A 144,179-nucleotide genomic window follows, 5' to 3' on the forward strand; every position below is an offset into this window, starting at 1 on the left:
TCCCAGAGATTTAGGATCATTTCAGAACTCCGTTGTTTTAGGTCCAGCTGGAAAAGAGTGGGGTTGAAGGAAAGATGTGGACCTTGATCACAGAGGCAGGCTTCCCAACCACTAAGGCCCATCAGTAGATGGGACACACTGAAGGCCGAGAATAAAGTGTGAACGGTGTCCTGGGAATGCCTGGGAGGCCGATCTGACTTGGGTAAGGAGGTCGGGGAGGCTCCACCAGCCAGAAGGCCAGAAGGCGGTTCACAGTTTTGGACACAATTGGACTTCCCTACCCCAGCTGACCCAGCGCTTTCCTGTCCTGTTCACATTGCAGTTACGGCCAGAGGTTTCTTTCTTTTTTTTTTTTTTTAAGATTTATTTATTTATTTATTTATTTATTTATTTATTTATTTATTTAAGAAAGAGAGAGCAAAGGGGAGAGGCAGAGGGAGAGGGTGAGAGAGAAGCCCAAGCAGACTCCCCACTCAGCACCGAGCCCAGCAGGGCTGGATCCCAGGACCCTGAGATCATGTCCTGAGCCAAAATCAAGAGTCCAAGGCTTAACTGACTGAGCCACCCAGGCTCCCCAGGGCCAGGGATTTCTTGACTAGTTTGTGCCAGATGGGGCAAGAAAAGGAAAAGTTCCTGGGAGGACAGGAGGAGAAGGGAGGATGCGGATTCAAAAGGAAGAGCAGAAACATTATGTTTATTGCAGGGTTTAGGGGTTGCAAAGGTTGTTATAAACAGTCCCTCATAACCCTTGCTATTTTGTTGTTGATATTGATGCAGTTGTGTACCTAGTCCACTGTGCTTCCTTTAAGGACATCACCCTGAGGGGTAAGAGTTTCTTCATCCTAATGGGAATAGAATTCTTTCACTTTTGTTATGTGAGATTTTGGCAGACTCTGGTTTGGAACCATCTCCAGGTTCACAGGGGATTTGTGTAATTGAGATCAGAAGTTCTCAAACTCTTTGGGCTCAGAATCTATCTTCTATATTCTGCCCCCACCAATAATATAAGAGGTTTCATCTATTTAAATTCCCCATAGGTAATATATCTGTAAGTATCAAATGATACACAGGGAGAAGTTGGCCTCCCTTCCTACTTGTGTCTCCATCCATTTCTTCTTCCTCACCATTGAAACCATCGTTACTAGAGTCTATGTATCTTTTCAGAGTTGATGTATATCCAAGTCGACACTGATACAGAGCCTTATTAGTGTTATTTTTCTTCTTATTTTCTCTATTTTTTCACAAAAGGCACACTATACACCTTGTTCTGAATGTTATTTTTTACTTACATTATATCTTGGAGGAATTTCCATGTCAGTGCACAGATAGCTACTGATTGGTTTTTTATTGACATATTACCCATTATATTGATGTGTTATAATTTATTTAAACTTCTTTCTTTTTCCAGTATGTACTCCCCCTGCCATTTTATTGAGATACAATTGGCATACAGCACTATGTAAGTGTAAGATGTACAACTTACATATATTGTGAGGTGATTACCAAAATAAGTTTAGTTAACATCCGTCATCTCATATCGATACCAAAAAAAGAAAAAGAAAAACATTTTTTCCTCGTGGTGAGAACTCTTAGGATTTATTCAAACGACTCACATACCATACAGCAGTGGTAACTATAGTCATCATGGTGTACATTACACTCCTCATACTTATTTTTTATCTTATAACTGGAAGTTTGTAGCTTTGACCACCTTCCTCCAATTTTCCCTTCCCCATCCTCTACCTCTTGCCACTGGTAACCACAGATCTGGTCTCGTTTTCTATGAGTTTTTTTTTTTTTTTTTTCCTTTGGATTCCACAAATAAGTGAGATCATACAGTATGTGTCTTTGTCTCTCTGACCTATTTCACTTAGCATAATGCCCTCAGGGTCCATCCAATGCTGTCTAAAATGGCAGGCAGGATTACTGCCTTTTATTTATTTATTTATTTGGATTACTTCCTTTTAATGGCTTACTTATCTATACCTGTATCTATATATATGTATCACATCTTTACTCATTCATTCATTGATGGACATTTAAGTTATTTCCAGGTCTTGGCTATTATAAATAATACTGCATTGTCTGTTCTTTCCAGTAAAATGGGGTTCCATGAAAAAAGAGGCTGGTTCAGCTTACAACTTTAACAACTGTACAAGTGCTTTTATCCAGGACAGTTATATGTTGGTGTATAGCCTTAAGCATGCATCCTATTTAACCACACAGAGTAGTAACATAATATGTATTAAAGGATTGAGATTGCGGGGCACCCAGGTGGTTCAGTCGGTTTGAGCATTGGACTCTTGGTTTCGGCTCAGGTCATGATCTTAGGGTCGTGGGATGGAGCCCCACATTGGGCTCCCAGCTCAGTGCAGAGTCTGCCCCAGATTCTCTCTCCCTCTCCCTCTGCCCATCCCCCCTGCTCATGCTCTCTCTCTCTCTCTCTAAATAAGTAAATAAATAAAATCTTAAAAAAAAAAGAATTGAGATTTTATAAACATGAAACTTTTTAGTACTGTATTGGAGATATTCATAAGTGAAACTGCCTCTTTTTTTTTTTTTTTTGTTAGTGTGAGTGTGAGGTAATGAAGAAACAATACCTACTAGCAGGTTTGGTGCTATTGCTTTGACTCATGCTAAGGTACCAGCACTTTTGCCCACCTTTACTTTTGCATTATAAACACAAATACCAAAGGAGGGAGACACGCAGATTCAATTCTCCTTTCATGGAATTCCTGAGGGGGACTTTCAGAGGCCACAGGGGTCCATGCCAGCACACTTCATGAGCTGCTGGTGAAGACAGAAATGAGAAGAGCATTAAGCCTTGGGGTTATTTCAATCTTCAGAGGTTGGGCCAATGAGGAGGATCCACCAGAGGAAAGTGAGGAGTGGCCAATGAGGTGAAAAGACATCCAGGAGGATTAAGGTGTCATTACCAGAATGAAGAAGCCTATAGTAGTAGGAAGCAAGCCTGGTTGAGTGTGTTTTCTATATGTTGACGCTTTGACATCTGGGGCCTTACTGATCCTGGATGGTCTGCCCCTCCCAGGGTTACCAGTTCCTACCGATACTACACAACCCGCTCCTGAGCACACTTTTCAAATACAGACCAACTGGTCCAGAGCCCATACCCCAGCTCTCACTTTCTGGGCCACGGTTCCTCTGCTCTGATCACCCAGGGCCAAGTACCAGACAACGAGGGACACCCTGTGCCCCAGAGCCCACTGGAATGATTCAAAGTAGTCAATCCTAAGCCTGCTTGCCCTGCCTTGCCTGTTCCTTCCGGTGGAAGCCACCAGAAGGCTCTTGTCCATAGTGGCTCCCTCTCCCTCTGCTGTTGGTGTGGCATTCCTCTGCCTTTAGGAACTATGAGTGACAAACCATCTTTTCAGTGGTAGTCATTTCCTGATCTGTTGGCCCTATCATACCTCAAATTTTCTATGAGTACACTATATTTTAAAACAATAGTGATGGTGAATATAGATAACTCCTGTAGGGCATTTTGGTGTAAAGAATAGAAAAATGGGGGGGTAAGCTGAAGGGCAATATGGGATGATCAAGATATTGCACCATGTTTGCATGCCACACTGCTGATGGTAATGATCTTTTTTTTTTCTTTTTAAAGATTTTATTTATTTATTTGAGAGAGAGCACATGAGAGGGGGGAGGGTCAGAAGGAGAAGCAGACTCCCTGCCGAGCAGGGAGCCCGATGCGGGACTCGATCCAGGGACTCCAGGATCATGACCTGAGCCGAAGGCAGTTGCTTAACCAACTGAGCCACCCAGGCACCTGGTAATGATCTTATACAAAGGGGAAAAGTCATGGTTTTACTTTAATGGGGGGTGGAGGGGGATGGGATCCAGTGCAGAAATGGAGTAGCTGGTCTTAGGTGTGTGGACAGGTAATTTATTTTAACAGGAGGGAAGGCAAAGGGCAGCTGGTTAGATTCAGTGGTCAAAACATGCGGAAATTCTCTTTTGTTTGTTTCTTTGTCAAATACAAAGCAAGACCACCAGGGGTGGACTGGGCTGGGGAGCAGTGTGGAAGAGATGTGAGGAGTGAGGAAATGTGACTTGGAGAAAGGCAGAGAAATTTGTTCAGGACGAGATAGTAAGACTGCCAGACAACGCCAAGCACCCACTTGAGGTTCGGGGTCACAAATATTAGGTGAGATGAGTTAGCCTGAATGTGTGGCTTTTATAAGGAAAGGATCTGGAGTAAACAGAGTTTAAAATTTTATTTAATTTTAGACTTGTAACTTAAGAACAGTTTTACATTTACAGAAAAATTGTAAGATAGTACAGAATTCCCATATAACCCACATTTGGTTTCCACTATTAGTAACAGCTTACATTGGGATGGCACATTTAATGGCCAGTATGGATACATTATTAACAATGGTCCATACTTTATTCAGATGACATTATTATTATTATTATTATTATTTTACCTGATGTCTGTTTTCTGCTCTAGGATCCCATCTAGGTTACATCACATTTAGTTGTCATGTCTACCTAGGCTCCTCTTGCCTATGGCAGTTTCTTAGACTTTCCTCGTCTTTGATGACCTTGACAGTTTTAAGGAGTATTGATCAAGTATTTTGTAGAATTTCCCCCATTTGGCATTTGTCTGATGTTTTCCCCATGATTAGACTGGGGTTATGGGTTTTTGGAAGGAAGACTACAGAAGTAAAATGCCATTTTCATCATATATCAAGGGTGTAAAATATCAACATGACTTATCTCTGTTGATGTTGACCTTGATCACATGGCTGAGGTCGGGTTTGTCATGTTTCTCTACTGTGAAGTCACTGTTTTTAACCTCCCCCCTTTCCATACTCTATTCATTGGAAAGAAGTCACTATGTGCAGCCCTTACTTAAGAGGCAGGGAGTTATGTGGTTGCATATATACATAAGTTATTTGGATTCTTCTGCACAACAGATGTGTCTGTTCTCCTCCATATTCAATCATTTATTTATATCAGTATGCAGTCATGGATATTTACTTTATATTTTGGGTTATAAGCCAATACTACTTTATCTTGTTGCTCAAATCATTCCAGCTTTGACCATCGGGAACCCTTTCAATTAATTACTGTGTCCCTTTGACATACCCCTGTCATTATGGGTTCTTTATTTCTATTTTGAGCACTTCCTTACGTTCTAACACTAAAAGATGTTCAAGGCTCATTTTACATATTTCCTGTTCCATCCTAGAAACAGCCATTTATTCAGTGCTATTGTTTCACATTTATTTTTTAATCTATTTAGCTTTAAAATATTTAAAAAAATAAATGTACAGCTCACTGAGTTATTACAAGGAACACAGCCTCCCAGTGCTGTGCTGGAGCTGGCTCACATAGTCCCCTCAGAGCTGTTTGTGCAATTTCTTCCCAGCTCCACATACAATGACATCATGTTGGTAGCTTGAAAATTGGCCATGGTGGTAGTGTTTACATGATGGAAATCAGGAAATGCTACAAGTCCAGGCTCTCTTTTCCCCCTGAAGAGCCAGTTGTTAAATACCAGTACACCACTGCTTTTAACTACCACCCAAGTCAAGAAATAAAACCACAAGCTAATAAATAAAATGTTGCCAGCCACCCCAGTAACCCTTCTGTGTATCCCATCATAACCCTCTCTATCCAAAAGTAACTACTATCCTGACTTTTATAGTAATCACTTCCGTGTGTATGTGTGTGTGTGTGTGTGTGTTTAATGGTTTTTATCATCCATGTGTCCAATCCTAGACACTATGGTTAATATCACACATTATTTTTACCCTGCTGTGTATTTTAAGGTCTTTAATCTGCAGATTTCCTCTCTATCCCATTTTTTTCTCTTTACAAATTATCTGCTGAACCATGTGGGCCATTTTATCTATAGACTTTCTATAGTCTGGATTTACTGATTACATACTCATAGTATAGTTCAACATATTTCTTTGTACTCCATTATTTCAAATTGACATTGATAGATTATTTCACCTAACAACAACAGCATACACATTCTCTTCAAGTGTCTGTGGAATACATCAAGAAGACCAAATCCAGAAAACAAACCCCAACAAATGTAAAAAAAAAAATTGAAACCAAACAGAATATGTTCTCTGTATCATAATATAATTAAACTAGAAAAGAATAACTAAAAGATAACAGGAAAATCTCCAAGCACTTGGCAACTAAATTACACACTTGAAAATAATCCATGTTTCAAAGGGAAAAGTCTCAAAGGAAATAAAACAACAACAACACTGAACTGATATGCATACAGCATATTCAAAATTTGTGGGACACAGCTAAAGTGTGCTAAGAAGGAAACTTGTAACACTAAATGCTCACATTATAAAATAATAAAAACCTCAGATCAATGGTCTACATCCTCCTCTGAAGAAGTTAGAAAAAGAAAAGCAAAATAAACCCAAAAGAAGCTTAAGAAGGAAATAAAAGAGATCAGAAAACAATGAAATTATAAGCAGAAAAGCAATATAGAAAATCAACAGAACAAAATCAAGCTCTCTGAGATAAAAAAAAATTGACAAACTCCAAGCAAGACTGACATATTAAAAAGAAGACACAAATTACCAATATCAAGATTGAAACGGGGAATGTTACAAACATTAAAAAGACAAAAAGAGATACTACAAACAATTCTATATGTATAAATTTGGCAAAGTAAATGAATAGACCAATTCCTCAAAAAATGAATTACCATAGTTCACCCAATATGAAATGCATAATTTGAATTGCTCTGTAAGTGTTAAGGAAATTGAATTATTAATTTAAAAACTTTCACAAAAGAAATCTTGAGTCACAGATGGCTTCTTTGGAGAATTCTCCCAAAGGTTTAAAGAAAAATTAGCACCAAACTGCATAATCCATACCAGAAAATGCAAGAGGAGGGAACACTTTCCAATTCCTTTATGAAGTCAGTATTACATTGATACCAAAACCAAAGACAGTCCAAAAAAAGCAAACTATAGATCAATATTCCTCATGGACATTGATGCAAAAATCCTTAACAAAATATTAACAAATAGAATTCAGCAACATTTAAAATAATTGTACACCATGACCAAATGATGTTTATTCAAGGAATGCAAGGCTAGTTCAATATTTGAAAATCAAACAATGTCATCCACCATATCAACAAGATGAATAAGAAGTCACATCAACACATTAATTGATGTAGAAAAAAATTTGAAATATTCAAGATTTATTCATAATAAAACTCCTTACAAATTAGGAATAGAGGGGAACTTCCTCAACTTAATAAAGTGCATTTATAAAAATCTACAATTAACAGTATACCTAATGGTGAAAGGCTGAATGTATTTCTCTTAAGATTGGGAACAAGGCAAGGATGTCTGTTCTTCCACTCTTATTCAACAAAATGCTGAAAGTTCTAGCCAGTATAATAAGGCAAGAAAAGAAAAGGAAAAGTCATAGAGATTGGAAAGGTAGAAATAAAATTGTTCTTATTTGCTGATAACATGCTTATTATCTATGCAGAAAAACCTCAAAAACTAGAAAAACCTCCTAGAATTAGTGAGTTCAGCAAGTTCATAGGATACAAGATAAACATACAAAAATCAATTGTATTTCTACATACTAGCAATGAACACATGCACACCAAAATTAAAAATACAATCCCATTTACAATCACTCAAAAAAAAAAAAAAGGAAATATTTACATGTAAATCTAACAAAACATGTACAGGATTTGTTTGTTGGAAACTATAAAACATTGATGAAAGAAATCAAAGAAGACCTAAATAAGTGGAGAGACATACTATGTTCATGGATTGGAAGACAACATTGTAAAGATGTCAGTTCTCCCCAAACTGATATTCAGGTTTAACACAATTCTTATCAAATATCCAGCAAGATATTTTGTACATATAAAGAATGTTCTAAGATTTATGTAGAAATGCAAAGAAGCCAAAAGAGCTAAAACAATTTTGATAGGGAAGAATGAAATGGGAAGAATTAGTCTACTCCATTTCAAGACTGATTATATAGCTATAGTAATTAAGACTATGTGGTATTTGTGGAGGGATAACACATAGATCAATTGAACAGAATAGAGAACACAAAAATAGATCCACACAAATATGCCCAATCAATTTTTGACAAAGATGCAAGATAAATTCAAAAGTGCAAAGATAACCTTTTCAGTAAATGATTGCTGGAGCAATTGGACATCCATGAGCAAAAACAAAAACAAAAACAAAAACAAAAAACAACAAAAACAAAACCAAACAAATGGAAAAAAAAAAACTTTTTGTAAGTCTCACAGTTTATACAAAAATTAACTCAAAATGGATCAAGGAATTAAATATAAAACATAAAACTAAAAGACTTTTAGGGAAAAGACCTATGAAAAATCTTCAAGATCTAATACCAACAATTTTTAGATTGGACACTAAAAGCATGAACTATAGATGAATTAGACTTCATAAAAATTTAAAACTTGCTAAGGGGATAAAAATACAAACTACAGAGTGGGAGAAAGCATTTGCAAACCACATATCCAACAAAGGCCTAGTATCTGGAAAATATCAAGAACTCTCAAAACTCAGCAGTTAAAAAATCAAACAATCCAATTTAAAAATGGGCAAAAGACAAGAAGACTCATTTCACCTAAGAGGATATGCAGATGACAAATAACCACATGCAAAAATGTGCCATTAGGGAAACTCCCTATCTTTAGGGGCATTCATTATCTTTGCTTTGCTTTTCTCCACAGCATTTGTTATCACAATATGCATCATGTATTTATTTGGGTGTTTATTTATTGTCTGTCTTCCTCCGGTAAAATATAATCTCCATGTGGGTTGGGACTATGTTTTGTTCACTGCTTTTTCACCCTGGCCAGAGTTGGGCCAGGAAGGTGGTAAGCACTCAGTAAATATTTATAGAATGAATGAATACATACTCTTGCAAGTTTAGATAGAACTCAGCTATGAGTTTAATTCTTGGAGTGCTGGTCTTTCCAAATAATAGAGTTTTAATCACTTTTCCATTCTTGTCTATTTGATTTGATTAGCATTCGAGTTAGTCCAATTTTCTTTTTTTTTTTTTAAAGATTTTATTTATTTATTTGAGAGAGAGAGAATGAGAGACAGATAGCAAGAGAGGGAAGAGGGTCAGAGGGAGAAGCAGACCCCCCGCTGAGCAGAGAGCCCGACGTGGGCCTCGATTCCGGGACTCCAGGATCATGACCTGAGCTGAAGGCAGTCGCTTAACCAACTGAGCCACCCAGGCGCCCAGTCCAATTTTCTACTCCTTCATGAGTCTTTATAATTACTATTTTGTTAGGGAACCATCCATTTCCTCTAAATTTTCAAAATAATTTCAATAGGTTTTGATGTAGTAGTCTCTTGTAATTGTTTTCTCTCTTCTTCATCTCCTTTTTTCTTTAGCCAGGAAGACCAAGGGTTTCTAGCTTATCAAATTTTATTGTTTCAAAGCACTAACTTTTCATTTATTTGTCCTAATTTTTACCTCACTGAGTTCAACTTTATTTCATCTATTTTCTTTCTTCTAATTTACTTTATTGTTCTTTTTTTTTTCTTTCTAATTTATTAAGTTGACATATTAGTTAGGATGAAGGCTAAATTGCTGGAGAGGGGATGGATCCCAAGACCTGTGTTATTTTCTTTCATGGAACAATCCCAGGCAGGTAAGTGGCCTGTTCTATAAAGTCATTCAGGAACACAAGCAAGTGGGAAAACTGCCATTCTCTAGGGCAGGGGTCAGCATACCACAGGAGGGACATGACTGACTGTTACCTGTTTTTGTAAGTAAAGTTTTATTGCAATGCAACCACACTGATTTGTTTACCTTTTGCCTGCCTTTTACTTTTGAGCTTCAATGGCAGAACTGACTAGTCCATAAGAGACCAGATGGCCCACAAAACCAAAAGTATTTTCTCTTTGGCTGTTTTCAGAAAAAGTTTGTTGATACGGCTCTCAGGCAATGTCCTGTGTACATAATCCACAGTTTGTCACCACCGTGTCTTCTTCCAGCTGGTGGGGAGGGGAAAGAAAATGGGGAAAAGGCATGCCCCCTGTTCCTAGAAGAGGCACATAACATTTCCACTCATATTTGAGAACTTAGTCACATGGCCAGGGAATCATGGGAAGGTAATGTACTTGGGCTAGACATGCCATGTGCCCAGCTACTCTTCGCTGTGGGAAGAGGAGAGAATTGATTTTGAAGGACTGCTACCAGTTTCCCCCATAGTTAAACACAAAGTTCCTTTATTTTCTGTCTTTCTCTTTTAATAATGAAGGAATTCCAAGTGACAAGTATTTTTCCAGTACAACTTAAACTTTGACTCAGAGGTTTTGATATGACACATTTTCCTTTCCTTGACCTTTTTTAGGTAGGTTGCAATTTCAGTTTGGATTTCTTCATTAGTCCAAGAAACATTTGGGATGATGTTTCTTAGTTTTCAAGTAGTTATATATTTTCTAAAGTCATACTTCTATTATTTATTTCCAATTTTATTAAGAGACTGTGGTCCCAACATTTATACTTTAAAAAATGTGTTTATGTTTCCTTTTTGGCCAAATGCATAAAAGATTTTGTGATACCTGGACATACATACATGTGTGTATGTATTCCTTTTTCAAATGATAAAGTTTTATTTAATATACACATCAAGCTTGATTATGTTATTTGATTTTATGACTTTTCTTTTATATCTAATTCTGAAAGAATTATTACTCTCATTTTTTTTTCTTTTTTTTTTAATTGTATTCTTATGTTAATCCCCATACATTACATCATTAGTTTTAGATGAAGTGTTCCATGATTCATTGTTTGTGCACAACACCCAGTGCTCCATGCAGACTGTGCCCTCCTCAATACCCACCACCAGGCTAACCCATCCTCCCACCCCCCTCCCCTCTAGAACCCTGTTTGTTTTTCAGAGTCCATTGTCTCTCATGGTTCGTCTACCCCTCCGATTTCCCCCGCTTCATTCTTCCCCTCCCGCTACCTTCTTCTTCTTCTTCTTTTTTTTTTCTTAACATATATTGCATTATTTATTTCAGAGGTACAGATCTGAGATGCAACAGTCTTGCACAATTCACAGCGCTTACCAGAGTACACACCCTCCCCAGTGTCCATCACCCAGTCACCCTATCCCTCCCACCCCACCCCCCACTCCAACAACACTCAGTTTGTTTCCTGCGATTAAGAATTCCTCATATCAGTGAGATCATATGATACATGTCTTTCTCTGTTTGACTTATTTCACTCAACATAATACCCTCCAGTTCCATCCACGTGGTTGCAAATGGCAAGATCTCATTCCTTTTGATGGCTGCATAATATTCCATTGTATATATATACCACATCTTCTTTATCCATTCATCTGTCGATGGACATCTTGGCTCTTTCCATAGTTTGGCTATTGTGGACATTGCTGCTATAAACATCGGGGTGCACGTAGCCCTTCGGATCCCTACTTTTGTATCTTTGGGGTAAATACCCAGTTATTACTCTCATTTTAATATAATTTTTAGAATGAAGTTCTTGCATTTCTAATTGCCATTTATATATTTAGCTGCCATGTTTTTTGATGCAACAAATTTATAACGATGATATCTTGTTCTTAAAAATTATGCATTATTACTTTATGTCCTTGTTTTTCCTTTTTGAAGATTTTAGTATTAAATCTATGTGGTCTGATAACAATAATGCCACTTGTGATGACTTTTTTGCTTGTACTTAGTATCTATTTCTCATCCCATTTTTTTTTCACCTAAGTATTACATCTCTAATCTATAAAATGAAGATGATAAAACATGCCCTACTTTTGTGAGGATGAAGGAAGGTAATGGCTGCGGGAGTGTTTATAAACCATAAAGAACAGCACATATAAGTGGTATCATTCCTCCTGCTGTTGGACCTACTAATCCACCTAATTTTTTTGTTGTCTGGCTTTGAATGTACATTACTGGGAGGATCAGATCACTTTATCATTTATCATCTATTTCTGTACCTACCTACCTTTTTATCTGTCCATCCTGATTATCTTTCTAACCAATTTAATCATTAACCAGTGGGCTGTCTCTACTATTCCAGCATATATAGATAACTATACCACGCACCTGCCAATTTTCACTCCTGACACCAGAAAGAATATTTATACCATTATTATTATGGAACCCATAAATAATTAAACAAAAATATGTTGACTTAATTTTTATTTTCCTACTATTATTATCTAAAAACAGGTACAAAGTTAAAAAAAAAGCTACTGTGAAACATCAAATAAAGAATACTCAGGTAGGGGGTTGAATGTGGGAAATTACAATAAAGTTATAAGCAGTCACATGATGAAACATTTTTTGAGCACAACATCCATTGGCACCCCCCTGCAGTTGAAAATGGGTAAAATTATAGACTCAGAAAATTTGTCCTTTCTTTCTTGCTGTGTTTCTATCTTGTCAAGAGCCACTTCTTGCTACATCATCAATCTAGGTCCTTCTTAGTTTCCTTACATCCTCCTGGATATTAAACAAGGAAAATCCTGGGGTGCCTGGGTGGCACAGTCAGTTAAGCATCCGACTCTTGATTTCAGCTCAGGTCATGATCCCAGGATCGTGGGATTGAGCCCCGTGTCAAGCTCCACACTCAGCGGGGAATCTGCTTAAGTTTTTCTCTCCTCTCCCTCTGCCTCTCCCTCCGCCCTCTAAAATAAATAAGTCTTAAAAAAAAAAGGAAAATCCATTTATTTCTAATCCTACTTTATCCCTTGGTTTTAAGTGTTTTTCTTGTAAACAACATATATAAGTTTTAAAATTCCCTTGTGCTGGTGTGTGTGTCTTTTTATAGGAGAAAGTAACCCACTTACTACATTTGCATTCACGACTGATGTTCTAAATTTATGTTTATGCTTAGTATACATTTTACTATGTAAAATAAAATGGGTTTGTTCTTATCTAATTTCCTCATTTTTTACAAGTTTTATGAACTTATGATTAATTCTCTTCTTTTTCACTTATTAATTTGTTTCATTTCCATTAACTAGTTCCATTCAGCCATTCCTTTCCTAACACTCATAAGCCAACTCACATTTCACCACTGTTCCATGCAAGAAGCGTTAGCAGTTTCTCTTAGGTCTTAATAGAAAACATATTCTTTTTTAAAAAGTCTTAAAATGTTAAACTTAAAAACTTAAAAAGTTTTAAAATGTCATAACTGGATAAAATTTAATTTTTCTAACTTATTTTAATATTTGCTATTTATCTTTCTTCTTTTTCTTTTTTCCCTTCCTTACTCTTATTGACTTGGTCAACTTTCTTCCTCATTAGTTTCGAAGTTCTACTGTCCTTTCCAGTGCTCCTAGCAGTTACCATCCTGATCTTGAAATCACAATTAAAATATTTTCCCATTATGACAAAAGAGCAAAATAACAAGAGTCAGCCTAAGACACTTTCCTAAACTCCACCCACCAACAAAACCTGTAGATGCCTTTCCAGTACCTTCTCTCCCTGCCTAGCTTCTGGCCATGCTGAAACAGTTTAAAATATCTAGGCGCAGGCTAAAATTATTATTCCTGGGGTGCCTGGGTGGCTCAGATGGTTAAGCATCTGCCTTCGGCTCAGGTCATGATCCCAGGGTCCTGGGATCGAGCCCCACATTGGGCTCCCTGCTTGACGGGGAGCCTGCTTCTCCTTCTCCCTCTACTGTTCCCCCTGCTTGTGCTCTCTCGCTCTCTCTGTCAAATAAATAAATAAAATCTCTAAAAATAAATAAATAAACAAATAAATAAATAAATAAATAAATAAATAAATACAATTATTCTTCCTTTTCAAGAATACTTACCTAACTTACATTATGAGCTCCAAATGACATTCCTATCATCTATAATAGGATCTGCTGCTCACCATGTTTTGCTCTGTATCTCATCACATGCTCTGGTTTGAATTTAGGGTTAGAGGACTTTCCCAAGTGTTTTCTTCAGATAGGTTACATAGGTCTTGTATTTTCTGAATCCTTGCACATTGGAACAGGGCTGGAGAATGTGTCAAGCTAGTGAGGGAACTGCCAGAATCTTCAAAAAGTGCCTTCCTGGCTGTTCTCTCTAAGCCAGAAATTCTAGTACAAGATATTGCAGTTGAAATGGGCTCCCCAATGTTAATAGTGATAAGTGATCAAGGTCACAGGTTGTATTTCCAATAACTGATGGCAGGGCAGAGATAGTAATCAGAAATATTTGTCCCACAGATACATTGGGCTGTGTTAATTATTTATGCAGTTCTTAAGTATTAACTAGATGAGCTAAGTAAGGCCTTTGTTTCATTTCTATAACAACTAGTGTCTTCATGTGATGAACAGGTGCCTGTCTTGAACCACCCCAATAGCAAACGATCCAATTCCCAGACTCATCTCTCCTTGAAGGAACAGGAAGTGAACCCCACCAGTCACTATGGGTGTTGTGCTTTGATGCACTCCATCTGCCGCAAACATATAATGATGATAGATAACACCATAGGAAAAAAGACACGGTCTGGCTTAAAGACAAAACAAAGGTCTCTAGAAACCCATACACAGTACAAAAATCCAAAGCGGTGAGTGGCGCTGAAAACACATGTTGTCTGGGTCTTGGATCCAGAGGTTGGCAGTGGCTGTGAGCCATTTGGATCCTAGGTAAATTGGGGACAAATCTGAAAATTTTATACTTATATGGGGGGATAAAAGCCAGGATCCTGCTTGAAGTCAGGAGCTAGAGGGGAGATAGCTCCCCCTCCATAAAGGCTGCTACCATGTAGGGCTATGGGTTTATGGAAGTGAGGAGCCTAGAGGGATGGGAGAACACAACCATCTTTGAGACCAGGACTGAATCATGTTCAAGGGATGAACCTGTGATGTTGCCAATTAAGCATCATGTGACAGCAGCCCAATAAGACATTATAAGAACCATTGTGAACCAGGGGTCAGTGGGAAGGGAACTTAGATGGAGACAACTGTACACTGGCAGACAGTGAGGGGTTAAAAACAGGGGAAAGTAGAGAAAAACCAACCAACCTCAAATATCTCACTCAAGGGGTGCCTGGGTGGCTCAGTCGTTAAGCATCTGCCTTCAGCTCAGGTCATGATTTCAGGGCCCTGGGATCGAGCCCCACATCAGGCTACCTGCTTGGCAGGAAGCTTGCTTCTCCTTCTCCCACTCCCCCTGCTTGTGTTTCCTCTCTCGCTGTGTCACTCTCTGTCAAATAAATAAATAAAATCTTTAAAAAAAAAATCTCACTCAAAATGAGACTGTTAGTCAAATCACAAAACCTATGAAGAAATCTAATATGGAGAAAGAAAGAAAATTCGTTTTATGGAACAATCTAGCAAAAACTTTAAACGTATTGGATGGTCAGTAGTCAAGAGTTCTGGTTATTACTTGCATCCCTAAATGTAGTGGCTGAAAACAACAGCAGCAACGATGTGTCTGTTTTCTTCACGAGTCTGCAACTGGGCAGGGCTCAGAGGAGCCAGCTTGTGATTGGAAAACTGAGAATGGCACCACCTGGAGGTCCACTCACTTTCATGTCAGGTATCTGGGCTGGGAGCAAGCAGTTGGGACTGAAACACCTGGCACTCCTTGTGCTCCTCTATCTCCATGCGGTTTTTCTGCACGGCAGCTTCTAGGCAGCTGGACTTCTCAAAGCCAGCTCAGGTGTGTCCTAAGAGGGGGACTGAGCCGAAGGAAGGCTGTATCATTTTTATAACCTAACCTTATAGATTTCACAGCAGCATTTATGCTGCGTACTTTTTCTTAGAAGAGAGTCACTAAGGTCATTAGGGGTTCAAGCAAAGGGGAATTAGATCTCATCTTTTGATAGAAGGAATGTCAAAGATTTTGTGGGCATGTTTTAAATCTGCCACAGTCGACTCTCTGGCCTCAAATTATGTACTTTTTTCCACATGCAAATTACATATCATCTTCCCAATATCCCTAAAAGTTTCATCTGTTATAGAACAGACTCAGGTTTGAGGTCCAGAGTCTTGTTTTCTAAATCTGGCTCAGATGTGGTGGAGGCTCCTTGGGGATGGTAGCTCCAATGCAGCTCCTGACACAGCACCTCAAGTACAGCTTCTCTCAATCTGAGACCTGGGAACCAAACACTCCACATACAATGGTGGGACAGGTATAGAATAACTGTCGTATGAGAGACTAATTCTCATTCATAAAAACGAACAGTAAGAAGCACACAGGAATCACTGGTCTGTATAGTTCTGAAGCCCAGCTAGGTACATATTGCCTTGACTGGGCTCAGCCCATCATGTGGGATGACTCACCACAGCTCTGGGTCCTGGTTCTGTCTTCTGAGTTAGCCCTCCTTTTCCATAAAAGGCAGCCATGTTGGCAGCCAAGGAATTTTGGCATCCTGCTTCTTGCCCAAAGAGTCTTGAGAGTAAAAATCCTTCTTCATTTTGTACTGCCTCTGTTCTTTTCAGTCCATGTTGATACAGTTCCTTTAAAAACTTTGTGGGGTTTTTTATGAATCAACTTATAGAAATCCACACCCAGAAATCTCATTGACTGGGCTTCAAATGAAGCTGCTGAGAGACAACAGACTCAGGATTCTTAGAAGTCCTACCATTTAATGGAGAGGATCTGTGAGACACACACTTAAGATTCTTCTTCTTTTTGCACTGCCCTCTACCCTTTCATTCCATGCTGATACAATTCCTCTAAAAACATTATGGGTTTCCTGTGAATCAATTTAGAAAAATCCAGTCCATTAAAAAAATTACATCCATAAGTGTCATTGAGTGGGCTTCCACTTGGGCTGCTGAGGGACAACACACTGAAGATTCTTGGAAACCGTACTGTTTAATGCAGAGGTTCTTTGGGGCACACCCTCAAGATCCTTAGAAGGCATTTTGTCTGGTTAAGTGGTTTTTGGAGGCACTGCTGTAGATCTTTCTGAGATATTAAAAAGGGACTTAGAGTCCTACTTTGGATTTGTTCTTTCTCTGCAGCCTTTTCTCAAATTGAATATCCTAGGAATCATGGAAATAAGAACAGTTTTATTTTGAAGCCAGCAAGTCCTGGATCTGTGTAGGTCTTTCTTGAACTTATCTCTCCCCTCTCTCATTTTGTGGTAATTTGTTACAGCAGCAATAGAAAACTTATCCAGCTATCAGGTCTCTTTAGTTTTTCTTAATCTGAAACAGTTTCTCAGTCTTTCTTGGCTTTGACACTTTGGGAGAATATTTTGTTGAACATCCCTCAATTTAGGTTTGTCTGATATTTCCCCATGACTAAATTCAGGTTATAAAATTGTGGCAGGAATATCAGTGAATAAAAATGCTATTGTGTTCTTCTCAGTGTAGTCTATTGATTTGTCCCATTACTGATGAGCTTAACTTTGATCAATTACAGACTATTACTGATGAGGTTAATTCTGATCAGTTGTTGAAATTGGTGTCCACTTGGTTTCTCTATTGCAAAGTTATTCTTTTTTGTAATTAATAAATATTTTGTGGGAAGATATTTTAATCCTATATAAATATGCTGCTTCTCATCAATACTTAACTCACTAGTTTATATCCATTGATGTTTCTCTTGTGAAGTACTTATCACTATGGTAGTTTCCAGTTCCTAGTTTTTGAATTTCATCATTCTTTTTCTCCAGTTATTAGCTGGACTCCCACTTCTCTACTTATTTATATTTATTCATTTAATTTTTATCATCATGACCTTTTATGTTCTCTTATTCCATGGGTTCCAATCTGTTACTGTATTTGTTTGTTTGTTTATTTTTGCTCCAATTTTCCCAAATTAAGCCAGTGGGTGCCACTTCAAAGTGGCTCCTGTGTCATTTTTCACACTTTCCATATCATCCTTTATATCTTTCCTTACTTTCTGGTACAAGATGTTCCAGGATTTTCTTGTACTTTCCTTGCTTCAAGTCCTAGAAGCAGGTAAAAGAGCTCTCACATGGTTAGTGGAGAATGGTACTTACAAACCAAGATCTGGTTATTAGTGTGTTCACTGCTGCTAGGTATTACTGCTTCTAAGACCTCTCAGAGGCAGAGTTAGGAAAGCATGTGTGTGTGTGTGTGTGTGTGTATTTACATATACATACATCTGTCTTTATATTACTAACGTATACACACACTGCTTTTTTATGTCTTTTGTGAATAAGATATACCCCTCAGAATATTAATTAAGGGATTAAAAATTATTTTATGTTCCTCATTGCCTTTGTTTCACCTGAGTTTCTTTTCTTTCTTTCTTTTTCTTTTTTTTGGGGGGGGGGTCTCTGTGTCTTCCATGTGGAGAGTTGCCTGAAATGTCCAATGGTCACTGACAGTCATGCCATATTTAAGAGTGATGCACAAGGGATTTCTTGTTTTCTATAATGATTAAATACTTCATTTATACCAACCTTTCCATGAAAACAACTATACATATTAGAGAAAAGTATAAAAATATCTTCTTAGAAACAACATAAATGGGAATACACTTTGATACAACTGTTTTGGAAAAGAATTTGCAAAATCACCAAAACTACATATGCATCTACATTTGACCCATCAATCCAACTTCTAGAATTTACCCTGACAGATAAACCTTGATAATATGAAAATGTATATGAACAAAGTCATTAACTGCATGATTATTTGTAATTGTAAAATATGGGAAACAATCTAAGTGCCCAAAGAGAGGTTAAATAAGCTATGCTACGTCCACACAAAGTAATACTATGTAGTAAAATAAATAATAAGGGTGATTTTTATCAACTGACATGGAGCAATATCCTGGATATATTGTTCATTGAAAAAGCAAAATGTAGATCAGTACATATCTATAATATACCTTTTATGTGACAAAAGGGAGATAAGAAAATATACATGTGTCTGCTTATTCATGAAAAAAAAAAAGAAAGAAAATAATCTTAGGAGGAATAGACCAGAAACTAATGAGACTGTTTTCCAAGGCTAATGGGTGGAAATTGGGTGGAAAGCATGAGGGCACTGGAATAGAAGTGATGACAAAGGGGCATTTCTTTGATTTGCTTTTTAATATGTTCTGAATTTTAGAACTATGTTAATGTTTCACATACTTAAAGAAAATATTAAAAAGGGTGGGAAATAACAAAAAAACAGAACACAGAAACAAATGAACTTAAATATATTCTAAATGGATAACATGACCACACTGAAAGAGCATGAGGGATAACTTTGAACACAGCATTTTGAATATATGCCCACAGGCTAAAGACCACAAGAACTGTAAACAAATACTGTGCTCTAGTTAGTAAGTGTGGGTGAGCAATTATGAAACTACTTTATATGTATTCCATAACTGGATAAGTAAATATATTGTGGATAATGAGAGCCAGGTCTCTCACTGTTGGAGAAAGCAGTTAATATATGAAAAATGCTAGACTGAATTCTGAGTTGTTTGGTTGAAATTTTTGGATGCATAACTATAAACTGATGGAAAATATCTATCATCTATCTTCTATCTATCTCTACACACACACACACACACACTTTTTCTCACATATCCAGAGGAAAGAAAACTTCAGGCCAACATCTCTCATGAACACAGACACAGAAATCCCTAACAAAATATTAGCAAATCAAACCCAGCAATATATAAAAAAGGATACTACCTCACAATCAAGTATGGTTCATCCTAGGAATGCAAGGCTGGTTTAACATTCAAAATCAATCACTGTAACTCCCCATATTACTATACTAAATAAGTAAAAACATCATCCTATCAGTAAATGCAAAACAGGCATTCAACACAGCATCTATTCGTGATTTTTTAAAAAACCATACAAATTAGGAATAGATGAAGCTTCCTTAACCTAATAAAAAGTTTTCAACTTTTATATTACTACTAACCAACATTATATTTAATGGTGAGAGGCTGAATGCTTTCTCCCTAAGATCTAGAACAAGGCAAAGATGTTCTCAATTACTGCTTCTATTCAATATCACACTGGAAGTCCTAGTTTGTACAAAAAGAAAAGACATAGAGACTGCAAAGCAAGAAATAAAACTCTTTATTCACAGATGATTGTCTGTATAGCAAATCCCCCCAAATCTACACACACACACACACACACACAAAATCCCCTAGAAGTAATAAATGAGTTTAGCAAGGTCACAGGAAACAAAGCTAATATTTTGTTTTATACACCACCAATGAACAACTGGATTTTGATATTTTTAAAAATACCACTTACAATAATAGAAAAGAAAGTAGTGACAAAAAATGTGCAGGATTTGGATGCAGAAAACTACAAAGCAGCAATAAAGAAAACCAAAGATGATCTGGATGATTAGATCTATACCTTGGCTCCTACATTATAAGACTCAATATTTGAAAGATGTCCATTCTTCCTAATTTGATTTATATATTCAATACAATCTTACTCAAAATCCAAGCAAGGTTTTTAGTAGATATTAACAAACTGATTCTAAAATCTATACAATCTACACAATGTATGCAAAAACAAAAGGAATAGCCAAGACAGTCTTGAAAAAGAAAAATATACTTGGAAGACTCACATTTCCTGATTTTGAGACTTTTACAGGAATTATAACAGTGTGATACTGGTGAAAAGAGAGGGGCACAGGTCAACAGAACAGAACAGAGAAGCCAGAAATAAACAAGTGGTGCTGGAATAATTGGATGTCTATATGCCAAAGAAAAGAAAAGGATCTCAATACATACCTCACATCTTGTACAAAAACTAAATAGAAATGGACCATAGACCTACATGTAAAACATAACACTATACAACTTTTAAAAGAAATCTAGGAGAAAATCTGCATGACCTGAGGTTTGGTGGTGAGTTTTGAGATACTACAACCCACAAAGGAACAAATACATAAATTGGATTTTACAAAAGTTGAAAACTTTCCCTCTTTCAAAGACACACTTGAAGCGATTAAAAGACAGAGCATGAGAGGAAATCTATGCAAAATACCTATCTGATAAAGGATTTCTATCCCAAATATGTAAAGAACTCTTAAGATTCAACAATAAGAAAATAATCACTCTAATAAAAAACAAAAAGTCCGATTTAAAAAATGGGCAAAGGATCTGAGCAGATATTTTACTGAAAATGATACAGAGTTGCCAATAACCATATGGAAAGGTTCTCAACATCATTATCATTGGGAAATGTAAATCAAAACAACAATGAGATTCCAGTTAAAATCCAAACATCCTATAATACCAAAACACTGGGATGATGTGGGGCAACAGGACCTCTCATTCACGGAAATGAAAAATATGGTACAGACATTTTGGAAGATGGTATAAAACTTTTTATTATGTTAATCATATACTTATCATATGATCTAGTAATCATACAGAATATTTGCTATCCAGGCAGATTACACTGAAAAAAAGAATAACCCTTCATGTTGTAGGCAAAGGCCATACACCGTAAACCAAGGAAACACACATAGAATTGAGGAACCTAGTCTAAGGTTTACCAGAGTTCATAGCTTTTTCACATGCAGGTATTATAAACCAAGGCAAGTAAAATTCATTTTCCCAAGTTTATTACATTCCCAAGGGCAACTCAAACTCTGCAGTCTTACTGACTTGAAAAACCAGACACAGAGTTTGAAGGGAAAACAGCAGCTGAAAAAGTGAAGGGGGAGAATCCCAGAAAGAGTGTCATCAAGCAAGAGCCAAATTCTGTCTATAAACTGGCCCAAATTTCTAATCCCTGAAATAGCCATCTATTTACTGGGCAGACTCCAAGCAACCCCACTTAAGCTAAAAGACCCTCTATATCAGTTGCAGCCCACCCTAAAGGAGACAAATCTCAAAGAAACAAACCCAATACTCTTTAGGGAAACATACCCAAATCACAAGATTACTAGAAATACAAAGAAAAAGAAACATGTGAGCCATACACAAGAAAAAAAGTGATTGCTGGAGGCTCATCCTAAGAAGGAGCTGTGGCTAGAATTAGCAGGAAAGGAATTGAAATCTGTGCTCAAAGGAATAAGAGTAAATATATTCCCTAAACAAACAAATAAATCTCCACAGAGAAAGAGAAACTAGAGAAAAGAACCAAATGAAAATTATAGAACTTAAAAATACACTATTGGAACGAGCCATTTCATCAGATGGTCATATAGAGTTATAGAAAATAATAAATGCTAAACTTTGTTGCAAAATACCAGGGCAGTATCCTGGGGGTTGTGCAGGTAGGGAGGTAAAAGGATTCTTCCTTGAGGAATAGGGTACAGGAGGTGAGTAGGGAAGAATTAGGGAAGAATTGTGGGTGTGTCTCAGGGAAGGAAAATAGTTGGTATTTTTGTCTACAGATAAAAGGAGAGTTGTGTGTGACTAATAAAGCAGGGAAAACAGGACACTAATGATTAATGGGATGAAAACATACCAAGGAAGATCAAAATTAACAAGAGGAAGAAGTGAAATTCATTCAAAATCTATCAAACTCACAAAAATAAGGTAAAAGAAAGACACATAGTCCCTAAATAATATAAATAATGATAATAACATATAATATTATAATATCATCATACATAACAATGCACAACAATGTATACAATATTATATAATATTAAATATACTAAGTATAGAATAAGATAGAAGGAATAAAATAAAACAGTCTAAAATATGAATGAACTGGATCAACCCATTAAAGGACAACGACTGTTAGATTAGGTGAAAAATTAAGAGCCAACTGTAAGCTGTTACACACACACACAAAATTAAAGCAAGCAAAAAAAGGTTGACATCACAAATGAACTGTGATTGTTTTTGATGTGTCAACTTGGCGGGGTAGAGGATGGAAGGGAGGACGGAAGACTTAAGGGACTTTCAATGGAGATAAAAAGCATCATAAGAGAACCACAGCATGCAAGCCCAAACCTGAAGGAAATGAATGATTTCCTGGCAACTCCAACTACCAGAACTCATCCAAGAATGACTGGAGCATTTGAAGCAAGCAGTTGCCCCAGTGAAAGTGAGAAGGTCAGTAGAAACTGATCAAGCAATGCCTTGAGTTCCCCCAAACTATCAGCAAATATCTTAAATTCCGAACACTAAAGCCTTGCAGTGAACAGTAGGAGAAAGCAATGCCTGTTATTATTATTATTGAATATTTTCTCGGAGATTTTAGTAAATATGATAAAACAAGAACATGAAATGACTGGCATGGACATAGAAAGTACATAAAAGTATCTTTTCTGCTGATGGTATGAATGTACACTTTAGTAAGTCCAAGAAAACAGTGGAGAAAAAAAAAAAACCAGCCAATTAGAATACTTGTGCAAATTTGGTTAAGTAGAGACGAAATAAATATTAAAATAAACCAACCACTTTCTAATGTTCTAGTTGTTAAAATCTAGATGCGAAAGGGGAAGACAAATTTTAAATTACATAGGAAAAATTTTAACAAGAAGGACTGAAGGCCAATATTAAAAGACATTAAACAAAATCCTAAAAAAATGGAGAGGTCCCCCATGTTCTTGGATGTCTAATCTCCAATTAGAATCAACAACGTTTTTTTCATAATTGAATAAAATATTCTTAGACTTCTTATACTGAACAGATGCCTATGAGGATAGCTAAGAGAACCAGGAGGGGCGCCTGGGTGGCTCAGTCAGTTAAGCATCTGTCTTCAGCTTAGTTCATGATCCCGGGGTCCTGGGATGGAGTCCCACACTGGGCTCCCTGCTCAGTGGGGAGTCTGCTTCTCCCTCTCCATCTGCCCCTACCCCCAGCTTGTTCTCTTTCTCTCTCTCTCTCTCTTAAATAAACAAAACCTTAAAAAAAAAAAAAAAGAACAGTAGTGGGGAGATTTGCCATAGTAGTTATCAGAACCTCTGCGAAAGTCACCTTAAGCAAACAGTCTTGGTGTACTAATGGAAAGATAGGTCAGTGGAACGGAGAATCTAGATTTAGGCCCCAATTTATACAAGAAGTCAATATATGACAAGTGTGGAAGTTCAGATGAGGACAGGCCACTCAATAATCATACCAGCATAGCCATCTACTCTTCTGGAAGATATTAAAACTTTACCAGCATCTTACACATGATATAAAAACAAACAGATTGAAATGTAAATATAAAAATCAAAACAATAAAAAATATTATAAGAAAATCTGGGAAGTAAGGGTGATACAGATACTCTTCAACCCAGTTATTCTATTCCCGAGAATCTATCCTGTATACTAAAGCTTGAAAACCTAGAGCCACAGAAGAAAATGTAATCATGTCTGACTATATAAAAATTTAAAACTTTAAAAATGGTATCTATGATATCTTTTGGTACCAAAGGCATGAAAAAACAATATTGTTGGAAAAAGCTTATAATGCAGATGGCAAATGATAATTTCTCTCTTATACCAAGCAAACTTACTGGTTGGCCAACAACAAACATCTTGTGAAAATAAGCAAAGGATATATAGATAGCAAGCATAGAGGAGAAAATCCAAATGGCCACCAAATGAATGAAAAGACATTCAAATTTACTAGTAAGTCAGGGAAATGCAAATTAAAGAAACAACTGAAATATCTACTCCCATCAGACAGGCGAAACTAAAAGGAAACCTAATGCCTATTACTTACTGGTTGGGGAGGTGGGAGATAGCGTTTTTGCATATTGCTGTAGGAACGTGAAGTGTTACAGCAACTGAACAATATAACGTTTTTGGAAAGCAATCTGGCAACGTCCCTTAAAATTAAGATTTCAAATACTCTTCAACCCCTTCTGAGAGTTTGTCCCATAGATCAATTAATAAGGACTTACGATCATGAATGCTTACTAAAGTATGGTTCATAGTGGTCAAGACCAGGAAACAAAAAGATTGCCCATCATTCACGTTTTTATAAAATGCCTAAGCAAATTTATTTAAATATATTTGTAACAATGCTTAATGTTAAAGTATCAGATACAATTAATAAGTTGTGATGAGTTGCATTAGTAATGTTTGTTTGGAAAATTTTGCTAATTATACTTACAAATTTTGTAGCTAGCTGACAACTCGCACCAATAGTAATATGCATTCCTTTTATGCCCCCAAAATCCTTGGGATATTTCAAGATCCTAATAATGAAGAAAGTGACATTATGGTAGTAACATCCATCTGGAAAAATAAGCACATATAAATAGCAACTTAGAGAAGAATAAATACATATAAAAATGCTCACCTTCATCCAACAGTTAGAGAAATAGTAAACACGTGTAAATTGGTGTTACTGTTTTGGAGAGCAATCTGGCAATATTTATCAGAATTTAAGAAGTTTGGGAGAACTCAAAATTCTGCCATGCTTGTTGATATATCTTACTATGGGGGGAGGTGTATCGTTTGTTTTTAGTGACTCAATATGTGATCAATTTTGAAGTTTCATGAAAGTTTCAAAAATACATATTTGACATTCACGGGTTCCTAATTCCCTGACATGTATGCTGCTTCCTTCCTTGAGGGTGCCTCTGCCACTGTCCCTGCATGCACGCTGTCTCGGTTGCTCCTGACATTGACACCCTGGGCTTGCTGGCCATGCGTGGCCCCATTAGTGGTCTCTCTCCAAGCTGCACTTGCATCAAACAGTTCAGGAGTTTGGAAGCTGGAACCCCATCAAGATCATGTGCTCCAGATTGGATGGACACCAGGGAGGGAGGGGTATGGAGAAGTGGTGTTTTCGTTCGTCATGAGTGTGATCTCTTCTTCACAACCACAGCGTCTCCTTTTCAACCATTCAAAGTGGGTCTGCATGCTCTGAAGTGGCATTGGTGGGGTGTCAGGGGACACTGAGGTGTGGCTTGGTTGACACAACTGTCCACTTTTGAGACCCAGGACCACATACTGGATGCAAACAAGGAGATGCAGTTTCTTAGCAGGATCCGGAGTGTATTGGGGGAGCATTGTGACCAGGAGCTGGGAGCCCCGGCTTTCACTCCTTGGGAACTCACTCCAATGAATGTGGGCTCCATGGGAATAGAACTTGGTCTTGTCCAACACTGTAGTCCCAGCACTTTGAGTAATGCCTGGTGCACAGTTGGTGCTTAATCAACATTTGTAGAATGAATGGATTCCGTTCGTCAGGAATCAAACTTGGAGAGGGGGTGCTGGTCATACTTAGAGCAAATCTAGTCCCCCCAAATCTGAATCACTGTATTGAGTTCCGACCCTGAGACTTATTTAATTTTGATGCCTGAAGGGTAGCCATCATTGTCTCCCTCCTTCTTCCTAACGGTGAGAATTTTGGGGTCTCTTTAGGTTTTTTCAAAGAAGTTGAGTTTCTCCAGTTTTGTTTTAGTGCTAAATTGCTCCCAAACTGGATTGCTTCAAATCTCACTCCATAGTACCTTGTTATATGGTTTCATGTAGAAGTGTCCAAAGTTTTCTTTTCATGTGTGATCAGACCTTGATATGTAAGCCCTAGCCACTTGTGTGATTACCACACACCCACTTGAGGACATCTGCATTACAGTAGGATTTATCTCTTTCAAAAATGCTTACTCACTAGCAAATGATCATACTTTAGATTTAACCAAATTATTAGCATTATTGTTCACCACTTATGTATCTTCTGCTTTCTTGAGATGTCCATATTGATTCCATTATTGCTTCTCTGGGTTATTTGTAGCTTTTTTTTTTTATAATAAAAAGGGAATAATTTACTTTCTAAATGCCTACGTATCAGAAGTCATATTTTGCTTGAACATCTGTTTGACAACTCGTTTGGCTCCACTGGCTTCTATCATTCAGTATTTCAGGCAAGTCTGATGTCAGTTCTGATTTTCTTTTGAGTTGTTGGTATCTGAGACCTATATTTTTTGTTTTTGTTTTTCATTTATTCTCATAATTCCCCATATTTTCTTAAGATTGTGGCTAGATCAAAGCCTCCTAGCATTTCTAAAATATTATTCCATATATTTTGCTGCTACTTTGGTGTGAAAATGTTCAGTCTACTTTCCTTGACTTGGGGGAACAGACCTTTTTTATTAATCCTCTCCAGCACATGTTGATCTCACGTGTTGGATCTTCCTTCAGCTCAGTGAGGGTGGATGGGGGGACAGGGCTATTCTCATCGTATTTTGGGTGTACTGTCTCCCCAACGCTCAATCTCCACTTTTCTCTCTCCTTCTGGATGCCTGTGTATTGGCTCTCCTGAAACTATAGTGGTTAAGGGTGCAGGCCCCGGGGTCAATTAACCTGGTTTAAACCCCACCACTTCCAAATCACCAGCTCTCTGAGCCTTGGTTTCTTCATGTAAAAGGAAGATAGCAAGAAGTACTGACAAGGGACGCAAAGACACGTGATTTTCGTTATCTTCCCAGAATTTGAAATTTGCAGGCAAAGCATGAGCCTTTTAAGAGATTTCTGCTTGTGGCCTTGCACATGACGTGGTAAGTGGTGCATCTCCCAACCTAGGCTGGCTCGGCTGGGGAAATTCAGCCACCTGAAAGCAGAAGGAGCTCCGGGCTGTGTGAGCAGACCCCAGGGCCCTGCCTGCTCTACCTGCGTGGCCCCAGGACTAGTCTGTAAAGGCAAGGGGAGAACTTCCCAGGTCTGCTCTAGTTTGTTGGGAGTTTGGTTTTGATTTTTTTTTTTTTTTTTAAGGACAAACTGATTTTCACTGTGTAGAATAAACAAAGAAATAGGTTCCCCTTCAGTGGCTTCTTAGTCAGTGGTCTAATTGTGAAGGAGCAAAAGCAAATTAAAGTTTAAATAAAGATCAAGGGAGATTTCAAAGAGAATTTCTGTTACGAGAACTTATCATAGTACTTGATGAAATAGGATCTTAAGAACCCTACCTACTGATACCTGTTACCTAGTCACACTCACCTTCCAGAAGTTTTAAACAGAGCTAAAGACTCCACAGTTAGAGCTTTTGAAGTCCAAATTGGTAAGAATTCGAGTTCTCACAGGTTCTTAGTTTTGGTCCATTGTAGTGAAAGCATGTAGAGTGGTTTACTTCTGAAGAAATCATACGTTATTGTGGAATTTGCTCATTTTGGTGCAGAAGGGCAGAATAAAATGGAAGTTTTAAGTGTGATCACACATTCTTTAGTGTATCAAATAAATTTTTCTATAGAACAGAGGTAATCCAAGTGATAAAATTATTACTTAAAAAATTTTCTAGGGTCATATTTTGAAAGAGTTTTTTTTTTTTTTTATAGAGACACAGCGAGAGAGAGAACACAAGCAGGGGAGTGGGAAAGGGAGAAGCAGGCTCCCTGCTTCCCTGCTGAGCAGGGAGCCCGATGCGGGGCTTGATCCCAGGACCTTGGGATCATGACCTGAGCCGAAGGCAGATGCTTAATGGCTGAGCCACCCAGGCACCCCGAAAGAGTATTTCCTTTAAAGAAACGTGTCCTAATGACCAAGATGGTTGATTACCCTGCAGCCAACAAATATGTGTTATTTGCCAGGTGCAGGGGACTCTGTGAACAGGGTTTTGCCCTCAAGTACTTAGAACTGAGTTAAAAAATATACACATCCTTGAGAAGATCTCATATACTGTAATAAATGTTCAGAGGGAAAATAAGTTACCTTTCAGTGGGTGAGACCAGAGAAGGTATGGAATGAAAGAGCCATCATTTAAAAAGGGGGTGGAAGATCGTGAGATTTTGGCATGTGGATTCAATAAGCAGGAGCAGAGAAAGGAAACATTCCAGGGACAAGTGTAGGCAAAGGGATGGCTAAGCACAGGCAACAGTGAGTTAACTTCACATGAAAATCAGAGAAAGAGGAAGAGGAGGCAATGGGCAGACCACTAAGAATGGATGAGAATTTTCAGGGTCCTTCAAATCACCGATTGGTACTAAACTGATGCTCTCTTAGTCAAGGTACATTTTAGAAGTAAATATGAAAATATCAGATGAAAGAATTTACAACAGAAAATACAACAGTAGGTAGCACTTTACTCCTGCAAAAGGTAATTGAATTTGGAATACAGGATGAAGTGAACTCATCTGCCTGAGGTCTTTAAACAATATGGTCTTTGAGACCTTTAAAAGGGTGTGTATCTGTGACAGCCACTGAGCACCACTAATTCTGGGGTGGGAAAAGCTGACATACCTTGAAATCTTAAATAGGGCATGGCTTAGGCTATTAACCTACTTTCACAATGAATGTTCCCAGGGCATGAAAATCCGGTTACATTTCTTCTTAGAAATGTCATCAGGGGTGTGTGAATGCTAATAACAGATCACTTATATATTTTTAGAAGCAGGGCAGTTTACCAACATCATTCCAATAAGACTACCGAAAGCACTGACAACACTTTGAAAGGGCTCCCCCACCCCTGCCCTGTAAAAAGATTAAAGTTCTCTAATTACAAATAGAATAAACCAAAAGTTAAATCTTTGCAACAATTCTAATATCATAAAACAGAAAATCCCATAGCTTATGTGAGGATTCATTATACTTCTGACTCTCATCCCCTCAGAACCCCAAGTCTTATTATAAGTGGTATTATTATAAATGGACTGCCTGTTTTCAAAAAAGATTTAATTCACATTTCCACGTGTGCATGTATAATAAATATTGGTCTACATTTCAAGTATGCTTCTACTGAGTAAAGCAAGATTAGCCTGTTCTCATTTTTAAAAAACTTGTTCATTAGGAGAAAACCCTTTTAATCTGCAATAATGGGAGCCAAAATAACTAGAGAAAAGGAGATTCCGAGGACTCCTTTATGGGGGACACAATCTCCATCAAGCACTGTGCTCTTTTGTGTGTGTGTGTGTTTCTTTTCTAAAGCAGTCAGAACCTAGGAATTTACGTTCTCTGGCATAACAGTGTATCAGAGAGGAAAATATTTCTATTTCTTTCAAGGTAAAACCAGCACAATTAAAGAATGACAGTTGAAACTAGTTGTATTAAACAGGGTTCTCCAGAGAAACCAAACCTATCAGATGTGTGTACAAACGTATTTAAGTGTGTGTATGTATGTTATATATACATACATATAAATTGGCTCATGTAATCATGGAGGTTGACCAAGTCCACAATCTGCAGAGCAGGCCAGCAGGCTGGAGATCCAGAGAAGAGTTGATGCAGCCTGAGTCCAAAGATAGTCTGGGGGCAGAATTCCCTCTGGCTGGGGAACCTCAGGCTTTTCTTCTTAAGGCCTTCAACTGATTGGATGAGGCCCACCCGCATTATGGAGGGCAGTGTTTTAAAGATTTATTTATTTATTTGAGAGACAGAGAGAGAGTGGGGGTAGGGGTAGAGGGCGAGAATCTTCAAGCAGACTCCCCGCTGAACCTGGGGAGGGAAACAGGCTCGATCTCATGACCCATGAGATCATGACCTGAGCCAAAACCAAGAGTCGGACACTTAACCAACCGTGCCACCCGGGTGCCCCATAAGGTCAACTGATTATAAATGTTAATCACATCTTAAAAAATACCTCCGCAGCAACATCTTGTCTGGGTACCCCGGCCCGGCCAAGCTGACGCATAAAATTAACCATCACACTAGCCAAAAGTCAAACATCTTCGGAGTAGAAAAATTTATTATTGACCTCAGTGTTGAATAGAATGCAGGGAAGTCAAGACATTCTGGGTTTTGTTGTTTTGTTTTAGTTTTAGGCTGAAAGTGCCAGTATTTGACCATTTTTGATCTCCAAAAAACGGGTAACTGAGTATGGTTCAATACAATATTTAGGCTTTCCAGCAGTTGCAATGATGCTGTCATCATCACACGGATGCCTAATCAGAAAACAACCTTCTCTTTATAAAGCTGATTTCTTTGGAATACCCCTAGGACTTAGCACAAAGTGATGCGCTTTGCTGAAGAAATGTCTGATTAAGGAAAAGTGACAGCAAAACTCAAGCTATCTATAATCAGACTTGAAATTCCGTCTCCCCTCAATGGTAAACCACTGGTTTGAACTTTTTCATTTAACAGTGACACAAAAGAAAAATGCACAAACTGCATTTCGAATTACTTTTCCATAAGGGAGATTATACCTTAAGTGAATGCATCCCAAACACACTTTTTCGAAGTATTGTAATTAAGAAAAGCATCATATTTTGATAAACAGTCCTTGAAATACTTCATATGCATGAATTTAAATAAAGATGTATTTAGTGTTAACGTTAAGAATTAACAAAGGCATGCTTTTCGATTTTCTGGAAGTAAGCAGGTGAAAAGAGGGACTGCCGACACTGCAAATCGCTGTTCAGTTTCTTTCTCTCTCTGAAAGTGGGAGAGCCTTAAAACAGGAAAGCCAAAGGTAAAGAGGGGATTTTCCTATCGCCCTGAAAAAGGTGCTGTGAGATACATAAAACATGTTTTCTACAACTGATTCCTGCTCAGATTATTAACTGAATCCTCAAATAATGTCACTCTCCGCATTGCTGTTTCACTGATGGAGTTTTAGACGAAGTGGTGTGTGTGTTTTGGTCCAGATAGCTGTCAAGGGAGGGTTTTCAGCAAAATTTTAGACAAAGAGCCTAAAGGAAACTTCTGAAAGGATAATTGATAGCACCGGCAGACAGCAAGTGTTAAAGAAATGCTTAATGCCAATCTTATCTCACACGAACAAGAGACGTATTGTTTATACATTCTAATCGCCTTTTTGGAATTTTTTTTTGGATGCTCACCTGGATTAGTTTTGATGCAGGATTGTTCGGCTTTTTTTTTTTTTTTTTAATTTATTTACAGTTTCTATCCTTCCTTTAAAGGTACAAAAGTTTTAAAACAAAACGAAAGAAACCCCGGAACTTTACATTTTGTTTCAACAACAAAGTATTGTCCTTGAGTCCGCTATTAGAATCGTGTATTTACCCAATGAGAAGATATTTAAAATTCAAAGTGAAAAGAAAAAGTTATACCAAATAGAAATGTATCATCTATTAAAATTTCAGGAAGATCTACATTATCTAAAGCCATTCTATAATTTTATTCATATATTTTGTGGAGTTCACATATCTTTTTCTTACAGCAAACATAACACTGTAGGCCACAAGAAGCTGCAGTACTATTGTTTCATTAGCAGCAAATTAATATTTTATATCTGGGTAACTGGACAATAAATAGCCTGCTTCTTTGGATGTGGATGTTTAAAATGTAGTATCACTGCAGCTTCATAATGTGATTGCTATTTTACAGAGCTTATACACACACAAAAAATATGATCTTTGTCTATATTTTATACAAATACAACAGTAGTTTGTGAATACATTTTAAGTACATGATATACATGATAAGCCACTTGATTTCCCAATATCACAGAATAGCGATTTTAAATGCAATAAAAATATACAAAATTCAGCCTGGAATGCAGATTTTTCTTTTCTATTTTGACTCAAAACTTTATCATTAGAACATTTTTAGAGTACTAGTCCAAACACTTTTTCGTCAGCTAAGAATACAATTTCAGCAGTCCAGCTTATGTTCAGGCATGATGCAATCCATTTCCTAATGGATTCCCAGTTTTTGTTAAATTCAAAGGGCTGTTAGTAACATACAGCATGTTCTTCACTCCACACCATATTATAAAGCCCACTTTTCATTCTGAGTTATAGTCACCTTGTGGACAAAAGCTGGGTTTGTTCTGATAACATTTGCACGTCCAAGATTTCCTTTTGCAAGTGCACGTGAATACATTGTGGTGGGTGGTGTAAAAGTCTGTTAATGACAGATTAAGTCACAGTATAAAAATATATTGAACACCTTTACGCCTAATGGAGTCCTTTTTATCCTATGGCTAAAAAAATATGACTGAACGAGACAGAGACGTTTGTAGCACCATGAAGAGTTGTATCCCAAGTTACATTAGCAGCATGATCCAACATAATATTGAAGGAGTGTTTCTGAGAAGATAAACATTCATTCTGGTTCATCTGTACCACTGAAGCTTATACAAGGAAGTGTTTTATACATTAGCAATAGTTCTGTCATTTCTAGAGCTAGATAAACTTCGCAAAAGACACTGCCTTTCCATCCTCAAAGGGTTGATAACGGAGAAGGGCCTAAGGGTGATGATCTAAGTGTGCCTTTACCAACGTGGGCAGTTTGTTTTATGTGATCCAAAAGGCGCTCCGTAGGGGTTTCTAGCACAAAACTACACAAGGCGATTTATGTGGATCTATGGAATCATGACAGACTATCTTTGTTGTAGACACGGCTGCTGACACAGTGTGAGAAAAAGAAGACCAAGTCAACTTAGGCACTATTTGTCAGAGATAACAGTCCACTATTGCTAATGAAGAATACTCGACATTTAAAAGACCTCCTCCAATGTCACATGGATCTCAGTAGGCTAGAAGCAACTTGGGCGAACTGGTATTTTTTAATTTACATACTGGGAAGACAGTGTGTTTTGAAACACGTAAACCTTGTAAAAAAATAAACCATTGTAAAACCTTATGAAAAGACACACACTGATTCTGTGCAATATAGCAAATTGATAAGAAAACACTGTTAAAATGTACCTGTTTAAAATACCATCTACCATTTTTGAACACAAAGCATTATATATCAAAGGCCTACATATATATCATCTAATGGCACTTGAAACAAATTATAATAAGTCTTAAAATAAAAGGCATAACCTATAAGAAAGTTTCTGTAAAGGTTTAGATTCATTTTGAAAGTGCTATATCTTGTAATATGTGTAGTATAGAGGTTGACCAAGCTCTATTTTTTAAAAAAATATTGGCCTATATATGTGTATTGCTTACTAGATGAATGATCCTGAAATATGTACTCTTTAACATTCATTATTAGCTTAATAAAGCAATCAGCTCTGGCTCATGTTTCAGTCAGTATATGGTTTTTAAAAACCGCTACTGTCCAAATTAACACAATATATCACTATATTCCACAAATGACTAAGAATAATAAAGCACAAGCAACAAATAGGCAAAAATACATAGCTTGGAAGAAACACTAAGTGAAATTAAAAAGTTGCACAAAGAGTGGTGTGTGATCAGCCAGGACAACTGAAGTTTCTGAAAACTGCACTTGGTAATAGGATTTTAAAATGTGAATTTTAACAGTGACCAATAACTATAAAGATGGTATTTGCATACATCAGTGGATAATATTGCTTACAGTGCTGAGACCCTTCCACACTCATGCTTTTGTGTCTGGTGATTGAATTTGTACACACGTGTGGAAGTTCAAACTGAATGAGGTTCAATATCTTGTCTGAGGTCCAAATTCTAAACTGAAATATTTTTACTTAATGATAATCCCTTTTTAAAAAAAAAAAAACAAGCAAAGGCACTACTAGAAATTTCAAGGATGATGATTCTGGCCACGGGGAGAATGAAAACAGCATTGGCAATAATTATTTTTAATCACACCCAGTTGATGTAAAAACAAATGTCAATTTTTTTCTAGAAAAAAAGAGCCAGTTCTGCGTTACATCCTTGTTAGACCATTGTGCAATTAAGATAAATGAATCTGCCTCATGTTTAACAGAAATTCTCTCAAAAAGGGTTTGGTGACCAGTAGAGTCAATCTGAAAAACACACGAGCTGAATTCCCTCTTCCTTGGAAGTATTATTTCAAGTCTATGAGGCGGCAACAGGCCGAGAGGTGTTCACATGAAAATTAAGACTCTACAGTTTTAACCCTGGTGCCCTGAAAGATGTGCCTCCATGTATCTGAATTCCATGCAGGGCGAGAATCGGGCTAAAAAATATATATACATATATGGCACCATTCCCCATTTCCAAAATGCTTTATTGAGTAAATCCTGGTACTCCCTTTTTAATTGTTTATTAGCAGTGAGATACAGCCTGTTAAGGCCGACGTCTCAGGTCATTGACTTGACTTCTCCTTAAGCAAATTTTAGACAAAGTAAAGTAGTGCTTCTACACTTGTATTTGTGACGGCTGCGTAAAAATAGGTTTTCTATTTATTTGTGCTCTGTCACCAATTTCTTTTTCCTTTTTTTAATGGCAATTAAAGCAATATTGAACACTAATCATTCAACTAATGATTTAAGTAAGCAATCTGTTTCATAGAAACTAAAGGAAGCAGTAATAAAGCAGAGCTAAAAGCCTACTTTCAGAGCAAATATTCTCCTAATCAAAAGCTTAGGAGCAGTTTGAAAAATTTTAAATGTATTTCCTTATTAAAACATATATAATTTTAATGCCTTTGGAACACACTTTTTTTTATAAAATGTAATTTTTTATAATAAAATTTAAATACATAAGTATAAAAACTACTGCTCCTAGAATTTAAAAAAAAATAGGAGCATGATAAAATATCAGGAGCCAAAGCTCCCTTAAGAGAGCAACTCTGATTCTATGAAGTGCGATATATGTGTGTATGTGTGTGTGTATGTATGTGTGTGTGTGTATAATATATATAGTGAAACCCCCATTTACATTATTACAATTTACATTTCTCCACAAATTATTACTCCCAAATATTTTAAATAATGTATTATATTCAGTAATCTGCACTCATTTTTAAGAAATTCTTGGTAAACATCGCAATCTGCAGTGATAATTGGCCCTATAAATGAAAAAACAAGCTTCTGTATAGGGCTAATGAGTGCTCAGAAAATATTTTTCTTTCTTTTTTTTTTTTTTTTTAAAGAGATATATACTCTTCTATAAACCTTCCCCTTCATACCCACCCCAAAAGACAGGGTCCCAAAATAAGGTGTTAACAAGTGCTTAATAGATATGTTTCGGAGGCTGATGTCCCAACCAATATTTAGAAAAGTATAAACTGACCTTCAAAAAGGTTATGGTGGTTGTCTAATCTGAGGAAAGCCCACAGTAACTATTTTATTCAGTCAACACAATATTCTTGATTGTTACTTTCACATTAAGACAGTGCTTGTTTTGCTTTAGATTCCCGCCCCACTACAAATTCAACTGATTTGCAACTCTCCCCCGATTTCCCAGAGACGTGTAAAAGGGGTTTTACTGTATATATTTTTAGTCGCTTAAAACCTTGTGGTCATTCCTCAAATAGTTTTCTAATGCATTTAATTTTAAAGTCTCCATCCGAAGATAGCAAGGAAAGAAAAATCAACACGGAGTAAGAAAGATACCATGGGGGTAGGGCTGTTGTTTTGTTTTCTGCTTGGGGCTCTTATGGGAGAGAAAACTGTATTAAGTTCACAAGAAGTGATGTGAGCGATATGCTTTTCCTTTACTCCTGAAGAGTCTAGTTTCCAACCCTGGCAACAAGGGCCAGGATCCCTAGACCAGTTCCCAAGCTGAACCAAGTGCTTCATACATCTATCTTTCTTCTTAGGAGACTATCCCGCCACAGAAGAAGAGACAGTCCACTCTGGGATAAACACCCCTGACATCTGTGGTTCCACAGTGGCTCTCGATTCTGGACTAACTGTGGACTGACAATTAAAATAGAATTGCTGGCTGCACTTGACCCACCCTTTGGCCGTGAAAGATGAAAGAGATCTAGCCATACGTCGACTCTGAAGACTCCGATGCCGTAACACGATGAGTACTATTAAATGGGAAAGAGAGCAACTTTGCAACGTGGCAAAATATCCTGCGTACGAGTTTTAGGCCAACTACTGAGCAACATGGAATGCCGCGTCACCTCACCAGGAGTCTCTTTTTGCTATAAGTACTGGTGCTTTGTGTTTAGGTTTTGTTTTCCTTATATGTGCATAATATAGACGGCAAATATTTGAGCCAGACAATAGCAAAATCTTCAAAATATACTGACCTGAAATTACGGTATATCTAAGAAACATCTATTATCTCCCCAAACTGGATTCTGAATTCATCTGAGAACATTTCCTTATGAATCCATTTAGAGACTAGTAAAAATTTAAAAACTCAGGTTATTCATATACATTTTAGAAAATGTACATTCTATTGCAAAAATCTTTAATGAGCCAAATGTCAAAAGGTAGAGCCACTGTTATTGGACAGAACTGAAAATTTTAAGATCTCAAAGCGATTTAAACGTGGGACTCGTAAGACTTTACTGCTAATAATGGCTTTCCTAGAGGAAAAATCATCTTAATATACGACAATTGGCAGTGAGTGTGGACAAAATACCCAGGTAAACATAACTGAACGCAAATGGTTCCAAAGCTCATGTATAAAGCCTGTTTCTATTTCATACTGGCTTAATGAAAATTGGTACTGTACAAAAGCAGAAGTTTTTATGCTGTTTTAAAGTAGGCACTAAAATAAAAATGGTCATCTAAGGCAGGGCTACACGTAGGTTTCTGTAATCAGTCCACGTCTTGGACTCCTACTGAAAAGCTTGATGGAAACGTGGCAGTGTGGTGCTCGTGCTGAAGCTACTGGTGAACGCTGCTGACAGGGAGTGCAGGGAGCCGAGCCCTAGAGTGTTTGCAGGATCCTGAAGATCCTGTGTCTGGGGGGGCAGCTGAGACACAGAAGAATGAGCTTCTTCTTGGGAATAGCTCATTCCAAGGCTCCCCACTGAGATAGGATTATAGGGAGGGCCATTGAGGGGTATGAAATTAAACAACTGGGAAAAATCCAAGGCGGGCGTGTTTAGGGGGTCACTGATAGAAATAGAGCTTTTTGACAGGGAGAGGTCCCCTGCACCATCATCGAGGGACCCGACCTGAGGATCCAACCCTAGTTTAGATGATGATGCTTGGGAATCCTGGGATGAGGAGGGCACGCCACCTTGCAGCTCCATCAGATAACTCTCAATCTCCCCCTTTAGTGGCTGTTCTTTTTCAGGAATAGAAATGGCATATGAGGTAGAACTGAATGGGTATTTGAAAGAAAGGTGGTGAGAAGGATGGACAGCGTCCATATCTATTGGGCACGTCATTCCCAAAGGTAAAGTCGTGATCATTTGGTGGGCAGGTCCCGAGCTCTGCATGGACTGAAACGGAGTGTTATAGAGGTTTAACTGCAGAGTGTTTGTGAATGGCTTTGACAACAGTTCGCTGGAAGGTAAGGACATCACCGGCAGGAGCTCATCTTTTATAGGCACAGAAACGTTGCAGGTGAATGGATCCAGAAAGTCCACCGGTTCTGTTTTGACCTTCAGAAGTTCTTGATTGTGACTCTTCTTCATGTGTCGAGTCAGGTGATCCTTCCGCCCGAATCTCTGTGCACAGTACTGACAGAGGAAGTCCTTCCTTCCCGTGTGCACCACCATGTGTCTCCGGACGTCCTTCCGGGTGTAGAAGCGGCGATCGCAGTGCTCGCACTGGTGCTTTTTCTCTTTCACCCCGCCGGACGACTTGCCGGCGTGCGATTTAAGGTGCTCCAGCAGCACTCCCGTGCTCTCGAAAGTCTGCAGGCAGACCTTGCAGGTGAGGTCGCCGCTCGTCGCGGCATGCAAGGCCAGGTGACGCTTGAACCCGAGCTTGGTGTTGTAGTTCTTGCCACACTCTTCACACTTAAACGTCTCTTTGTTGGGGTCGTGCGTATGGAGGTGATTCTTCAGGTGATCTTTCCGGTGAAACATTTTCTCACAATAATTACACTTGTGGGTTTTCTCAGGAGAATGAGTAGCCATGTGCCTTGAAACACAGACATATTCTGTCAGTATCACGACACAAATGGCAGGGAGTCACTTTTCAAATGGAAGCTAAGCTGCTATGCTAACACAGAGGCTCCCTGCTAACGGACACGCTTTAACTGAACATGCGCTACGAGGACAGTCAATACCCCTCAGCGCTGCAGAGCTCGAGCCGCTGAAGTGGCCACTTCAGGATTCGCTGGTTCGTAGCTATTACTACAGCAGCCAATGAGCGAGACTCAACATACTCACGTAAACGTCCATACCCTCTCCTTGTACTCTCTTTGCACAAATGGAAATTCTACTCTCAGTAAGCATTTCATTAAAAAAAAAAAAAATCCAAAGACACTAAGACATCAAAGTATGTGACTTAGAATACTAAAGCTAGCCAACGTCTAATCTACGTTAACATTTCCTCTCTGCAAAGCAGCTCAAGAACGTGTATACAATCATATATACGTTTACAATGGCTTGACATGGGCCAACATAATAGAAAATATAATCTGAAAGACAAATAGAGTTTAATACCTTTGTAATTTGTACTTAGAAACAAAGGCCTTGGTGCAGTCTTGTTGTATGCACTTGTAGGGCCTCTCTCCTGTGTGAGAGTAGGAGTGAACCTTTAATTTCTCAACACTGTTAAAGGCCTTGTCACACAGTTGGCAAGGAAAGTTTTTTCTTGGTTTGGTTTCACCACGCTTACGTTTCCCTGAAGGGACTTTCTGGGTATCTCTTACTTCTGACAAATCACCAGGAATGACAGTGGCCATCGCAGCCTAAAGCAGGCCTTCTTGTTGGACACTTGGGAACTGCCCAACTCCACTAAATGATTTAGCTTTAGGTGGCTTCTCAAGTTTCATGTGGTCGTAAAAGAAAGCAAAAAGGGACTGGAAAAAAAAATAAGAAACAACTAGTTTGTAACTAAATTTAATTTTTTAAATTTTTATTTGCTATGTGATGCTTTTGAATTCAAAAAGAAACCATAAAATGGATTCAGCTGGTCTAATGTAATATCTGTAGGTTTCTTTACATTTGCCAAAATACACATTAACGCATTGCTCAGAATGAACAGTTCACACCCCCCCTAGAAATTCCACCTGACAAATGTTGTACTTAGGGAAAGCAGTAGTGATTTCAGGAACTCTCACGAAGCATCAAAACATGACACTCAAAGTAGCATTATGAAGCTTCAATTTTGACACGGGATTAGACAACAGAAATCTGATTAAGAACAGAAAAATATTTCTGCAAATATCTTAAGGTCGAAAAAGCCTCTTAATTTGTGCACGTCAACTCTAGTCAGACTCTGTGTTATAGAGAAATACAGATAAGAGACTGGAAACTCTTTTAGGCACCCTGTGAACCGTTTGGCCCATGGAAAAAGTGCTTAATGCAGACACGGGAGGCCTGAAAGAGTTGAAGGCACCACCCAGAGTGGAAATTTGCTCTCAATACCATGTCATCACACACAGAGGGATTTCCGAGTCAAGAGTGGGAATGACTTCTCTTCGTAACAAATATGCATTCTGGGAATGGTAACACCTTGTGAAGTTATTTGAGGTGAGGATCAGGGCTCCTTATCATTTGTGGGGGGGGGAAGATTTGGTCGAGGTAATTTTCCTCACCTTTTTGCACATCACAGAAAATGATTCTGTTCATTGGGCACACTGAGGTTAGTGGATGAGCCAGAGTCCTCAGGCCTCCCCAAGAGCTGAGGGGATCAGTCTTTGGCACACCTGTAACCCGTGGGCAGTACACCAGTGCGACTTTTGGCTTGGAGCACAATACCTGTGCGAGGACACATCATTATGGAGGCATTTCAGGTAAAAGGTGTATCAGAGTTTCAATTCACTATGGGTGCTGTGAGGAAGAATGACATGTACAGATCGTACAGCAAAGATTATGTCTACTTAAACAAAAATGTTTAAATTGATTGGAACCTTTGGAAATTCATGGACAAGAGATAGTGAATATTATCAACTGTATTTCTCAGAGTAAGAAACCAACTCTCCAAAGATCCACCTGATATAAAAGAGTTAAAGGGGACTCGAGTTTCATGAGCGCCAGTCTGGAAATGTACTCTTAAGAGACACAGAAATGTCTCTTAAAAAAGATCTGCTTTTTGAAGTGAAAACTGCGCGTGGCTAAATGATGATTAATCAACTACGACTCAGTTGTATTTTTCATCCTATTATGTATTTAGAAACAAACGAAAACCACTTTCTTTATAGCCCTTGTTTTGGCATCGGACTGGCCCTAGTTTGCCTTTACAAGCTAGGTATGTCTACTGAGTTCTGCAGATTCCAGTTATACTTTTGCAGGGGCCCTAAATTTAACCTAATTTCTGTAAGACTACATGTATATTACAGTAGATCCCGCTGTGCTTTAATGTAGAGGCTGTCACTAAATAGGCAAAATAGGGCAGTTATCCACTCACTTGATTAAAAGGTAAGGCCTGTGGGCAAATTAACCAGTGTCTGCTTTGTGCACCCTTTCTTCCTCAGTAAGGAGACACCTTGACAAGGCCTTCCCTTCAAGCTGTGCAAACTGTCTAAATCTCCTCTGCAGTTTAAAAGTGACGTTAACACAGTTAACACAACTGACATTACTAATATGCTAACATAATATGCTCCCCTGGTTTTAGATTTCCTGAACTTCAGGGACTTGTTCTTTCCCTGCTACATTCCCATTCAAGAGCCAACTTCTCTAGCTCTCCCAGAACTATCTACGCAGCTATTCTGCTGTGACCGGCAATGACACTGTAAATTGGTAGAAAGCACTCTGCCAAGGCAGGAAAAAAACAGTAATTCTGACTCTTTGATTTCCTAACATGATGCTTTTATGCACCTATTTAGAGCACTGTGGGAAATAAGCTGATAAATTTGTCAACTGTAAAATCAACATGGAATGCCAAGTATCTAAGTCCCTGTATATAACTAGTATCTGAAAATATTTCAAAGACTGGTCATATTTGTTATTGTTGTGTTAAGAGTTCCAAGCATAAGGAGCAGAGAATTCCAGTTGAGAAAAAAATGATAACTTCTAAGTCAATGAAAAAAAGGTATTGAAAGTACACCATGAAACAATATACAAACATTTGATTATATTAAATTTGGTGATACTCAATAGGGAGTAACAAGTGAATTCTGTTATCTTTGCATGTACATACTGAGCAATGAAGAACTGTAGATTTCAAATATTACACTTTTCTAAGACCAGCTGAAATTTTTTCATGGCTAATAATATCTTTTCATCTCAACATATTACAAAACTCAAATTAGTTATAGGTGCATTTAAAACTACAGGATAATATAAGGTTGTGAGCTCAACATTGAATAAAAGTCCACATTCATAATATGCATATCAAATACTTTAAGGATACATGCATAAAACTGTAGTGATTCTTGTTCAATGCATACCTGATGACAGATGGAAAAAGCCTCAGACCTTGATCTTAGCCAGTCCCATTGACTCTTCGTGGAAGAGAGCGGAATCCAGTCCTTCCCATTTTGGCCGATCTGTGAAACAAAAAATAAGAATGGACTACACTCTAAATGGAATCAGTATGTAAATGATGGAAAATAAAGGATAAAAGAATTGCAATTTCATGGCACATGCTTACATTCCATACTCTGCTGACGAGTCATGCATTAATTTTCACCAGTTGCAAATTTTTATTAGTTCTAAGCACACTTACATAACCAAATAAATGCAGAAACAAAAAGTAAAGTAGTATTACCTATATAAATGGCATTTTGTGATGCTGAATGACTCCCCACTTCTTTCCCAAATTCAGTTTTTAATTTTTTTAAATCTAACTTGCCTACTGAGAGAAATGGATATTAGGGTTACTCTCTGTAAACCAAACTGATCAAAATTTCATTAAGCTTAATAATTTCATGGAAGAGACAAACTCTGTGCATCTGGAACCTCACCAAAGAGCAGACTCCTGAAGAAAGCACCTCATCTGCCCACAGGGCACACACTTGTGCAAGGCGGGCCTCTCTGAGCTGCACTTTTGTTACCTGCAACACCTGCTGACTGCTAAAATGTAGCAATAACTCTGCACTCTTTAGATTTCAAAAGCGTGCAAGGGAAGTTAAATATGGGTTTGCTGCAGAGGTATCAGAAACAAGGCATCATTGGGTTTTAAAAGATCATTGTCGAAAAATCTTAAAATATCTGTAAAAAATGCCTATTGGCATGATCTTCAGTAAACTAAGAACATGCATAGAGGAAAAAATCTGTTAATAATTCTTGATTGTACAAGTAAATGTGAAAAGAATGGTCAAAAGGCAGAAAAAACAACCAGGATTATCTACTGTAGAGACTACAGGGCATAAAGAGATTAATAAGCTCTGAATATTTTAAAGATGAACGTTCAGAAATCGTGATTTTAAGAACATGAGGGGGATAATATAAATCAAATGGGTTAAAATACAATAATAAAAGGATTCACCAATGACAAGCTAAATGGAAACAATTTTACGTAACGTTCCAAACACAAATCTAATTAATTTCTCCTGATATCAAATTTTCACATAGAATTTGGTGCATAAATAAAATATTTGCTAGAGAACATTCAAGCATCATTACAAAAATAATAAAGGTATATTTGAAAGCAGCATATTCTCATAGTTTAAAAAAACAAGAAAAATAAAAATTCAGACTAATAAAAGATATTTAAAAAGTTAAAGCAAAAGCTCCATTCTTTTGTAAAGCACAGGACATGCATAAACGGAAGAACTGAATTCCGCACATCAAAATTGCAAAATAATAAAATTAACTTTGTAAATACTTACTTGCCCAGGGCACATACTGAGGTTTTGGTAGGGTAGTTACGAACATGAAAGCCTGTTCTGTGTATTGTGTTATTTTAATAATATAAATACCTTGAAGTGTAGAGTGTTTTCATCTCTATGACCTCTCTGGAAAATTCAATGGACCCGAGAGGTGGATGCATTTATTATCACTGCCATTTTAAGGTGAGAGGCTCATAGAAGCTGAATATCCTGACAGCATGTATGTGGTCAAGAAGGGGCATAAGCCTTAAAATTCCTTTTTCACTCTTATATGGCTGCATTCTAGGAGAAGGGTAGGTTGGCAAACCAAATACGCAAGTGGATAAATCCCATTATTACATTTAAAAGACAAGAACAGGGAATAGTGCCTATTTTCCCTATCAGAGCTGCCAATATGACCCCCAAAAGGAAACAAATATAAGACTTTGCTTCTTTTAATAAAGTATTTCAATACAGTTTAAAATTTCTATCTTGATTTAAAATATTACTATAGTCTACAAATTACCCATTACATATTTTAGCCTGAAATAAAATAATAAAGCCATCATTTTCATTCATCTTATCACAAAACATAATTCCAAAGTCACAGTTAATTTCCCTAACTTCAATCTAACTATTTTGAGTTCTTATGAGTGACCCACTAATTTCAAAGGGCTGCTAATTATTTCCCCAAACAAAGGAAACCGGGAGCCAGTTAGAGTTCATTATTATTTGGCTTGATAAAATAAACACTGAAAAATATACCGTTTGCATTTATGTAATCCTAACTAAAATGTCAACTAAAATTATCTGTGTTCTTTTTTATAGAGATAAGAAAGACTTTTAAAAAGTATTGTAACTACTATTCTGAAAAGTCTACAACAAAATGTGTACTCCTATCTTTCTTTTTTATGTGTCAAAGAGCGGTTATTATGCTTTTCAAAGGATTAAAATTCTTCTTTGCCTTGATCTAAGAATTGTGAAGCAATATACCCATATACCCATTTCAACTCGCCCTGAGAAAGTCACACTTCAGGATGCCCTTCCAGTTTTTGCTGGTACAAGAACACACATTTATTTTCTAGGGCAACTTTGCATACATAAAAACAGTAAGTAAAGGGAACATTGTGTGTGCGTGCACACACACATGTTCATTGTCCTATGTTTTACATTCTAAAACAGTGACTCACACAGAAACATAACCAGCAAAAATGAATCATACATCAGAGGATCTACTAAAACAAATTCCTATGAGGATGCAGGCATAAGAACAGCCCTGTATTGGAAACTGTTTCTATCCTTGCCATTCCACAACTCTGACTGTCATTTGTCTAACAGCTGTGAATTTTTACAACACTTACCTGCATCAATAATTCTTTCATAATTAAGTTAAAAATCAAATATACACTTTGATGATTAAGGGCAAAGGCCATCGATAATCAAAGCTTTATTTATGCTCCCATATGCTAATCATAAAACACCAGGAGTAAACAATGCAGAAAATGTCAACATTTGCTTAAAACATGTTTTTCGCATAAACAGGTAGCTTGCAAAAGGAAACTTAACAACAGTTAATATTTTAATTCACATGTACGAAACACAACAGAGCTTGGGATAATGTGAAAGAAATGAACAAGATAACATAACTGCGGACCAGTACTGAAGTAAGGGCAATGGCATAGTTAGCACATTTTTTTGATCGTGAACGTTACGTGGAAATTTTTACAGCATTCAATTTTTGTAGGTCTGTAAAGTCCCTTATTAATGGATAATAAAAGGAGAAGTATATCTTGCAAGACTATTACAAATAGACTGTAGGCGGCATTGGGGCAGAAGCTGTGTCAGTTTTATTTATTCACTGCTGTTTCCCATAAAAGTGTTTTTTTTTTTTTTTAATGAATGAAAATAATTAAAGCAGGGCAAGTGCTTTCCAGCATCAAAACGAACTATAGGTTTGCTCAATCACTGTAACAGACCTAGGACATAGGACAGAATATACGTATCTATGTTCAAGTAAAAAATAACACGGTACGGATACAATTTGGTCCAACAAACTAAGCCAGGAGAAAGGTATTTTTGAAACTTACCGGCTATTTGTAAAGTCTTAGATTAAAACAACAGCAATTGCCGTAAAATCTAAAATATTTGTTTTGTTTCAGAAAACAAGCCTTCTCGGATTGATCCATTGCTAAGGAATTAGTTCACATAGGTAATATCAATCCAGTCCCCATTCCTAATAAAAATTGCTAAAGTGAAACCACGCCTGGTACCTGAACCCAGGCCTGGCACAGAGCAGGAAGGATGGCTGGATAGGTAGATGGTGAGATGGGGCTCCTGATGCCTCAAGAGGACAGAAAGAAGCAGGAGACAGGGCAAAGAGCTGGGATTGTGCCTGATCCACCCAAGTTGTCAGTAGGTACCTGATTAACACATTTTATGCCCCCAATACTGAAAACTACAGTGCTTGTTTTCCTATAGAAGTCACAGTTAACTAAAACTAGTAAAAATAAGGCTGCCTGTTTTGAATGACTATACTTGATGTTTTCAAATTCTGAGCAGGTCATTAAAATGTAGTTCTAGCACAACCCTTTTGAAACTTAGCATAAAATTTAGCCTTACTCATACGTAGAAAGCCTTATGTTTAATATACAAATAATAAAAGCCAACAGACAAGTGAAGAGAAAAAGGAGATCTATTTGTTTTTAAGAACCAACAGGAAAAAGTCAACGGATTCCAAAGTGGAACCAACAAATCTCAACATCAGTTCTCTGTACAATTAGGATGTTCCTTCTGGGCCACCTTGAACCCGGGTATGGCTGTTTTATTACATTTTCTAGGAGTATCCAGACAGAAGGAAGAGACCATCAGATTTTGTCTTCCAATTCTGAAATATTTTCATTGGTTATTTATTATATAGAACATAAATGTCAAGTTAAAAATTTTTTTCTTCTCTTTTAAAAGCTCTCTTTTAATGATCCATAACTTAGAAGTCAGCATTTCCTTTTAACAACTACATGGAGGATTCTTCCCCCTAAGGCTGTGTAATCTCATCAAAATAAAAAGCTAAAAAAATACACAGGGGTGGTATACCAGGTAATTCCCTTTTGGTCACATAGGGCAATTTTAGTCAGTAAATTTGCAAAGAGGATGTGTGAGGGGAACTGTGCACAAAGGGAAGCAATGGTGCTTGGGAGAGAGCAAAGAATCAATGATATGTGAATACCAAGTAAGAATGCTTCATCAGAACTTTAACTGTTTTTAGAGGTTTTCCTGGCTTTGTTTTTTGGTATGAAACATTTCCCAAATATTGGTGCTCTGGCTAGGTATAAAGTAGGTGACTGACAGGTCAGCCCAATCTGAAAACTGCCTATTTCCCAAATTGTGAGGGGCTGTTTTTATGACCACTGACTTCTTATATTCCCGGGGCGACAACAAAAATGCCTGACATCAACTCTAAAAATATTCACACGGACGGACCCCAAACATCTGGAGAACATGCCTCCACTCATTTAGGGTTAACTGCCTGATACTCCTAATTTAGACAAACACAGCATCATCTAGGTTCCACGTTTGAACTCTCCAAGCACTCCTATTGCATCTGCCTTCAAATGCAAATCGGAAGGCAGAAACAGTAAATATTCACACAAAAGTGATGAGGACAAGAAGTTTTATGTAGTTACAAAAGCCCATGCAGAGAATTAGTTTTAAGCCATCTCAAAGTAAAGCGCACTTGAAATATAGGCTAGTGTATACGGGTGTACGAGGAGTTATCAATGTTAAATGTGTGTGTGCGTGTGTGTGTGCAAAATCTTGAGCAGCATTAAACTGTATCATGGAAAAGAGTCCAATCCAGGGAAGGCTCTATTTTTGCCATTAATCTGTCCTTAAGTTATGCCCTTGTGACTGTCCAGGTCACAACCACCTCTGGAAACAACCACCTCTATATATTCCTATACAGCTGAGTAAACAGGATCAGTTCCAGGCAAAAATGTCAAGTCGGGGCGGCCACTCCGTCCTCCACCTCCAGAGGACATGTACACCGCCCAGGCCGTCACAATCAGAAGAGATTTGATAATTACATTCCTTGGCTGATTTTACTTGAACGAGAAAGAACTTCACAACCTTACCCCTAAGGGCGCCTTTTACCTCTAATATAGACTGTGAAGCTCTCCTTGAAATGGCCTGTCTCCCCCACCCCCGGGAATTCTAAATTCATCTGCAGGGAGACTATTATTCATCCTTTCACCCCCCAGCACCTGGTCAGTGTCCTGGCATGTAGTAGACACTTGATAAATATTTGTTGAACATAACTATAGTCCTGATAAGGGATTTCGGGAATCAAAACAGCAGATAAACATGTTTTGGTGTTTCTGCAATTTCAAATCAGTGTAAAGCAAGCTCAGAAGACAAACCCTGTAGGAGGAGGCTGTTAGTTTGCTTTCGCGGAGGAGGAGAAACTTAGGGGGGCATCACAACCACCTGGGGGTCCCTCCTGTCTCTGTCAGGGGTGCTGAAAGCTAGGAACACGTGGGCATGTACTACTTAGAAGCCCGCAGGTGACCTGACAGGCAAGGAGACACAGCCAGGGTGCACTCCATCGGCCTGGATTTTCAGAACATGTCTGCTTTCAAATGTTCTATTGCACAGCTCCTTAAGTACATGCAGTCTGCATCCATTATGACTTATCATTTGGAAATAGCCAATGAAGCTTTATAGAAAAGAGAAAGGAACAAAGTAACTAGGAATTTTAGCCAGATTAGTTTATGTACCTTTTGTCTGATTGTAAAGCTCTGTTCATGTATACTGTGGGACCCTGCCTGGCTTTCAGCCTGTGTCCTCCTTTCCCAAGGGCTGGGCCCCTGCCTGCCCTCAGTAGAGTTTATGACCTTGAGCCTATCCTCTGGCAGTTGGCACAGCCATCTTTGTTCATACCGTTCTTCCTACCCTAGGGCTGAGGGTCCTGGTCTCTAAACCTCGATCCTGTGTGTGAGGTCCTGCTGACAGACTTACCTGGTCCCACATCCAGGGTGCCTGGACTTCCAAGTATCGCTATACCTCGATTCTGTGGCACTGAGCTGCACCTACAGGCTGGGAAGTCCAGATGCCGGGGTGTGTCCCCTTTCCAACAAGGCTAGCAAATTGCTCTTGTCCCACGGAGTTCCTTATTCTAGCATCTGCCCCATCCCAGCAAGCAGAGTGAGCAGCCCTCCCCATCTGCCCGTAGTTCATCGGATCCCTCCCAATCGACAGGAAGAAGACATAGCGGTAACATGCGATAGTCTATCACTCTAAGCAAGATTCGGAGAAAGAAGAGCTTAAGAGTTCATCTGCAGGCTATTTGGGGAACATGAACAAATAAGCTTTTACAGCAGCTATGCATTTTGTGCACAAAGTAAGGAAGACTGCTCACTGCCAGTATTTCAATCCTTCCATTAGACTATAACTATTAATAAAGTCCTGCTGAACACAATCCATATTGATAGACCTTGAAATAGTAAGTGGCATGCTTATTATGTGGCATGCTTTTCAAAGCTTTTAATATGATATCTTAAATTATTCAGAAACTGAAATAATGGATCACTTTGAAAACCATGCCATATAATGATAAAAGCCACCTACCTGAGGCCCTGCTCCAAACTTTACAAGGTAACCTTATTAATAGACCATCACAGAATGAAGCATTCTGGGTGCCAAATACGGCCAATGCAGCACCAAGAGGCAACCTAAAAAGAAAAGAAGAGTTAGTTTGAAATTCCAAAAGTGCGACCCAATCTGGTTAATGGCACATGAGCCAAATTGGTTTTTATTCATTATATTTTTTATACTTTATGGAAAATCTATCTCAATTCCCATTAGAAACAAACGTGAAACACATACAATATTTACAGTAAACTGAAAAGTGAAAAGTAAATAAATCAATATCCCTAGATATATAGATTTCCCCCCTAAATCACAAGTTATCTAGATGGTTCATATTTTCATTCAAATATTACTCCCAGTTTACTGTCATTCCTCAAAATTGCTGCTTATTTCCCTCATTTATATTTGAAACAAATCCACTATTTTATCTATAACAGTTTTTGGAAAAACCTTTTAGGTGTAGATCTTGTTCTAAACAACAGCTTGGAGAAACCCTGCCCGATGAGCGTTTCCCTAAGGCCATGTGTTCGCAGGCAAGGGTGCAAACCAGAAACGCCCCAGAGTAGAGGCAGAGTAAGGAGATAGACAACTGCTCAGTCCTGAGTGTGTCTTTATGAGGAGAATATTATTCATTTTAAAGCGAATTCACAGGTGGCAGGTCCATCTTCAGCAACACACAAAGAAACACCAACATGTACTCCAAAGTACTCAAGGTTTTGGATTATCCACAGCTTCGTTCTGTTAGTATACGTAAGGAAGACCTACCACATAAGCATTAATCAAGAGAGAAAAGGGACTGCCGGTAGTTCTCTGCAGAAGTCATCTGCTTCATTTCCTCAGACCCCCCAGAGTCAACGCTTGATTGTACGTGGCTCCCGCTCTATTAAGATAAGTAGCTGACACTGATGTAATAAATATTACCAACACCTATTACGTATGGCACCAATCTGAAATTACTGGGGATACAAACAGGCGTGACCCCTGTCCTCTAGGATGTCCAAGAGAGCTGCGACCACGGGATAGACACCTTATGTCAAGTGAAGTGATATGCCTGTTAATTAAAATAAAAGTTGGCCTCATAAGGCAGTATTATTAGAAGGACAAATCAACAGTAAAGAACGCATACAGTGGAGTTTTGGTGATTTTTACCTTGAAGAAAGTACAATAAAGAAAGGGGGGGCCATGGGGGTGTGGGGGGGCACGCCAGTTAGCCAGGAGAACTCAGAGATGAGCACCACAGATGATTACAGATTCTAAGATGATGCTCTGACTGGGGTGCAGTGTGGTTTATAGACATTGTAAAGATTGAAATGAGAAAAGTGCACTGAATCCCAAGTGGCTGGGACATTATACACTCACGTACTAATGATAAGAAGTGGGGCAGTTTTTTTTTTTTTATTCTTATGTTAATCCCCATACATTACATCATTAGTTTTAGATGAAGTGTTCCATGATTCATTGTTTGTGCATAACACCCAGTGCTCCATGCAGAATGTGCCCTCCTCAATACCCACCACCAGGCTAACCCATCCTCCCACCCCCCTCCCCTCTAGAACCCCGTTTGTTTTTCAGAGTCCATCGTCTCTCATGGTTCGTCTCCCCCCCGGATTTCCCCCCCCTTTCATTCTTCCCCTCCTGCTATCTTCTTCTTCTTTTTTTTTTCTTAACATATATTGCATTATTTGTTTCAGAGGTACAGATCTGAGATTCAACAGTCTTGCACAATTCACAGCGCTTACCAGAGCACATACCCTCCCCAGTGTCTATCACCCAGCCACCCCAACCCTCCCACCCCACCCCCACTCCAGCAACCCTCAGTTTGTTTCCTGCGATTAAGAATTCCTCATATCAGTGAGATCATATGATACATGTCTTTCTCTGTTTGACTTATTTAAGAAGTGGGGCAATTTTGAAGCACTGAGAACAAGCACTTAGGGTAGTGGGAGGGGTGCCGAGGGAGGGAAGAAGGTATAGGGCATGCTTGTTCGAATGAGATACAGAAGTTGGGTGCTGGAGTAGTCTAAAGCAGAGAGCTGAAAAAATAGCAAAAACAGGCATTTCCTAGAGGAAAGCTGACAGGTCCTTAAGTGACCACAGTGACAAAGGACATGCGAAGAAGGTAGACAGGGCTGTGTGGCTCACTCTTATATAGACAGATGCAAACCAAGTTACTGGTTAACTCATGCTGGTGTCTAGTGACAGCCATTCTGATTTAAAGAGAAGGGCAGAGACAGAGCTTCAAAGAGAAGGAAGAAAAAGATGGCGAGCCCCACAAAAAGACAAAGCTACTATGAGTTCTAGAACCACCCTGAAATTCTTGCCTAGAGCTCACCACTTAGGCATGAAGACACCACACTTCAGCAAGAAAGACTGTGGGATGGGGTGGGAGGGAGGGCAAGAATGGGGAAGGAGGAGGAGGGAGAAACACTCCCATGTGAATTGCCAGTTGAGCAAGAAGGAAGTGACTTCCAACAAAAGGATGCTTCCTTCCAAAGAGCTTTGCACTGGAAGAGAAGAAAAAGTCTGGTAGCTGAGGGGCAACTCAAGATGTCAGGTGGGGAAGACCTGGGGCAGCTTCTGTGCTGAGTGAGGGTAAAGAGGCAGGGAAGAAATATGGAGCATTCTGGGAGACCGGGCACAATGGGAGCCTGAGAAAAGGAAGAACTTTTCATCTTAGATGAGAAAAGGGGCTTCTTTATTGACCTGGGAGAAATGTATATTCAAACCCATAAATGTTTTGGTAAAAAAAGCAAGAGATGCAAGGAGTTTGCTTAACTTTACCAGTGCCAAGTAGAACGGTCATATGAGGAGAATGAGGGGGAGCAAGGCACTTGGCCAGAGTGAAGGTTAGAAAGACGCTGTGGAGAACAAGAGAGAGGGTGTCCCAGAGCATCCCTGATGCTTTTAAAAGAACGAAATTTGCCATAAGAATTAAAGTTTGTTAGTAGTTGCTGGTGGGAGTGTAAACCGTTAAAACTTTCTGGACTACACTGTGGAAATATGTAATCAAAGCCCTTTAAATGTTCATGTATGTTGACCTGATAAATTTCTAAACGTAAGCAAAAAAAAAAGAAAGGTGAGAAACAAAGATTTAAGTATAAGCATGCTCAAAGTATATTTTAGGAATAAAAATTGATAATGTCTAATAAAAGGGGTAAAGTATATATCTATGACAGAATAACCATGTAGCCATTAAAAACCATGCATTTAAAGAATATTAAATCACACGGGAAAACACTGATATAATGCTAAAATTTTAAAAAGCCAGACAGAATATACTATGATTCCAATTTTGTAAAGTACACACTTAGAACTACTCCTACAATACCTTAAATGTATCTAGGTAAGTTATTTTTTAAAGATTAGCAAGATGTAGGCTTTATATTCTTCTGTATTTTACAAATGTCCTACTTTTATTTATTTTTTAAGATTTTTTAAAATTAATTAATTAATTTATTTGACAGAGAGAGAGAGACAGGAGAGAGGGAACACAAGCAGGGGGAGTGGGAGAGGAAGAAGCAGGCTTCCCGCTGAGCAGAGAACCCAATGTGGGGCTCAATCCCAGGACCCTGGGATCATGACCTGAGCTGAAGGCAGACGCTTAACAACTGAGCCACCCAGGCACCTCTGTTCTGCTTTTATATTAAAAAAATATTTTACCAAAAAGAATGGTTTTTCAAATGACGGTGCTGTAAAAGTTTGTTGTCCATTAACAACAACAAAAATAACTCGAATCCATACCTCACACAATATATATACTTAACTCCAAATGGATCAGAGACACAAATGCAAAACCTAAAACTATAAAAATTCTAGAAGAAAACAGACAAAAATCTTGTGACATTCAGTTAGTCAAAAATTCCCTGGCTACAACATTGAAAGCACAACCCATAAAATAACAAAGTTAAATGGATTTCATCACAACTGAAAACTGCTCTTCAAAGAACCATGTTTAAAAAAACAAAAAGACAAGCCACTAGAAGGAAATTTTTGCAAAGCATAAATTTGATAAAGAACTTGTATCCAGAATATATTAAGACTTCCAAAACTCAACAATAAGAAAACCACCCAATTGAAAAATGGGAAAGTATCTGAATAGACATTTTGCGAATGAAGATGGCAAATAAGCACATTAAAAGATGCTCAACATCATAGGTCATTACAGAAATGCAAATGAATACCACAGTGAGATACCACCATCTACCTACTAGAATGACTAAAATGAAAAACACTGACCGTCTGACTGGATCAAGTACTATTGAGTCTGTAAAGCAAATGGAACTCCTACGACTGATCACTTTTTAAAAGTCTGGCAGTTTCTTAAAACGTTAAACGTGTGTCTACCATATGACAGCCATTTCACACCTATGTGTTTACTCAGGAGATATGAACACACATATCAAAGGCCTGTACATGAATATTTATGCCAGCTTCATTTGTAATAGTAAAAAAAACTAGACACAACCCAAATGCCCGTCAATATGTGAATGGGTAAACAAGTTGTAGTAGATTCATGTAATGGACTACTAATTAGCAGTAAAAAGAACTATGCACACACACAGCACCATGGAGGGACTCGAAATAATTACGCTGAATAAAAGAAGTCAGACAGAAAAAGGGTAAATATTAAATGATTCCATTTATATAGAATTCTAGGAAATGCAAACTAATCTATAGTGACAGGAAGCAGCTCAGTGGTTATCTGGGGAAGGGAGGCGGGGGGATTGGGAAGGAAAGCTCAACAAAGGACATGAGTAAACTTCTGAGAATGATGGTTATGTTCACTATGTTGGTTGTGGTGAAGGTTTTAGGGATGTGGACATATGTCACAACTTGGCAAATTACACCCTTTAATTGTGTGCAGTTTATTAAGTATCAATTGTACCTCAATAAAGCTAGGGGGAAAAGCCCAAGTTTTCATATTGAGAAAAACAAATTAATGAGGATGACAAACAAATCTTCAAATGAATTTACTGAAGTGTGCCAAAAAAGCAAAAAACAAAAAACACCAAAACCAAAAACCCAAACCACTTTCTGTGAACTGATAAACTAAAATCCTTTATAAGGGCAATGACTCAAAATGACTAAAATCTTTCCTTCCCATTCACAGGGGGGGGAAAAAAGAAAAAGAGGAATACTGGCTTAAATGTAAGAATCACATTCAGTCCTTACTAGAAAGGCTATGTCTGGGCAGTTTTTAGTCACATTCTCAGCTGTTGCCCATGGAGGAAGCCCGTGCAGTTCACCTGTTGCTTTACAGACTGGCACATCATACTAGATGATTTAAGGGCTCCAGGAATACACTCGAGCTGGAACTGAGACCTGCAAATAATAAATAGTTCTGGGATAAGTTCCATTTATCAAATACCAAAGGAAGTACCCACTGAAGCGATTCAATGCAGCCTCTGTACAGACCTTTTAAATATGTTAATTAGTGGTAGCCTTAAAAAGAAAGAAATGCCATGCTAATTGGTAGGCCTGCCTTTGATTAATTAAAAAAAAAAAAACAACAACGAAGTTACACTCCAGCCAAGATAACAAAAGAACAAGTACTAGCCAACCATGGGCAGGTATTCAGGTAGAAGGAGTCAGAAACCGCGGAGTGGGTCTGGGTAACTTGAGGCAATTTGTTATTTTTGGAGTGAGAGCGAGAGACAGACTGCAGCTAAGAGGCTGGCGATGGGTGGAGGAGCCTTGTATGAGTGATGTTACCAGGGGCTGAAGAATTTTAAATTATACTGATAATTTACAAATTACCCTAAATGTAGGTACCTGTACAATTTGCTCCCCCCACTCCCATCCCCAGCCACGTTTCGAGGTAATTCAGAAAACCACCAATCTTTGTGTGCTTTTGTTGCTTTCTGAAACAGAATTAAGTGGGGATTCTCCTATCAGTTTTTATTTAGGGTAACGTTTTTTTCAACGAAATGTGACCTTCCAGAATTATAAATTCACTTAGGCCTTTGCGGGGTTTGCTGACAGGTAATTAACAAAAGGGGGTTTAAATCTGTCACTGTGAGGCCTCAGGGTCCTCTTTCTTGAAGCTCAACCAGGACCTGGCGCAGCCCCTTCTCCACTGCAGGACACACCCCTGCTCTCTCCCCTCACCCCACTCTGAGAGGGACATGTATTACAGAAAGGTTGCCCACCCATAATCCTAACGGGGACAGGTCTGGCAACTGTCTTTACACCGCTCCTTTGCAACTTGGACTTGGAGAGTGCCTCACCACACAAACGCTCACACCAAATCACAGAGCCTAGAGCACTACAGAGAACAGTGCGTGGAGGCAACAGACTTGCTTTTTGGGAATCAGAACAGTGTTTGAATCCCGCCCAAGCCTTGCTGTAAGTGCAACTTTGGGCAATTTCATCTCTGTTCAGCATTTTCCTCTGCAAGACGGGAATAGATACTTACCTTGTGGTGAAAAGTAAACAGGGTCGTGTATGTCCAGTCTCTGGCATAGTTCTGGGGGTTCAAATTGCAAAGCTATTACACTCAGTGTGTTACTCAGAAATAAGTGCCACCCCCAAATGGCCTGGTGTGCACTTAAAAATAAGGGGTTTGGATTTTTTTTTTCCTGGCACAGTCTCCTATAGAATCACAGCCAACAGAATCTTTGAAGGACAAACAATGGCAATACTCCACGTAAAGAAGATGGCGCGCATGTGTGATGCAAGATGAATATTAAGAGTGACGCTTGGTAAGTAGTATACTTTTGATCTTCTCATCTCTGTGACATAGGTGGTGTGTGTACCTTAAATTTTATGGCGGTCAAAGTCGCAGATAACCCCAAATCACAGCTAAAACAAAACCCATCCACGTGCAGCCAACAGTGATTTTGCGTGTTGAACTGAATGGTAATTTGGTAATATGTGATTACGACCATCCAGGGATGGACTGACCCCTGCCTGCAGCTTAACTGTGGGAAAAGATTATACTGCATCTCCAAAAATAGTAAGATTACTAAAAATCAGAGAAAACAGCTATATGTTAGGGGAAAAACATACTCCATCGAAGTACACGAAAAATAAACCAAAATTCCACACTGACTTCTACATCATGGGAATGTCTCTTTCACATAACATCTCAGATTAATCCCCTACCCTCATCCTCCTGAAACTGAAGCAAGGGGTGGCAAGAAGAGTGTGAAAATGAATCCCGTCTTGCAGAGCCAGACTGGTGGAGGGACTGGGTATGGAGGGAAGGCGCACGGAGGTGATGGAGATCCAATACTGGGGAAAAACCAGTGCTCAACTACGACACACCACAAAGAAGGCTGCTGTAGCACCTCTTCTCACAGTTTTAAAACAAGCAGTGTGTGTGATTTCCGAGATTTCCAAATGATCATACTTGTATTACTTTTACACTCTTGCTTTCCCCTTGCAGAAGGAATGTTTCTAAACACTAGATGCAATTTGAACTAAATAAATTTGCACTGGGTCCTCCCTGGCAAACCTTTACCTCTGGCAACAACACAGTTTAAGTCAAATTTGTCTATAGGTACCTGCCACAACACGGGACTTGCTTGTCTTCTTTTGTTTTGAAGAATCTGACTGGCATTGATCTTGAGGTAATGAATGATACAGAAAACTGAGTATGTATTTTTCCACGTATTTACCTATGCAATATGCATGTTTTGACCTTTCTGAGCCTCAGTATTTCTAATTGCAAAGAGAACAGTTAACTGGGATACCTTAATCAAGATAGAAGGCCACAGAAAATCATGGCTAAAACAAAACTGGTCATAACAATACACTGACTGGTGGTCCTTTTGCATTTTAAACTGAAACTCATTTGGATAGCACAAAGCTACAGATCAATCTGTGCTGGGCAAAAGGGGGAAAAGTGACTAGAAGTAACAAAAACAAACAAAAACAGCAAGGAAACTCTTGGGCCTGTCTCCAATATTGTCCACTGAATCTCAGCAAAGACTAGAAAATCCACTCCATCACAGCAGAGATCTTGCTTTTTACTGTCCATTTCTGTGTTCCTAATATCTAGAACAGCGGATGCACATAGAGGCACTCAAATATTTGTTGAAGGAATAGGAGGAGGAAGAGAAAAGAGGGAGGGAGGGAAGGTTTCCATTCTATTGGCTGAAGGATCTGGGGAAGAAAAGAGTTGCCCAACCTACTTGATTACCTTTGTGAATGATTAGGAATTGACTACTTTAAATTTGAAAATTCTCTTGGATTTCCCTTGAGTATCCAGCAATCAAGAACACCTTGTTCTCTTTCCTCTCTTGGCCCACCCTCAACAGATACCAGGACACTGCAGTTACTGTGCCATCTTGTGGTCATGTCTAGCAAGTTCGTCTTCCTCAATACACCATTACGGTCTCCCTACCTGCAGGCTCTTGGAATGGGCTCTAAGAATAAAGTTTTGGATGAATAGCTCTCCATTTTTTAATTCAACTATCATGGAAAACAAAAAGGTGAATCAGTCACTGGTCCTACCACCAAGAAGCATGTAATCTAGAAGGGGAGATATATCAAAAGAATATTTATAATTACTGGTAACACAAAATAGAAGTTAGAAAACGCCCTAAAATAAGTGTAGATTAAGCATAATGGGAATTCCGGGGCGCCTGGGTGGCTCAGTCATTAAGCGTCTGCCTTCGGCTCAGGTCATGATCCCAGGGTCCTGGGATCGAGCCCCAAATGGGGCTCCCTGCTCAGCAGGAAGCCTGCTTCTCCCTCTCCCACTCCCCTTGCTTGTGCTCTCTCTCTCTCGCTGTGTCTCTCTCTGTCAAATAAATGAATAAGATCTTAAAAAAAAATTTTAAAAAGAATAATGGGAATTCCTAGAGATAAAAGATTCATTCAAGCTTTGGAGGTGAAAGTCTGGGAAGGAAGAGACAAGTGAATGGCGAGTGGGGAGAGAGAAGTCACGGACCTGTGGCGGGGGGGCTGGGGAGTGGCGTGCAGCCCCCGAGGGAGGAGGGATGGGGGCAACTTGCACAGCGTGTGGACTATGGCAGGATGGATGGTGGCTAACGCTGAGTAGCAGGTTGAGAGGGACCAGGAGGCTGAAGGAAGCTGAGCACCAAGGAAAAGGCACTTCTGTGACGAGGTCAGACTCATTTGTGCCTGTGAAAGCAATCCTGTCTGGGGGTTCTGGGGCCAAGTGGACCAGCTGCGATTCTGTGGGTAAAAAATTATTTAATTTTTTGCAGCCTGGGTTTCCTCGGCTGAAAAGGGAAATCATTAAAAACCCTAGAGGTTGCTACAAGGGATAGCTTAGGCATCTGCTATCACATGCAAAGCACATGCCATAGCCAGTGGCACTCAAGAGTTTTACTAAATGTTGAGGAACGCCAATAACACGAAGCCCCCAATAGCAGCGTCCTTAACAGACGAGGGAGAACCAGCACAGGCTTTGAAGAGCAGGGTAAGGATGAGAGCGGACAGTGGCCTGTGACAGACACACAGGAGCCAGACCGCTCACGACACACAGGTGTTTGGCGGAAGGAGTGTGGAGAGGGGCAAACGGAGGAACTCTGCTACCTGCAGAATGGACAGAGCAGACGGGCCAGTGTAAGGGGAGAAGGAAGGCCACGGAATGGGGGAAAAACCAGGCCGCTGTACAGTCAGAAAAGCAAAAGGCAGAGAGAATTTCATGGAAACAGTGGTCACAATAAGAACTAAATTCTACTCCCTTTTGCTTTGGAGACATGTACGCTTTTGGTAATCCTGGAAAGAACTGTGTCAGGGGATGGAGGCACGAGTATGGAATGCTGAGGCTGAGGAAGGAGTGCCATGTGAGAAACCCGAGGCTCGAAGCTCTTTTGAGAAATGGTATCAGCTGAAGGGGAAGGTATAGAAAAGAGAGAGCTTTCTGTCCCTGTGTTTGTTTTTAAGATGGCAGAGGCTTGGCATGTTTACATGCTGATAGGTTCAGGCACAGAAAGGACAATGAATTAGTAGGGATGGGACCCAGAGCACAAGAGTAGGTACAGGAGGACAGGCTATGTGCAGATGCTGACCAAAGACCCTCAACACACAGGCGGAGGACAGAGAAGACAGAAATTAACATTGCCTCACACAGGAGGGGATACCTGAGCACAATTTTCAAGGATGAACTGGCACTGGCCAAGTGGGCAAAAGGAGGTAAGAAAATGCCAGCAGAGGAAATGGTGTGAGCGAGGGCAGGCATATGAACCCCAGACTGATGAGCCTGAGGAACTTCAGGTTGGTGCTGTGGGGGTATAAATGGGAAGGGAACCAGAGGGTAACCTGGGGCCAAATCACGACAGGCCTTGGACTCTAGCTGTCATTTCAGGACCACTTTACACATGCTATTTCTAAAGCATCTGGTGATGTGGCTGTCCCAGTCACCTGGAAGCCCAAGGAAAGAAAAAGCAAGGATTCTTCCAGCGTTGGGAGTAGTAAGATGGGAAAGAGGGCAGTCAATGCAGTGGAATATTCTAGAGCACTAGTGAGAGCAAGCCGGGGTGGCAGAGAGCACACGAAGACACGCCAAGGGAAAAGGAGAGGCTGAGAGCGTCAATAGTGAGAGACCAGCATGTCCAGCAGAGCAAGGCAGTAAGTGGAGTGGAAGGACACAAGCTGTGGTTGGCAAGGCTCACTCTGGGGTTCAGATGCACAGAGGTGAGCAGGCTGAAGTGACGATGACACTCTGGAAAGCAGAATGCAAACGTGAGGTACTTTTAGTTTGCATGACAGTGTCAGAGAATCTTGATTGTGACATTTGAACCTTCCTAATTTTTAGATTTCTCAACTGACATCCCCCCAGGTAATGCTTAAAGGTACCAAAAGAGGTACCAATTTGAATCCTTATTTTTTTTTTAAAAAAGGAATTAGATAATGTAATTATTTCCTTAATTTATTTGCTTTGAAAATTCTGGTAGTTCAGAATGTGGCAGGTGAGTGTTTTCCCCCCACCATTACATGAACTTGAGTTTGATTCTACAGCAATCTTCCACTTGTCCTGCAACATCAATGATCTGACACCGGGAGAAAAAACAGAAAGGAGGAACAAGGATCTGAAGAGCCAAAGCAGAGGTTACAAATCCACACACTTCATGCACTTTATGACAGAGGCAGCACCGTGCGCCCTCCCTCACCTAGTGCCAATCTCTCAGGCAAAACGAGGCTAAGAGTTCTGGTGCAGGGAAGATGAGCAGCCTCAGGTGTCGAGGGCAAATGTAATGATGGCAGCGGGAGGGTACAGCTCAGGAGGGAAAACATGAAAGAGAAGTATGTACAAGAGAAAGCAAAAAGCATAGACAGTAGCAAGGGTTTTTAAATGGTCATGCCCCACGTCGGGGAGGGTTAAGGAAATGGACACGCCCACGTACTCCTAGTGACTCAAGTCCTCCTGGGGGTCAAAGTGGCCACGCAACTGCCAACCCAGGGAAAGCATTTATCATTCTCTCCATCCATTTCACACCTAAGAATTTATCTGCAGCAAATAACCCAAGATGCACATAAAGATTTATGCACCAGGCCATTCATCACTGCTTATGTAAAGACTGGAAAAAGCTACACAGCCATTAACGGGAGAAGGCTAAATACATCACGGTGCTCATTCACAAGTAGTCTAGTTTTTGAGGAATAGGTAGAAGTAACATAAAAGTACATGGCAAACAACATTTACACAATGTTAGGTTTTCAAAAAGTAGGACACAAAACAAAGATCTCAATTTGGTTTACAAAGATATTGGTAGTTTATTTTTTTTTAATTTAATTTTTAAATTTAATTAATATACAGTGTATTTTTTTTTAAAGATTTTATTTATTTATCTGAGAGAGAGAGAATGAGAGACAGAGAGCAGGAGAGGGAGGAGGGTCAGAGGGAGAAGCAGACTCCCTGCTGAGCAGAGAGCCTGATGTGGGACTCGATTCTGGGACTCCAGGACCATGACCTGAGCCGAAGGCAGTCGCTTAACCAACTGAGCCACCCAGGCGCCCTATAGTGTATTATTAGTTTCAGAGATAGAGGTCAGTGATTCATCAGCTGCATATAACACCCAGTGCTCATTACATCAAGTGCCCTCCTTAATGCCTATCACCCAGTTACCCCATCCCCCCACCCATCCCCCCTCCAACAACCCTCATTTTGTTCCCTTTAGTTAAGAGTGTCTTATGATTTGTCTCCCTCTCTGATTTTGTCTTATTTTATTTTTCCCTCCCTTCCCCTATGATCCTCTATTTCTTAAATTCCACGTATGAGTGAAATCTGACTGACTTATTTCACTTAGCATAATACCCTCTACTTCCATCCACATCGTTGCAAATGTTAAGATTTCATTTTTTGATGGCTGAGTAATATTCCATTGGGTGTTACCCAGGCAGTTTAAAGGAAAAAAAATGCCTGTTTGTATTTAACATACTTTTGATGATGTGAACTTTAATATTATACCAGAAACACAGTATCATATATCCATATTTACTATATGCGTATCGATGTTATTCTTCTTGCTTATGGTACTTAACTTAGTATTTACTTCTTCCACAAATTCAGTCTTTCCAACTTTTCTTTCTAGGGGACTCCAACATGTTTGGAAGTAAGAGCGGAACCTGAATCTTTCATCAAATGAGGGGCCACAGAAGCCTGTCAAACAATTGTACAGGGATGCAACCAGCAAGAAACAGACTTGTGGGAAACTCTACAGAACCAAACTAAACTAAACCAAAAAGACCCCACTTCTTAAACAAATAAATTTTAAGGGGGAACAAAGGGAAGGGGTTACCAGTAGGTCAGAAAAGATTTAAAAGATATTATCAGCTACCTGCAGATACGGGCCATATGGGTCCTGCAAACTGTTAAAAACACTGAGACAGCTGTAGATATTTGAACATTAACTATTTGGTGATATTAAGACATTACTGTTCTTTTGAGGTGTGATGATCATATTGTGATTATATGTCTAGAAAGGGTCTGTATGTTTTAGAAATACACACTAAAAATATGTAATGATATGAAATAATTTCGCATCAAAGTAGTCCGCAGAAGAGATGCACATGGGTAGGGGGACAGCCAAAATATGACTGGCTACTGAGGTGGTAACTACTGAAACTGGCTATGGGTATATGAAGATCCTTCTAGTATTCTCTGTGCTTTTGTGTATCTCTGAAATATTCTACAATAAAAAGTTCTTTAAAAATCTCTCAAGGCGGCACTACACATAACCCCTATGTGTGGTATATTACAAACCATGGGTGCTCAGTAAAAACTGGTGGACGGTGACAAAGTCAGAAATTATTTGCATGTAGTTTATGACACAACTTCTGTGAATTAAGGAATGCACATGATCATTTCTAAAGCCCTGACCATGCTACAAAGGCCACAGGCCAATCAACTGATGGATGCTACTCTGCTGAAGCCATGCAGGTACTTGTATGTAAAAGTAACACCATTAACAAATATCTTTAGTAGTCACGGCCTTTCAATTATATCAATTACTTTTTTAGAAATAAGTATTCTGGGAGCGGGTTTTTAACATTTAGGCTTCTAAGTACTCACTTAGCATACAACGACTGGGTAATTTTAAATTCTAATAAGGGAGGAGAATAGATTGGTCTAGCAGGACCAGAGAACTGTGTCAGGCTGGGGGGTGGATGAATATGGCAGCTCGTGGAGGCAATGGCACACCACAGGAGAAGGGCCCCATGTCATGGAGCAGACAGACCAGGCACCAGGGGAAAGCTTCTGTTGGGCAGGTGTGTGTGTGTGTGTGCATGCATGCACACGCACGCACGCATGCACACGGAAGCCAGGCTGGCAAGGTATGGGAAAGGAGGCGAAGATGTGACAGTCTGAGGAAGAAAGAGGAAGTCTGGACAGAGCGGTAGAGTCAAGTGAGGGGTTCAAGCTGCTTTGGTCTGGACAGCCTTGAACATGTCTACTGGCTGAAAAAAAATAGTCAATGCAGTGTACATGTTTCCATATTCCATGGGACAGGAAAAGAGATGGTGGGAGAGCAGAGCTTCCCAGCAGCCAAGAAAACAAAGGGATACAGTGCAAATTAGGTTTGTGGTCAGGGGACAGACTGTAGATAGGGCATATGTGATAGACCCAATTTCCTCAGTGAACTTGGGGCATTACCTAATGTCTACTATAGATTCTATTAGAATCTCACTATTAACTATTAATAGATTAGTATTAATCATCAGAACATAAAATATTAGATATTTTTTATTATATACTAGAATAAAGGAAAAAATTAATAGATTGATATTAATCTATTAATAGATTATTAGAGATCCTAGTTCTATGAGAACTATTATCATTGTCATCATTATTAGCTTGAATTTCACAGAACAGAGTGGACAAGGTTGCTTAGACAACAAAAACCATTTGAGCACTTACATGAACCAGGTATTATGCTGAGAATTTTGTTTGTGCATCATCTCATTTAATACTTAACTTCTCTGAGCCTCATTATCTTCCTCTGTGGATGAGGGATAAGCACAGTACCTACCTTACGGAGTTGTTACGAGCATTAAAAAAGTGCCTATGTGTAAGCGTGCTGGGCAGCAAGCACAGAGTAAGCACTTCCTAGTGTCAGGGGATAGTGTTGCTCCAAGTGAGCTACCTTCCCAATTCACGAGGTCTGCAGCAGGGCCGCCTGGCTACCACTGCATTCCCCACGTAGCTAACCAGCCTGCCGGGGGACACCTGCCACGAGGCTAGAGAAGCACAGGGGTGAGCATGCACAGGGAGAGAGGGGACGGGGGGGGGCGGGGGGCTGGCAGTGGTGCAGCCATGATGAGATCCAGCTTCAGAGTCTAGGGATGGGTGAAGGGGGTGACAGCCACAAGGAGGCCTAGAGCCATTGCCGGCAGCCGGGGAAAGGATGTATAGGCTCCCCTGCCTGCAGCCCTCTCAGCCTGGCTCCAAAGAAGCAAGAGGTCCTGAAGTTTGGAGTGCCTGCTTCCTGTGGGCGGATGAGGGACAGTGCAAGCAGGTTGGGGGCGGGGAGGCAACCCCCAAGAGCTCTGGGTTAGATGAGAACACAGGACTCCACTTCCAAATGTTACCACAGCTCAAGCCTCACAAAACTTGCCAAGTACTTGCTGTATGAAGCTATTTGGAGAAGGAAGACCTAGCTTCATGAGCAGGGGAGGAGGGTATCCCAGACTGGAAGTCAAAGCAAGCTGTGTGCTAGGGACTAGAACACAAGCACTAACACAGGACTCTGGGGCACAGAAGAACCACTGAGTCAGGCCTGAAAGGACGCTGTCTAATGAGAGTGGGAAAAGAGAATCCCAAGCTGAAGGACTTGAAGGAGCCAGGGGTATGGTGGGTTCCAGGTAGTGCTTCAGGTAACAACCCATGGTACGGGCTGAACTAAATGATCCTGAAGTCTACTGAAGATGGCTGGCCTCAAAAAGGAGTCCTACGATGGTTGTGATTAACAGCTATGTTACACTCAGAAAAAAGCAAAACATGTCTGTGCGAATGTCCAGTACCTTTTTAGTATTTTAACTGGGGTGAAAGGAATAAGGTGTGACCTTTCTGGAGATGTGTGACTTGAAGGGGACAGACTGGAGTTTAGGGTACCCTCGGCAGTCCAGTGATTATGCCCATTTGCAGATTCGCCCTCTGGGAAAGCCCAGTGCAGATGTCAGAACGTATTGCTCCGCAGAACTGAGAGCACAGTGAGTACCTCCCAACCCTGAGTCTCGGGTGGTCATGCAAACACCACGAGTGTGGGTAGGCTGTGTCTCTCTCTCGTCTTCTCAGGCAGGATGGGGGTCTCCCCCATCGTGTCTCCTCTCACTGCCCTGTGTACCGTCCCGTCTGTGTGGACCCCCCTCCCTCCTTCTGCATGGCGGCCTCTCTGCCCTCCTCGTATGCGTATATGTGGCTTCCTCTATGGGTGTCTGTGTGTGTGAGCACACACGCATGTGTGTGCACAAGTGTGCCGACTCTGTTCTGAATTTCTGTTGTTCTGCTTTCTCAGCTTGGGGTACATAGACCTCGCTCCTCTCCCCTGGTACGTGTGCCTGCTCCTCTCCCCCACCTCGGGTATGTGTGTTTGTGCATCCCTAGGGGTGTGTGTGCGTGTGCATGTCCTTCTCTGCCCTCTGGGAGTCTGTTTCTCTCTCCTACTGAAGGTATGTGTATGTGGTGTCTCCTCTGACTCTGGGGGGTGTCGCTCCTACTCTTTGGAGGCCTGTTGTGTGTCTAGCTCCTTCTGGGCATGAGGGTGCCTCCCCCTCCCCATCCCCATCCCAGCATGAGTGTGCCTAGTGGGAGTGTGCCTCTCACAACCTTCTGGGTCTGTGTGTGTGCAAGTGTCTCCTGTCACATCCTGGTATGAGTGTAACTCTCTCTCCCACCTTCCGGAGGTATGTGTGTGTCTTTCCTGCCCCCACAAGGTGAGTGTCTCTACCCCATGCTCCTATGTCTACTGTCCCCCACCTTTCTAGGTGTGTGTGTCTCCCCCCTGCCCCAGACTGGAATCTGTCTCTCTCTCCCCACCCCTTCCACCTTCTTTCACCTTCTGAATGTGTGCCACTCTCCCCTCATCCAGTTATCGGTGTCCCCCAGGCAGGGGTGAGACAGACACAGAGCTTCTGTCTCTCTCCCCTCTCTGGGTATGAGCTGAATGTGCTGCTCTCTCTCTCTCTCTCTCTCTTCCTCCCCTGAAGTGCGAACAATAATTCACACATATATACATAGACATAGCATCCCTGGGTATACAGGTCTCCTCTCCCCACTGTGTGTTCAGTCTGTATGTCTATGAGTCCCTCTCTCTCTGGGCCTCGGAGGGGGGGTGTGTGTGTGTCCTCTCCCACCATAAGCATGTCTGTCTGTCCGTCTTTCCTTGGGGTGTGTGTACTTGGCTCCATAGCCCCATTGCAAGGCTTGCTGAGGGCAAGGAAGGGGCTTCTACCTGTCGTGGGGAGGGCTCAGATTGAGAAGGAAGGGGTCTATGGAGTGGGTGGGGGGCAGCAGAGATGAAACAAGCCACCTCCTTACCTCCCAAACTTGCTGTCCTGCACCTCACAGTTTTTTTTTTTTTTTTAAAGATTTTATTTATTTATTTGAGACAGAGAGAATGAGAGAGACAGAGAGCACATGAGAGGGGGGAGGGTCAGAGGGAGAAGCAGGCTCCCTGCCGAGCAGGGAGCCCGATGCGGGACTCGATCCAGGGACTCCAGGATCATGACCTGAGACGAAGGCAGTCGCTTAACCAACTGAGCCACCCAGGCGCCCTGCACTTCACAGTTAACAAGAGACTGGCTCCCACTCTGGAGGGTGACACCCAGGTCTCTTCTTGCTGACCTTTCTATGGGCCCAGTGCTGTCGCCATTCTTCTCCTCGATGCTGTCCTAGGACGCCCTCTGGGAGGACTCTCATTACACAGCACCTAGCCACTGCTCCAAGCTTCCTCCAGCTTCCCTCCACCACAGCCAACCCTTGAGTCTGGCCCTGAGGGCAGAGCGCACCTCCCCAGATACTGACTGTGTGCCTGGTTCCAGAGAGAGAAAGAGGGAAGAGGTCGGGCTCAGTCTAGTGAGGAAGCTGGACATGCGCAGGATGGGAGGAGTGCCTGAGAGCAGGGAATGGAATCGGCTGTGCAAGCACAGAGGTGTCACCCCAACCGTGAGACAGGCAGGCTGGGGACATGCTCTGGGACACACCCAGCAACCAAGCTCCAGAGAAGCAGGGAAGGGAAGAGGTGAGGAAGGTGTGAGCTAGGAGGTCGCTAGTCCTCAGGAGCTGCATTCTTAAGGACACCAGGGAAGGGATGACCACCGCACCCCAGGCCCTTTGGCTACAAGGAAGGGGCGGTCATGAATGAGGATGAGGCCCGAGGTGGGAGCCAGCTGGCAAAGGGCAACCCATGCGGTGGCTCAGGAGTTCTAAGCACAGTGTGGGCCAGCTGTCCCCAAAGAGGGCACGAGACGGTCCTGCAGAGTGGCTCTCTGGCCTCCTCCCCCACCTCATTGCCTCTGCCCGGCTGGGCTCTCCCTCCATCAGGGTCTTCTCTGGAAGTGCCCCTCCCAGGTTGTTCCTGGTTTGCTCCTTCTCATCAGTTAGGCCTCGTCACAAAGGTTCCTTTATCAACACGTCCTCTCTGAGCACTGTCTCTAAGGGTCCCTTCTCCCCCAGGCCCCCAATTCTTCATCCTCGTATTCCTTATTTCCTTCATACCACCTGCCACGGGCTGAGAGAATTCTGTCTACCGTTGCCTTCGTTCACTCTGGCTTAGTGTCTGGTCCATGGGAGGCCCTCTGTCAAGTCTTCTCGTGGAGTAAGAGATGTGAGGAAGAGTGTCTTACCATAGACATGGAGACATTTGTGTAAAGAGAAACACAGGCGCAGAGGCCCCGGAGGTGGGCAGAGACTGAGGCTGTCTTAGCACAAGGCTGCCAGGCACAGGTACAGTAGGAGCGGACGCCAGTGCTCAGGAAGGCGTACGCCGAGGGGAGGGGGGAGGACCCAGGAACCCTAGGAAATGGCCAACTGGGAGAAGAATGGGCCCCATCGAGGGAAGGTGCACAGGAACTGTTAGAGCAGGAGCAGCAGGGCCAGAAGAGCGGGATAGGAGGGAGCTCTCAGGAGCCCGTCAAGCCCTGCAGAAAAGCCCAGTGGGAATAAAATGCAAAGACGCTACTACTGATGGGCTATTGCTGGATGGCACCACTGGGAAGAAAGAGAAGATATGCAGTGGGGGGATGAAGGCAAAGGTCTTCTATAGTATTTTGTTTCTGACAGGGGAATACTGAAGCATCTTTGCAGGTGGACAGGAAGAGATGGGAAATAACCAGGATGGGAGGGGTGAGCAGTAACCCAGTTGGCTCCAGCCAACTGATCCACGCCTCCCAAGGCCATGAGGCCCAGCCTCCCCTAGACAGACTCCCTAAGCTCCTCTGAAGCCTTGTCCGACCCACAGGAGGTGGCCCACTATTCTGGAAGAGCAAGAGGTGAAGAGGAGCTAGGCAGGGGGCTGTGGTGGTGGCCCCCATCTTCTTCTGAGAACTGGGCAGGCCACCGGGTGCGAGGATGGGGGAATGAGGTGAGGGCTGAGAATCAGTGAGGAGAGGACTGAGCAAAGGAACAAAGAAGAGATCCACAGCTAAAAGATTGGCTCTGTATCACTAAAGACCCAACTGTGAATCTGGGGGGGTGGGGGGGGTGTCTCATTTGCAACAGCATAAAAATCCTTCGGTGTGGCATTCAAGATCCAATACATCATCCTGGTCCCAGTCTCCCTTTCCAGCCTCACCTACCATCATTCTGTTCACCCCTGACACCCTAGACTCCAGTTCCAGGTGAGGGCCCAGCATGTGCCACATGCCCAGAACAGTCACCCCTCCCACCTGCTGCTCTAGGACCACCTCCTCTGCGGAGGGAGTAACCTACTGCTATCAAACTACTTCCTCTGTATGTTCCCTCTGTTTCACGTCTCTACAATGGACGTACTAGACTCACATCAGAAGTTCCAACTGAATATAGACAAGGTGGCTTTGTCCCCAGGGACCTGAAGGAATGGAAGGGCCATTAATAAAATTACTAAAGTCTGAACTGCTGGTTTTAGGGACATTGAGAGTTTGAGATGCCAGCCTTCCATCCAGGCAACCATGTCAAAAGAGGCCCTTGAAAATGTACGTCTAGAACTTGCTGGTGAGGAAGGGACTAGCAGTGATAAGGAACAGAGTCACGTGCACGGCAGTGGACCACTGCTTCAGATCTGGATTATAGTAACATTTCGGTTAACTCTTGTCTCACACCCATGGGCTCAATTTACTCTGGATTCTGAGTCGACTTCACTTTCATAACTCATCCTACCCTGCTCAAAAAGCTACAGTGCCTTCCACAGCACAGTGTGCAAACTCCTTGGGCTGGCAATCAAGGCTGCTCAGAGTCAGGCCTCAGCATACCTTTCTAGTCTCACCTTGTGCTCCCCCCAACAAATCCTCCTTTCCCGTCAGACTGGTATTCCTGGTGGCCCAGGACAATAAGCACATTTCTGCCTCCTCACCTCTGCTGAAACCATTCATTTCACCTAAGGCCCTCCCTTCTTTCTGCCCATTCTTAACTCACACCTGTTCAAAGCCCACTTCAAGTTCACCTCTCCAGCCCTGGAATACCTGTCATTTTTACTGTCAGTACCATTCATTTCGCATTTTAAGATATGCTGCTTTGTGTTCTCTTTCATACATCAACCTAACATCCACAAGGCATAAAAGAAAGACAAGGAAAAGGTAGAAAGCAAATATAAGTACCCTACAAGGGGCGGGAAGTACTCTTCTTACTTCTGGCTTGCATTTGGAGAATAAAGAAACTTCAGAAAGAAGATGGTCTGTGATGGGACTTATTGGACAGGTTAAGATGCGGACAGGTATGAGAGAAAAGCTTTGCAGGGACTGGCCAAAGTAAAACACATGCACAGTCAAATGTGGGGTATGTCTCTAAATCCCCTAAATCTGTGGAGGTTAAGTACACAAATAACAAAATAGGGATCTGGAACTTAACTTGGAATTTTAGAGAACTTGGGATGATACCATATACTGCATTAGATTCTTTCAGTTCTCCTGAGTGCTAAGATCATCAGTGACATTTCTATCTCGGAAGCCTAATATGTGAAATTAACTAAACACTATTTTCAATAGTCACAATAAAGAATTACATTGTTTACTGAACGAAAACCATCCAAAAATTCAAAAAGAGACACTTATTCTGAGAGGGGATGGTTTTGCTGTAAATGTGTTTTGAAGCAAAAACTGACAAAAATACACTTAGTGAGATCATTAAATCCTATAAAACAAAGTTTAGGTTTATACTTTTAAAAATCTCCTTAAACTTAGCAAACTTTACTTTCCCCTCAATTCCTAATCCATGGCTTACATATAAGTAGACAGGGATGCCTGGGTGGCTCAGATGGATAAGCTCTCTGCCTTCAGCTCAGGTCATGATCCCAGAGTCCTGGGATTGAGTCGCGCATCGCATCGGGCTCCCTGCTCAGCAGGAAGTCTGCTTCTCCCTCCCTCTGCCTCTGCCTGCTGATCCCCCTGCTGGTGCTCTCTCTCTCTCTGACAGATAAATAAAATCTTAAAAAAAAAGATAAGTAGACACGTAGCACGTCCTAACTTGAGTTAGTAACTTTATGACTGAAAATTTTATTTTTACAAATTGTTTTTCTTTTTAAATAAATACATAAATTCTAATCTGGATGTAATTTAGGCTTACGCTAGCAAATTAACGTATCAATAACTAGCTCACATGGCAAGCCCATTCTAAAGACTTACTTATACAAAAGTCACAGAATTCCAGTTTCTGAAATCATAACTGCTCCTTGAATACACATGCCTGCACTTCCTATCTCACAAGACTGTGGTGAGATTGAAATGAGAGAATATAGGTAAGAGCAAGGACTGCTATCCAGCCAAAGTCCTTTATAACGGACGCATGGCATTAATACTCAAAATATTTTGGGTGATATAATTTAAAAGTCATGTTGGCTAAATGATTCGGGGAATAATTTAACCAATCCATTTAAGTTTCTTTTTCTTTTAAACAGAAACAGTCTCTTTTTTGTGCTCATTTTGGTTTTGCTTTTACTGGGAAGAACTTTTCACTAAAACTTGGCTAAAATAAAAAAAAAATCTTCTAATAGCTCTCATCTTGGATAAAAACCTCTGCTTTCTTATTTGATCAGTTTCAAGCTCTCTGAAAAATACTAGTACAATTCCACCTTATGCTAGTGAAGGAATTGATGAAATAGAGAAAGGTGTTTACCTTTAAAAATGCCCCAATTTCATTTTTTGGCAGCTGGATACCATCTTTCAGAACTGTGTAACTTCAAAAGTCTAGCTTTAGTACAGTCTTAAGACACAGAAACAGGGCATACGAAAACATCTTTAAAATGTATGGTAATGTGTGTGCTTCTTTTTCAGAAGTGGTTTTGGACGGCACGACTTGACACAAAGCACGGAAAGGAGTGCGTGCGGTACCGAGGCTCTGCCATACACAGGGTGGCAGCACTGAGAACGAAACCCAGACTGCCGGCAGAACGCCTGAATGGCCAAGGCAGCCTCACAAGTGTGCCTGGAATCTGATTAGGAAAAACACTTCTTAGACACACGGGGATTTTGGTTTTAATTAAGAAATTCCTTTTAATTCTGGCAGAGGTATCCTGCATTTTAGAAAAGCTCTTATGAGTCAGCCTCTGAATGTGATCAATTGCACCTTTCTCAAAACAAACCGCTTTCTCTTCCTCTTCCTGCACTGGTAAAAGGTAAACTGAGTAGGATTAAATTTAAGCACCACATCATACTCAGTGTTTAAGTAGAGCAACTGTATCTCAAGTGTGTGTGTATATACAAACACACACACACATACACACATATTTTGTTGTTACTGTTTTGTGGATTTTTTTCCCCCCAATTTCTTTAAGCTAAAAACAAAAACAGTTCACCTATTTCTCCCACCCTCACCCCATCCTCTGCCTCTGGCAACTACCAATCTGTTCTCTGTATGTATGAGCTTGGTTTTATTTTTAATATATTTAAATTAATTTAACATATAAGATCATACTGTATTTGTCTTTCTGTCTTACTTCACTTAGCATAATACCATCAAAGTCCATCCACATTGTCAACAAATGGTGAAATTTCATTTTTTTATGGCTGAATAATATTCCATTATATATAATATATATTACATATAACACAAAATTTTATAATACTTTATAATACATATTTTATATAATATTATATATAAATGCCACATTTTATCCATGCATCCATCCATGGGCGCTTAGGTTGTTCCCATATCCTGGTTATTGTAAATAATGCTGCAATGAATATGGGAGTGCACATATCCTTTCAAAATTAGTGTTTTCATTTCCTTTGGTTGGATAAATACCCAGAAGTGAAATAGCTGGATCATATGGTAGTTCTATTTTTAAATTTTTGAGGAACCTCCACACTATTTTCCACAGTGACTGTACCAATTTACATTTGCACCAACAGTGCACAGGGTTCTCTTTTCTCCACACCCTTGCCAATATTTGTTATTTCTAGGCTTTTTGAAATAGCCACCCTAACAGGTGTGAGGTGATTATCTCATGGTAGTTTTGATTTGCATTTCTCTGTTGATGAATGATGGTGAGCATCTTTTCATGTGTCTGTTGGCGATCTGTATGTCTTCTTTGGAAAAATGTCTATTCAGATCCTCTACCCATTTTTTACTTGAATTGTTTGTTTTTTTGCAATTGAGTTGTAGGAGTTTATATATTTTGGACATTAGTCCCTTACCAGATAAATGATTTGCAAATATTTCCTCCCATTCAGCAGGTCGTTTTTTCATTTTGTTGATGGTTTTCTTGCTATGCACAAGCTTTTTAGTTTGATGTAGTCCCACTTACTTTTTGTGGCTTTTGGTGTCAGATTTTAAAAATCATCACCAAATACCTTTGTCAAGGAACTTACTGCCTATGTTTTCTTCTAGGAGTTTTGTGGTTTCAGGTCTTATATTCAATTCTTTAAACCATTTTTAGTTAATCTTTGTGTGGTAGAAGGTAGTGGTCCAGTTTCACTCTTTTGCACGTGGCTGCCCAATTTTCCTAGTACCATTTATTGAAGAGAGTGTGTTTTCCTCACTACATTCTTGACTCCTCTGTCAGAAATTAATTGGCTATATATGTGTGGGTTTATTTCTGGGCTCTCTATTCTGTTCCACTGATCTATGTGTCTGTTTTTATGCCAACATCATACTGTTTTGATTACTATAGCTTTGTAAGATAGCTTGAAATCACGGAATGTGATGCCTCCAGCTTTGCTCTTCTCAAGACTGTTTCAGGTATCTGGTGTCTTCTGTGGTTCCACCCAAATTTTGGGATTGTTTGTTCCATTTCTGTGAGAAATGCCATTGGAATTTTGATAGGGACTGCACTGAATATTTAGATTGCTTTGGGCAGTACGGACATTTGAATGATATTAATTTTTCTAATCCATGAGCATTGGAGTATCTTTCTATTTATTTGTATCTTCTTCAATTTCTTTCATGTTTTCTAGTTTTCAAAATATAGTTCTTTCATCTCCTTGGTTAAATTTATTGCTAGGTATTCTTTTTGATACAACTGTAAATTGCAATTTTTTTTTCTCTTTCTGATAGTTCATTATTAGCATATAGAAATGCAACAGATTTCTGTATATTGATTTTGTATCCTGTAACTTCATGAATTTGGTTATTATATTTAACAGTTTTTTTATGGAGTCTTTAGGATTTCCATATTTATAATATCACATCATCTGCACATAGTGGACAGTTTCACTTCTTCCTTTCCAATTTAGATGCCTTTTATTTCTTTTCCTTGCCTAATTTCTCTGGCTAAAACTTCCAATACTATGTTGCATAAAAGCAGCAAGAGCAGGCATCCTTGTCTTGTTCCTGATCCTAGAGGAAAAGTTGTCAGCTTTTCACCATTGAGTATGATGTTAGCTGTGGGCTTGTCCTATATGGCTTCTACTATGTTGAAGCATGGTACCTCTATACCCACTTCATTGAGAGTTTTTATCATAAATGGATATTGAATTTTTTCAAATGCTTTTTCTGCATCTACTGAGATGATCATATGACTTCTATACTTAATTTTGTTAATGTGGTTATTATTTTGACTGATTTGTGGATATTGAGCCATTCTTACATCCCTGGAATAAATCCCACTTGATCATGGTATGTGATTCTTTTAATGTATTATTGAATTCAGTTTGCTAACATTTTGCTGGGATTTTTATGTTATGTTCATCAAGGATATTAACCTGTAATTTTCTTTTCTGTGGCATCCTATTTGGTTTTGGTATCAGGGTAATGCTGGCTTCATAAAGTGAGTTCGAAGAATTCCCTCCTCTTCTATTTTTTGGAAGAGTTCGAGGAAGATAGCATTAATTCTTCTTCAAATGTTTAGTAGAATTCACCAGTGGAGCCATCTGGTCCTAGACTTTCGTTTGCTGGAAAATTTTTGATTAGTGACTCAATCCCCTTACAAGTAATCGGTCTGTTAGTAATGGGTCTGTTCAGATTTTCTATTTCATCATGAATCAGTTTTGATAGATTGTATGTTTCTAGGGATTTATCTGTTTTTGTTTTGTTTTTTTTTTCTCAGTTATCCAATTTGTTGGTGTATAATTGTTCATAGTAGTCTCTCATGATCCTTTGTACTTCTGTGGTATCACTTTTAACATCTCCTTTTTTCACTTCCGATTCTATCTGAGTCCTCTCTTTTTTACCTGGTTAGTCTAGCTAATGGTTTGTCAATTTTATCTTTTCAAAGAATCAGCTCTTAGTTTCCTTGATCTTTCCTATTGTCTTTTTAGTCTCTTTAAACTCTATTTCACTTATTTCTGCTTTAATATATGTAATTTCCTTCCTTCTACTAACTCTGGGCTTCATTTGTTCTTTTTCTAGCTCCTTGACGTGTAAAGTTAGGTTGTTCATTTGAACAAGAAGATATAGCATTTGTAAATATTTATGCACCCAAAATAGGAGCACCTAAATATATAAAACAAATATTACAGACATAAAGGAAGAAATAAACAGCAATACAACAACAAGGGACTTTAATATCTCACTAACATCAATGGAGAGATGATCCATACAGAAAACCAATAAATTAACATTGGCCTTAAATGATACATTAGACCAGACTTAACAGACACTTACAGAACATTCCACCCAAAGCAACAGAATACACGTTCTTCTCACGTGCACATGGAACATTTTCCAAGATAGATCATATGCTAGACCACAAAAAAAAGGCCTAAGAGGATTAAAATCGTATCAGGCATCTTTTCCAACCACACTGGCATGAAATTAAAAATTAATTACATGAGGACAACTGGAAAATTCACAAACATGTGGAGATTAAGCAACATGCTACTGAACAACCAACTGGTCAAAGAAGAAATCAAAAGAGAAATAAAAGAGACAAATGAAAATGGAACTGGAACCTACCAAAGTTTATGGGATGCAGCAAAAGCAGTTCTAAGAGGGAAGTTCATAGCGATAGATGCCTACCTCAAGAAACAAGAGAAGCCTAGTGCATATTTAAAAAGATTACCCGAGCTATGATTAAAAGTGCTTCAAGGAAGAAACTTCTTTTAAGAATATGATCTTGGGAACAAAACTGCTATTATTAAACACAAGCAGCTAAAGTTTTAAAGTAATTGTCTTAATTGTAATGTCCAAAAAGAGAGACGTTTAAGGAAAACATCTGTAATGCTACTTAAAATGAACTAAAATACCCCTAAGAGTCTTAAACGCTTAATGATTAAAAATTTCAAATGCAGTGGATATGCAAGTGACGTAGATAAAAACAGTTCTAACCCATCTGTCACCACTCTTCCTTCAAAAATAACTATAATAATTGAATATTATAATTCTCTAAGTAATTTTGTGCCTGTATTTGAAAAACATATTCTCATTGATTGTGTCAAAAGATACTCTGTTTATGAACTTCTACAAACTGTCAGATAATTATATGTATTCACTTTGTTTACTAACTTCTAGGCATATAAAAATAAATTTAGGTACAGAAACAGCTTTCAATTAAAATTCCCTAATTTCAGTAGCACATCAAGTTATCCAAATATTTAAAACCTTCATTCTATGTCTAATTAAATGTTACATGATCCTTTCATTTTGATTTACGATTATATATTTTACATGTATTACCTTTTAAAATGTACTGTATGCTAAATTATTTCTAAGGAATATTTGTCTTACACTTTTTTCTTGAAAAGAAACTAAAGCAAATTACCTTAAAAGCTAAGCCTGATACATATACTTTACACAGGGCATAGTTAAATCAGTTATTTGTTTATATGACAGGAGCTCTGAGGATGCTCAAATTTTATGAAGCATTAAAAGAAAAGCATAAAATATCACCAACTGCTGTTAGAAGAGTGCCCTGTATTTGTAGGCATTTTCCTTCTTTGAAACATTTTACACTCTTCCAAATAAGAACTACTAGAGCTGCTTCCACCACTCTTGGTATAATTTACCTATTTTCTTATATGTCTAATTCTATTTTAGAGCTGAAACTCTAAGCATCTGAATAGTGATACGCAAATAAAATACTACTAATATTAGAAAGGTAACATAACCAAGGTTGAAATTTTATCCAAGTAAATTACCTCAGACAATAACAAATTAGAAAAACACACGAAAAACATTTTCTCAGATTTACTCAGAAAATAAGTTTAGAAATTCAAGGAAAGCAAATTCATGTTTGAGATGTAGTTTCTAATCAGATATACTGGTCATATTAATGTTTAAGGTTATAATAGATCTTATTCAGCTATATAAAGACACAACTCTCTCATAAACTGCAAATTTAGAACAAATTCAACTTTAAAGTAAGGTAGCGAATTTCTCTTCTTTGGAACAGAAGTTATAGAAATTATATTTAGGAAATACAAAAAGCTTAAGAAAGGTAATATATTCTTAAATAAAACCCTATTTTCATTTCATTTGCTAAAGTTGATTAAAATAAACAACAACCCTCTTATTCTAACTTTTTTAGGGTATGATGAAAAGTGATGTGGGCGCTACATAATTCCAGCTTTAAGACAATACAAGAAAATAAAATCAAATTACTTAGAAAATGTAGCAGACTAAAATTCAGCTGGTGTTATTTTTAACCTGAACATTTGAACTACCTTAATCTTCTAGGTTCAGTTTCTTAAAATTCTCCTGATGGAGAACGATTCAATCAACTTTTTACTAATACACCTTCAAGTGAACAAAACTGATTAAAACATTTTCTCAGCTTGCTTTTCAGCCAAAGGAGCTAAATCCCTCATTCTCTGATTGATTTCTAGTTTAACAGTCTCCAAAAATGTATCTCAAAATTAAAGGTTCTAATGTCTATTGATTAAAATGACAGAAATTTTTTTAAAAACTGATGGCAGCCTTTTAGCTGTAGCATTTAATCTGAGAATATTCCCATATTCAGAAACCAAAAGATAGGCTATCATAAGTAATCAATATGCACATGTGCAATTTCAATATTGGTTTGAGACAATAATTCAAGTATTTGTGTACTGTAAGTCTAAAATGAGCCTCTCATTCTCAAAAAAGGTAGAGTTCAAGACTCTGCAAGGGCAGATCATTATTCACAATCCGTAGAGGATTCAGCTGCCCTTTAGGAAAAGATGCCTACTCTACCCTCAAAAAATTTTCTCATACTAAAGGAAACTTCTACACCGGAACATAACACTATAAGAAGTCTAGATCTTCCTTCAGAAAATCAATTGCTAATTAATAAATAGGAAAGAAAATTTTCCTTTAACTGTCAGCATACACCTAAAAACAGTCCAGAAATTAAGAACTTTGTTGACTGTTCTTATCTTTACCTTATAAAAGCTTTTTAAATGTTATTAAGTATGTAGGAAATGATATAAATTACCATTAAAAAGCCCACAAGTACCTTGTTCTTAGACTAAGTTTTTAAAATCTATTTCATTAATCTAACAGAAAGCTTTAAACTTTCTGATGAAGAATGGAAAAAATAATTTTCAATATTTTCTAAGATTTTTCAGAACACTTCACTTAGGTACACATTTAAAATAATCTTTAAAATCTTTTTAAAATAGGAAAAAATTTTTCCTTACTTAAAAATAAAGAATTGAAAATAACCACTACAAATTATTCTTAGAATTTAGTTTAATTCAAATCTAAGAAGATCTGGTAGAAAGGCTTTGGGAGAATCTATTTTTAAAAGGTTATTATAAAGTCAGCAATTTGTATTGGAAATACTCTCTTATAGATTCCCCCAATTATCTCTCCCCTTTTTGGGGGGGGGGTAGATTTATTATTTTTGCTTTGTAGGTAGTTATTCTTTACTCACAAAGACATTTTTAAATTTACCGTGATTTTTATTTTATTCTGAAATTCTCATCTCTCTACTTCTTTCCTATCAATTTTGGACATTTTAGTCCATTCTTATATTCCCTTTACACACTTTCATTATTTAAACTCTTATTTTTAAAAGGCATCAAAAAAACTTTCTAACACCTTCATAGTTCTAGGTTTTCTGTTTTTAGATTAGGAAAAAAATTTCACTTAAAAAAATGCAAGGAAATATTTCAAGAAAATTGCTTATCCTATTAACCTAGGACCTAATTGCCTAAATTCACTCACTTTACATATGCACACACATTTCTTAGGTAGTCATCTCAAATTCCCAACACACACTGTGGTTAGTTTTAATACCATGATCCTGCAGTAACTCTGTTTACAAGACATCCAGGGACTTTTAAACACTAACAATTTTAATGCAGTATCACACCACTTCATTTTTTTAAAATGAGAATTTATTTGTTTTATAAAAATGGATTTCTGTTTTCTGATAAGCATTAATAAAAAAAAAAAAAAAAAGCAAAAGCCTTAACACCCTAAGGACAACAAACAACAATACATACAGAAAACAAAAATACCAAACATACAGAAAACAAAAATACCAAACCACCCTTGATAGTTCCCCAGCATCCTATCCTTGTCAATACCACTCTGGAAAGAGGAGGCAGGGACAGGTGTACAAACTGAGCAGAATGCAAACCACCGGACAGCAGGCCAAGCGATTTAAAAGTAAAGATCAACTTATGCCTCTGTTATAATTTCTAGAAGGCTTTCATACATGTATATTTCTTATAACATCAAATGTTAATAACTATACACTAATACTTTTATAAAATATTATGACCTAAACATTTTCATTTAATTTCTCTTAATCAAGCTTGAAAATTAAATTTGCTAATGAAATATAAAAGTTGTCCTGTTATAAATGAAAAGCAGTAATAGAGTGGATGTCAGGTTCAGGCATTTCAAAAAAAATTGGGCACTGGAATAAATGCAAAAAGTAAAAATTAGCTACCTCCAAAGTGATCTTATCATAAAATGGAAAATAATTCCCACACATGAATCCTAAAATCATAGTTAACTTTACAGTTTATCAATCTGATGTACCCTGCCCTCACATTTAACTTATTTGTAAATACTTTCACAAGCCTACCTAAACACTTACTAATTAGTTAAATATGCTGACTACATTAATTCCTGTTAAAATTAAAGAAATTAAAGGTCCACTTTTGTTTTTTCACAGTAGCTGATATATATTCAAAGTATTTGATGTTTCAGGAAAGGTGTTTATCTGGTTCTTAAAACATTTAAAACATGGCTCAAGGGACAATTTATAGCCCTTTTACCTTTAACATATTCACTATCTTGGATTTTGTTGAACACCTTCAGTTGTTTTTTCCTTCTTCTGAAACTCTTCCCTTACTCAAATAACTAAAGAATCTAAGATGTTATCAACACAAAGAGAAAAAATTTATATTTATTCCCTACACATTTGGAAACACATCAAAAAGAACGAGTATTCCAGGCAGTGTAAGTAAACTCATTCAGCAAAACTTCTTTTTTTCTTGGGTTTGTGTGTGTGTGTATATAAATGTGTGTGTAACAGGTAATTTTTTGTATATCTTAATTTTCCAAAGAACAGAATTCTAAATAAAAAATATTAAAACATTCCTAGAATGAACCAATATTTTGATTACACAGCTCAAGGGGCAAATGATTATTGAAACAAAACTTAAAAGATGGCTATAGATACATGTTTCAGTTATTTGGCTTTTCAAATATCAAAGACAGGAGCATTACATTTCATTTAGCAAACAACAATTTAATCCTTAGAAAGGAAAATTTCCAGAATACCAACCAAAATGTGTATAACAACAATCAGGATTATGTTAAAAATGAAGGGGAAAAAAACCCACCTTTGTAGGATATTAAAATACAAAGAGTACCCTTAAAAATTTTAAACTATATTGATAAAAGCAAATTCACTAATTTATTTAGCTGTAAGATGTCTGTTTATTAAAATATTTTGGTTATAATAAACATACAGATACGGAATTTTTTCAGAACTAGCCCATATCTATAAATTATCTTCCACAACAGCTAAACTCCTTATAGAACTTCGAACAGCAGAATTAGGCATATAAATTTCAAGTAAGAATCTCAAAGTAGGAGGTTTCTCTAACTCTAACTGAAACAAAGATTTTGAGTATACAATATCCTTGGATTATTTCTGTAAATTGGTATAATTTAGTAGTAGCTTCAGAAAAAGTATGTTCAACAGACATTATATCTGAGACATTTAAAAAGCTCAATACAACCAATTCAAGTTAGATATTATGCTGTGCCCTATCTAAATAAGACTCTAAGGAATTAAAGATTATATACTTTGTGCACTCTCAGTGCAATTTCTTATTCAGATAAGCAGCTAGTTGTGTAAAACCCAAATACATAGAAACTTTTATACCACCCTTTGTGAGAGAGGAAAAAAATCACAACACCAGCACTTTTATTTAGGTTGACAATAAACTAATCATAACTTGAAGTGTCCAAACAAACTGAGTAACTCAATGGTCTACTGTAACTGGAAGAAATATTTTTCCTTCACTTTTACAGAAACTGAATTTATTTGATATTAGTATGTAGTCTGTCAAAGTGGCAACTATTCAAGATCTAAAAGTCTCATTTATTTTAAACACAGAGCCTAATTCTGACTACTTATAGGTAATGTACCTTTCTTCAGCCAAAATACAATAAAAATGTAAAAGAAATTTCAAAGGTTGTATAAATATTAATGGCATTGACACCCCTGGACAGATGATTATTTTGGGGAAGGGAAGTTTCTCTTTCCCATTGATAGTTTAATCACTTCCCAATCAGTTTTGATTTAACAGTGGTTCATGGGAATAATTTTTAATGAGTTCTTAGAAAGGTGTAATTGCTTCCAAAATCAGAAACCACAAGATGATGTACTCAAACACTACAGCGATGTAATGCTGTTAGGGAGGTATTTACAGAAAGGTGCAGATAGGAGCTCAGTTGTGAACACATGTTAACATACAATGGGCTTCAAAACAATAATCTGTTTGTACAGTATGGAAAGTAAAAATATTCTGTATAAGATGTGTAAAAATCCAGCTCTAATTTTAATCTATTTCTATAACTCATAAAAAACAAAGGAAAATAGGCATTTATTGCAAAACTCCATATACCTGTGGAAAATGGAGCACAAGTAAACTCTATTTGAGATGAACCTTAATCTCAAATAGAATTCAGCTAACAACTGACATATTTTAAAATTTGAAAATATTGTGAAAATGTCAACCATCAGAGTCAACAGTAGTATATGATCAGTAAACATTTCCTGTTAAATAACACAAATAAATTCAACTTAAAAGATGCAAACTGATAGGTCTCAGGATTTTAAAACCTTTTAATTTCAAAGTAGCAGAGTTACAGCACATGTATAGGATGGGCTTTAAAAATGGGTATACGTAAACTTTTCCATGGTGTTGGTGTATGTGCTTTTTTTTCCCCTTAAAGAAATGCCTACTGCTTACAGTGTAAAAGAATCTCCACCACTCTGTCTGCAGTTTTCAACCAGAAGTCCTCAATGTACCTTCAGCCAAATTGAATATTAGGTATTTTACAGCTTTTACAAAATGGCTGTAAAATCACATTATGGGCATACACAGCTCTTTGATCTTGCTGCACAGAATTCATAACTGTTCAATAATGCTATACCATTACACCACACACCTTAAACTATTTCCATTTTTCCACAAATCCTTCCAAAATCAGCTTCCAAAGCAAAGAAATGTAACATGAAAAGTTCCTGGGAGGCTTGTTACACAGAAGAACAGCTTGGATACAAACTAATCTACACAATATCCATCTTCTGTTGAGCCTGTTTATCCCTCCTTTCCCTCTATCCCTCCTAAAGGTGGGTGCACTTGAGTAATGGAAAGAGAAGGCTCTTCCACCACCACACCCTTCCAGCACCTCTGCCTTTGGTCCTCAGACAGTGATTCTGTGCAGGTGATGAAAATCATAAGAAAAGAGAAGCTGTCCCTTTAAAATGCCCTGCTCTGTCCCACATCCCACGTGGAACCAACATCAGCAGCACTTTCCCATTAACTTCAATGTGATGCAAGAGGCACCATCCTTTTATATACGTAAAACCAGAAAACTTCAGCTTAATATTCTTTACTGAGGACGAACAGGTGAAGCAAACGGGTCAGGAAGGGAGAAACCAAGCAACTCCCACCCCTCCCCAAAAGGTGCTCCAGTCTTGCACTCCAGTCTCTCTGTGCAACATCACCTCTCTACCCCTCCTCTGTAGAGCCCAGTTTAAAGAAAGGAGGGAGCCACTAACAAAACCTGAAACATAAATGCGACGAAAATGCAATCTAAAGCCGGAAAGGTTTATTCTTCCAATCACACATATTAACTCTATTAAGAAAATGGCATCACTTTTTTTTCCACCAAAAAAAAAAAAACCCACCCCGCAAAGATCATTAAAAGAGTTATAAAATAGCAAATATAGTGTTTATCTTATCTCAGATCAGTCCACATTACCAATAAGTTTAGCAGTTTCTGCACTACCACCTCCCCCCTCCCTCCCCCTCCTTCTCTTGCATCGGATTTTCACGTTTTCTCATTGTCGGTTGAGTTATAAAAGGCTTTTGCCCTTCGAAAGTTTTAAAAAATAAATAAATATTAACTCCTTGGTCCCTGCAAAGTCAAAATGGACTTCAGGGGAAAGGCGGTTCATACTTTTACCTTTAGCGAGAAAAGGGGGAGCATCCCGGATTTTTAGGGATTTTTTGCGATTTTTAAAAAATTTTTATTTGGTTATATGCCTGAGTTCTCCCTCCATTTTGGTTGTTTATGATACTGACAACAAGCTGTCCCTGCTCTGTGCAGATCTCCTGCTTTCATTTAGCACCCCCTCCTCCTACCCCCCCCTCGCAGCCACACATCCAGGGCTCACACCTCCCCGCAGACCCCGCACCCCGACCCCGACTCGCCCACCTGAGGAAAGGGCAAAAACAAATTCATTCTCCAAAAAAGAAAAACCTCTTTTGAAAAAGGGGCAAAGTTACCCCAAGTCACTCAAAGTGCCCCCCAAATATTGCCGACTGCGGGTTTCCGCCAGGCCCTTTGGGAAGCGACCTTCCCCCGGGATGTTTTGGTGGAAAATGCGGAGAGTTTACTCTCAAAACTGAATTTATATTAATTTTTCCCTTATTTTTCGGGTCTCTAATGTCTTCCGCTCTCGCTGCTGCCGCTGCCGCTGTCACAATATTCACAGCACCAGAGAGGAGGAGGAGGAGGAGGAGGAAAACTTTTCAAACTTTCCAGACCCTGAATAAAGGGTTTTTTTTTTTTTCCCACCGACCTCACCTTTGGGTCTCCAGCCGCATCGCCCCCTGCCCTGTCAGAAGCGACTTCGGGAGTCCTCACACCCCCGCTTAATTATTTTATTTTATTTTTTATTATTATTTTTCTCTCTGGGGTCCTGAGCTGGGGCTGAGAGTAGCACAAACTTTTCCTCCTCCTGCCGCCGCTGCTGCTCCTCTGCCCCCTCGGCTAGTCCCATAATTTAAATAACCCTGATATTTCTCCCGCTAAACGCCTCTCCGCCGCCCCGGACCCCGGGAGAACTCACCGCGGGGCTTTAACATCCTCCCTCCGGCCCGTCCGCCGCCTTTACACCGCCCGCGGAATTTCTAATAATTTTTTTCTCATATTTCGGGCTGGACGCGGCGGGCCTGGAAATTGTTTCCTTACGCCTCTTTCCAGCAGCCATTGTAGTGTATGCGCTGCCCCTGCAGCCCAACTTGCAGCTGCCGCTGCCGCCGCCGCCGCCGCCGCCGACGTCGCGCCCACCGCCGCCTCCCCCGGCCTGCTCGGCCGCCGCCCCCGCCTCCCGCCGGCCCGCCCCTGGTCCCCGCCCGCCAATGTGCCCGCCCCCCGCGCGCGCTCCGCCCCGGGGCCGGCCACTAGGCGCCGCCGCCGCCAGAGACGGGCCCGCCGATTGGACCGCGGCGCCGCCCGTCAAACCAAAGTGTTAAGAGGCGGGCCGCGGCGCGGGGGGCGCGCGGGGCGGGGGAAAGGGGCGGGGCCGCACGCTCGGCCCCGCCCACTCCTCCCGCCTCGGCCCTCCTCCCGCCAGCTGGGGGCGGGGCGAGACCCGCCCGCCCCCGCCCGGCAGGGCCCGGCACGGCTGTCAGTCTGGCGGCGGCGCGCGTTGATTGGGCTGGCGGCCGCCGGGGAGCGGGGGCAGCACGTTGGGATGCGCGCTACTTAAGGTCCAGCTGCGTGAGCCATTGACGTGTTTGGAGCTGGAGACGGCCTGGGCGCTGGCGAAGCGGTCGCCCGAGGTGAGTGGTCCCCCGCCCCTCCTTCCGCGGCGGCTCCGGGGATGCGAGAAGAGAGGGGTGCAGATGGGCCACCGCGGGCCGGAATCCTCTCTCCTCCGTCGTGAAGCCGCTGCCACCAGGCCCTGCCTCAGCGCAGGCCCTTTCCTGTCGCTCCTCCTTTCCACGACCCGGTTTTATTCGGGCAGGAGACGAGGAAGGTGACCTTCGCCCTCCCTGGGCACCCCTAGCTCTTCCTTCACCCTGCTTCTCAGCCTTTGGGGCGTAATTGCCAACCCCCACCCCCAATTTCTTGCGTTTTCCTCTCCCCCTGCCCCACTCGGCTCCATCGGAGGTCAGAGCAAGGTGTGTTCACCTGTGCCTGTCGTCCACCATTAGACGGACAGCATCGCCGAGAGGCAGCAAGGCCGCGGACTCACATCTCCAGTTTCTCCATTCGACTGCCCCGCCCCGCTGTACCATGCCGACTTCCTGACCCTGCCTTTCTGCACCCAGCAGTGGGTTAAGGGCTTTAGGTTCTCGCATAACGTGTTTCAGCTTCCTGCTAGTTGCATTTGCGTTTTATCAGAGCCACAGACCCTGCCTTAGCTCTGACCAGCATGTGGGCATGGACGTGTTCAGTAACGTTCTCTTCTCTTCCCTTTCAAAGCTAGTTGGAGAGTGGGGGTGTGAATTGGATGGGAAGGAAATCAAGACATACTTTTTAAAGCAGTTTGCCTTTTGGAGAAGATTTTAGAGTTATTCCTCAACTGTACTGTGCTTTTGAGGCCCATCCCTCAAATTTTTGGTTTTCTTTCTGACTGTCCTTTGCAAGTAGAGCTCTGTAATATTTGTTTAGTGCTTCAGAAAGTAAGCAGATAAGTCCTCTCTAGCCGAACACTCGATCTTCCCTTTAGCCCCTCTCCTCACTGTAAATTGACATTTCCTCTTCATTTCCAGTTGATACGTGAGGATTCATGCAAAGAAGGTGTAATTTAGAAATCCAAACTTGCATTGACTTGTATGTAGAATCCGGAAGGGAAAGGAAATGAAATCTGAATAAATTCATGGTCCAAACCTGATTTGCATATATGTGATGTTACCTAGATGTTATTTTTAAAGAATTCTTGACTGATGATAAAATGCAGTGAAAGTACACTTTCATGTAAGGCACACAACCAGAGTTTTGTCTATGTCTGATCATTGTTGAGATTATATGTCTAAGGAATATGAACAGCTAAGCAGAGTTCTATATTCTTACATCATAGAATGAATGTCAAAAAGAAGGGTGTGAGTTTACTTAGTACCATCATCTCTTAGTAAGAAGTCAAGCCTGCAAAAGAATTCTGTTCAGGAGAGGAAGAAGCTTCTAGATATAATTGAATAGCAACTTTAATTTCTTTTTTACCTAGATGCTTCTGTTAGCTAGGTATATTCATGTAGTGTTCAATGGTAATCAGATTAGAGGATTCCTAAAAGTTAAAGGATCCTGGAATGACTAAACTTTTCTCCCATCCTTGTTTGCAAAGATTGATCTCTTTTAGCCTGGACATCCTGGTCTCTGAACTGGGTGACTCTTGATTGCAAATACCACCACTTTTTAGGAGCTTAGGGGTTTGATTGATTTTCCTGAATGTACCTTATTTCTCTTAACATGACTGATATTTTTTGACAGTGTCACTTAGGGAAAGAAAAGTAGAAACCACTTCATATAAAAATTCTGACCTTTCTTGGGTTATACTGACTGATGCAGTCTTCTATTGGGTGGTGTTGGTGTAGGTCATACTGCATTATTGCTTGTTTCTCCTTCCATCTTTAGGTGGAAGATGGTTAAGCTAGAACAGGATTCGAGAGTACAAGTTAGCTCAGCCCCTTAAACTTAGTGCAGAGCATTTAAAAATGTCTGTGGGTGGCTCATCAATAGCATACCAATATACTGAAACGAAAAAATCACTTTGAAATAACAGTTCGTTGATTATTGTTTTTCTTAATTTTCTCTTTTCCTTTCTGTGACATGTCTTCGAAGATAATAGGCATGCCAATTTCAGTTGAACTGCATTATTATAGAGAGCGGTTGTCCTGGAATATAGTTGACATATATGAGTAGTGTGTGAATCACACTACTTGACTTGGAGTCACTAGGTGGCTCTTAGGGAACTGTGATCATCTTTAATCGGTAAAGACTTCTGCAGAGCTCCATGTGTAAGGCTTGAGTTGGAAGATTAATGGACCACAGTAGCATTCTGTGACTTCCTTTAACCAAGGGAAGTATCAGTTAAATAAAGATGCCACTGGAAGTAAAGTTTCAGTTTTTCTTTTTTAGCTTTCAAAATGCCAACTAAGCAATAACTTTTTTAGTATATTGACCACCCTGGTGCTGGCTACAGAGTACACAGTTAAGTTTAGTAAACAAATGTTTTTGCTAATGTTGGGTTGTACTAATTATTCCACACTTATTTTGTATGATGATCAAATGTATAATAACGAAGTAATCTTTAGAATGCATGCTGTATTTGGGGCGCCTGGCTGGCTCAGTCAGTTAAGCATCTGACTTGATTTCTGCTCAGGTCATGATCTCAGGGTCCTGGGATCGAGCCTCATAGCAGGCTCCCCACTCAGCAGGGAGTCTGCTTGTCTCCCTCTGCCTCTATACTCCCCCCTCTCCCTTGCTTGCACGTACTCGCTCTCAAATAAATACATAAATATATTTTTTAAAAAAGAATGCATGCTGTATTCTTAGGGTTTTTTTTTTTTTTTTTTTTTTTAGTATATTTAATAGCTTAACCTTTAGAAATAAAGATAAACTAAAACTGAACTATAACTGAACTAGAATCTTCCTGGACATTATAATCAAATTTCAGTGGATGAATTTAAATATGGCCCTCATGCTGAGGCACTATGGCAATGCAAAGGAAAAACCCAACCAAATATTTATTCTCGTAAAACAGAGGACATATGAAGTTCCTTACTGGGATAATCATTGTGACAAAATTAATTTTTTTTTTAAGATTTTATGTTTTATTCATTTGACAGAGAGAGACACAGCGAGAGAGGAAACACAAGCTGGGGGAGTGGGAGAGGGAGAAGCAGCCTCCCGTGGAACAGGAAGCCCGACGTGGGGCTCAATCCCAGGACCCTGAGACCATGATCTGAGCCGAAGGCAGACACTTAACCGGCTGAGCCACCCAGGCACCCCGACAAAATTAATTTTTCAAGTACTCATGGGTCTAATGAGATGTATTGATTTATTTTCTGTCATTCACTGTGTAACTCTTTTCTCCAACATCTGCCTGCAGTAAGAAAACTGTTAGGATGCCCATGGTAGCACGAAGGCTGAGAGATCCTGACATAAACCCTTGCTTGTTGGTAAGGTGGTTTGCTTTTAATTTTCATGAGTGTTAACTTGGTAAAACAGGCTTGTTCCATTTTTGTGGGCATCTGTTTTCTGTAGTTCTTGAATAAAGTTATTTCTATACAAAAAATATTCCTGGCCAGTGTATCTTTATTTCACTAAACAATTTTAGGTATTCATAATTTAGCTAACAAAGATCCATCCCTTTGAAGTTTCCATTTGTATAATTTGCAAGCATTTACTAACCACTGTATAACAGTATATATTCCAAGGAAAATCTGTAGTCCAAAAGTGGCAAGTAGCAAAGCCTATTTTTCAACTGCCACTGAAATTTGTGTCTTAATAGCAATAATTTCATCCTGTCCTTGAGACAGCCTGCTGTGAATAAGGGGCTATAATAGAATTTGCCTATTTAAAGCCTAAAGCTTTCCACAAAGGTGTCATGTACACAAAATGTTTTGTTGTAATAATAAGGTCTTATTGGCATTTATTTGGAATGACTAGCCATACTGACTTGTGGCCTTGTCACCCTGGAATAATGCAGTCATCAGACTGGTGCCATTCCCTGAACCTGTATGCATTTTTCAAATATACACATTCGTTAAATATTTGGCATAGAAATTTAGCTTTGCTACATATATTAGCTCTGTGTTGAACAGCTTTATTAAGTCTCTTTAGATAGACCGTGTTTCTTAGATCTGTGAAGCAAATTACCTACCCCTTTAGTTAACGCTTTCCCTTAGATGACGTCTCAGAATCCTACTTTTCACTTTAAAGTTTGTTATCCAATCTACTTCCAGTTTAGACAGCTTAATTTTAATTTCCAAATGGCTCCTACCTTCCTTTGAACTCACAGCCCTGTGTTGCTCACTTGGGTTTTGAAGTGATACTAATGATATCTATTAAAACTGCATACATAATAGTATATGTACTTGCGTAGTGGAGGGAATGATAGCCAAAAATACATTGAGATGAGTGGTGTTAATTTAAGTTGCCTTGATGTAGACCAGTTATTAGCGACTTACTTAGGATCTTGAAACCAGCTTAACATCAGTCAGGTCCAAGGGAGAACTTGGAAAGGCAGGACAGCTGCACCCTGCGTCAGGAGACGGTTTTAATTCTCCCTGTGCAGGAGTGATTTTCAGCACCTTGCACCTTGCCTCAGCTTCTTTGTTAAACGGTTACCAGGATAAATTATCTCAGTCTGTGCTTGGGCTCAAGTTCCCGTGACCAGATATTCAGAAAACTGACCCAGACTATGAAAAGGAAGATGTCTGCCCTGAGTAGAATGAGTGCTGGGATGGTTGGAAAGATAATTCAGTTTCTGTTCATTATATGCTCATTAAAATGAACAGAAAGGAACGAGTTCATATTACCTGCTTTGGGGGGAAGCGGCTTCAGAAGTTTAGGATCCCATTCCACCCTCTTAAATGATGCCTTTCTTACATATTTAAGGAATCTGATGCTTCTACCAGGTGTATGGATGAAAATAACTACGACAGGGAACGGTGTTCCACTTACTTCTTGAAGTACAAAAACTGCCGGAAATTCTGGGTAAGCCTAGCTTGGTTAGCTTTGTGTTAAAACTCCACTCTTTGGCTTGAAACTGAAGCCCCAAATTAGTGAGTACCCACAATCCCTTCTTAGTGATGACTGGGGACACTTTTGACTCTTCTCTGCGTGCCTTGAAGGATCCTTGAGGGCTCTTACTGGCTGCCTCCTCCTCCGGGCTGGAAGAACGCAGGTCTCATATAGGTGGATCTTCCTATGGATATTTAAGAGCAGCCCTAGAACAATGACCTTATTATAATTTTAGTTCACCTGGATATGAACAGAATGGAGAGCTTGCTCTGTCATAACACATTTTAGGCTTCCATTTCTGCCTTCTCCTTTCCCACTGCCACCCATCATTGTTAAAATGGTCCCATTTTTCTTGAGACATTGGTATATGATTTGTGCTTCTGAGCACTGCATCCAGCCATTTCCTTTCCCTCTTCTAAATTAACTGTTGCTTTCATGTGGCAGTTATTTAGTCGATCCTCTTGATGGACTGGACTCTTGTGCTCTTGTCCTTAAACAGTATATATTCCCATCCCAATTACCGTCAACATAGTCCTAGGGGAATGATCACTTCTATTTAATTGTTAATTTGAAAAATATTGTCTGAAGTCCTAGAATTAGTTTTTTGGTTCCTCTTTACACATGGTTTTTAGAATTTCCTTTTTGAGGAAGTAGTGGCCAATAACTGGCAAATGATTAGCGTTTAATACATGACTGATTCGGGTTTCTTCTTCTTTTTATACCTACGTGCAGAATTCTATCGTGGTCCAGAGAAGACAGAATGGAGTGAAGCCCTCTATGCCTACAGCAGCAGAAAGAGACGAGATCCTGGGGGCAATGGGAAAAATGCCTTACTGACTGTTTGCATTAAAGTTGTTTATTTAATTTAGAAGCAGTTAATGAAGATTACTGTAATCTTGTAGTCCCTTAACCGCTTTCAGGCCTTACCCAGACCGATCTTGAATTCCACAAGGGGAGATTAAGTTAGCCTTGCATCCTGTGTGTTTGCTCTCAGTGCCAGGGTGGTAGTCTGCCAGTCCTGGCCGTGCCATGCTGCTGTGCTCACACGACTTCCCAAAGGTAAGGGGGCATTAGGAAAGGTGATAGGAGGAATGGGACTTTTCACCTGGCGGTGGAAGGAAGGGGGTATTTCCAAGGATGGGAGGTGATGCGAGCAACAGTATGATGGGGAGAAACCTCAAGCTAACTTTGGAGAAGTGGTCTGTAGAGTGTTCCACCTGGAGTTTAAGGTGGTTGGTGGAGTGGCAGAACAGAGACTTGGGAAGGTAAGTTCCGGGTGAATGTGTGGTGGGCCTCGAGTCTCAGGCTCAGTCTAAAGTAAGACCTCCGTCCTCACTTCATTCCTTTTATCTTTGCTTAAATAAGGGTAGTACGTTGACTGGGCAGGGGTGCAGGAGGGTCGTCTTAAATAAATGGCCTGCAAAAGAACTGTTCTTTTCTTTCTTCCTTTCTTTCTTTAGGGAAAGGCCTTAGTTAAAGGATTCTGTGACTAAAATCCATATATAAAGGCATAGTATTCTTTTTTTAAGCACAGTAATGGGAAAAAAGGGTGATTCTCTTAAAAGGGGGCATTTCTGTTCGCAGGAAGAGATGGGCAAGGAAGGGTATGGAGGTTCACAGGTGAATGCACTGGGATGGGACTAGAGCTCCACTTTATTTTATGCTATAAACACAAGAATATTCAGTATGCTGATTGGGGTGGGTTGTGTGGCAGCTCCCATACCCACCACCTTTTAAAAATCCAGTTTATTTCATTTACAGAACAGTTTTAGAACCTACTATTTAATAAAATTTATACTAAAAAATCAATGAAAACAAATAGCTTTTGTCCCTTTTCTATCTGGTGCTGGATCAAGAGTATTATTTTAAAGGCTGCTGACAACAAACTATCCATCTCATTGGTCTTAGTCCAAAACCCAGGTCAGATGTTTTTAAACCATATGACCCTGATTGTTAAATGTGATTCTATTGGAATAAAAGATGGATTGTTTGAGAAATTCCTTGATTTGTATTGATTGCTCTAAAAATGATGGATTAAAATAGGACCTGACAAGAAACTAATACTTACTTGTGTGACAAGCATTTCAGTATTTTAAGCATGCTGTTGAAGGGTTTGGAATTTCACTATCACCTCCTTAAATGTACCTACCAGTGTCAACATTTTTTCCGGGAGCTATTTGTCTTGGCCTAGCTCTTTTTTAAAAAAAATAACTTTATTGAGATACAATTCAGATACCATATAAATCATCCATTTAACGTGTACAATACAATGGTTTTTAGTATATTGACAAACTTGTGCAGCCATCACCACAATTGATTTTAGAACTCTTCACTCCAGAAACCATAAGCACACATTCATTTCCTTTTAACACCTCCCTTTCTCCTCAACCTCTCCAACATTTAGGCAACTATTTTCTGACTCTAGAATGGCCTATTCCGGTCATTTATATGGATGGAATCATACAATATGTGGTCTTTTGTGACTGGCTTCTTTCGCTTGACCTAATGTTTTCAAGATTCATTCACGTTACGTGTATCAGTCCTTCATTCCTTTTGTTGCTGAATGACATTCCATTACATGGATCTACCACATTTTATGTATCCACTCATCAGTTGATGGGCATTTGGGTTGTTTCCACTTAGGGGCTATTACCGGTTATGCTGTTTCTTGAACATTTGTGTACAAGTTTTTGTGTGGTCATTCATTTCTTTTTGAATATATCCGTAGGAGTTGAATTGCTAGATCATATGGTAACTATGTTCAACCTTTGGGAGAACTGACAAACTACTTTCCAAAGTAGCAGCACTATTTTACCATGTATGAGAGTTCCAATTTCTCCACATTCTCAACACTTATTATCTGCCTTTGATTACAGTCATCCTAGTGAGTATGAGCTGGTATCTCAATGTGGTTTGATTTGCATTTCCATGAAGGCTAGTGATGTTGAGCATCTTTTTATGTGCTTATTGGCCAGTCATCTCTTCCTTGGAGAAATGTTCATTTAGATCCTTTGTCTGTTTTTAAGTTGGGTAGTGTATCTTTATTATTGAATTGTGAGAGTTCGTTATATATATTAAATATAAATAAATAAATTTATCAGATAGAGGTTTATGAATGTTTTCTTCCCTTCTGTGGGTTGTATTTTCACTTAATGGTGTCCTTTGAACACAAATTTTTTAATTTTGATGAAGTCCAATTTTTTCTTTTGTTGCTTTCAGTGACATCTAAGAAAGTATTGCCTAATTCAAGGTCAAAAAGACTTATATCTATGTTTCTTCTAAGAGTTTTGTAGTTTTAGCTCTTATATTTAGGTCTTTGATCCATTTTGAGTTCATTTTTGTATGTGGTATGAGGTAGGAATCCAACATCTTTTTTTTTTTTTTTTTGCATGTAGCTGTGCAGGTCCCAGCACCTTTGGTTGAAAAGGCTATGCTTTTCTCCTGTTGAATAGTTTGAACTGTCTTGGCATTCCTACTGCAAATTGATTGTATCTGAGGGGTGGCTTTTAAAATTGAACCCATTGAAAAACATGCTCAAACCACAAGAAAGGGTACGCAATGTTCAAAAGTCCAAATAATGCAAAAGGGTCTACAGTGTAAATAAATACGCCCAGAAGCAGCCCATGTCAAAAAGTTTTCAAGGTTCTTGTGCATATAAAGGATATCTGTATATTTGTTTTCCACAAAAGGAACAGCATAGTGTATAAGCTGGAGGCACTTAGCTTTTTTCACTTAGTGATATAATTGGGAATAATTCTCCACCAGTGATTATAGATTTTCTCCATTTCTTTCAACGGCTGCAGTTTTCCCTTGTATAGTTATACTGTCATTGAACCAGCCTTCCACTGATGGGTTCGCTGTTAGAGACAAGGTTGCAACAAGCATTATTGTGTATGGCTCTTTGCCTGTTCTGTTTTCATCTCTATAATACATTGCTAAGAATAGAATTTCTAAGTTAAAGGCTCCTGCATTTTAAATATTGTAAGTATTAGGGACATACCAGTTTCTACTTTAATGAACAAAGCCTGTGAGTGTTTCTTTCCTCACAGCCTCAGTCCCACTGGTACTTAAATTTTTTTTTTAATATGTATGTATGTATGTATGTATGTATTTGAGAGAGAGAGGCAGGGAGGGGCAGAGGGAGAGGGGGAGAGACTTAAGCAGACTCCACGCTGGCGGAGTGTGGCGCCCAGCACGGGGCTGGATCTCAAGACCCTCAGCCCAAACCAAGAGTCTGACAGTTAACGGACTGTGCCACCCATGTGCCCCCCAACTGGGTACTTTAAAACCCTTTCATCCTTACAATTGTTGAATGAAAAATGGAATGGGTGTACTTATTTCCTTTGCCCATTTTTTTTTTTTTTAGATTGTTGATGTGAATGATTTGGGGAACTCTTGATATTATAAGGAAACTACCTCTTTGTCATTTGTATTCTGTATGTTTTGTCTCTTAAAATTTCTGTGCAGTGATTTACATTTTAATGTAATTAAATGGACCGATCTTTTTGTTTATGGTTTCTGGTGCTCAATAAATACTAAATGAATCCAAGTACAAGTACTGCTATTACAGTTCAATTCTGCTCAACAAATATTTGCCAAGTGCCTATAACGTGCAAAGTGCTAGGCTAAACGCTGTGGAGGAGCATGCATGAATAAGTTACCATCTGGTCCTCAAAGAACTTCACTATGCTGTGTGGGAGAAGGAAGTGAGCACCACAGTAGGAGCAAGAGCAAACTTCTAAGAGGGTAAATACCTTAATAAACATGAAGGGACACATGCATGTGGGGTATCAGGGATTAGTCTTTACTGACAGAGACCAGAGTATATGAAGGAAGAAAAGTAGACAGGTAGAGTAGGTTCACATTATGAGGGGACTTTAAACCTAATTCTGTATCTAAAGGAAAGCTATGAAGTGTTTTGTGATGGAGAGGGTCAAATCCAGTTTGTGTTTAGAAGAATAATTCAGGAGGTGCTGAGACAGGGTTTTACAATGATCCTAGATCACTGCAACCGTCTCAACTGTTTTCCTCCATAAATTCTTGCCTGACCCCAATTCCTTCACTATGCTGCAGCCTGGAGAGTCTTTCCAAAATGCAAATACAGTAATTCCCGCTTAAAATTCCAAGACCTATTCATTGCCTCAGGACACATGTCCAAATTCCTTCCCTTGGTTCACAAGTTCCTCTAAGATCTGGGGACATCTGTGAAGGGCGCAGGCTTGAGGAAGTGGGGAATGGGTCTGCTTTTGGACACACAAGACCAAGCCTGTGTCTTCAAGGACCTTCCATCTCAGTGAGGGAGGCCGACGTGGAAATGTGCGACCGTATCCTGTCCCTGCAGGGTGTCTTGCTGCCACCTTCTCCATTGCCCGAACAGACCCAATTTTCGCAACTTGAAAAGTGCTGCAGTTAAGTCCTGTTTTCAGGTTCAGCTTACATGGATTGTCTCTACTACCCCTTGCTAGCACCACCAGTCTGAATTAATGTCCCCTCTTCTCCATTGCTCTCCCATCTCTCTGGTGACACTCGCTGAGTATTCCCTGGGTAGCTGCGGACGTCACCAGGCGTGGTGACATTGGGCAAATAAAGTCACCTAGACGTTCTTTTAATTTCTCACTGTCTGTTTTTATTTTGCGGAATAAGGAAACGAGAAATGTGGCCTGTCAAAGGCTTTATTCTGAAAAGGAGCTACATACAAGGAGGTGGGTTTGGTTTGCTTTTCAGTCGCGAACACAGGAACGGCTTTCCTGCCAGGTTTAAGATGCGGTTTCTATGGGTGGTCGAGCGTGCAGTGGTCAGCGTGAGCTCCGCCTCCCGCCCCTTCAGCCTCGGCGAGCCCGCCGAGGCCTCTCGGGGTGCTGGGCTCTGCCCCTGCCAACCGGCTGGAGCTCTCGCACACTGAAACGTGACGTCTGCTTCACAGCACCTGCTTTCTTCCCAGAAAGCCTGTACATCGACATTTAAAAAGCTGTCCGTCTACAAAAACCATCACCGGCCGACCCAGCAACGCCACCCAGGTGCAGGGGCTCGATTTGTCGGTTTCTTCTAGCACTACGTTTAGCGTCCACAAATAAATCGGCTTGGGACCACCTCCGATTCCTCCACCGACACTGATAGCCCTCCGGAGAAACGAAAAGAAAGCAAAGGCCACTTCACAGCGCCCTACTCCAGTATTGGCAGGAGGAGGGAAAAGAAGGCAGCTTGCAGGGACCTTTGATGTGGGGCGGGAGCGTGGGGGGGGGGACCTGCCGGGCCTGCTGAGGGGCTCAGAGAAAATATGGGAGTGACTTCATGGGCGCAGGGCGCTGGCTCTGGATGGCAACGAGCACTGAAGAATAAAAAAGAAAAGATTAGTGATGATGAAAATAAAGCTTCCAATGTCAGAACCTACACCAAAAAGTCCCACTTTGTACACAGAAGTAAAACACGACATGATTGGAAACAGCATTATGCCGGGAGTCGAAATATCTGGGTTTGAGTTCTGGCTCTGGCACTTACTGTCTGTACAGTAAATTGCTTCAGCTTTTAGAGCCTTTCCTATTGTGAATATATATATATTTAAGATTTCATTTATTTATTTGTCAGAGAAAAAGAGTACAAGCAGGGGGGAGCAGCAGGCTACTCCCCGAGCAAGGAGCCCAACCTGGGACTCGATACCAGGACCGGGGGATCAGGACCTGAGCTGAAGGCAGATGCTTAACCTACTGAGCCACCCAGGTGCCCCATGAATAGGTATTTTTAAAATGCCCTATCTTACAGGTCATTGTGAAACTCAAAGAAGATTTCACACGTGTTGTGCAGGTAGATATTAATATTTGAAATGCATTTATAAGAAATAGCTACACTGGGGGCATCTGGGTGGCTCAGTTGGTTAAGCGACTGCCTTCAGCTCAGGTCATGATCCCCGGCTCCTGGGATCGAGCCCTGCATCGGGCTCCCTGCTCCGCGGGAAACCTGCTTCTCCCTCTCCCACTCCCCCTGCTTGTGTTCCCTCTCACCCTGTCTCTCTCTCTCTGTCAATTAAATAAATAAATACAATCTTTTAAAAAAAGAAAAAGAAAAAGCTACACTGAATTTATTTGTAATAAGTGAAAGCCTAGCTAATTCTTGGTGTATTTCGGCAAAGCTATATAATCTCAATTACTATAACCTTCTCAACTTGATCCCCTCTCTCAAAATCCCCGCTAGAATAACTCCCCAAACTCCCATCTGTTTGAAAGCCAAATTGAAGCAATGATGAAAAGCCAAATTGATTGTTGTTTTGTTTCACTCCTTCACTTTTATAGTTTCACAATATAATTTGGCCCAGAATGTTCTCTCCTTATAATTTTTTTTTTCTCACTCACGCCCATACACTACCCTAGATGCTTCATATACACCTGAAGTCTCCAATAAGCAAGAACAAGAAAATTCATTTGGGAAGAGGGAGATTGTAAAAAGAACTGGAAACATTTACCAAGTCACTCAGAAGAAAATATTATCCATCAGTGTTCAGGGCATGACATGCATGAATAAAACTGACTACCAGCTAGATTGTCCCTCTACCCATGAACAAGAGCCCTCTCCTTTCCCTTCCCTTCGAAAACTGTCCTCCATTCCCTTTAGGGACCACCTCTTGCTCTTCTGACACCCTGAAATCTTCGTGTGTGTCAGCCGTACCCCCTACTCCTATTCCCCAGGCCACTCTCCAATCTCACACGCAGCTTCCCCTCTTTGCACCTTCCCTGTGTCTTGGCACTCTGCGCAACTCCGATTCTGTCCCCAATTATATGTTGGTGCCTATCATTTTGTCCCTGCATTGTACACATAGGTTGTATCAGTCACGTCTTGCACTGAATTGCAAAAGCAGAGACCATTATGGTCCTTCACACTTGCACAGCACCCGGCAGTTTACAAGGTATTGCCAGAAACGCAATCGGATTTAAAACCCACCCCGACCCTGTGAAATCGGTGTTCTCCTTGGCTTGCAGATGGGAGACTGAGACCCCTCATAGCTTAAGGAACTTGCGACTGAGCGCGGTTATCACGTCGCCTGCCCCCCACGCACACTCCCGTTTTCCCTGTGGTGGATGGACTCTGCTTCCTCAGTGCCTTTCAGTTTCTTTGCGGCCCCTGACTGAGGCTATTATTCAGATTACTATTCATTTTGCCATTTAGCACTTATTGAGTCTGCACACAAATAAAAGGCTTCTGTAGGGGATGTAAAAGTGAATGAGAAAATTTATACTCTAGGAGGAAATTTACAAATTAATCAGCATCATTGACTGTATAGAGGATTCTCTACCAAACCTTTCATTGACTCTAAAGAGTTCTTTCAAAATGTTTGATTCTGTGTGCCCTGTCAACCCTGTCTCTGTTTCTGCTCTTGAAGTGATAGTGAGATGTGACATTAGTGAGAGAGGACAGTGCTCTTTGTCGTGAAATAGCAAGGGAGAGGAACACAAAACGTCCGGGTGATTTGCAGAGTGGATTTTTTTTTTCCAGGATAAAAAGGCTGATTTTGTCATTTTGTTGTACTGAAGAACTTCCTGACACATACATAGCCTCCTTAAAGACTCGGAGAATTGTGGATTGGGGTGGGGGTGTTTTCAGTTTATAGTTCATATATTTGGCAACTGGAGTGTCATCTTGTCTCTCTGTTTCTTTCATTTCAGATGTATATGTCATCTTGTAGAACAGCATTCCAAACCCTTGACAGCTTCTGTATATAATTCCCACTTTTGAAGAATGTCTTGCACAACCTCAATAGACTACATTTCTTTACCTCTTGGGAAAACAAAACCGAACAATGACGACACGACAACAAAACCCGGACTGGTTAATTTCTTCTGTAGTCCTGTCAACCACAGAGTCCAAGGTTCACAGCCTTTTGATCCCTAATATCTAGCACAAGAGTGTTTGGAGTAGTGTTAGGGTCACTTACCTCTATCTCTTTTAAAAAATCCCTTATTTATAATTTTGGTATGGGGGAGTGGGGAGAAGATGTGAAAAGCTGCGGAAATGAGGTATAGTATAGGACGTGTGTGGCTGGTGGTTGAAGGTGTATGCTTTGCTTTGTACTGGCTAGATTTATACCCCCACTTCTTTCTAACTATCCTAAGCTATCCTAAGCCGTGGGCCTTGGACAAACTGCTCACTGTAAAAGTATCTAATTCTGCAATGTAAAATACCAACCTCAGAAGGTGGTTGAATTGAATAAGATGATATCTGTAAAAAGCTTTAGCACAGTGACTGAAACATAGGAAACCCCAATAAAGTTTATTTTTTATTCTCTATTCCTACCTTTTCAAAAGAAGGAAAAGTAAGAAAAAAAATCCATTCAAATAATGGGGTTTAAATTTTGAAAATCAAGGATCTTATACTTTGTCTTTTATTTGCTGGAATAGTAGATCAACACTATCTACTTCCATGTTGTTGAACTCCTCATATTCTCAACTAGAACTCTTGAGTAAGAGTTTTTTAGTGCTGAGTGATTGCCAACCTATAGTAATTTTACTATCTGGGTATCTCTAAGGGAAAAGGTCAGATGCATAAGATTGTATGGTTTGGCAACTCAATAATCTTCACGAAGACAATAGCATATTTACAAAGATAGAGCATTATGTTAATCTGAATAGAGACCTTTCTCCTGAAATGCTTATGGCTCTGAGGTTCTGAATATATCCCTAAACAAGAAAACATATGATGGGATGGGTTTGCTTAGAAGGGGTGAATAACCACAAGTGAATGAATTATATTTTGAAACATAAGACACTTGGAAGAATATGGGTCAGAATGGGTCAAAGAAATGGGTGTGTTTTGATTAGATCAAAGTTCTGGGCCACAGGGATTGTAGAAGAAAGACATGAACAGAGTTTAGAATTTTGCCAGAGTTCAGCACCCAGAGATGAGGAAAGTAAGCAAGGAAAAGATTGAGCAGTCAGTAAGGAAGTCTTCATGACTTGAGTGTTAGAGAAGTACTTATCTTTTGGCATTTGTTCATTTGTACAGCAAATATTTATTGAATTCGTACTATAGGTATTACACTATCCTTAAAGAGATTTAAAGCAAATGAGATTTATTACTGCACAAAATAGGCAAATACCCCTGCTCTCCCGGGACTGATCTGATTAGAGAGAGAGAAAGAGCACTAGTAATAAACACAGTAATGAACCAGATAGCATATTAGTAAGTTCTAAGTGCTGTGAACCAAAGGACCCTGAAAGCAAAAGAAGAGGGAGGAGCAATGGGATGTCGGCGGGCAGGGGATGTATTGGGTATGGCAAGGACCCTGGGCAACAGAGCTCAGTCCTCCCTGGTGGTACTTCAGGCCACCACCCAAACGGGTGACTTTGCTTTTCTAATGAACATCTCCTGGGTTTTAGGATGTGGAAGTAAAAGAGGTCATACGAATGTCCCGGTGAGAGCAGGAATAGGCATATAAAGAACTTGAAAATCATATTGATTGAGGAAATGAAAACGCACCAGTGAAAAGTGTCAACACTTTCCAGGATCCAGGCAGCAAAGGACAACAGTGGGGGCAGGACCATGGGTAAGTGCAACGAACTTTAAAACTATGAACAACAAGGGGTGACTAGGTGCTGTTGTCATACATAAAAATTCATATCAAATTGCTGTCCCATTATAAGCTCTTTGGATACTCATATTGATTAATGTATAATTTTGTTCTTGTTTAGAGTCAAATTCTGGAAAATGGATTTTTGTTTCACAACATCAAAAAGAAAAAACATGGAGTTCAAAAAATAAAATAAGCAAAGACTGTGCATGAAGTTTTTGAATTCAAAAACACTTTCAATTTTGAATCTATAGAATACTAAACACCTCTGAAGAAAATCTCTTCCCACAGGGCATCCTAAGATCCTAGGTGAAAAATTCAAGTAGTTGTCCATGGCCATCTTGTCAAGTACCTAGATGATTAACTCTGTTTCTCACTTTTCTTCAGGACATTGCACTGTGTACTCACAGTCAAGCTTGGAACTGTGATCAGTAGGCAGGTATAAAATAATGAAGATACTAATTTGAGATTGGAGATTGAGACCTCCTCAGGTAGGAGAAAGAAACATTTTTCCCTCTTTTTGGAAACATGCTGTCCATGCCTGCCAGAGGCCCTGCTAGGCTTAACACATTGTGTGTTGGACCTGTGTCTCTGACAGAGGAGAGCAAACCTAATAAATCCACATCTCAATATGTGGAGGGTCCCTGTAAGCCCCAGGGAGAATTTGATAACTTCTGATCTACTGCTATACATTCAGGCCATACTGGGGCACTTCTCTTCAATTCCTACCCCTGCACCAGAGAACCAGTTCAGGAGAAGTGGAAGAGCAAGGGCCCTTGTAGCAAATTGTGAGACCTTCTCAGGGTCACCTGCAGTATGAACGTCTTTGAATTGGAGGACACTATAGGAGCAAGAGTTCTTGGAACTACTTATCTACTTAAACAGAGCTTCTCTCCTCTGATGCTTCAAGCTGGTGCTTGAAATCTCACAAAATAATAAAATAATATATCCCTTATTAGAATATGCTGGAGGCAGAGTTGTTTCCCTGAATGAACTGAATGAATGAGACAAAATCACCTGTATCCTTCAGAACACCTGCGATATCCCACCCACACAAGAAGTTGGTCAAGTCAAAATATTTCACAATATTCCAGCCAAATTAAAACAATGGAGACAATTATCCTATGCTCTCACTGATATGTGGAATTTGAGAAATAAGGCAGAGAATCATAGGGAAGAGAGGAAAAAATGAAACAAGACGAAACCAGAGAGGGAGACAAACCATAAGAGACCCTTAATCTCAGGAGATGAACTGAGGGATGCTGGAGTGGAGGGGGGTGGGAGGGATGGGGTGGCTTGGTGATTGACATTGGGGAAGGTACTGTGTTGTGGTGAGTGCTGGGTGTTTTGTAAGACTGATGTATCACGGACCTGCACCCCTGAAACAAATAATACATTATATGTTAATATTTAAATAAATAATAAATAAAAAGATTCCCATGTCACAAATGAGGAAACTGAGGCACAAAGAGGCTAAGTAATGGGTCTAAGACTCAAAGCAGGCAGACTTCTAGCCCCAACTCCACCCCCCCCCAAAAAAATTAAAAAAATAAATAAATAAAACAATGGAGACAACTGGAACATGTAATAGGAACTATGTGTACCAAAGGAAAAGAAGAGTCTGGATGCCTCCATTCTTAACGCCGGCAGGCAAACCCAGAACACAGAGGTGAAAAATAGGCATCTGATGTTTTCAGCAATTTTTTTTTCAAGTTTGGGGGATTCTTTGGTAGCAGATTTTCTGGACATCAGAAAGGGGAGAACAGGAGGCATCAGGGACAAGTGTGAGACAGAAGTGAGCAGACAGAGCCAGGGGCACGGGAAGCATATTTAATTTTAATTTGAACCTAAACATTTTTACAGAGATGTCAGGGTTTGTTGGCTTAGCTTTGTAACTCTGCTATGAGTTGCAATTGTTCCATAATGTAGCAATGAGGAAACGTTTCATGGAATTGTGTTTTTCGCCTTCAGTTTTCCCTGCTTCCGTGCAAAATGTCCAGAAAAAGTTTACTCTGTGGTTTATGCTAAACAAATTCAATTCAGCCCCCAGGTATGATTGCTCCATCAGCCAACTGAAGTACTTATTTTTAACAGTGTATTTTTGACTTTAAACACTTAAATCCATTGTGGTTTATCATGTCAATATATGTTTTGGCGGGAGCGCAGCTCGGAGAAGGCCTGGTAAAACTCCTTAAAGGCGTCTTTGAAAAGCTCTTGGGGCAGGAGCAGGCCTCCTTGTTCCCAGAGAAGATAGATCTGCATCTGAATACCTGAGAGCATATTCCACAACTGCCTGTCCTTCCTCTTCCAGAGCCAAATCCAGGCCCAACGATGGGGTAAATGTACTAACCAAATAAGTTGTTTTTCAGTGAGTATAAACAAAACCCAAGAATTCGTGTTTGTGTGGGTGAGTGAGCTCACATTTTGAAATAAGAACAAATTAAATTTGTACCAGGACTTCAATTACAATTCAATCCGAGTTTTCCCTCATCTGATCTCCAATAACAACCTCAGAAGACAGGCAGGGCAGCTCCTAAGGTTCCTATTTTCATAGATGAGGAAATAGATAAAAAATAAATATCAGCAATAGTCCAGGGCCACAGTATTCTGTCCAAGATGGTAGATGGAGGGGCAGTTAATATACGATGTATCTGGTTTTGTTTCAACTTCAAATCCAGTGCACATCTATTATATAATAGTGCTGCTTGCGAATCAATTGACTGCAGGTAAATACTTAAAATACTCATAATATTAGACCAGTGAAAATTGTTATATTAGAACTATTGGCAGGAGTTTTTATTGTTTTTATCAGTGTCCCGACTATTAAAGTGGCACAAGAAAGATTTTTAATAAAGTCAGAACACACAGATCGGCTCAGGAGGGAAAAATGTTTCCTTGTCTAGAATACTACTAGATAACATGTTCTTTCAGTTCCTCTAGAATGTTCTTTCAAAGGTCCTTGCACCATTCAGAGAAGATGGGTATTTGTGATGAGCGCTAGTCAAAGATGAAAACATTCATTCTGCCAAAAACATTTTTTGGGGAGATATTCCACTGTTAAAAACTACAAGTTGTCTCCATAATGAAGCAATATTACCACTGCTGTTGCTCATGCTACATTTCCATTAGTAATCACAATAACTAATATTTTTAAATGCTTACTATGCACCAAGCACTGTGCCATGCACTTTCTGTGGATACATTGCTTTTCTTTCTCACTTATTCTTCATGACAACCTTCAACCTTACATTATAGAAGAAACACCTATGACTTGGGGTTAAAATGACTTGCACATAGTCACCTAATTAGTATGGGATGGAGGCAGGGTTTTAATGTATGCAATGTAATTTCAGAGCCCACAAGCCCAAATGCTATGCGACATTGCTTTCTCAGCAACTGCTAATAACAATAACAATAATAATAATAATAACTGAAATGTGTTATCAAATTTGTCATCAAACTTGTTTTTACCAATGATCTAAATGAGATTTGAAGAGGTGAAATGATTTGCCCATGTTCCCATGGCTAGAAAATTAAGGAATACATATTTAGATTCAGATAATCTGATTTCTAACAAAGAGGTATTGAATCTCCTGATTCTACTACTCCCCCTTCCTGTGAACGATCTCACAAGTTAAATTGTGCATTTAGATTCTCTAGAACAAGGGTCTCAGACCTTCTGTCCTTCTAAATCCAAATTCCTAGGTTAGGAATTCTCAAACTTTTGAATTGACAAAGGATCACTTTCATTCTTCTGGAATGCTATTGGTTACAAAAGAGCTCAAGAGACCTGGAAGGTGTAGAGTTACAATAAAAAAAATAAATAAAAACAAAAAAAAACCTTCTAGATGATTGGGGAGGTTTTTATTAAGTGTCAAGATCCAAGACCTTGAGATTCAAGGAATTACATTCTTGTTTGTCTTGAAGATGCTTCCTACCTGATTAAAAAAAATGTTATATTTGTTTTCATGAGAGAATATTGCAAAGGGGATACATGATAGCAGGTTCTGCTGGAACCCACAGCAGGGAGGTAGGGGGTGTGCATGTTGGACCCCATCCTGGAGGGGTAAAATGACTCCAACACCATAAAGATGGCCTTGTATATGATGTACCTAGGCTGACATGCAGTCCCAGAGGCTTAGATCAGGGCTGAAATGTGTGAATCGATGCCAGAAGTCAAACATGGCCTTGCCCTTAGTAAGAGCATGGAGACCAGCCTAATACTGACCGATTAGAAGTGTTTCATGGATGAGGACATATGGCAATGAGACACCGACTCAGACATTCTGGGAGTGAGCCACCATTCTATGTGATCTTTTATTTTTTTATTTTTATTTATTTAATTTTTAAAAAAGATTTTATTTATTTATTTGACAGAGAGAGACACGGCGAGAGAGGAAACACAAGCTGGGAGAGTGGGAGAGGGAGAAGCAGGCTTTCCACGAAGCAGGGAGCCTGACGCGGGGCTTGATCCCAGGACCCTGGGATCATGACCTGAGCCCAAGGCAGACACTTAACGACTGAGCCACCCAGTCACCCCTCTGTGTGACCTTTGACAAGTCATTCAGCCAGTCTTGTCTTTACTTTCCTCATCTACTTCATAAAAAGTTAGACTTGTTGCTCATCAACCCTTCCCTCCTCACTGAAATGCTCTGATCTCTAGTCTAGACTTATAGACCCTGCTTTGAGAACCATTGATCTAGTAACCTAAAAGAACTGACCATACTTCTCAAGCTGTTGAAAGTATAAAGAAAGAAAAGCTTACTCACTGCCAGAATTTGGTTTCAGAGATATTTGATCACAGCATTTGGAGATGTGTCATTCATCCATCCCTGGTCAGAGTGATGGTCAACCATTTTTATTAAGTCATTTATTATCTCATCCTATAATTACTAGTCTCCAATCACCTAATTCTACTCTACCAGCTTGTGTGAGGGGAGTCTTACTCTTCTATCTTCTGCATCGAAGCCCTAAAATAAACTTATAATGCTCGTGATCATCTTTCATTCTGTTGCATTTCAAAATTTTTCTGCTCCTGATTTTCTGATTATTTCTGTTTTTCCTGGCTATAGAATCATAGAATTATAGTCTTTCAGAACTAAAAGCAATTTTAGGAATTATTTAATCCTCTGTTTTACTTAAAGATTATACAATTTGCCAAAGGTCTGCAGCCGGTTAGTGGCAGAGTTATACTCAGTATCGGGTGCCTAACCCTTGACCTGCAGGTTTCAGGGAGACCCGGGAGGCTCTGGCTCCACCAGAGGGCAGAGCCCAATCTGACCTGATTTGAGAGATTAGGATACAGCTGCCTGGCTTCAGAAATCCCCAGCCAGAGAGAGCCACAGCGTAAGGTAGAATTTGGGCAGCCCACTCAAGAGAGGGGAGGAGAAAATTAGAGTTGAGGGCATTTGGCAGAAGGTCAACCCTAGGGATGAGCGAGAGTAGAAGGGAATTTGCTGATCGTAAACAAAGTTGGATGTCTTCAAATGCCAACATACTTATCCAGACACTTCATTATGTATTTTGCCAAAATCTCTACTTTGGTGAGTTTTATTTGTTTTTGGCGAATGTGTCCAACTTCCCTGAAAGTGCTGAACACAAAAGGACACATGTTGGCTGCTCTGGTGAGAATGGATGGACAGGGGACAGGTAGAGGCAGGGAGCCCAATCTCTATTAAGAGATGGTGGAGGCTTAGGTGGAGGCTTGGAGCAACCACAGAAAGGGTACAAAAGTGCATGGCAGCAAAAACAGGGGAGGAACCTTGGAGACGGGAGAGCACCTGCAGGATAGGGGCGTGGGTTGTGGGCGATCTTATTTTCTTTAAAAATTTTCCCCTTCCCCCCCCTTGGTACATGTTGTTTTATTAAGAAAAGAATAAAGTCAAAATTGCTTTACTGGATCTGAGTCTGGAATGATTTTCTGGCTACTTTTTTTTAGTGGATTACCTTTTATTTGAAACGATTTCAAATTTATAGAAAAGTTGCAGAAATAGTAAAGGACTTTGATATACTCTTCACTCAGATCCACCAATTGTTAACATTTGCTATGTTTGTACTTCCCCTCTCTTATGTGTATTTTACACACATAAAAATTATATATTCTTTGAGTCATTTGAGAGTTCATAGCTTTTTATTCCTAAAAGCTTTAAGTGTGTATTTCCTAAGAACAGGACATCCACTTATACAACCACGTGCGATTCTCAAAATCAGGAAACTTTACATCCATACATGATTAATACCCAATCTATAGATCTTGTGTGAATTTCACACGATGGTCCCAGAAATGTCCTAGACTGCGATTTTTTTCTTGGTCTGAGATCCAATCCAGAATCACATGTTGTATTTCGTTTTCATGTCTCTTTGGTTTTCTTTGACCTGGATCAGTTTTTTCTCCTTCTTTTGCCTTCCATGAGTAACATTTTTAAAGATACACCCTGATTATTTGTAGAATATTTCTCAAATGGGGTTTACCCATGATTTCCTCATAACTGGATTCAGGTCATGCTTTTTGCAAGCAGTCCCACCGGAGAACAACAGCCTTCTCAGCACATCATTTTAAGAGACACATTTTGTGGCTTGTTATTATTGATGAAAAAGTTAATTACTGGTGATATTAACTTTAGGATAAGAACCCATATTTCAAATAGTGATTTTTTTTTTTTGTCTTCACCTCACTGTAGTGTCGTTATTGAAAAACAGTTTTGGATATGATCCAGCAATTGCACTACTGGGTATTTACCCCAAAGATACAAAAGTAGGGATCCGAAGGGGTACATGCACCCTGATGTTTATAGCAGCAATGTCCACAATAGCCAAACTGTGGAAAGAGCCAAGATGTCCATCGACAGATGAATGGATAAAGAAGATGTAGTATATATATACAATGGAATATTATGCAGCCATCAAAAGGAATGAGATCTTGCCATTTGCAACGACGTGGATGGAACTGGAGGGTATTATGTTGAGTGAAATAAGTCAAAAAGAGAAAGACATGTATCATATTATCTCACTGATATGAGGAATTCTTAATTGCAGGAATCAAACTGAGTGTTGTTGGAGTGGGGGGTGGGGTGGGAGGGATGGGGTGACTGAGTGATAGACACTGGGGAGGGTATGTGCTCTGGTAAGCGCTGTGAATTGTGCAAGACTGTTGAATCTCAGATCTGTACCTCTGAAACAAATAATGCAATATATGTTAAGAAAAAAAAAAAAGAAGAAGAAGAGGGTAGCGGGAGGGGAAGAGTGAAGTGGGGGAAATCAGAGGGGTAGACGAACCATGAGAGACGGTGGACTCTGAAAAGCAAACGGGGTTCTAGAGGGGAGGGGGGTGGGAGGATGGGTTAGCCTGGTGGTGGGTATTGAGGAGGGCACGTTCTGCATGAAGCACTGGGTGTTGTGCACAAACAACGAATCATGGAACACTTCATCTAAAACTAATGATATAATGTATGGGGATTAACATAAGAATAAAAAAAAGAAAAAAAAAAAGAAAAACAGTTTTGGAAATACTTTTTAAATTGACATGGGTTCCCATTTAATCCATATTCAAGTTGGGCATACCTACAGAAATGGGATGTGAATATACTGAAGTACCAGGCTGAGTCTTATCACGGTGAAAATTCAGATGAGGGGAATGTTTCAAGTGTAAGGGAATATTGACCTAAGCAGGAATAATATTTTCAGCTTCTGCATGTGTATAGTTTCTAAGGAGTGATTTGGATACATATATTTTTCACATCTGTTGACTAAATCTAAGCACCAAATGTAAATTATAGCATTCGGGGGATATTATATATACCTGTGAACTTCTCCTTGAATGACTTCCTTGGTCCCAATTAAAAATGAACATATTTAGAATGGTGGCCCTACAATATTTTGATCTATGGTGGATAGATCACATTGTTATTCCTAATTGTGGCTATAAAGGAAAAGGACCTATTTCTCTGGATCTACAATGAAAATTCATAAAGATTTTGGATTTGGGGATGAAATATGCTTTAATTATAGGAATCCATTTAGAAGCTACTCAGTATCAGAAAATTGGTCTTAAGAGATGTTGATGGAATAATGCTTGACTTTTCTACCAAAAAGCAATTGGGTTTCTGTGGCATCTTTGTTTTTGAACTGCTCTTGTCAGAATGTGGGTTGCCTGTCACTGGTGGTGACAGCACAGCAAAGGGTGGTTTGTTGTAATAAAAGTTTTAGCCATAACTGAAGTACTATGGGTTTAGAAAGAACAGCTAACATGCTTACTGCAGAGCGGACCCTACAATTCTTTACTTTGGGTGTAGACTGATTCTTGTTTGAGTAAATCAGATTTACTCAGTCGTTCCATCTTCCCAAGAATAGCAAGAAGAAAAGGTAGAGGGAGGGAATGTGGATGGAAATAGGATTTCAGGAACACTAGCACTCAGGGCTTGGTGCATGCAAGAGTCTGGCTGGGATAATTCCGATTTGCACTGCTGTGAACCCAATTCTTTGGAACGTCATACTCAGCTCAGCAGGATGAAACTGCAATGCTGCCCGAGGGTGAAAATGGTAGTAGCTCTATGCTGCCATCTGGTGGTGGATTGTTGCACTGCCTCCCCCCGTGAGTCAGACTCCACTGCCCATGAGCCCTTGGCTGGCCCACCGACTGAACTGTAAAAATCGGGAAGTTTGGCCTCTTTGTCCATTATGTGCCACAGGAACTTCTATATTCTTCTGGTGTTCTTTTCCCCTTTGTGGAATATATCTCTTCTCCCCTTAGATACCTTGGTGCTCTTTTCACTCTCTCTCCTTTTCCCATGAGTTCAAGAACAAGAACAACTAACGTTTATGGAGTCCTTCCTAGCTACCAGGCTCACTAAGTGCTTTGTAAATATTATTTTATTTAATCGTGGAAAAAGAACACACGAGGTACAGAGAATTATCCCATTTTACAGAAGAGAAAACATGACAATGGTTGAGCTCATGTTGGATCCATTGGCCTCTCTAGAGCCTGAACCCTTCATCTGTGCATAGCCTTCACACCTGTGTGTGAAATTTGCTTGGTCTTCTTTCTAATTGTGGAATGAAAGATTTATCTCTTATGAAAATAGGTCAAGCATTAGTGAGCTGGTTGCAAAAATATTTGGGGGAGGTAGGGAGCCGTTGACTAGTGCCCCTTAAAGTTGGAGCCATGTTTCTGAGGTGGCGGATCCAGCCTGCAGAAAATGGAGTGACTAAATAATTGTGAAAGTCAAATGAGATAATGCATATGAGTTGAATCTGAATCTTCTGTACCAAAATTTATTATTATGTTATAATGTTAGATTCCTAGTTAGTGTCACACGTGACCAAAGCAATGTATTTAGTAAAGGTGTAAATATTTATTTTGTGATGCATTTGAGTTGAGGAAAACTTCTTTAATTTAGAGAATAAAAACTCTATCTGATTGATTTGAAGGCAGATTATTTTTTTAATATGCAATAAATAGTACATATTTTGTATTTTTTTAGTATAGACTTTAACCAAACATTAGTCAACCAACCAACCATTCATCCACCCTCTAAGTACAGATTCTTATTAAATTTAAGAACATGACGTTGGGGGAGGGGGGCGGGAGGATGGGTTAGCCTGGTGGTGGGTATTGAGGAGGGCACATTCTGCATGGAGCACTGGGTGTTGTGCACAAACAATGAATCATGGAACACTTCATCTAAAACTAATGTTGTAATGTATGGGGAGTAACATAAGAATAAAATTAAAAAAAAAAAAAAAAGAACATGACGTTGTACTAGTCCCTATGTTTCCAAGAATTTCTGTCTGGTCTGGTTTTAAAAAGGCGAAATATCTGTAATTAAAATACAGACTTTAATATTTTACGTTATATTAAATATTCAACATTTTATCATTAAAATGTAGACCTTAAACTTATGCAAATGGTATGTATTTCATAAATACTCCCTTCCATAGCCCCACCTAAGCCCTGAGCACTGGTGTTCTGAACATATTTCCATCCACTTTTGATTTGTGAGGATCACAGAGGGGGATCCTGAGCTGTACACAACCTATAGATTCAGCCTTGTTTGGAGATATCCGGAAGCCCTTCCAGAGATTAACTAACATGAGATGCTAGGGAGGACATCAGAAAGAGTTTTCTTCAAGAGACCTGGTACACGTTCAAGATTCTTTCAAGCTTTAGAATGAGAAAGGAGGAGAGATGATGGCAAAGTCAAGGCCAATGGCAAACACAAGGCCACAAGTTGCTGAACCCAGCCAATAGGATTCTGTGGGGCTCACGTCGATGTGGAGGCACCAACAGGAGTGGGAGGCATTGTCTTTGCTTGGACCAAGAACGGTGAGAAGTGTTGGAGAATGGAACAAAGCAAAGGAACTGAGCCAGATACTGTAGTTTGGCTACTCCCAAAGCCATTCCCAGTGTCCTTTCCCTTCAACTACTATATGGGTTGGAAAGCTTACACACTCATCTTTCAGATTCCCTTGCAGGAAGAGATTCCCATGTGAGCTTGTTCTGAGTCATGAGGTGTTAGTGGAAGCCATTAGGTTGGGCTACCAGGAAAGTCTTTGAAAAAGACAGTTTGGGCTGGAAAGCTCCAGCAGCCCTTTGCCGTTCTTCCTCCTTTCTCTTTCCTGGTTGGAACCAGCTCTGGATGCTTAAGGCTAGATTTTTTTTTTTTTTGATTGTAGAAACACCTATGTGTGTGTGTGTGACACCTCTATATAGAAGGAATCTCCTATTTGCCGCTGAATGCATTCCTAACTGATAGAGGCTCCAGGAAGCACCAAGGTGGTGTTTGTTAGTCGCTACCTGGGCCAGCCTGCTAGGGGGAGTGGGAGCCAGAGATGTGGGGGGACAATGGCAGGAATGGAGGTGGGGGAGCTGGTGAATGCCAAGTGTACATAAACCTTGGTAGGTATGTGTTCCTGAGTTTCTGCAAGCAGAATGGGAGCTGGACCAGAGAACTCCACTTTGGATTTCTTCGTGGTGATTTCTTTGTCCTCATCAGCTGGTGTAGCCTGAAGAAACAGGTTGCAAATGTATTGGTGTTCATATTCTTGGATTTCAATATATCAATTTGCTGATTTTTTTTACAAGCATATCCAATGTGCTTCACAGTTCACTGGCTCAAGGTTTCAAAACTTTTCTGTTAAGGTGCACATAATAAATGTTTTAAACTCTGTAGGCCACTCAGTCTCTGTGACACCTACTCAATGCTCCCATCGGTGCATGAAAGTGACCACTGACAATATATAAATAGAGGAGTACAGCTATGTTCCAATAAAATACAAAAAATACAAAAATAGGTGGTGGGCTGAATTTATAAAAATTGGCTGGATTTGACCTGAGAGCTCTAGTTTGCTCACCCTTTGCTCTAGATCTCAGAGCGGCAGAAAAGATCAGGATTTTCTCTTCAGTTCAGTTTACATGTCGCTTTAAATTATTTTTGCACCATTAACTTATCCTGCAACATTCGTTTGTTTCAATAAGATTTTTCTCAGGATTTCCCCTGTAAAAATTGGATGATGTCGAGCAGATTTTCTGGGCCAGTTGCCTTTCTGAGGCTTAAGCGTCCCATGGCATTGTTTCAGAAAGTGTGTTCTTCAGGACATCAGTTCCATCGGATATCCAAATAATAATATAATAATAATAATAATAATAATAATAATTATTATTATTATAAGGCTAGATTTAAATACATTTGGAAAGCACTGAATTTAAAACTTAAACTAATTTCTCTCTCATATGCTACAACATCTACTCAGCCCCCTAAGCTAGAAATCTGCAGATTATTTTGCTATTTATTACTTTCCTGTATCAAATCTTTCTCCAAGTCCTATTAATTTTACTTCCTAAATATTTTTCCATTTTGTCTCTCTCTCTCTCTTTATTCCTATTCCCCCAGATATTTTATTTCAGGTTGTGGCTGCTCTTCATATTCAGTCCCTCCCAGTCCCAAACCCCACCTGCCAAGTCCTGTGTCAGAATGCAAATCCGACCGACAGGATCAATGTCCTGCTTAAAACTCATTAATGACTCCTCACAATGACTGGCTAGGACACTTTCTACCTCCTTTCACTGGGTGTTAGATGTGCTACAAGAAAAATTCTGCATGAAGCCTTAGATAAATCAATTTAAACAGAGTTCTTTACCTCTCAGAGCTCTTACTATAAAACGAATATTTTGACTCTTCAAGAAAGGATACAGGTTGCAGCAGTTCCCAAATCCAACTGAACACGCAGCATCCTTTTTTCCTGAGGACCTTGAGAATGATGAATTTTCCCTTCAAGCCTTTTGAGAAACACTTCCTCACAGATATTGCAAAGAATTCAAAGTAATGGGGGTTCACTCAACTCTATATCCCCAGTCTAAGAATTAGTTGCTCTTTGATGCTGCCCCAAAACTATTTTTTTTCTTGGAGAGACTGTCTCCTCTCCCCTTACGATGCAGGCTCAGCATGTGGGGTAATTTAGGTCGAGGGTCAAAGAGACCGACCTTGGAATTTCAGCTACTCCCTGGATGTATGAGTTATGGTATCTTCCGTTTCTCTGAGTTTCTTTTTCTTCCTCATTAAACTCGAAATCAACCCTACCTCCCTGAACATTTTTTTTTAAAGATTTTATTTTATTTATTTGACAGAGAGAGAGAGAGAGAGACAGCTAGAGAGGGAACACAAGCAGGGGGAGTGGGAGAGGGAGAAGCAGGCTCCCGGCCGAGCAGAGAGCCCGATGCGGGACTCGATCCCAGGACCCTGGGATCATGACCTGAGCCGAAGGCAGACGCTTAATGACTGAGCCACCCAGGTGCCCCCTCCCTGAACATTTTGATTAAATGATACACCATCTATAAGGTAAAAAGCTCAGGGACTGGACTGCTGGTCAATAAACATGGTTGCTACTTGTGCTTGAACTGTCAGGGGGTCAGAGCAGGAATGCAGCAGAATTGACTGGTTCAGCCTCCCATCTGAATAATAACTAGGTCTCCCGGGAACAAGGAAGGATGCTTTTCTTCTTTCTTGTGACACTGACTAACAGAGTATTAGCCATACTCTGCCCCTAGGAACCAAAAAACTGGTTTCACGTGGCCCTTCCTTTGAGTGTGATCCCTGTGATTCGCTTAGCTGTACTCTGTGCTCTCTGCAATGTCACAGATGCCCTCTCGCACAGGCTCTGATGATACATTTAGTTGAGCATCATTTGCCTTTTGTATTAAATAATGTGAACATACCTGGTCCTTGTCTTGTGTCAAAAATGCTTCCCCATGGGGCGCCTGGATGGCTCAGTCGATTAAGCGTCTGCCTTCGGCTCAGGTCATGATCCCAGGGTCCCGGGATCGAGTCCCGCATCGGGCCCCTTGATTGGCAGGGAGTCTGCTTCTCCCTCTGACCCTCCCCCCTCTTATGTGCTCTCTCTCTCTCTCATTCTCTTTCTCAAATAAATAAATTAAAAAAATCTTAAAAAAAATACTTTATAAGGATGTGGTAAGATAGTATATATGTACATATGAAGCATTTAGCCTATACCCCATATATGATAACTCTTCTTTTTATTCCAACTGCCATAGCGACTACAATAAAGAGAAAACACAGTTCTCTCTGTTTCTACAGACACTTACCTTAGAAATTTCTACTTGGAATCTATAGATAAGTAATTTAAGGAAAACAGGGGCACCTGGGTGGCTCAGTTGGCCAAGCGTCTGCCTTCGGCTCAGGCCATGATCCTGGAGTCCCTGGATCGAGTCCCTCATCGGGCTCCCTGCTCAGCGGGGAGCCTGCTTCTCACTCTCTCTCTGCCTGCTGCTCCCCCTGCTTGTGCTCTCTCTCCCTCTCTCACTTTCTGTCTCTCTCAAATAAATAAATAAAGTCTTTAAAAAAATAATAATTTGGGACACCTGGGTGCCTCAGTCGTTAAGCGTCTGCCTTCGGCTCAGGTCATGATCCCGGGGTCCTGGGATCGAGCCCCGCATCAGGCTCCCTGCTCAGCAGGAAGCCTGCTTCTCCCTCTCCCACTCCCTCTGCTTGTGCTCCCCTCTCTCGCTGTGTCTCTCTCTCTGTCAAATAAATAAATAAAATCTTAAAAAAAAATGCTTCACCTCCCCCGAATTTATTCACAGAAGAAGTGGCAGTGTTTTTTGTTTGTTAATGAATAATAACAGCCTGGACGTTGGAGATATGCTAGCCACTAATTTTTATTCTTTAAAATCTTAATTAAAGATATTTAGGAAAAACATTATAAGTTTTAAGGAAAGTATGAACAAAGTGTCATGTATTTTTTAAAGATTTTATTTCTTTATTTGAGAGAGAGAGAGCAGGAGCCGGGGAGAGGGGCAGGGGGAGAGGGAGAAGCAGGCTCCCTACTGAGTCACCCAGGCGCCCAAAGTGTGATATATTTAAAAATGTGTATGGAGGGGCGCCTGGCTGACTCAGTAGGTTAAGAGTCTGCCTTCTGCTCAGGTCATGATCCCGGGGTCCTGGGATGGAGCACCACGTTGGGCTCCCTGCTTAGAGGGGAGTCTGCTTCTTCCTCTGCTCCTGCCCCTTTCCCCCCGCTCCTGCTCTCTCTCTCTCAAATAAAGAAATAACATATCTTAAAAAAAAAGAGCATGAAATATTTATTGAGGAGATACGAATTTTCTTAAATATGAATCTGTTTAAAATAACCTAGAAAAGTACTTGATGAAATATGTGAGGGAAAGAGCAAGAAATTACGTAGGAACAATTAAAAATGAGAAATCTCTGAAGCTTTCACTTCTGTGTTATGCTCCATTTTCTCAGTAGATGGCACCCTTCTCCCTTCAAAGCTTTTATTTACACTAAGGTGTAAAGGGCTGACAATCCATTACAACAATAACTGACTCGTCTTTGGGTCTTTCCTAATTACATTCATACAGCCATATGGCACCAGCAGTTCCTTGCACATAGAAAGGATTGCATAGTTAAGCCGATATTTTAAATACAGTAAAGAAATTTATCCCCACACTTTAATATATTCGCAAAATTCAATTATTCCACTCATCTCCTGGTAATTCACAACTACATTCTCAAATATTGTCTCCTTTGCAATATTCTAACTTCACGCTAGGATGCTACTCCAGGCAGGTGACCCAACCACGATTTTATCAAGAAGAGTAAGCCATTCTTTTTTTCATGCACTCAGTTATTCGGTCAACAACTATTTATTCAGTACCTACTACATGCCAGACACCGCTAAGCTCAAAGGAGGTAAAGATATATGAATTAGGGTCTTTGCCTTTAAAGAGCTCAAAGTTACTTGGAGGAGCTAGAGAGAAACAATTATGTTGTGTGCACAATGATACTTATTACAATGTTAGAGAAATGGACTTGGTGTTATAGATTCCCAGAGAAAGTGGACCAAACCCACTCTGCAGGAGGGAGTGTGGGAGAGCTCCCTGGGATTATTAACATTAGCTCAGCCAAGTCTTAAGGGGCATTAGCTCAGCAAAGACCAGGGCAGAGCTACATTCTAGGTAGGGAGTATTATGGAATGGAGGTGAGGCGTGACATATGTATGTAGTTACTTCTCAGAGCAGCTCAACCTTAAATGCTGCCAGTAGGTCATCACCCTGGCTGCATAGTAGATACACTTGGGGCTTTAAAAATACCAGTTTCGGGGCCCCTGGGCGGCTCAGTCAGTTAAGCGTCTGCCTTCGGCTCAGGTCATGATCCCAGGGCCCTGGGATGGAGTCCCTCATTGGGCTCCCTGCTCAGCGGGGAGCCTGCTTCTCCCTCTGCCCGCCGCTCCCCCTGCTCGTGCTCCCTCTCTCTCTGACAAATAAATAAATAAAATCTTTAAAAAAAATAACAGTTTCTGGTCTTTATTCCCACATAGTCTACTTTAATTCGTCTGGAGATGCCTGGGTACTGCTGCTAAAAAAAAAAAAAAAAAAAAATGTCCTAGATGATTTTAACAAGCCTCGGGCTGGGAAACACAGAGTTTGTTGGGGAGTGAGGAGTGAGTGAGTAACAAGAATTGAGCTTGGGGTGGTAGAGAGAAGTTTTCACATTTTACACTTGGGAAACTTGATAAATATGTAGATCTTGGGCCCCCTTCCAGGAAATACAACAGTTTCCAAATGGATCTGATAAAACCAGTCAGAAAGTCACATTTGAGAACCCCCAGAACACGCCAGGGAAACTTTGAGAGTCACGCTAAGGGGCTTGTCCTGTTGTCCATGTGGTACCCACTGATGAAGTTTTATTTTGTTCTGTTCTGTTAATTGGTTTGTTGCAAGGGACTGAGATGGTTTTGGAATTGCTTTTGAGAGGAGCCAGTCCAGTAGTCCTGTGGGAAGGATGGTATGATCCGGACAGGGAGATAATTAGGAACACTCTTGTAAAACATCAGGTGAGTGGACATGAGCCAGACCGAGGGTGGTGGCAGTTAAGGATAAGGGTGTGGGCAGTGTGGGTGACAGTGGGAAAGCCAGGGATACTTAGGATGCCAAACTGTCATGACAAGGAGATTAGTAGGGGCTAAAGAAAAGGACAGGACTAGATTAAGATCTTCAGGAGACCTAAGTATTAAAAACGATTACATTGCCTCATTGTACGTATTGTCAAAAAAAATTCATAATGAACCATATCATGAGCACAAGAAAATTCAGCAAAGTTCTGCTTTTAGATTTTTCCTATAGTATGGTTTTTTGTTTGGTTTTGTGCAATTTCCTACATTGAATTCTGGCCAATTTTTTTTTCTGGTGTCCCTCAGTTGTTGACACCTTGAACACTTAGTAGATCTGACTATTGGGAGGTTCAGTAAGTGCCACTGGGGAGAGAGGGGGAGGGGAGCGGGAAACAGGGACAGGAAAGGGGCAGGGAGAGGGAGAGAGCTCACACGTATGTCCAAATGGCCAGAGTAGTAGGGCTGTTAATGCCACAGCGTTTGCAGCTCTGTTGCAGAACCCGTCCTTTATTCTGCACCACTGAAAACTCCCAGCCTTCCACAGCACTCAGTAAGTGGGTTGGTTGCTAAAAACTTGCAAGGCAGTGAGGAAGCATTATAGGGAGGGGGAAAGAGCTAAGTGAGGGTGTGGGCAAGTAAAGCCTTGCCTGGATCCACCTTGGGGGAGGGGGCACTCTGGAGCTTAAACTGTAACACTGCATTGTCTCCCCTGTATTCTGAATCAAACACACACAGCCCTCAGGTAGTGAGGAGTCTGGGGACAAGGTCACAGGTTCAAGCTGTTAGTAATGACTTGCAGCAGCTGGGATGGCGTATGGGGGGTAAGGGAGATCTGAGCGGTCACCTACAGCATCTGTGACATTCTCATTACAATTTGAAAGACACAGGAAAGAGAAGTAAAAAGCAACAACAAAAATCACCCTCAGTCACATTACCCATGGAGGCAACACCTAAGATATTTTTGGTACATGTCCATCCATAAGGTCTTCTCCAAATGATTTTAAATTTTATTTTATATCATTTGGATTATACACAATTTGTTATCCTATTTTTTATAGCCTTGTATCAGTTGTTAGGAGCACTTCTCCCTTATCATCGTAAGAGTTTTAGAAACATAATTTTTGATGCAATACATTTAGACATTTCACATCACAGCGAAAAGTTAAATTTTAGAGCAAGTAGCAAGCTCTGATTTCATAGGGTATCTTCAAAATTCAGGGTCTGGCTAGGGCTTGTTATAGGTTGCTAACTATTACTGGTCAGGTGTGAGCAGAGAACATGGATGCTGCATGAATGGCAGGATATGGTGGGTCTGTGCACAGAAAACCTCGTATTCTCAGGTGATGAGTCTGTAATGATTGCAAAGGAACCATATTCACAGATCTATTATACCAGGATCCCCAAAATCAAATGTTTACCTAGGATGGCAGATAACTCAAAGAGATAAGCAGCAGGCCAAGACAAAAGGTACACATGCTCAAGGCGGGGAATATTGCCAAAGCGCATTGCCACACAACACCTTCTGGTTAATTTAGCTAAAATCCAGAATTGGGTGTGTGTGCGTGTAAAATCTGAGGTTTTTTTTTTTTTTTTTTTAAGATTTTATTCATTTATTTTTCAGAGAAAGAGAGCACACAAGCGGGAGCGGCAGGCAGAGGGAGAAGCAGCTTGCCGGGCGGGGCAGGGAGCCCCATGTGGAGCTTGATCCAAGGACCCCGGGATCACAACCTGAGCTGAAGGCAGACACTTAACCGACTGAGCCAACCAGGCATCCCTTTTTTTTTTCTTTTTTTCTTTGTTTTTTTTTTTTTTTTTTTTTTAAGAATCTGAGTTTTAAAGATGGGCCCATTTTCTTCAGACAGAATTTAGGGCAAAATCAGCAGTGAGTGATGGCTTTCCTTTGTAATGTTTGCACTAAGTTTTGTGCTGCTTGGGAGTAGGCAGAGACAGAATGCAGTTCTCATACTCAGAGGCCAGCCTCAGGTGACACATTACATCTGACACATCAAGGAATAAAATTGTACAATAACAACTTCTAGCTGCCTGATCTCTTAATCTCACTCCTCCTTTCTGAATTTCAAATCGTTCTCACTCCAGTTTCTACCCTCCCCCCAGCTTCAAACAAGCCTCTTGGCTTGGCCATGTGACTTGCCTTGGGACCCTTAACAAGAAACACCTCTATTAAAGGCAGTCTCTTTGGCCAATCCCAAACTCTATTGATTTTTTCTTAAAAAAAAAAAAATTGTAGATGTTAAATACAAAAGCCTCAACTTCTAATAAAGGTAATATGGGTATAGAAGAAAGAGCGGGGTTCAGTCTCATTTATACTATAGAAGAAGGAAAAACAATTATAGAAATGAAGAGATTTAGAATTAATATAAGTATTATCAATGATATATGCTTTATGAGCATGGAAAACTTGAATGAAATGGCTGCATTCCTGGAAAGAAATACAAGGACAAAATTGATGCAAGAGGAAATAGGGAACTTGGATCGACCAATAAGAACTAAATATATGGAAGTGACACCCAAGACCCTCCCTCTCAAAACCCTCCAGCCCATGCAGTTTTATGAGTACAGTTCATAGAATTTTCGAGGAAGAGCTAATTCTGGTTTTATGCAAGTTATATTAGAAAATTGAAAAAACACACTTATTTATGACCTTAGTAAAAAGAAACTTTTGGAAAATTAGGAATACAAGGAAACTTTCTTCACTTGATAAATTTTATACACCAAAAGATTTCACATTTATTGAACTGTAAGTATTTAAGTATATGAACTTTATACTTATCAAAGAAGCTTTATATACATTCATTTTAAAAGGAATATAAATTTTTTTTTGCTATAAAGAATTTTTTTATATTTATCTACTTGGACTCAATAGCCTGGTAGTCTTAATTAGATTTTTAGTCTTAATTAGAATGGCTTTCCTTACTCTAAATCTCTATTTGAATTTTCTCATGTTTTTCTTCTAGTACTTTTATGTGTTTAATTAAATTTTCTCATCTTTTTCTTAATGAATTGAATTTTCTCACATTTTTTTCTAGTACATTTAAATCTTTTATTTATTTGCAGTTTATTCTACTATAGTGTAAGATATCCTATTTGTTTTCCTGTTGTTCCAATGCCATTCATTAAGAGGCCCATCTTTCCACCACTCTGCTGGAGAGCCCTTTCTTATTCTGGACCACTTAAAACTCCTAGCCTTCACACCACTTAATAAATGGGTTGGTTGCTCAATATAAAAATAAAACCCAGCTAGATTTTTAAATGAGCTTTTATACACTGGCCCTAAAACTTTTAGGGAGGAATTAAGGTCTAAGTTCGATGAGAATCTGTCAACCTTAAAAAGAATGCATGGACTTTTCTACCAGACATGAGGATAACTACAGACTTACCAATTTTGCTGAGTTCTTTTACTTTCTTCTCTGGTTGCAAGCATCTTATAATTCCATTTTATCTTCTTTAAGCTTTAGGTTTAAATTGTTCTCTTTTTTGGTTTCTTAAGGTGGAAGCTCAGGTTGTTGACTTGAGAACTTTCTTCTTTTTCTAATGGATACACGTAATGATGTAAATTTCCCTTTAAGCACTACTTTTGCTGCATTCCATACATTTCGGTTAGTTGTATTTTCATTTTCAACTAGTTAAAAATATTTTTAAGTTTCTCTTGAGACTTTTTTGACTCATGGCTTATTTAGAAGTATGTTGTTTAATTTTCAAATATTTGGGGACTTGCAGATGTTTTTCTGTTACTAAGTTCTAGTTTAATTCCATTTTGGTCAGAGTATATACTTTATATGTTTTCATTCTTGTAAATTCATTATGATGTGTGTGATGGCCCAGTATGTGGTCTATCTTGGTGGATGTCCTAAGATAGAGATGAGCTTGAGAAGAAAATATATTCTGCTGTTGTTGGATGGTGTATTTTATAAATGCCAATTACATCAATTGATAGTGCTATCCAGATGATCTGTATCCTTACTGATTTTCTATTTGCTTTATCTATGTACTTATTGATGAAAGGCTATTGAAGCCCTAACTATAATAGTGGATTTGTCTATTTCTCTTTTCACTTCTATCAGTTTTTACCTTATGTATTTTGATTCTCTGTTGTTAGATGCGTACATATTTAAGACTGTTACATCTTCAAAGAGAATTGACCCCTTTATCATTAAGTAGTGCTTCTTTTTAACTCTGATAAACCTCCTTGTTCTGAAGTCTGCTTTTTCCGAAATTAATATAGCTATTCCAGGTTTCTTTTGATTAGTGTTAGTATGGTATATCTTTCTCTATCCCTTTACTTTTACCCTGAGTCTTTATAGTTGAAGTGTATTTCTTGTAATATACAGTTGAATCCTGTGTTGTTGTTTTGTTTAATCCACCTTGACAATCTCTGTATTTTCATTGGTGAATTTAACCACTCACATTTAAAGTGATTATTTATGTAGATGAATAAAGCATTTTCTACTTGTTGCATTTGTTTTTCATTTCTTCCATCTTTTTCTGCCTTCTCTAGTTTAACTGAACATTTTATATAATTCTATTTTATCACCTCTTAGTGTGTCAATTATACTTCTTAAAAAATTTTAATGGTTGCTCTAGAGTTCACAATACGTAGTTTTGATTAATCTGAGTCCACTCTTCAATAACACTACACAGTTTTAAGTGTCATGCAACCCCTCAACCCCTGCAATCCAACCCTCTTCCTTTCTCACCTCTTCTTTGATATGCAGACTTGCCTCGGTTTGCCATAGCTTGCATGTCCTGGATTGCAGTTCCTTTGCTATTCCCAAATAAATCCATTTGGCTGGTAAAATAATGGGCTGTTCTACTTTTCAGGTTGACATTACTTGGTGTCAGAGAAATAGGATCCAGCAAGACCTCAACAGCTCCAAGGCAGGTGATCAAACACTTGCCAGTATCCACTGAGGCCATTGAGCTCACTGCTTTGTCCCTGATCCTGGAGTTTGAGGGTATGTTTTTTCCTGCATTCAAGCTCTACTCTGTGTTTTGAGCTCTCTAGGCTGTATTTAGGGATCTGTTCAAAGGCTTTGTCCTTTTTGTTTTCATGAAGGCTTTTGTACTTTCTGGTGAGTACTTGTTTGTTTTCGAGCACCTCTGGTTTTGAGTAATGGGATTCCAATCCTCTAAATACTTTGTGGAGAGTGCCCCCACCTCCACTTCAGGGGTCCCAGTTGGTTTTATGTTTAAAAACTATGGTCCTTTCTCATGCACATTTTTAACCAAGTGGTCTAACTTAACTAGAGATAACTTAAATTTTCAATGGCCATTATGGGGGACTTTCTATCCTTTTTTTCTTTTTTAAGATTTTATTTATTTGAGAGAGAGAGCGTGAGAGGGAAAGCAAAGTGAGAGCATGAGGGAGGAGGAGAGGGAGAAGCAGGCTCCCTGCTGAGCAGGGATCCCTAAGCAGGATTCGATTCCAGGACCCTGGGATCATGACCTGAGTCAATGGCAGATGCTTAACCAGCTAAGCCACCCAGGCACCCTGGGAACTTTCTATCTTGCTAAACTTGTTTTTCTCAAAACTAAATTAGAAAGCTGCTTCTCCAAAATTGAAAGACAAAGAGAACGGGATAGCTATTTTAATTGGTATGCAGAAACCTCCAAAAGATTTCAAAATTTCAGAATAGTTTCATTGAAAGATTCATGGCAAAAGGCCCATGAAAAAGTAAAGAGATAAAAGGTATCTCACACTAAAGATTATAAGACTGACTTATAAGACTGATGTAATTCCCCTTTACTTTCTTGATTTGAGTACTCAGTCTAGTACTGAATATTGTCTAGAATTGCCTTTCCATTTTGAAGAGACTAACTATTAAATGGTTACCTTTTGAAATAAGACCACCTAATGCAATGGGTGATCCTCTTCAGGTATTTTTCAATCCTTGGTCAAAGGCCAAACTAAGAGCCATAGTTAAAGAAGTTCTTAAACCAGGGAAGATCCTTGAAAGTTTTTGTAAACCAATTACCTACTGAACCTAGTCCTGGGAGGAAAATAAAATTTCATGTTTTTCCTTCCTTTCCAAATCCAGAACAATTCATTATTGATACTCTCTCTCCCGGATAACTATGGCCTTCTTGCTTGCCTCATTTTACAAACTTGGTTTGGCTTTCTGCCTGCCTGGGACATGCAGGTTGTCAGTCCTTTTGGCAACCTTTGGGAGTGACTCTTGATCTTGTGAAGATAGTATCTTTTATAACCTTCTTGAGGATATTTCTTGGGTCCATAGGATTGTTTAATGCTGCCAGAAATATGTACTGTTTGCCCCAGGTACAGCCTGGCAAGACATTTGGATGGATTTAATAACTTTGTGATCAGAAATTTGGTCAGATTGGAAGCTGGTATATGGAGCCTGATAGAATTTTGTTTTTAGGTCTTCTTCTCTAAGCTAAATGTACTCAGAGGGAAAGAAAAGCATACTAACAGGCGAATGGTGGATGGGTGTGTCAGTCCTTTGACATCATTTAGATGGCAACTGAATTCTTCCATGAATTAAAAACAGTTGTACAAATTTAGTCTTTGCAAGACCAGAGTTGTGGCTCCAGAAACAATATGAAGTCCATCAATCCTATTTACCAATCCCTAAACCTCTACCATTCATCCCAAAAGGCTTGTACATATTGTTCTGAGGGAACCAAAATCTTGTATTTTTTTTCCTCATGTGCCTTTGAGGTGTCAAGATTCTACCCAGGGTCTTCTCCAGAACTCTTATCTGGACCACCTCTTTGATATGCAAACTTCAAGGAGTCAATTTTTGTCAGAAGGAGAAGGAAAGGAGGAAAGGTTATTTGAATAGAGCCAATTTCTTTTATAACTATTGAGCTTTGTATTATTATAACTAATTTGTGGCAGTAATTTTAACATGGGAACTTTAAGGTCTCTGTTTGCAGCTGTCTGTATGTTCATGTGTGTCTCTATATATGGGGATGTGTAGATGTGTGGTATTTTTTACCTCTTGATGGTATTGCTAAAATTAATTCTTAAAAGAGATCTATGTACTTGGCATAAAGAACACTAAGCACTTAAATAAATTAAATTCTTAGAAATATAATAGAAAGTTAATCCAAATGAACTTCAGGTTCACGTGATTTAGGAAAAAAAATTCAGTATTAAAGCTACCTTAAGTTTGTTGGTTTAATGAAAACAGCCATGTTTTTAGAGTTTTCAGTAGTAAATATAATACTTTTATATTATCTCAGGCTTACTAAAGATTAAATGAGTTCATGTTATCTCAGAAATCTGTCAGCAAGTGAGATAATTTAATTTGATCGTTAGCTGTTTAATCTCATGAAATTTTCATGACTAATCTAAACACAATTAAGAACACTTATTATTAAATAGATGCAAGATAAAAGTTTATGAATGAACTTTTCAGCAATACTTATGTCTATTTAAATAGTTTATCCAAATCTTCTTGGTAACTTAAAACCCTAGATTTTTGCTAAGTTAAATTAGATGATGGATAGTCATTAAATATCTAGATCATTTCCAAATAAAATAAAATACTGAAACATTAATTATGAACAGTGTTTTATCTACTTTTAACTTCTTATGACAGAAAAACTAAAAGATATTTGGATGTGTTAGTGCTGCATTATAAAATTGAAAAAGGCCTATACTTTAAGAAATTATAAAATATGTTAATAAATTTGCCAATCTAAAGAAGGCTGATGTAACAGGAAGTTTACCATTGCTTACTTCTTAGTTTTCACTGGAAATTAAGGTTTCAAAGGGTTAAGAATTCTAATAAATCATGCGTACTTGGTGACCTTTCCAAGTCATTGGCAGTGCAGGTTGGGGGAGCCTGAGTTGGAGGTTCTGGGTTGAGATGCTTCAAAGCCTTGTTAAAAAAGTTGGGATCCCCATGAAGCCCTACTATACTCAAATTTACCAGATTTGGGTAGGAATGGGGTTGATGGGCATCATAATTTATAAAATCAGAAGTGCTGATAAAAGAAGTGAAGCTTTGAAAGTCTTGCACCTGCTCATGGTCATCATTAACCAGCTTTACTTGAAGTACACATCAGATGGACCATGAGTCTGGCTGTAAGTCTCAGCAAGCTCTGTTGATGGCAACACGGAGCATCGCTATACACTTGTAGACATGTTGTTTCCTTTCTGGCATGAATAAATGCACCTGTGAGGTGCAAAAAAATTCTAATAAGTGTAATTAAGGCTACTGGAAATAATAGGGGCAGCATCTTATGCAAGGAATGCAGGATGTGTGTTTTCAGTAAGAGAAGGTATGAAGAATAGAGATGCATTCTTGTTGAGGGAAAAGAAAGTAATTTTGTCCTAAAGTGAGACTGTTTAGAGAGGAAGAACAGGACAAAATCTGAATGTAAAAAAACAAAACAAAACAAAACAAAACAAAATGAGAAAACTTGTAGAAGGTTTGTGGAGAGGAATCTTGGGAAAGAAATTTCGTGTGTGGTCAAGCTAAATGAACTTCAAGGTTTAAGAAAAAAACAACCTTTGGTGTTGAGAGTGTACTTATGTAAAACCAAACCTTAATTTTCTTTCATCTACTGAAAGGACAAGTTTTCTTGAATTGTTGGCCACCTTTTAAAAAAAATTTATTTATTTGAGAGAGAAAGAGAGAGAGAACGAGTGGGGAGAGGGGCAGAGGGAGAGAGAGAAGCAGACTCCCACTGAGCAGGGAGCCCAATGTGGGACTCAATTCCAGGACCCTGGGATCATGACCTGAGCTGAAAGGCAGATGCTTAACCAACTGAACCACCCAGGTGCCCCTGTTGGTCACATTTGAATAAGAAATTGTAAACAGGGTTTTTCTTACCTTTTAAGTGATCTTTTTATCAAAATAGTTTTCTGTATTTGTTGTCCGAATCAGGTCTTCAATTGCCTTAAATCTAGTAGAACTCACAATATTGAAAGAGCTAAGTTTTGCTCAGAACTATGTAATCTTCTGTATTTGCCCATGAAGTCTTTAGTTGTCCCTATGGTTAAATGGATAACTAAGTATTGTTTCACAGTGATCTATGATGCTATTTGACCGTGTTTTGAAACTTTCTAATATTTTTAACGAACTGCCCCCAAATCAAATTCTAAATACAGTCTTTTCTAGTCACACTGACGTTTGGATTTTCCAGAGAGTCCCTGGAGCATCTCAAAAGATTTGTTCTCTCTTCTTATAAAAAGGGAGATGTTAAACTAATTAGGCTAATGTGCTATGTTAAATTATATGGGAAGCACTGTCGAATAGGAAGTAATACCAAGCCTTCCTTATGTTTTATTTGTGTAGGTATATGTTATAAGCATTCCAGAAATTGTGTGAAATTCTTGGAAATTCTTGGAAGTCCTAGTATAATGTTATCAGTCATAATTCTAATTCTTATCTTCAAATGTTGGATGTTACAGAAATAAGCAAATTTTCTTGTCAATTCCATTATATTGAACTCTCATCAGATGTTTAAAAATACATCTTTAAGTCTTTTCACAGGTAGTTATTGCTTTACTCTAAAGCTTTTATATGTGTTCCTGCAAAAGTATCTGATCTTCAAAGAGATTCACGGAGAGGACTTTTTTGACAAATACAGGTTTCTGATAACTTTAAGATCATAAAACTGGACTGGGTAAGAATTTCCAGAACTAGTGGACAAACTAGATTCAAGCAGAACATGTACTAATTATAGGGGACTAAATGAACTAAGGAGGGGGATTATAGTTACTATGACTCTGAAATATTGTTGCTTCCTTGATGCTTTGGTTTTTTCAGATTGAGGAATCCTTTTTCTTAAGTTATCTATGACTTACAGCAATTTGATAAAGTATATCTTTGTAAAGCAAGATGAGAACATTTATTTTTTTCTCCCTACCTGGTCCTTCCAGAATTTGGAAACTCTTGAGTATTCTTTTCATGACATTATAGTTATTTGCATAAGTTCAATAAAAATCTGTTCTCCTTTAACAAGACACAATCGGAGACACTGGCTATATGCCAAGGCTTTGACTGGAATGGTGTTGCAGGTAAATCTGCTGGCCAGCCCTTGGTGTGACTTCCTGGCCTCAGAGCCTAGGATAGTTCAGTCTGAGACTCCTTATGAAAAGTTCCAGCAAAGCAGTCTTAAAAAGAACTTACGTGGTTAGTCATTATTTTCGCTACATGTATGTGAATAACCAGGACAAATTTAATGCAAACAAATGAGTTTTACTGTGATTATCTTGGGTAAAATATGGGGATACATATAAGGAGAAAAATTGTGCTTGCACCTTTGTCTATATTAGATTCTAGTCCTATTAATTGTCTTTGAGGTTTTGTTATACACCTGTAAACTGGACTGGATCCTGAATTCTTCTAGTTTCCTCAACTATCTGGCTATGACTCTCCAAACTAACGTTTCCAGGTTTGTCCCACTTTTCTGATTTGGAATCACTAAGAACAAAGACTGCTCCTAAATCTTGGAGGGCACTATACCAGGTCTTTTTCATTACTGAGATGGCAGCCAAAGTTCAGGGACTTGAGCCTTGACTACACATCTCATACCCAAAGAAGGCCTGTTAGATGGATAACAAGCATGTTATCTACTTTTTCCATCAGAGCCCTTAATAAAGGAAATATAGTTATTTTAAATTCTCTGCCTGATAATTTGAACATCTCTGTGATATCTGAGTGTGGGTCTAATGGTACTTTATCTCCTCAGACTGTGTTTTCTCTTGATTTTTGGTTCGCTCTGTAAGTTTTTGTTGAACGCTGGGCATATTTTATTGGGTCATAGAAACTGGGGTAAATAGGCTTTTGGTGTGAGGGTTGATGTTAATCTGGTTAGGAGCTGGGCTGTGTTCAATGTTCTCTGTGGCCATAAGTGCCAAAGACTTCAAATCCCTCTGGGGTCCTTGTTTCTGTCTCCCTTGTAATCTTTGGGTTTCCCTAAGTATTTCTTTTCAGAGAGAGCGCCTGTGTCTTGCAGGACTGTAATCTACTGTTATGCTGAGTCTCTGTTGGTGTGTAGTACGGAGTGGGGAGAAGGACAGCATTCTATAAGCTTCTGATTAGACCTTAGCCTTCTAGTGGACTTGTTTCTCAATGCTGTAACCTTCATAAGTGTTCGTCCAGAGGTAATAATTCCACTTCTCACAGTGAAATACTAAAATACTTTTCACATACAGGTTAGAAAGTTCAATATAAAAGTAAGATAAAGAGATTTCAAGTAGTACCCCACACATTGCCACAAACTGGAGGTTCAAGGTCAGAATTTAGTTAGGGGACATAGTAGAGACAGGTGTTTATTGAGTGTATAACAAACCCTACATTAGGCATTTTATAATTGCCACCTCAATCCCTACAACAGTCATATGAGGAATTACAGCCATTGGCAGAATTGGAAAAGGGTTTCAGAAAGTTCAAATCACTTGACCTAAGCTGCTAAACTGATTTGAATCCCCAGCTGTGACTTGGGAGAGCCTGTGACGAAGATGACGAATGCCATTTTCCCACTCTTACGGTTATTAGATGGAGTCATGCTGCTGTAGGAAAAACTAGTCCCCAGTCTCACTTGCATCTGACCCATAATGTTTGAAGAGAGTGTTGTGTGGCTGGTTCTAGAAATATTCTTAAAAGGCAAATTGGTGCCTTTGTTTCTTTTGTCTTTGTCCCTTTCTACTTCTGCTGCCTGAGAAGTGGCCATGATGGTGGCCATCTTGCTGATAATAATGGACGGAGCCCAGGAGGAGGAGCAATGGATGTGGTTAGAAGTCCCGGGGCTGGGGGGTGATCTACACATTGAGGATTCCAAGGACAGAAACTTGAAGAACATTAATAATTTGAGGAGTGGGCAGAGGAAGAGGCCAGTAAGCAGACGATAACAAGAACAGGGACAGAGAAGTTAGTAATATCAGTCCTAAGAAATAAAATAAGATGCAGAGTGAAATCCCCAGGGATCTTTTCAGAGAAATCGCTGTGACCTGTTGGAGGTGGAAGCTGGGTAGCTTAGGAACCAATATGAGGAGAAGAGATGGATAAATTCCTTTAGGCTGTATTTTAGATGATGTTACTGATGAAGAGAGATTTACTGCCACAGTGGGATGGAGGTTTTTGTAAAGTTAGTTTATTTTTGCTAGTTTTCAGTTTTGCACAGTGTTTAGTGTACTTATAGGATGCAGGGAACACCTCGGAGGTGGAGAGGTTGAGGTGTGGGAGAGGGTGCCTCTAAGAAAGCCCTGGAAGGCCCTGGGAGGAGGGCACAGGCCACAGGGTCAGCCAGAGCAGGGAGGTGAAGGCAGAAAGAAAAGCCTCTGAAGATAATTGGTTTGGGTTGCTGAGGGAATTTGTCCTTATCAGCTTCAATTTTCTTCGTGAGGTAAGAGAGGTTACCCTTGGGAAAGAGGGGATGATGGGATGGGTTGTGGTGAACTTGAGAAGAAGGAAGCACAGCAAGGCCACTAGGGGGAAGAGAAGGAGCCAAGGGGTACGGGTCTGCCTGGCTTCGAGTGGAGGCCCTGTGGGCTATCAAGGCTAGCCTCTGGAAACAACAAGGATGAAGACAATATGAGGCCAACCAGTGAAGCTCAAGCCTCAAAGCTGGAACCGAGGACACTAAGCTGAGGGGTCTTACCTCTACCATCACTGCTTTAGTTAGTGCTGGCCCATAGGAAGGGGGCCCAGGTGTGAGTGCACTCACAGTTACCATCCTACAAGCAGCCTCCCTAAGGGCTGATGACCAATGACAAGTGTGCTTGTTACTGGCTTGGGCTCCAGGTTGATAGCAAACTTATGAGAAAAAAAAAAAAAAGAAAAGAAAAGAAAAAGAAAAAGGAATCCAGGCCATGAATGGGAATCTCAGTGGCTCAGCCGTGGCCTGCAAACTGACAGCAAAGGGAATTTGTTCAGCAGCTTGGGAGGGAAGTGAGCTGGGGATGTTTGAATAAAACCCAAACAGGCCACTATCCCAGAAATGAAGGTGCCAACACTGCCATATGAGCTCTTCACAGAACAGTTCTGCATGGGACATCTTACCTCACATCAGCTCTTGTTTGCTGGCCCAAATTCTTGGTCGTGTTTCTCTCAAGTGCTGACTTTTGGAGGTTGGAATTAGGGTTTTTTGTTTTTTGGGTTTTTTTTTTGTTTTTTTTCTCCTAGCATCTAACTCACTCTACCTCTAACATTCTACATGATTTCATTTGACAAATAGTGACCACCTCAGCATGTTGGTAAACACGGTAAAAACCGTGTATGGCCTGGATTTCCTTTTCTACCTTGGGACTGTTTATATCTCCCCAAATTCATATAATGAAGCCCTAAACCCGCAGTGTGGTGGTGTTTGGAGATGGGGCTTCAGGGAGGTAATTAGGGAGAGATCCAATCATGCGAGTGGGGCCCTCATGACGGGATTAGCAGCCTTACAGGAAGAGGAAGAGGGAGATCTTCCTTTCCATGCCCCACAGTCAGAGGAAGGGCCCGTGTGAGGACACGGGGAGAAGAGGTTGTCTGCAAGCCAGGGAGAGAGTTCTCACAGAAACCAAATTAGCTGGCACCTTGATTTTGGACTTCCCAGCCTCCAAAACTGTGAGGCAATAAATTTTTGTTGTCTCAGCTCCCCAGCCTGCGGTATTTTGTTGTGGCATAATACTGCATCACAATGTAAAAACCAAAGGAACAGAACAAGGGCGTGGTCACACATTTGTATCCAGCCAAACTCCTTCTAATGACAAGAATTCTTCTCGGTGACTTCTCGGTGACTCCTGAATGCCAGATTATGTCATCCTGGACGGCAGAGGAATAGCTCTTGTCCTTGAGCCTTCGATGTCTCAAGGCTTGCTTAGGTGTCGGGCTCTTGATCATGGCTTCAATAGGATGAAATTTCAAATGGAAACTGGTATGAAACAGATGCGGAGAGCACTTGCTCCCCTCCTATGAAGTCACCTTGTTGTAGATTACCCTCTAGAACCCTGTAATTTACATGTGGTCTCTTCTCATAGGAGCTCTTCAAGTACATCCAAATTTGTGTAGACAATTTCATGGGTACTATAAAACCACAATTGAATTTCAGGCCTTTGTAGCTGTCCAGCCAAGATGCCCTCCAATTAGAAAAAATTGCTGTTAATGTTGTTACGATGTGGTGGCTGGCCACTGTGCCCCAGACATTTGTTCTCTGAAATCCCTCAAGTCTCTTCTTTATTCTTCAGCTAAATAGAATCTACGCTTTTGGAATTGTAATAGAGGAGCAATATTGTGCCTCTCTCTTAATTAACCTTGTTAACCAAGGATTTGGAACATTAGCTGGTTAGGCTAAGAGGGCCTTTTGAGCTGCTCCGTACACGCCTGCAGTTGAGTAGGATGTCACTCTTGTGAAATAAAGTGCCTTTTATTCTTTGGCATACACCGAATACCTTTATTATTCTTTGAGTAATGGTGTGATATTCTTGTTTAGCGAAATAATGTGTGTAAAGGGCATAGCTTCGTGCCAGGCACAATAAAACCTCAGCTATTGCTTTTATCATTTAAAACAAGTTTTTTGGTTTTTTTTTTTCCTCTCCCTCTTTTTGGAGGCTTTCTGAATGGAAAGGAAATATAGGGGAAGAGTTGTCAGAATCATTCAGGCAGCTCAAGATAAATCAGTGGATTCCAGATTCCACATTCCCTGAGACCATTGTCTTTCTAAGAGCATCTTACCCCCAAGATATTCACGACTTGTTTCTTTTGACTCTCACAGAGTCTTCTGAGGTACTTCTCATCCTTTCCTGCTCCCCACACAAAAGAAGGTAAGAGACAAAGGCTGCGGTTTTCTTGCAAGGCAGATGTCCCTCCCAGCCTGGAAAGGAGTTTTGGGATATGGTAATTAACAAATTTTTCTTAATCTTCCTTTTATAGTTAATTTCCAAATCATGAAAGCAGTTGGCCAGTTCATTAAACTGTAAGAATACAAGAGATCTGAAATGAAGGCAGCACAGATGAATGCCAATGCATAAAACTGTCCATTCTGTGGAAAAACACAACACGAATCCCAACCTGAAATACTGAATTAAACATTTGAAATTAACCATATGAATATGTTTTCCGGCCTAATAGGCAGCAGTTCATCTAACTCAGTGGAATGTCACTTTCCGAGTTAAGAAGCAACCATTCTTGGATCTCTTCTAGGGGGAAAAAAAATGTTCCTTTAGAGAATTTGGTCTAAAATCACTGCCTATTAAGTTCATTCAGGGAATGTGCACGACACAGTGGCCCCCGATGTACCCTGAGCAGGACTGCCATTTAGTCTGTGATTACCCAGGGCATGTAGAATGAGGCAGGCTTTGGAAAGAAGGACATGGGACGCTGGTGTGTCCTACATGAGGTGGCCCAGTTTCAAAAAGGCCAAGGCTGAAAACAAGGCAATAGGGAACCCCGAGCTCTGTGTCCTCTGTATAGAGGGCATTGGAGCAAAATACTCATCCATGCTCTTCACCTCTCACTGTGACCTGCTGTAGGTTCAAGCAAAGCCACCTGTTCCATCTGGGCCACGTCCCCAGTGACAAAAGTGAAGACCAGTTCATGAACGACAGGATTCTTTTACTTTTTCTTTTTTTTAAAATTTTTTTATTGTTATGTTAATCACCATACATTACATCATTAGTTTTTGATGTAGTGTTCCATGATTCATTGTTTGTGCACAACACCCAGTGCTCCATGCAGAACGTGCCCTCTTTAATACCCATCACCAGGCTAACCCATCCTTCCACCCCCCTCCCCTCTAGAACCCTCAGTTTGTTTTTCAGAGCCCATCATCTCTCATGGTTCTTCTCCCCCTCCGATTTCCCCCCCTTCATTCTTCCCTGCCTGCTATCTTCTTCTTCTTCTTTTTTTTTTTTCCTTAACATATATTGCATTATTTGTTTCAGAGGTACAGATCTGTGATTCAACAGTCTTGCACAATTCACAGTGCTCATGATAGCACATACCCTCCCCAGTGTCTATCACCCAGCCACCCCATCCCTCCCACCCCACCCCCACTCCAGCAACCCTCAGTTTGTTTCCTAAGATTAAGAATTCCTCATATCAGTGAGGTCATATGATACATGTCTTTCTCTGATTGACTTATTTCGTTCAGCATAACACCATCCAGTTCCATCCATGTTGTTGCAAATGGCAAGATCTCATTCCTTTTGATGGCTGCATAATATTCCATTGTATATATATACCACTTCTTCTTTATCCATTCATCTGTCGATGGACATCTTGGCTCTTTCCACAGTTTGGCTATTGTGGACATTGCTGCTATAAAATCGGGGTGCACATAACCCTTCGGATCCCTACATTTGTGTTTTTGGGGTAAATACCCAGTAGTGCAATTGCTGGATTGTATGGTAGCTCTATTTTCAACTTTTTGAGGAACCTCCATACTGTTTTCCAGAGTGGTTGCACCAGCTTGCATTCCCACCAACAGTGTAGGAGGGTTCCCCTTTCTCCTCATTCCCGCCAACATCTGTCATTTCCTGACTTGTTACTTTTAGCCATTCTGACTGGTGTGAGGTGGTCTCTCATTGAGGTTTTGATTTGGATTTCCCTGATGCCGAGCGATGTTGAGCACTTTTTCATGTGTCTGTTGGCCATTTGGATGTCTTCTTTGGAAAAAGGTCTGTTCATGTCTTCTGCCCATTTCTTTTTTTTTTTTTTAATATTTTATTTATTTGACAGAGAGAGACACAGCGAGAGAGGGAACACAAGCAGGGGGAGAGGGAGAGGGAGAAGCAGGCTTCCTGCAGAACAGGGAGACCAATGCGGGGCTCGATCGCAGGACGCTGGGATCATGACCTGAGCCGAAGGCAGACACCTAACAACTGAGCCACCCAGGCGCCCCTCTTCTGCTCATTTCTTGATTGGATCATTTGTCCTTTGGGTGTTGAGTTTGATAACTTCTTTATAAATTTTGGATACTAGCCCTTTATCTGATATGTCATTTGCAAACATCTTCTCCCATTCTGTTGGTTGTCTTTTGGTTTTGTGGACTGTTTCCTTTGCTGTGCAAAAGCTTTTTAGCTTGATGAAGTCCCAATAGTTCATTTTTGCCCTTGCTTCCCTTGCCTTTGGCGAGGTTTCTAGGAAGAAGTTGCTTCGGCTGAGGTCGAAGAGGTTGCTGCCTGTGTTCTCCTTTAGGATTTTGATGGACCCCTGTCTCACATTGAGGTCTTTCAACCATTTGGAGTCTATTTTTGTGTGTGGTCTAAGGAAATGGTCCAGTTTCATTCTTCTGCATGTGGCTGTCCAATTTTCCCAACACCATTTGTTGAACAGACTGTCTTTTTTCCATTGGACATTCTTTCCTGCTTTGTCCAAGATTAGTTGACCATAGAGTTGAGGGTCCATTTCTGGGCTCTCTATTCTGTTCCATTGATCTATGTGTCTGTTTTTGTGCTAGTACCAGACTTTCTTGATGAGGACTGCTTTGTAATAGAGCTGGAAGTCCAGAATTGTGATGCTGCCAGCTTGCTTTTCTTTTTCAACATTCCTCTGGCTATTCAGAGTCTTTCTGGTTCCATACAAATTTTAGGATTATTTGTTCCATTTCTTTGGAAAAAGTGGATGGTCTTTTGATGGGGATTGCATTGAATGTGTAGATTGCTCTAGGTAGCATTGACATCTTCACAATATTTGTTCTTCCAATCCATGAGCATGGAACGTTTTTCCATTTCTTTGTGTCTTCCTCAATTTCTTTCATGAGTATTTTATAGTTTTCTGAGTACTGATCCTTTGCCTCTTTGGTTAGATTTATGCCTAGGTATCTTATGGTTTTGGGTGCAATTGTAAATGGGATCGACTCCTTCATTTCTCTTTCTTCTGTCTTGTTGTTGGTGAATAGGAATGCCACTGATTTCTGTGCATTGATTTTATATCCTGCCACTTTACTGAATTCCTGTATGAGTTCTAGCAGTTTTGGGGTGGAGTCTTTGGGTTTTTCCACATAAAGTATCATATCATCTGCAAAGAGTGAGAGTTTGACTTCTTCTTTGCTGATTTGGATGCTTTTTATTTCTTTTTGTTGTCTGATTGCTGTGGCTAGGACTTCTAATACTGTGTTGAATAGCAGTGGTGATAGTGGACATCCCTGCCGCGTTCCTGACCTTAGGGGGAAAGCTCTCAGTTTTTCCCCATTGAGAATGATATTCGCTGTAGGTTTTTCATAGATGGCTTTTATGATATTGAGGTATGTACCCTCTATGCCTATACTCTGAAGAGTTTTGATCAAGAAAGGATGCTGTACTTTGTCAAATGCTTTTTCTGCATCGATTGAGAGGATCATATGATTCTTGTTCTTTCTTTTTTTAAAATGTATTGTATCACATTGATTGATTTGTGGATGTTGAACCGACCTTGCAGCCCAGGGATAAATCCCACTTGGTCGTGGTGAATAATCCTTTTAATGTACTGTTGGATCCTATTGGCTAGTATTTTCGTGAGAATTTTTGCATCCATGTTCATCAGGGATATTGGTCTGTAATTCTCCTTTTTGATGGGGTCTTTGGGTGAGGATCAAGGTAATGGTGGTCTCCTAAAATGAGTTTGGAAGTTTTCCTTCATTTCTAATTTCTGGAACAGTTTCAGAAGAATAGGTATTAATTCTTCCTTAAATGTTTTAGAATTCCCCTGGGAAGCCATCTGGCCCTGGGCTTTTGTTTGTTGGGAGATTTTTGATGACTGCTTCAATTTCCTTAGTGGTTATAGGTCTGTTCAGGTTTTCTATTCCTTCCTGGTTCAGTTTTGGTAGTTGATACATCTCCAGGAATGCATCCATTTCTTCCAGGCTATCGAATTTGCTGGCATAGAGTTGCTCATAATATGTTATAATTGTTTGTATTTCTTTGGTGTTGGTTGTGATCGCTCCTCTTTCATTCATGATTTTGTTGATTTGGGTCATTTCTCTTTTCTTTTTGATAAGTCTGGCCAGGGGTTTATCAATCTTGTTAACTCTTTCAAAGAACGAGCTCCTAGTTTCGTTTATCTGTTCTACTGTTCTTTTGTTTTCTTTTCTGCTCTGATCTTTATTATTTCTCTTCTCCTGCTGGGTTTAGGCTTTATTTGCTGTTCTTTCTCCAGCTCCTTTAGGTGTAGGGTTAGGTTGTGTACTTGAGACCTTTCTTGTTTCTTGAGAAAGGCTTGTATTGCTATATACTTTCCTCTTAGGACTGCCTTTGCTGCATCCCAAAGATTTTGAGTAGTTGTGTTTTCATTTTCATTGGTTTCCATGAATTTTTTTAATTCTTCTTTAATTTCCTGGTTGACCCATTCATTCTTCAGTAGGATGCTCTTTAGCCTCCATGTATTTGAGTTCTTCCCAACTTTCCTCTTGTGATTGAGTTCTAGTTTCAAAGCATCATGGTCTGAAAATAGGCAGGGAATGATCCCAATCTTTTGGTACCAATTGAGACCCGATTTGTGACCTAGGATGTGATCTATTCTGGAAAATGTTCCATGGGCACTAGAGAAGAATGTGTATTCCATTGCTTTGGGATGGAATGTTCTGAATATGTCTGTGAAGTCCATTTGGTCCAGTGTGTCATTTAAAGTCTTAATTTCCTTGTTGATCTTTTGCTTAGATGATCTGTCCATTTCAGTGAGGGGGGTGTTAAAGTCCCCCACTATTATTGTATTGTTGTCAATGTGTTTCTTTGCTTTTGTTATTAATTGCCTTATCTAATTGGCTTTTCCCATGTTAGGGGCATAGATATTTACAATTGTTAGATCTTCTTGTTGGATAGACCCTTTAAGTAGGATATAATGTCCTTCCTCATCTCTTATTACAGTCTTTGGTTTAAAATCTAATTTGTCTGATACAAGGATTGCCACCCCAGGTTTCTTTTGGTGTCCACTAGCATGGTAAATGGTTTTCCACCCCCTCACTTTCAATCTGGGGGTGTCTTTGGGTCTAAAATGAGTCTCTTGCAGACAGCATATCGATGGGTCTTGTTTTTTAATCCAATCTGATAGCCTCTGTCTTTTGATTGGAGCATTTAGCCCATTTACATTCAGGGTAACTACTGAAATATAGGAATTTAGTGCTATTTTTTTTTAAAGATTTATTTATTTATTTATTTGAGAGAGAGAATGAGAGAGAGAGAGAGAGCAGGAGAGGGGGAGGGTCAGAGGGAGAAGCAGACTCCCTGCTGAGCAGGGAGCCCGATGTGGGACTCGATCCAGGGACTCCAGGATCATGACCTGAGCCGAAGGCAGTCGCTTAACCAACTGAGCCACCAGGCGCCCAGGAATTTAGTGCTAAAGTATTGCCTGTATGGTGACTGTTACTGTATATTGTCTGTGTTCCTTTCTGGTCTATGTTGCTTTTAGGCTCTCTCTTTGCTTAGAGGACCCCTTTCAAGATTTCTTGTAGGGCTGCTTTCGTGTTTGCAAATTCCTTTAGTTTTTGTTTCTCCTGGAAGCTTTTTATCTCTCCTTCTATTTTCAATGACAGCCTAGCTGGAGATAGTATTCTTGGCTGCATATTTTTCTCATTTAGTGCTCTGAATATATCATGCCAGTCGTTTCTGGCCTGCCAGGTCTCTGTGGATAGGTCTGTTGCTAATCTAATGCTTCTATTATTGTAGGTTATATCTCTCTTCTCCTGAGCTGCTTTCAGGATTTTCTCTTTGTCTCTGAGACTCGTAAGTTTTACTATTAGATGTCGGAGTGTTGACCTATTTTTATTGATTTTGGGAGGGGTTCTCTGTGCTTCCTGGATTTTGATGCCTGTTTCCTTCCCCAAATTATGGAATTTCTCTGCTATAATTTGCTCCAATATACCTTCTGCCCCTCTCTCTCTTTCTTCTTCTTCTGGGATCCCAATTATTCTAATGTTGTTTTGTCTTATGGTATCGCTTATCTCTCAACTGCCCTCATGATCCAGTAGTTGTTTATCTCTCTTTTTCTCCGCTTCTTTATTTTCCATCATTTGGTCTTCTATATCACTGATTCTCTCTTCTGCCTCATTTATCCTAGCAGTTAGTGCCCCCATTTTTTATTACACCTCATTAATAGCCTTTTTGATTTCGACTTGGTTAGATTTTAGTTCTTTTACTTCTCCAGAAAGGGTTTCTCTAATAACTTCTATGGTTTTTTCAAGCCCAGCTAGTATCTTTAAAGTGATGATTCTGAACTCTAGATCTGACATCATACTAATGTCCATATTGAGTAGGTCCCTGGCAGTCAGTACTACCTCTTGTTCTTTTTGTTGAGGTGATATTTTCCATCTTGTCATTTTGTCCAGAGGAGAATAGGTGAATGAGAGAACAAAATGCTAACAGGGTAACAACGTCCCCAGAAAATATACTCTAAACAAATCAGAAAAGATCTGAAGCTGGGGAATAGAAAGGGAAAGAAAGAAAAAAGAAAAAGAAAATAAAAAAGAAAAAGGAAAAGATAAAAACATACAAAAACAGAACAAAACAAAACAAAAAAACAGAATATGATCAAATATGATTAGGCTGGTGCATAGATCAGTGCCACATACTAGATTCTGGGTGTATTTTGGTCTGTTAGAAGAAAGTGCCTCCCAAAATTTTAAAGAAAGAAAAACTTATATAGGTAGAAAAATAAGGGTCGATATGATGAAGGGATGGAATATGAGTGTAAAGATGAAAATTATAAAAAATTTTATAAAAGGAATTGATAAGAAGTTGTTTGGAAAAAGAAAGAAGAGGTTTAAAAAAAAGAAAAGAAAAAAAGGAGAGACTGTGATCAGGTAGGAGACTAGAACAAAGCCATACACTAGGGTATATTTTGATCTGTTAGAAGAAACGATCTCAAAATTTTAAAGAGAGAACAACTTATATATATATGCCAAAAATAAGGGTAACTACTATGAAGGGATAGAATATGACTCTAAAAATGAAAAATAAAAATGTTTTTTAAAAAAGGGATTGATAAGATGTTGGTTGAAAAGGGAAAAAGAAAAATTAAAAAAAAAAGACAGTTAAAAAAATTTACTTTGAAAGACTAAAGAATCATGGTAAAAAAGCCATGGATTCTATGTGCATTATTCCCCTACCACTGGAGTTCTGCCATTCTCATTGTTCGGTAAACTTGGTCTTGGCTGGCTGTTCTCGCTGATCTGGGCGAGGGTCCTGTTGCCGTGGTTCCCAAAGGTCTTTGCCGGAGGCAGAATTGCCCCGCCCTTGTCCGGTCTGGGCTAAGTAATCTGCTCGGGTTTGCTCTAGGGAGCTTTTGTTCCCTGCAAGCTTTCCTTACAGCTTTGGAGGAGGAGAGTGAAAATGGCGGCCTCCCAATCTCTGCCCCAGAGGAGCCGAGAACTCGGGGCCCCACTCCCCAGTGCGCCCCCAGAGAAAAGCAGTCAGTCACTCCCATCTCCCTGGTCTCCAGCCACACTCCATGCTCACCTGGCCTGTGACCGCGCGTTTCTATCTCTGGCACCTGACCCAGTGTGGAGTCTCCAAACCCAGCAGATCCCTGCAGTGCACTCCCGCGCGGCTCCTCCCGGGGGAGGAAGGTGAGTCTCCCCGGATCTGCCGCTTGTTGGGTCCCTGCTGGAGGAGCAGTGGCCCAACTGTGCCGCGGATCATGGTTTATGGCAACCCCGAGCTGAGAGCCCATGCCTCGGCTCCGTCTCTGCAGCTGGCTTCCCCGCTCCGATACCTGGGAGCTCTGCCGCACTCAGGCACCCCTGGTCTTTCTGTGACCCCGAGGGTCCTGAGACCATACTGTCCCACGAGAGTTTCACTCCCTGCTTAGCCACTGGAGCGACGTCCCTCAGCGGAGCCAACTTCTAAAAGTTCCAATTTTGTGCTCTGCTGCTCTCCTATGGAGGCCCCCTCCCTCCCGCAGTCTATCTCCCGAATATCACCTCAGATTCACTTCTCCGCACATCCTACCTTCCAGAAAGTGGTCGCTTTTCTGTTCAGAGAATTGTTGCTATTCTTTACTTCGATCTCCTTTTGAGTTTGTAGGTGTTCAGAATGGTTTGATCCCTATCTAGCTGAATTCCTGAGAACAGACGAAATCCAGGTCTCCTACCCCTCCGCCATCCTGCTCCGCCCCCCCCCCCGGATTCTTTTTCTTACACATCGGTTGCAAGCAGACATGACAAAAACGGGCAATTTTTTTTAATTAAAAAAAAAAAAACCCAACCAAAAAGCAGGTAGGAACATTATTTTCAAAGGCATTGGTTGAAAATAGTAGTCCAGGGAGCAGAAAAAGAATGGTACTTGTAGTTTCCAGATACATTGTTGGACAAAAATGCTTTTCTTCATTGAAATCAGGATTATGGAATGCTGGGTATCAGATGGTATCAGCCATTGAGTTGGTCTTTAGTTTTTCTTGTTCTTGTCAACAAAGCCATCCATTACATTCAGGGCGCCCAGATAGTCAACCAGAAGAACTGACACCTTGACAGGCAAGATACTAAAGAGAACATAAGAGAGGTTTTCTTGGTTATTATCATGGAAGCACCTTTACCAACTTAGCCAAAATGCAGCATCACTGAGTTGTTGTAGATGGAAGTCATTGGCATATGCACACATTAGTGTGCATGCTTTAGGATCACTCGAGGCTTGTTCGCTATGTGGGAGGACACTGGCCCAGGGTTTCTATATCTCTTCTGGCTTTATTTACGTTTATTCAACTCACTTCCCATCTCAGTTTCCAAACTATGTAATGATTGACAGGAAGCAGTGAAGTCTTGTCGAGTTGAATAAGCCTGGCTTGAATCCTAGCTTTGTCACTTAACATGCCATCTCAGGTCCATTATTTAGCCCTCAAGCCCATTTCTTCTGGTATCAAATGAAGTATCAATCTCTCTTTCTGAGACTCCTATGGGGATTAGAAAGGCCCCCAGACCTTTGGCAAGACCCAGGTAGGACTGCTCATCTTCTCCATCCCCACTCACCCTTCCCAACAGAGCACAGACCCCGTCCATCTGACATTCACATTGCAGAGCAAGGCAAGGCACAGTAAACCTAAGACTCGTCCTCAGCATTGGGTAAAGGAAAGGACACTGAGCTCACTGTCCATCTGCGGGCACCCCGAGATGTCACATGTTACCTTTTCCATGATCCCTCCCCTGAGCAACACACTGAACACTGGGGCTCAACCTGAATTACCTCCTGCCTCCCACTCTGGGATTTCTCTTTTTTGCTTTATGTTTCTTCCTAGCACTTATGACTACCCAGCATGACTTTTCTTTTACTTAACTTTTTTGTCTGTTCCCTGACACCACGCTCAAGAAGAAAATTTCCATGAGGGCAGGGACTCTTGTCTCTCTCCTTCTTTGCCATAACCCCAGATCCTTCATGGCACACATTAAGCGCTCTCTAATGCCTACTACTGAATATTTGAGGGAATGTGTGATGTCATCCCCTTTACTGAACTTCCTCATGTTTCCAAATGCTTATCAGGAACTATGTAGATCTCTTGGGGTCCAGAACTAATATCTTATAAAAGTATATATAACCTCTATGATTATTCAAAAACATTAGAAAAATTAAGTCCTATGTCTTTACAGTTGGCATTACTATACCACGTACTTCTATCAATTAGGCAGCAGATAGCCACTGTCCTGAGAACACCCATACTGTCTTATATAGGAATGATTTCGTTGCATAGCACAAAGTAGATACAATTAACTGAAGAGAAAAAGGCATTTCCTCATGCAAGAAGGACAGTGGCTGCCAGCCATAATATCTATGTTAAAATAACTAAGGAACTGTTGTCAAGAGGAATGGAATCAGTCATAGTGCTAGAGGGTAAAGTTAGAGCCAGTGAACGTTAAAACGAGACAGATTTCAACGCCACGGAGAGAAGTGGTTCAGTAATGGAATGTGCTTCCTTGCAAAGCAGAAACCCCGGTGGGCGGGGATGTCGTACGACTTGATGACCTGTTACAGTCCAGAAAACGAATTGAGATAGTGGGAAATTTGCAGCCGCTCAGCAATTTGGCATCACCCTTCCTAGAACTGGGTCCCCTAGTCGCAGACTGCCGCTGATGGATCTCAGCACTAAAATCCAATGGGGAGCAGAGAGGGTAAGCAAAGATGCTCTCGGGCGCTTTTCAGTCCCCTGCCCCCAACTCTTTTAACCCTCTTATACTTCAAATTTATCCTCTCTTGCCAGTTTTACCCATACTACAACTTCCTGAAATGTTTGGCTTACTGTCTGCCCTTGACTCTGGGGATCTGTACTCGAGGAAGCATGGAGACAATATCTGTTCCAACATGATTATTCTATGATGCCCACAAGAAAGACCATCTGTCTTAAAAAAAAAAAAATGACTTCAGTCCATCCACAGATCATTCAGTAAGTCCACTTCTCTCTAACAATAATGCAATACTAAGATAGGGCTGGCAGGATCCAGTTCCATCTTCTAGACTCACGGGAAGCACTGCACCTAGGCAAATTTGAGGTCGTGTCAGCAAACAGGCACAAGGAAGGGATCAAAGTGAATTCATTTAACAGGTATTTTTAGAGTGGCTCCTCCCGGTAGGAAAATAAGTTGTTGATTGGCTCATTACAGAAGTAATAGTAATAGATACTGTTACCTTTTTAAAAACATCAAGAAGGACAAAATCCTTGGCAAATTTAAGTATATTTTCTCTTCCAGGATGGCATCTACTATCTTGTCAGCTACATACTCTGGTTCCAGAACTGGTAACAGAAAAGGATGGCTATGGAGTTAAAAAACAAACAAACAAAAAAAAACAAAACGAAAAAACCAAGTTAATAAATTACTAAAAAAAATCTGATAAATTAGGGATTAAAAAGACTATAATAATCACTTATTTGCTTCTTTCCCTTCCAGATTTGATTTATTTCTATCTTTACTCCTTTATTATCAACGTGCTAGTAACAACTTTATTTTGAAATGGCAAATGATGATTCTTTTTTTTTTTTTAAAGATTTTATTTATTTATTAGACAGAGAGAGACACAGCAAGAGAGGGAACACAAGCAAGGCGAGTGGGAGAGGGAGAAGCAGGCTTCCTGCGGAGCAGGGAGCCCGATGTGGGGCTCGATCCCAGGACCCTGAGATCATGACCTGAGCCGAAGGCAGACGCTTAACGACTGAGCCACCCAGGCGCCACTAGTGATACAGTATATGCATCTATGTGAAACCATATTGAACAACTTCCTTTCATCCCTGTGAGATGCAGAGTTGGGCATTGGTGTCCCCCCACTCCAGTAATTTTCAGTCCTGCCGTGGAGTCAGTCAAGGAGTTTGGTGGGACAGACAGACTATGGCCAGGAATGCTGGGGAGATGGCTAGCAGACCTGGCTATGGTGCGGTAGGAGTTGGACCCAGCCTTGATAAACCACCCCCCTTAAACTCAATATCTTAAACACAAACACGTTTGAAGAAAGAAACAATTCTGAAATCACTTATAAATCAGGCTGAATCCTAAGGAATACCTTTTTAAGCAACATTAATGGATAGAACAAAATAAAATAATTTTTCATCATTTTAAAAAATGCAGTTTCTTTGAAATCAAAGGACATACTTACACAGTAGAACAACCTTCAAACATTCCAGTTTTCATAAAAAATGGGCACACAATAGTGGTTTTTATCCCCTTTAGTTTCTGGGCCATTGTTTCTATAAATATAGATTCAGCAAATCCGAAGGCTGCAAATTTACTTGCACAGTAATCTGAAAAAGGCAAACAACGGTAATGTATATTCTAGAGTTTTTAAATGGCATTATGTCAAGGTTTCCTCATAACACGAACACACACAGAGAATGGGACAATGATTTCAGAGTTCTTATTTTGTATGATCATGGTCTGCACCCGCTGGAGGAAGAGAGGAATGAGTGGGGAGGAGCACCATCACCTAAAGGTCGGTTGACAAGGACCAAGTGCCCTTTGGGAGACGCAGGGCTTCAGGGAGCCTCCTGCAGGTCACACTGCAAGGCTTTACTTCCACCCCAACAAGTGGTCAGACACTGTGGGAGCTGTTCCACGGGGCAGTGACATGTGTGTCCCAAAGAGTTTCAAGACCATTGGGACAGGGAGACACACAAAAGAAGAAATAAAATAATAAGGGATGTAGGAGTCCAGGCAAGCGAGATCACCATGGGTTGTGATACTCAGATCAAATTTTCTTCTAACTCTGACTCTTTCTTCCCTTTGCTAGAGAAAAACAGACTGGCAAACGTCAACCTCTACCTCTTACACATCTTGAAAATGCAGGGGGCATGGAAAATGGCATCCATGTCAGTTTTGAGCTTTCAGCCTACAATCACACTCACTTCAAATAAACACCTGAATCTTGAACTCGAAGAATGGAAATATTTGGAGAAGAAATTGCATGTCGGTGGACTCTGACTCTCCTTTTCCTCACATGGTCAGAAGCAGACACTACCATCGGCAAGAGTCAGGTCCCTAGATTGTGGTGGGTTAGACAGTAGAGGAAGGGAAGAGGAGACGGGAGTCCTGAGCAGCTTCTAGGAGCACCTGAGTCATGGGGCATTAATGCAGTTCACTGAGCCCCTGCATCTCTGAAATTCAGATGAGCAGAAACAGCCCAGGACTCAGGCAATCTGCATTCTAAATAGCATGCCTGCTGATTCTGATGCAGGGGTGCCAAGATCCACAGGGTGAGAATTACAAAAGTCTTACACGTGTTTCTAAGGTGAACATGGGCATGGGAGAGTCTTGTATCTTAAGATAGAGATATTGTGCCAGGAAAAGGATTCATAGGACCTGCAAATAGACCTGTAGGAGTTCAGAGACCCGTGAGGTCACAATAAAACCAGTGAATTCTAAGAAGGATGGAGAAAGGGGAGTCCCGTGTACCGGGAGATGTGTATATAGACAGGTAAAATTTGGGGTGACTGGTGGTTCTGAAAACCCTGTTCCCATAACTGAGATGAACCATGCTAAGACCACTGCTGTGCATCTTGAGCTGCGAGTCTTTGACCAGTGGAAAAGCAGAGAGGTTAATTTTAAATTTTTGGGGCTGGAGAAACTTTCTCCAAACCCCCAGCCGAAGGAGACCACTTAATGGAAATTTCAGAAGGCAGAGTGCTCCTCCTTACCATCCTGATAACAGTGCCAGGGGTCCCCCAGACGGTGACTACTCTAATCACTTGCATAAAAAGAATTTATCAGTAAGTTCTCTCTCTTCCTCTTTTAAAAATTTTATCTATCTATCATCTATCTATCTATCTATCCATCCATCCATCTATCAATCATCTATCTATCTGACAGAGAGAGAGAGAGAGAGAGAGAGTAAGCTCACACAAG

The 144,179-nt window shown here is 39.9% G+C and overlaps 3 protein-coding genes and 1 pseudogene across 5 annotated transcripts in view; 2 read left to right on the forward strand and 2 right to left on the reverse strand.

Moving 5' to 3' along the window:
• Nucleotides 1–35,170: 35,170 nt before the first annotated feature.
• Nucleotides 35,171–83,554, reverse strand: PLAG1 (PLAG1 zinc finger). 2 transcript variants are annotated; one of them, XM_035011178.1, is made up of 5 exons: nucleotides 83,394–83,554; nucleotides 41,878–41,976; nucleotides 40,084–40,246; nucleotides 38,987–39,345; nucleotides 35,171–38,459 (listed from the first exon to the last, which is right to left on the reverse strand). In XM_035011178.1, the coding sequence occupies exons 4-5, from the start codon at nucleotides 39,226–39,228 to the stop codon at nucleotides 37,202–37,204; spliced, it is 1,500 nt and encodes a 499-aa protein (XP_034867069.1). In that variant the 5' UTR covers nucleotides 39,229–39,345; nucleotides 40,084–40,246; nucleotides 41,878–41,976; nucleotides 83,394–83,554; the 3' UTR covers nucleotides 35,171–37,201. The 2 variants fall into 2 exon arrangements, with proteins under 2 accessions (XP_034867069.1, XP_034867071.1); XM_035011180.1 differs by lacking the exon at nucleotides 40,084–40,246.
• A 447-nt stretch (nucleotides 83,555–84,001) lies between these two features.
• Nucleotides 84,002–89,885, forward strand: CHCHD7 (coiled-coil-helix-coiled-coil-helix domain containing 7). 2 transcript variants are annotated; one of them, XM_035011182.1, is made up of 4 exons: nucleotides 84,002–84,108; nucleotides 87,381–87,450; nucleotides 88,892–88,990; nucleotides 89,750–89,885. In XM_035011182.1, exons 2-4 carry the CDS (start codon nucleotides 87,397–87,399, stop codon nucleotides 89,852–89,854), a joined length of 258 nt encoding a protein of 85 aa, XP_034867073.1. In that variant the 5' UTR covers nucleotides 84,002–84,108; nucleotides 87,381–87,396; the 3' UTR covers nucleotides 89,855–89,885. The 2 variants fall into 2 exon arrangements, with proteins under 2 accessions (XP_034867073.1, XP_034867074.1); XM_035011183.1 differs by lacking the exon at nucleotides 84,002–84,108 and having other exon boundaries at nucleotides 87,246–87,450.
• Nucleotides 89,886–123,829: 33,944 nt separating this feature from the next.
• On the forward strand, nucleotides 123,830–124,002 carry LOC118014705 (annotated as a pseudogene).
• A 15,070-nt stretch (nucleotides 124,003–139,072) lies between these two features.
• The window catches only part of SDR16C5 (short chain dehydrogenase/reductase family 16C member 5), a 15,665-nt gene continuing 10,558 nt past the window's right edge, over nucleotides 139,073–144,179 (reverse strand). Inside the window, exons 5-7 of the mRNA XM_035011184.1 lie at nucleotides 142,438–142,582; nucleotides 141,478–141,603; nucleotides 139,073–139,345 (exon numbers count right to left, since the gene is read on the reverse strand). Coding sequence (XP_034867075.1) covers nucleotides 139,252–139,345; nucleotides 141,478–141,603; nucleotides 142,438–142,582 — 365 coding nt within the window. The 3' untranslated portion in view covers nucleotides 139,073–139,251. The remainder of the gene's footprint in view (nucleotides 139,346–141,477; nucleotides 141,604–142,437; nucleotides 142,583–144,179) is intronic.

The sequence above is a fragment of the Mirounga leonina genome, unplaced genomic scaffold (genome assembly GCF_011800145.1).
Source record: "Mirounga leonina isolate KUSES-001 unplaced genomic scaffold, KU_Mleo_1.0 Mir_165, whole genome shotgun sequence".
In the NCBI taxonomy this organism is placed as follows: Eukaryota; Metazoa; Chordata; class Mammalia; order Carnivora; family Phocidae; genus Mirounga; species Mirounga leonina.

Excerpts from the sequence above, each read along its gene's own strand:
- PLAG1 (XM_035011180.1), bottom strand. The coding sequence starts at position 39,228 with ATGGCCACTGTCATTCCTGGTGATTTGTCAGAAGTAAGAGATACCCAG. Across the intron at positions 38,460-38,986 it reads TCTAAGTACAAATTACAAAG|GCACATGGCTACTCATTCTC; the intron begins GTATTAAACTCT and ends CTGTGTTTCAAG.
- CHCHD7 (XM_035011182.1), top strand. The coding sequence starts at position 87,397 with ATGCCCATGGTAGCACGAAGGCTGAGAGATCCTGACATAAACCCTTGC. Across the intron at positions 87,451-88,891 it reads ACATAAACCCTTGCTTGTTG|GAATCTGATGCTTCTACCAG; the intron begins GTAAGGTGGTTT and ends TACATATTTAAG. Across the intron at positions 88,991-89,749 it reads AAAACTGCCGGAAATTCTGG|AATTCTATCGTGGTCCAGAG; the intron begins GTAAGCCTAGCT and ends ACCTACGTGCAG.